The sequence below is a fragment of the Rhinolophus sinicus genome, chromosome 10 (assembly GCF_057876585.1).
Source record: "Rhinolophus sinicus isolate RSI-liver-muscle chromosome 10, RSI-T2T, whole genome shotgun sequence".
Taxonomy (NCBI): domain Eukaryota; kingdom Metazoa; phylum Chordata; class Mammalia; order Chiroptera; family Rhinolophidae; genus Rhinolophus; species Rhinolophus sinicus.
The window spans coordinates 19,976,583-20,116,163 of record NC_142510.1 but is presented as its reverse complement, the minus strand read 5'-3'; the positions used below and the strand labels follow the sequence as shown (position 1 = coordinate 20,116,163).

At 64.7% G+C, this 139,581-nt stretch overlaps 1 non-coding gene and 30 pseudogenes across 1 annotated transcript; 1 reads left to right on the top strand and 30 right to left on the bottom strand.

The window, feature by feature from the left end:
* Positions 1–24,847: 24,847 nt before the first annotated feature.
* LOC148757069 (U5 spliceosomal RNA) lies at positions 24,848–24,969 on the top strand. The gene has a single exon (XR_016022673.1). It is a non-coding gene; the product is annotated as a U5 spliceosomal RNA (small nuclear RNA).
* A 5,091-nt stretch (positions 24,970–30,060) lies between these two features.
* Positions 30,061–30,180, bottom strand: LOC148757068 (5S ribosomal RNA; annotated as a pseudogene).
* A 4,774-nt stretch (positions 30,181–34,954) lies between these two features.
* Positions 34,955–35,074, bottom strand: LOC148757067 (5S ribosomal RNA; annotated as a pseudogene).
* Positions 35,075–36,277: 1,203 nt separating this feature from the next.
* On the bottom strand, positions 36,278–36,397 carry LOC148757066 (5S ribosomal RNA; annotated as a pseudogene).
* A 4,773-nt stretch (positions 36,398–41,170) lies between these two features.
* Positions 41,171–41,290, bottom strand: LOC148757065 (5S ribosomal RNA; annotated as a pseudogene).
* A 1,203-nt stretch (positions 41,291–42,493) lies between these two features.
* Positions 42,494–42,613, bottom strand: LOC148757064 (5S ribosomal RNA; annotated as a pseudogene).
* A 4,775-nt stretch (positions 42,614–47,388) lies between these two features.
* On the bottom strand, positions 47,389–47,508 carry LOC148757063 (5S ribosomal RNA; annotated as a pseudogene).
* A 1,203-nt stretch (positions 47,509–48,711) lies between these two features.
* On the bottom strand, positions 48,712–48,831 carry LOC148757062 (5S ribosomal RNA; annotated as a pseudogene).
* A 4,773-nt stretch (positions 48,832–53,604) lies between these two features.
* Positions 53,605–53,724, bottom strand: LOC148757061 (5S ribosomal RNA; annotated as a pseudogene).
* A 1,203-nt stretch (positions 53,725–54,927) lies between these two features.
* Positions 54,928–55,047, bottom strand: LOC148757060 (5S ribosomal RNA; annotated as a pseudogene).
* Positions 55,048–59,822: 4,775 nt separating this feature from the next.
* LOC148757059 (5S ribosomal RNA) lies at positions 59,823–59,942 on the bottom strand (annotated as a pseudogene).
* Positions 59,943–61,147: 1,205 nt separating this feature from the next.
* LOC148757058 (5S ribosomal RNA) lies at positions 61,148–61,267 on the bottom strand (annotated as a pseudogene).
* Positions 61,268–66,038: 4,771 nt separating this feature from the next.
* On the bottom strand, positions 66,039–66,158 carry LOC148757057 (5S ribosomal RNA; annotated as a pseudogene).
* Positions 66,159–67,266: 1,108 nt separating this feature from the next.
* On the bottom strand, positions 67,267–67,386 carry LOC148757056 (5S ribosomal RNA; annotated as a pseudogene).
* Positions 67,387–72,158: 4,772 nt separating this feature from the next.
* Positions 72,159–72,278, bottom strand: LOC148757055 (5S ribosomal RNA; annotated as a pseudogene).
* A 1,108-nt stretch (positions 72,279–73,386) lies between these two features.
* LOC148757054 (5S ribosomal RNA) lies at positions 73,387–73,506 on the bottom strand (annotated as a pseudogene).
* Positions 73,507–78,245: 4,739 nt separating this feature from the next.
* On the bottom strand, positions 78,246–78,365 carry LOC148757053 (5S ribosomal RNA; annotated as a pseudogene).
* A 1,203-nt stretch (positions 78,366–79,568) lies between these two features.
* Positions 79,569–79,688, bottom strand: LOC148757052 (5S ribosomal RNA; annotated as a pseudogene).
* Positions 79,689–84,461: 4,773 nt separating this feature from the next.
* LOC148757051 (5S ribosomal RNA) lies at positions 84,462–84,581 on the bottom strand (annotated as a pseudogene).
* A 1,203-nt stretch (positions 84,582–85,784) lies between these two features.
* On the bottom strand, positions 85,785–85,904 carry LOC148757050 (5S ribosomal RNA; annotated as a pseudogene).
* Positions 85,905–90,677: 4,773 nt separating this feature from the next.
* On the bottom strand, positions 90,678–90,797 carry LOC148757049 (5S ribosomal RNA; annotated as a pseudogene).
* A 1,203-nt stretch (positions 90,798–92,000) lies between these two features.
* Positions 92,001–92,120, bottom strand: LOC148757048 (5S ribosomal RNA; annotated as a pseudogene).
* Positions 92,121–96,893: 4,773 nt separating this feature from the next.
* LOC148757047 (5S ribosomal RNA) lies at positions 96,894–97,013 on the bottom strand (annotated as a pseudogene).
* Positions 97,014–98,216: 1,203 nt separating this feature from the next.
* Positions 98,217–98,336, bottom strand: LOC148757046 (5S ribosomal RNA; annotated as a pseudogene).
* A 4,740-nt stretch (positions 98,337–103,076) lies between these two features.
* On the bottom strand, positions 103,077–103,196 carry LOC148757045 (5S ribosomal RNA; annotated as a pseudogene).
* A 1,107-nt stretch (positions 103,197–104,303) lies between these two features.
* Positions 104,304–104,423, bottom strand: LOC148757044 (5S ribosomal RNA; annotated as a pseudogene).
* A 4,739-nt stretch (positions 104,424–109,162) lies between these two features.
* On the bottom strand, positions 109,163–109,282 carry LOC148757043 (5S ribosomal RNA; annotated as a pseudogene).
* Positions 109,283–110,369: 1,087 nt separating this feature from the next.
* On the bottom strand, positions 110,370–110,489 carry LOC148757042 (5S ribosomal RNA; annotated as a pseudogene).
* A 4,772-nt stretch (positions 110,490–115,261) lies between these two features.
* Positions 115,262–115,381, bottom strand: LOC148757041 (5S ribosomal RNA; annotated as a pseudogene).
* Positions 115,382–116,584: 1,203 nt separating this feature from the next.
* On the bottom strand, positions 116,585–116,704 carry LOC148757040 (5S ribosomal RNA; annotated as a pseudogene).
* Positions 116,705–121,480: 4,776 nt separating this feature from the next.
* LOC148757039 (5S ribosomal RNA) lies at positions 121,481–121,600 on the bottom strand (annotated as a pseudogene).
* Between the last annotated feature and the right edge of the window lie 17,981 nt (positions 121,601–139,581).

The following is a 139,581-nucleotide window of genomic DNA, read 5'->3' as shown; positions in this document are numbered from 1 at the left end:
TGGTGGGGGCGGGGGAAAGGGCAGCACAGGCGTTGGCGGGAACTGGAGGGAGTGCGGTGATGGCCGAGGCAGCGGCGGAGGTAGGGAGCGCGGCGGCTGGAGCTGGAGGGGGTGCGGTGAGGGCGGCGGCGGCTGCTGGGAGCGGGAGGGAGCGCGGACATGGCGGCCGCGGCTGCGCTGGCGGCGAACGGCTGTTGACCGATGGCCTGGGGGAGCCAAGATGACTAAGAAGAGGGTGTGGGGGTGTCGTGCGGGAGACCCTGCTCGCTCCGCCATTTGTCGTGTGGAGCGGCCTGCGGGGTCTCTGGTCCCGCTCCCCACATAAGAACGCAGGATATGGTGAGGCCTGAAAGGAACACCCACGGAGCCATAGTTAGGGGAGTCATACCACTATGGTCTCACTGGAGGCTGGGTTCATCAGATATGCGACCTGCCGTCCGCCTTTCTGCCAACCGACCGACCGACGAATCTCCTCCACTCTCCTCGACTCTCTTCCGCTCTCTCGGCTCTCAACATCCCCTAGGGTGGCCATGGCAGTTGTAACTGCATGGATCCGTCGCCCTACATACAGTGTAAGAATAGCAACCAAGGATCCAAAAGCACTCGCAGGTGCAGTATCCAAAACCAGATCTCTCATGCTGGCAGTAAAAAGCTCGTCATCTGGGCCCTGCATGTTGAGGTCAAAAATAGCATATCTCATACCCATTTCACGGATTATTTGCATAAGTTCCGTATATGACTGCCATTGACTCACAGTATCTGGCAGCTCGCCAGCCTGTTCCCATACGGTGTGTACCGCAGCAGTGAGCCACGCCATTAGAGAATGGTTGCCCTGGTTGTTGGCCAACCTATGGCAGTTTTGTAACCTTTGTCACAGGGACGGATGCACTGTCACGAAGGCTAGCTTTTCCATCTCGCCTGGGGAGCAGAGAATGCTGTCTGCTCCCTCATCCCATAAACGTAACAGCCAAGCCGAGACTGGCTCTCCAGGGCGCTGTCTGTACCGCCTCCCCAGCTCCTGCAACTCAGTGGAAGTGGAAGGGGGGTAGGTTGTGAACTCAGTCACAGCTGGGTTGCCGGCAGCAACGCCCCCAGGGCCCAAAGGTTGCTCACGTTTTACCCTTTGCTTCAAGATTGGCCGGGCTTGGGGGTTGGGAGCTACATTGTCTCCACTTGCTTCCTCCACCTCTGCCTCAGAGTCTCCACCTTGAGGCCCCTGTTCTAACAGGCAGACCCGGGCTTCCAGCGCTTCCAACCAGGACACCTGGTTCGGCACCCGGGCCATTTCATTAAGCCCATTTTCCGTGTTGAGACTCAAGGCCGTGAGGAACATCCAGCTCACCGTGCCAGGTGTCTGAGTGGGTGGAGTCCTCCACGGCAGATGTCCACAACTCTCGGAGCTTAAGGCCGCAGCAGATTACTGAAATGAACACAATGCCGTCCATGGCCAAGAGGGTGATGTGCCAGCTGGAGGCTTGAGTCTCCCAGGCAGACCGCGCCTCCCTTTCCAGGTGTCACTCCTCATGGGCCTCCCGAAGCTGGGCTCTCACACGCACAAACTGCTCCACCATACTTCGGTAGGTTTTGGCCGGCACCGTACCCTACTCGCTGCGCCATTTGTCGTGCGGGAGACCCTGCTCGCTGCGCCATTTGTCAGTCGGTCGGTTGGCGGAAAGGCGGATGGCTTGTCGGCGTCCGGTGGGCCCAGCCTCCAGTGAGACCATTGTGGTATGACTCCCCTACCTATGGCTCCGTGGGTGTTCCTTTTAGGCCTAGCGACATCCTGCTTTCTTATGTGTGGAGCGGGAGCAGAGACCCTGCAGGCCGCCCTGCGTGACAATGATGGTCACCCTGACATTACTGAGTAGAGTGCCCCTAAATTTGAAACATAATTAGTAGGCGGAAAAGAGAGATTTTTCACCTCTTTTTCCCTAAAGCTGCACGGGAACCTGGTACAGAAATGTCAGTGAATTCGAGGGGATGGTGGGTCTCTGTCAAATTAACTTTGTGACATCCCACAATATACCACAGCAATTAAAAAAATAAATCATTGTAGATGCACTTACAATACACCTCAGATGACTCTGAGCTTTTGAAAAATTGATTTTCTAGGATCATTTGGTGGTGTATAAATTATGCGTATCATGTTCTTCTGGTTCTCCAGTTCAAGGGCTCACCTCTTGCTTCCCAGGCATCAGCCACAGTTTGTTGGGCTGGAATCTGCCTTAACTCGCTCTGCAGACATAGATTATGGCTCTAATGGACTCATCAATTCCCTCCTGGGTAGGAACTGAAAAGCTAGTGAAAACTTATCATTTTCAATCTTTTAAATGGCTTTTAGGTCTACGCTAATGCATTTTGCATCCAAAGTTCATAATTTTTGGTTCAAGCACATAATTCTTATTTTGTATACAATCTCAAGAGTCTTAGCATAAAATGCTACTTTCATCATTGTAGACCCAAAATTAAAATACCTGTCAGTTTGAATTAAAGGTAGTTTCCTTTTTTTCAATATTGTAAGAAAAACCTTGATTGCTTGGAAGCACTGGAGAAGCCCTAGACCTGTTGTTCAGGTATTTAAAATATGTACACAGGAGGGTAAAAACAAACTATATAATTATATGTTTAAACTATTTCCTACTCTAATTCTATGTTAGTGTATGAATAACATGTTTGTTATAAATTACACTACAGATACACATCATAGAAAACGTACAGGAAGGTAGAGGGTGCAGTGACTAGTACAACACACAACATTCAGATAATTCTAGACTCATTTCTGTTCCTTATTGGCTGTGTGACCTTCACTGAGTCATTCAGTCTCTGAGTTTTACATTTCTTATCTGTGAGTGTGGATACTAATATTTGTCTCCCACACCCTACTGACTGATTTATACCCTGCATGTTTCTAAAAGTAATATGCAGGAACCCCATGGCATTACTTACATCAATACCTCATTTGGATCAGGAAATGATTTATAGTGACCAGTGAAAGGTATTTTAGTTATAGTTGAAAATATCACAAGTTGATGAGAGCAGGGATACATCATCTCTATATCCCATTGTGTGCTCACCATCCAGACTCAGTTCTCCATCACCTTATCTTGCACCCCTCAAAATGCAGGAACTTAGTTCTTAAGACATTTCTGGTATCTTTGGATAGGTCTTCCTTCCTTCCAGTATAGAAAATCTTCCTTTATATTGACAACAATCTTGTTGTCACTTGTTTTGGTTCTCCCATGGACAACGTCCAGAATTAAGGTAACCCTTCCCCCACACAAATGGTGTTTTGTTCATTTAAACACAGTAACCCTGATCACTCATCTCTATTTTCTGAGATTCCTGCTGGCTTTTGAGTATCATCATTCTGGCAACTTTCCTCTGAATAGTTCCGCTTTACACACACTCTCTCAAGTATGTTGCTCAGAACTGAACATAGTACTACTACAGCTGTGCTGGGGCTACAGAAAGAGCAAACAAGCCTGTGTTCTCTCTTGTTCTATTGTCTGTCCATTTCTATTACTGCAATTTAAGCTTTTATTGGCTTTTTCTAGTAGTTGTTTTAACAGGAGTGGAATAGGACAAAATTTATATTATAAAAACATAATTACTGATATTGCGGAAGATAAAGTGAAGGGGAAAATGATCTGATGGAATTTTGACTTATATCTTATACCTTATACTCTCAACAATTTGAGAAATAAGCAGTGATTTGGGGGAAAGACTGGGCATGGAAATGAGTCAGCTCTTATTCATTTGGAAGAATGGTGAACATGATTCAGAAGAAATAAAATCTTTGACAAAGTAACTTAAAATAAACAAACAAATAATCTAATATCTCACACAATTTCTGCAGGTCAGGGATATGAGAGAGGCTTAGCTGGAGGGATCTGGGTCAGGGTCTTTGTGAAGTTGCAGGAAAATGTTGGCCAGAGCTTCAGTCATGGTAAGGCCTGACTGGGGGTGAAGAATCAATTTTGAAGAAGGATTAAGCACACATCTTTTAATTAGAGGCCTCAGTTTCTAATTGGATGTTGACAGAAGGCTTATTTCCTTAGTTTCTACCACATGGACAACTTCTAACAGTGGCACAGCTGGCCTTCACAAGAGATCAGGAAGAGAGAGAGAGGAGTGATAAATTTATTTATCATTCAATAATGATAAATAAATGAGGATGACTTTATTCCAATAACACTTTCTTTAAAAAAACAACCCATCCTGCTAGGTTTGGCCTGTGGGGCATAGTTTGTGACCTCTTCTCTGCTTGTATCCCAGTTCTTTGACTTGCTGATCTAGAGCTCTCTCAAAGAAGGAATTAAAGCAAAGTGTACACAATCTGCAATAGGTGACCACAAGCTGGGGCCTGGTAACCTTGGTTTCTTTTCCTGAACATTTATACACCCCACCTCCAGTAATGCAGTCTAGCATTTTGCACATCGTTGATGCTGAGCTCACTGGTGGACAGAATCCATCTTTGCCTCTCTGGACAATGGACACAATTTCTGCTCATATTTCCTTTTGGAGCATCTATACTGTTTTCTGGAATTCATGTCAGCCATATGGTATTTCGTTTTAAATTCTTGTGGCACCCTGAATATTGTCTCCCTGAGGACTTGAAGTCATTTAGAGATGCTACATTCTCTCTTATAATCTCAGTTCTCATCATGGACATCAGTTCACTTTTTTCAGTATTCTCTTTTCTCACCATCTCCCTGTCAAATTTATATTCAAAGATGTGTTGGGTGAAGCTCTGTGTTCAGTTGATCATCCATCAGTATTCCACTCTTCTCAGCAGCACAGACAAGACTCAGGTAACACATCACCCACCAGTTACTGGCCCTTTCCTCTGCTCTCCTTAATAGCCCAGTTTTCTTCCTTCCTTCCTTCCTTCCTTCCTTCCTTCCTTCCTTCCTTCCTTCCTTCCTTCCTTTCCTTCTTTTTTTTAAATTAAATTTTATTGGGATGACAATTGTTAGTAAAATTACATAGGTTTCAGGTGTACAATTCTGTATTACATCATCTATAAATCCCATTGTGTGTTCACCACCCAGAGTCAGTTCTCCTTCCATCACCATATATTTGATCCCCCTTACCCTCATCTCCTGCCCCCCACCCCCTTACCCTCTGGTAACCACTAAACTATTGTCTGTGTCTATGAGTTTTTGTTTCTCATTTGTTTGTCTTGTTCTTTTGTTGTTTTGGTTTATATACCACATATCAGTGAAATCATACAGTTCTCTGCTTTTTCTGTCTGACTTATTTCACTTAGCATTATACTCTCAAGATCCATCCATGTTGTCAGAAATGTTTCTATTTCATCTCTTCTTACCACTAAATAGTATTCCATTGTGTATATATACCACAACTTCTTTATCCATTCATCTATCGAAGGACATTTTGGTTGTTTCCATGTCTTGGCCACCGTAAATAAAGCTGCAATGAACATTGGAGCACACGTGTCTTTATGGATAAATGTTTTCAGAATTTTGGGGTAGATACCCAGGAGAGGGATTGCTGAGTGATAAGATAATTCTATTCAAAAATTTTTGAGGAACCTCCACACTGCCTTCCATAGCAGCTGCACCAGTCTGCATTCCCACCAACAGTGTATGAGGGTTCCTTTTTCTCCACAGCCTCTCCAACACTTGTTACTATTTGTCTTGTTGATGGTAGCCATTCTAACTGGGGTGAGGTGATATCTCATTGTGGTTTTCATTTGCATTTCTCTGATAATTAGTGATGCTGAACATTTTTTCTTATGTCTGTTTGCCATTTGTATGTCCTCTTTGGAGAAATGCCTCTTCAGATCCTCTGCCCGTTTTTCAATTGGGTTGTTTGTTTTTTTGTTGTTGAGTTGCATGAGTTCCTTGTATATTCTGGATACTAGCCCCTTATCAGAGGCACTGTTTGCAAAAATCTTCTCCCATTCAGTTGGTGGCCTCTTTATTTTGTCAATGCTTTCTTTTGCTGTGCAGAAGCTTTTAAGTTTCATACAGTCCCATTCGTTTATTTTAGCTTTAACTTCCATTGCCTTTGGAGTCAAATTCATAAAATGCTCTTTGAACCCAAGGTCCATAAGTTTAGTACCTATGTTTTCTTCTATGCAGTTTATTGTGTCAGGTCTTATGCTTAAGTCTTTGATCCATTTTGAATTAATTTTGGTACATGGTGACAGATAGCAGTCCAGTTTCATTCTTTTGCACGTGGCTATCCAATTCTCCCAGCACCATTTATTGAAGAGGCTGTCTTTGCTCCATTGTATGTTTTTAGCTTCTTTGTCAAAAATTATCTGTCCATATTTATGTGGTTTTATTTCTGGGTTCTCAATTCTATTCCATTGGTCTATGTGTCTGTTTTTCTGCCAATACCATGCTATTTTGATTATTGTAGCCCTGTAGTAAAGCTAAAGTCAGGGAGTGTGATACCTCCATCATTGTTCTTTTTTCTTAAGATTGCTTTGGTTATTCGGGGTCTTTTGTGGTTCCAAACAAATCTGATGATTTTTTGTTCTATTTCTTTAAAAAATGCCATTGGGATTTTGATGGGGATTGCATTAAATCTGCATACTGCTTTGGGTAATATGACCATTTTAACTATGTTGATTCTTCCAATCCATGAGCACGGAATGTCTTTCCATTCCTTTGTGTCTTCTTCGATTTCTTTCAAAAAAGTCTTATAGTTTTCAGGATATAGGTCTTTCACATCCTTGGTTAAGTTTGTTCCTAGGTATTTTATTCTTTTTGCTGCAATTGCAAAATGAATTATTTTTTGTATTTCTTTTTCTGAGATTTCATTGTTAGTATATAGGAAGGCAATGGACTTTTGTGCGTTGATTTTGTAGCCAGCAACTTTACTGTATTCGTTGATTGTTTCTAATAGCTTTTTGGTGGAGTCTTTAGGGTTTTCTATATATATATAGCATCATGTCATCTGCAAAGAGTGATAATTTAACTTCTTCATTCCCAATTTGGATGCTTTTTATTTCTTTCTCTTGCCTGATTGCTCTGGCAAGGACTTCCAACACGATGTTGAAAAGCAGAGGTGACAGGGGACATCCCTGTCGTGTTCCTGAACGTAGAGCAAAGGGCTTCAGTTTTTCTCCATTAATTATGAGATTAGCAGAGGGCTTGTCATTTATGGCCTTTATTATGTTAAGGTATTTTCCTTCTATACCTATTTTATTAAGTGTTTTAATCATAAATGGATGTTGTATCTTGTCAAATGCTTTTTCTGCATCAATTGATGTAATCATATGATTTTTGTCCTTTATTTTGTTTATACGATGTATCACATTGATGGATTTGCGTATGTTGAACCATCCTTGTGCCCCGGGGATGAATCCCACTTGGTCGTGATGAATAATCTTTTTAATGCATTGTTGTATTCGATTTGCTAGAATTTTATTTAGGATTTTTGCATCGGTATTCATTAGAGATATTGGTCTGTAGTTCTCTTTTTTTGTGCTGTCCTTACCAGGTTTTGGTATCAGGGTAATGTTGGCCTCATAAAATGTGTTAGGGAGTACTGTCTCTTCTTCAATTTTTTGGAAGAGTGTGTGCAGGATTGGTATTAGATCCTCTTTGAAGGTTTGGTAGAATTCACTAGTGAAGCCATCTGGTCCCGGACTTTTGCTTTTGGGAAGGTTTGGAATGACTGATTCAATTTCATTACTGGTGATCAGCCTGTTTAGATTTTCCCGTTCTTTATGGTTCAGCCTTGGAAGGCTATATGTTTCTAAGAACTTGTCCATTTCTTCTAGGTGATTGAATTTGGTGGCATATAGTCCTTCATAGTATTCTTGGATGATCCTTGTATTTCTGTGGTGTCCATGATAACGTCCCCTTTTTCGTTTCTGATTTTGTTAATTAGTGTCTTCTCTCTTTTTATCTTAGTGAGTCTAGCCAAGGGTTTGTCAATTTTGTTAATCTTTTCAAAGAACCAGCTCTTTGTCACATTAATTTTTTCTATTGTCTTTTTGTTCTCTATTTCATTTAGTTCTGCTCTGGTTTTTGTTATTTCCTTTCTTCTGCTGACCTTGGGTTTTACTTGTTCTTCTTTTTCTAGTTCTTTAAGGTGTAACATGAGGTTATTTATTTGGGAGTTTTCTTGTTTCTTGAGATAGGCCTGTACTGATATAAATTTCCCTCTTAAAACTGCTTTCACTGTGTCCCAAAGATTTGGTAGGATGTATTTTCATTGTCATTTGTTTCTATGTATCTTTCGATCTCTCCTCTAATTTCTTCTTTGACCCAGTCGTTCTTTAAAAGTATGTTGTTTAATCTCCATGTATTTGTGTTTCTTACTGCTTTCTTTTTGCAGTTGATATCCAATTTCAAAGCCTTGTGATCAGAGAATATGCTTGGTATGATTTCAATCTTCTTAAATTTCCTGAGGCTGATTGATTTTATATCCCAGTGTATGGTCTATCCTTGAGAATGTTCCATGTACACTAGAAAAGAATGTATAGTCTGATGTTTCAGGATGAAGTGCTCTATAAATGACAATTATGTCCATTTCATCTAATGTGTCATTTAGGGCTGCTATTTTGTTATTTATTTTCTGTTTGGATGATCTTTCCAGTGCTGTCAATGATGTATGTAAGTCCCCTATTATAATTGTGTTTTGGTCAATTTCTCCCTTTAGTTCTGTTAGTAGTTTCTTGGTATACTTCGGTGGTCCCTGCGTGGGGGCATAAATATTGATGACTGTTATGTCTTCTTGTTGTACAGTCCCCTTCACCATTATGAAATGTCCATCTTTGTCTCTTGTTATCTTTTCACCTTGAAGTCTGTTTCATCTGATATCATTATGGCTACACCTGATTTTCTCTGGGTACCATTTGCTTGGAATGTCAATTTCCACCCTTTCACTTTGAGTCTATGCTTGTCCTTGTAGCTGAGATTTGTCTCTTGGAGACAGCATATGGTTGGGTTTAGTTTTTTTATCCAATCTGCTACTCTGTGCCTTTTTATTGGTGAGTTCAGTCCATTTACATTTAGGGTGATTATTGATATGTGAGGATTTCCTATTGTTCTATCTTTAGTTTTCTGGTAAGGCTGTGTCTCCATTGTTTCTTTGACTTTTTGTTGTTGTCTATTATTTCTGTGTGGTGGTATTCTATGATTTTCCCCTCTGTTTCTTCTTTTATTTCAGTATATATTTCAGTTCTGGATTTTTTTTGAGTGGTTACCCTTAAGTTTATGCAAAAGATAGTTTGATATTTAGAGTATTCCATTTTTTTCAGCACGCTTACTTTCTCCATTCCCATATTCCGGTTCAGGCCTTTACTCTCCTCCTTTTTATGTTTTGGTTGACACAAATTGTCACTGTTGATGCTGGTCGAATAGCCTCCTTTAGTATTTCTTGTAGTGCAGGTCGTGTATTAGAAAATCCCCTCAGCTTCTGTATGTCTGGAAAGGTCTTTATTCCTCCTTCGAATCTAAAGGATATCTTTGCTGGATATACTATTCTTGGCTCATGATTTCTCTCTTTCAATAGTTTGAATATTTGGTTCCACTCCCTTCTGGCTTGTAGAGTTTCTGCTGAAAAAATCTGATGATAATCTAATGGGCTTTCCTTTGTAAGTTACTGTCTTCTTTTCTCTGGCTGCCTTGAGGATTCTTTCTTTGTCGTTGATTTTAGACTGCTTCAATACAATGTGCCTTGGAGAAGGCCTGTTGGGATTGAGGTAATTAGTTGTTCTATGTGTTTCTTGGATTTGAGAGTCCAGTTCTGTCCACAAGTTTGGGAAGTTCTCATCGACAATTTGTTTGAATATATTCTCTGTTCCCTTCTCTCTTTCTTCTCCTTCTGGTATGCCCATTATTCTTATATTGCTCTTTCTGATGGAGTCAGAAAGTTCTTGTAGAGTTCTTTCATTTCTTTTAAGTCTCAAGTCTCTTTCTTCTTCCATCTGTGTCGTTTCCAGATTTCTATCTGCGATGTCACCGATTCTTTCCTCCATCTGGTCAACTCTACTACCTAAGCTGGTTATTTCATTCTTAATTTCTTCTATTGAGTTCTTAATCTCCAGAAATTCTACTGGTTCTTTTTTAAAATTTCAATCTGTTTCATAAAATGCTCATGCTGTTCTTTGATTGTGTTTCTGAGTTCATTTAACTGCCTATCTGTGTTTTCTTGCATCTCGTTGAGTTTTTTCAGAACTGCAATCTTGAATTCTCTGTCATTTAAGTCACATATTTCTGTATCTTTAAGTGCCTTTTCGGTAGACTTTTCACTTTCTTTCTGAGCTATCTTGTTGCCTTGGTTACTTATGGCAATTACTGATTTACTATTGCTCTTCCTAGATATCTACAGGAGTGGCTTCTGCAACAGCTTGATAGGAAGATGTCTTTCTTTTGTTTTCCAGTATTGTTGGTAGAATGGTTTATTTTTTCTCTGACTGCAGCCTATTTTTCTTCTCCCACACAGTAGTGCTATGTTTGCTCTGCACTATTCCAGCTTCTCACACAATGGGGGGATTCCCTGGGAGACGGGCTTCTCCTCTGTTAATAGTTCGTCTAGGTCACAGGGCGCTGTGTCCCGGTGGGTATGTGGAGAGCTTTTGATGTTCCAAAGCTCTTCCAGCTCCAGATTCAGAGCCCGTGTGTTTCAGCAGTTCTGTTTACTCCTGTAGGTGACTTCGGTAGTGCGCCTCTTCATCTTGCCTGTCTGCTGTGCAGGGAGTCCTTTGTGAAGTTATTGTTGTTCGATTTGTTGTAAATTCCAGGGGAGCTTTACAGAGGCTCACCTCACGCTGCCATTTTGATGACGTCTCCCGAGCTACAGTTTTTGATAGGAGAGTCTATGCATTTGCTTCACAGCATTTTGTTTTTCTTTCCACAATTTTCTACTGATTAGGAAGTCCAAAAATTAAGAATTACATTTACACATACATTGGAGAAAAGACAGCCTCTTCAATAAATGGTGCTGGGTGAATTGGATAGCCACATGCAAAAGAGTGATACTTGACTGCTATCTGTCACCATGTACCAAAATTAATTCAAAATGGATCAAAGACTTAAGCATAAGACCTGACACACATTTATACATAAAGACACGTGTGCTCCAATGTTCATTGCAGCTTTGTTTACGGTGGCCAAGACATGGAAACAACCAAGATGTCCTTCGATAGATGAATGGATAAAGAAGATGTGGTATACATACATAATGGAATACTATTTGGCGGTAAGAAAAGCTGATATAGGAACATTTGTGACAACATGGATGGATCTTGAGAGTATGATGCTAAGCGAAATAAGTCAGACAGAAAAAGCAGAGAACCGTATGATTTCACTGATATGAGGTATATAAACCAAAAAACAACAAAAGAACAAGACAAACAAATGAGAAACAAAAACTCATAGACACAGACAATAGTTTAGTGGTTGCCAGAGGGTAAGGGGTGTGGGGTGTGGGGGGTGGGAGATGAGGGTAAGGGGGATCAAATATATGGTGATGGAAGGAGAACTGACTCTGGGTGGTGAACACACAATGGGATGTATAGATGATGTAATACAGAATTGTACATCTGAAATCTATGTAATTTTACTAACAATTGTCACCCCAATATATTAAAAAAAATGCCTTGCTGAAGACTTGTTAGTCAAATTTTGAAATAACTTAATGGTGAGGCATGATGTTCTGTGCTTGACACAGCTCAGAACAGATGGGTCAAGAGGATAAAGGACATGAGAAAGTGGTTCTGTTCCTCCTCTGTATGGTTAAACATAAGCTCTTCTATGTTGCTGACTCCTGCAACGAGCAAGCCCGGACAGCCTATTGTCCAAGGAACTAACCAGCTCATCTTTAATGCAGCTACACATCTACCATTAAAGCAGGTCAGTGAAGCACAGGGACTGAGATGAACCCAAGCAGAGATCAGTTCTTGGGAGTCAGGGGCATGGGCTGAGACAACTTTGATTCTCTATAGAGTTCTCTAACCTGTGATGATGGTGTGAGTGAAAATGTAAGTGGGTTTGTTTCCTATGTTCGTGGTTATGACAGAGATATGGTCTTACAGAGGTGCACAGAAGGTCACCAGTCAAAACTAAGAAGTTATGTCATAGGGAGAAACACTATTCTGTAGCCTGGCTCAACTCAGAAGCAAAGAGTGAAGACAGATAAAGTGGAGCGTTGCTCCTAAGTGAGGGGGTAAGGACTGGCATAAGGAGACCCAGGACACAATATGACTTTGCTCTTTAGATCCAAATTCTTAGAGTATGGGGCAAAGGATCTCACTTTGATTCAGTAATTATTAAAGTCAACAAATTGAATCCGACCTCCATCCTAGATGCAGTAGGAAAGACTTAAAGGTAAATATTATAACATGCTATAAGTGTTATAAAAATTATGTAAGGAGCACCTAATATTGTTACAATAAGATTAGATCGGGAAAGAGGTGACTTGAAAGTGGTGATCAGATAATAGTTGTTTAAGGTAGATAGGGACAAAATTTGGCAGGATCAAGATGGAGTATTTTTGGCAAGCAGACAGAATTTATTGAGCACCAACCATTATTCAGGTTCTGTACTGAGTCCTGAAAACTATAGTGATGAATGACATTATGTACATTTACTCAGGGAGTTTACAATCAAGCAAAAATGTAACCTGGGAATGCTGTGGTTAGGGAGAATGATAAATGGGGAAAGGGATGGAGTCAAACCACAGATGGACCTGGCATGGAGGCTGAATTTTCATATACACACAACAGAGAGCTATGAAATGATTTTTCAGAAGGAATGAAGTTAGACAAAACTCATACTATAATAACATAATTTATCTGAGTGTGGAAGATAAAGTAAAGGAAAAAGGGGTCTGAAGGAACTTCGATTTATGTCTTAACTTGTTTTATTCTCATCAACTTGAGAAATAATCAGTGATTTGGGGAAAAGATTGGACATGGAAATAAGTCACCTTTTATTCATTTGTAAGGATGGTGAACATGATTCATAAAAAATAAAAACTTTGACATAGTAGCTGAAAATACAGAAAACTTCTAATAAATAATATCTGAAGGTCAGGGATATTAGAGAGACTTAGCAGGAGGGATATGGCTCAGGGTCTTTTTGAAGTTGCAGGTAAAACGTTGGGCAGAGCTTCAGTCATGGTAAGTCCTGACCAGTTCTGGAGAATCAATTTTGAAGAAGGCTCATGCACACATCTTATGATTGGAGGTCTCTGTTTCTAATTGGATGTTGACAGAAGGCTTATTTCCTTAGTTTTTACCACATGGACCTCTTCTAACAGCAGTACAGCTGGCCTTCCCAAGAGATGAGGAAGAGAGAGAGAGGAACAGCATTGTCTTCAATAATGATAAATAAATGAGGATGGCTCTATTCCAATACTACTTTATTTAAAAACAACAACAACAAAAAAAACAACCTATCTAGCTAGATTTGGCCTTTGGGGCATAGTTTGTGACCTCTTCTCTGCTTGAATCCCAGCTCTTTGACTTGCTGATCTAGAGCTATCTCAAAAAAAGGAATTAAAGCAGAATGTACACAATTTGTACTAAGTGACCACAACCTGGGGTCTGGTGACGTTGGGTTCTTTTCCTGAACATTTACACACCCCGCCTCCAGCAATGCAGTTAGCGTTTTGCATGTTGTCGATGCTGAGCTCACTGGTGGACAGAATCCATCTATGCCCATGTTTGGACAATGGACATATTCCCTTTTGAGGCATCTATACTGTTTTCAGGATTGATGTCAGCAATACGGAATTTCATTTTAAGTTCTTGTGGCACTCTGAAATATGGTGTCCCTGGGGACTTGAAGTTATTTAGAGATGCTGCATTCTCTCTTATAACCTCATTTCTCATGATGGACCTCAATTTGTTTGTTTGTTTGTTTGTTTGTTTTTCAGTATTCCCTTTTCTCAGCTTCTCCCTGTCAAATTAATACCAAAGATGTGTTGGCTGAAGCTCTGTGTTCTGTTGATCGTCCATGACTGTTCCTTTCTATTCAGCTGCAGAAACAATACTCAGGCCTCACAGTCCCCACCAGGTACTTGCCCTTTCCTCTGCTCTCCGTAATAGCACAGTTTTTTGTGTGTTTTTTAAGAGACATTTTTATATAGCGACTCTACGTCCTTAACTCCCTTTACCTTTCCTTCTGTGCCAACCAACTAGAACAGCAATCCATTAAATAAAATTGTTCTCATTAGCAAAGATTGAAGGTTAATTTCTACAATTTCCTAAAGCAAATGTAAAGATGTTAGGAACTTTGGTTGCAATAAGTGCAGAATAAATTAATTCACTTAGTTTTTACCACAAGTACTTGGAATGAGCATTTTGTAACCGTTTTGGGCCATTCTTATATTAGCTACATTGTCAGGATTTATGACTTTGATGCAAGATTGATTTGCAGTATACGTTACTATTAGGCAATATTTTAATACTGCCAGGGATTTGCTACTTCATCCTGTATCATGTGTGGAGAAAAATGAAGATCTTATTTATTGTGGTCCTCTTTTTTACAAAAATCATTATTTTTATTAGTTTCAGGTGTACAAAGAAATGTAACAGTTAGACATTTACACCCCTCACAAAGCGATAGCCTCCCTTCCCCAAGCTACTACCACTCTGACAGCTTATATAGCTGTTACTATACCATTCACTGTCTTCCTTATGCTGCACTTCTCCCTCTGTCACAACATATATGTATGTATTTGTATATGTATTTAATTATAGGTGAGATGTCCACTAATCATTCTACCTCAGCTTCAGTGTCCAGCGTAGTGGTCAGGCATCGGCACAGGCTCCCAGTGATCCCACTGAGAAGGCCAGTGCCCACCTGGCACCTTACGTAATCTTGACAACATTGTTGATTATATTCCTCATACTCTTGTTTCATATCCTCATGACTATATTGAGTCTCCTAATTTGTTCTTTCTGATTCCTTCACCTTCTTGCCATTCTCTCCTCCCCACCATTGAGCAACCAACATTTTTTCCCCTATATCTCTGAGTCTATTTCTGTTTTGTTTGCTCATTTATTCTGTTCTTTAGGTTCCACATGTAATTGAGATCATATGGTATGTGTTTTTTCTAAGTCTGAGTTATTTAACTTAGCACAATATTTACAAGGTCCATTCATGTTGTTGCAAATGGTAATATTTAATTCTATTTTATAGCCAAATAATAATCCATAGTACAAATGTACAACAGTTTCTTTATCCAACCATATATTGATTGGCATATCAGTTTTTTCCGTATCTTGGCTGATGTAAATAGTGCTGCACTGAACATAGGGGTGCATATTTTTTTTAAATTAGAGTTTTGTAGTTTTTAGGACAGATACTCAGGAATGTAATTGCTCGGTCATAAAGCAGTGCCATTTTCAATTTTTTGAGGTCCTTCCATACTGTTTTCCATAGTGGCTGCACCAATCTGCAACCCCATTAACAATGCAGTGTTCTCTTTTCTCCAAATCCTTGCCAACACTTGTTGTTTGTTGATTTATTGATGATAGCTATTCTGATAGGTGTGAGGTGGTATCTCATTGTGGTTTTTATTTGCATGTATCTAATGATAGTGATGTTGAGCATGTTTTCTAATGTCTGTCTGTTTGCCATCTTTATGTCCACTTTTTTTTTTTTTACTTGAAAATGGTTTGATCTTTTCTTTTTGTTCTTTTTTTAATTAAAGTTTTTTGGGGTGACAATTGTTAGTAAAGTTACATAGAATTCAGGTGAACAATTCTGTATTACATCATCTATAAACCACATTGTGTGTTCACCACGGAGAGTCAGTTCTCCTTCCATCACCATATATTTGATCCCCTTTAACCTCATCTAACATCCCCTTCTCCCCCTTGCCCTCTGGTAACCACTAAGCTTTTGTCTGTGTCTATGAGTTTTTGTTTCTCATTTGTTTGTCTTGTTCGTCTGTTTTTGGCAATCCCTCTCCTGGGTATCTACCCCAAAATTCTGAAAACATTTATCCATAAAGACGTGTGTGCTCCAATGTTCATTGCAGCTGTATTTATAGTGGCCAAGACAAGGAAACAACCAAAATGTCCTTCGATACATGAATGGAGATAGAAGTTGTGGTATATATCCACAATGGAATACTATTTGGTGGTAAGAGAAAAGATATAATAGAACCATTTGTGACAACATGGATGGAATTTGAGATTATAATGTGAAGCGAAATAAGCCAGACAGAAAAAGTAGAGAAACATATGGTTTCACTGACACATGGTATATGTCCACTCTAGAGAAATATTTCTTGATGTCCTCTGCCCATTTTTTAATCGAGTTTTTTGGTATTGAGTTGAGTTTTTAAGTTAATTATGGCATTAACCCCTTATGAGATATATCATTGGAAAATACCTTGTCCCACTCAGTAGGATGCGTTTTTGTTTTATTTATGGTTAAGATTCCCGTGAAAAAACTTTTCAGTTTGATATAGTCCCAAATATTCTCTTTTCTTTCTCCTGACTGTGATGGAATACAGCAAGCTATAAGAGAAAACAATGGTAAAAACATTATATCAAGCTATTCATCTATGATATGTTATTAATAGATATTCAGATGATGCTGTTAAATAAGAGAACACTGAATTTAGAGGACAAAGGAATTTTCTTTTAGTTTGTTTTTCTTGAAAAATTTAAATAAACCTCCAGTAAATGCATACACAAAGAACAATGTGTTGCCCACTACTTTGAATAAAATGACCTAAGCAGAGCTTCCCACCCATCAGGTGATCCATTGCATACTACTGAGCTGTCAGGGGATCAGTTGTAGCCTTTTCTATTTACCCCAGTGTTCGCTGTATGAATACAAATATTTTCTATGTGTGCCATGATGTGCAGAAGGTAGATAACAATTGTCACTTGTAAATATATATATATACACACACACACACATATATGTATATATGTAGACATATATGTCTATATGTAGATATATATGTATAAACATATATATCTCCATATATCCATATCAATACACACACACACACACACACACACACACGTATCTATCTTCCCCCCTTTGGCCTTCTTAAAGGACTGACGGCAAAAGTGTTTATTGTCAACACTTTTTAAATTCAGTAAACTTCACAGGGAAAGAAAGTGACCAAATACCGTAAAGGAAAAACCTGTCCTCTTCCATACCATATACAGAGATGTAATAAGTAGACAATTTTAACAGGTACACACACCATTATTCTGAGACACTCATTTAGTTACTGAAGAAGGATATTAAGCGATGACTTTCACGATGAGTAAATCAGAAATGAAATAGTCTTATAAAGATAACTAGGTGATAGCTTCCTGCTCTCTTGATTGAGAGACCACTGTCACCTAGGAATTCATCGGAAAGTCACGATGCAAGGGTTGAAACGATAGGGATCATTTTACTCAAAAAAAATACTTGTTCAAACTGAAAATATTAATAGAGTCTTACTAACATGGATAATGGATAGAACAGTGTCTCTGCTCCCTCATCTTCTAAATCACTGTCTCGATCCACTACTTCATCTAATCTACTGTTGATTCCCTCTGATGTATTTTTCATTTCAGTTATTATAGTCATTATTTATGATAAGTTCTTTTTTATGTTTTCTCTCTGCGTTTTTATGTTTTCTACCTCTTTGTTGAATTTCTCCCTGAGAACATTGAGCATCCTTATAAACAGTGATTTGACTTCTACATCTGGTACATTTCTTGTGTTCGTTTCGTTTAAGTCTTTTTCTGGACCTTTGTCTGTTCTTTCATTTACCAAATATTTCTTTGTCTCCCCATTTTGGTTGCCCCCCCTATGTTTGTTTCTATGTAAGGCTGCTATGCCTCCCAGTCTTAGCAGAGTAGGCTTACGTAGTAGGTGTCCTGTGGGACCCAGTGGTGCAGACTCCTTGGTCACCAGAGCTGGGTGTTTCAGGTGTGTCCCCTGTGTGCCATGCGTGTACCTACCTCTTGTAGTTGAGACTTGATCACTGCTTACGTGTCAATGAGAAAGATTGACTGCCTGTGAGGACTGGCTGGGACTACAGTACAGGAGCTGTGGTGTGGGGGGGCTGACCCTACAGAGCACAATTCAGTTTAGTGGGGGTTCAGCTGCCTGTCAGATCAGCCCTTTAGATTTGTCATCCTTGGAGATGGCTGTGTAATGCTTTGGCTCTGTTTAAAGCTGGTAACTGGGCCTGCCAGCCCCAGGGTCTTCTGAAGGAGGCCTCACTGCAGACCAAGTTCAGCTGCAGTCTGTGCCCTGCCTGACGGCACCGGGCATGAGCCTCCCGTTAATCCGCAGATGGCTGCCACCTGCACTGTACTTGGAGTTGCCTTGAGAGGCCAAGCTCCGACCTGAAGCCAGCTGCCACCAATGCCGGGGGCTTAGGGCCGCTCAGCCACTGATAAGGGTCATGCTGAAGCCAGATGTTGCTTGTTTGGGTTTTGTGAACCTCTGAGAGATTTTAGGAATGTCCCAGCATGAGTGAAAGTAGACCATTTTAATGGAAAAGAAGCTTGGGTGTGCCTGAAATTTGGGTAGAGCAGAGTTTCACAATCACCAGGGCAAATGAACGGCATTAGCCAGTTTGATGAGACTCAGGTGAGACGTCTGTGTGAGTCTGCATGCAGGGAGGGGGAGGGCTCAACAAACTCATAATGGCTTTCACGTGCTCATCGGTCCAGAAGCAAGCAGCCCCTTCAGCCTTCAATCTGAAGCCAGAAAACTCGGTTCCTCCCCATACGTTCCTGGTACCTTCTGAGCTGCTATTCCAGTGCTGGAGCTCAGAGCCAGTGATTCCATTGGTGGGTAAGTCCATATGTGTTCCCTTTAAGAGGTGTGCCTGGCAGTGCAGCCGCCCTCTGTCACACTCAGTCACAATCTCCCCTGGTCTTCACAGCTAGAAGTCTGGGGACTTCTCTCCCCAGCATTGGAGCCCTGGGATGGGGAGCAGCTGGGACACCTCCCACCTCTGGGGAGGGAAACTGCAGTTGAGATATACCTCCAGATTTTTAATGGTCACATGCAGGTGTTGGAACAGCCCATTCCATGTTTCTGGTTTCTACCTCTTTAACGAGTCTCAAGTTGGCTTCTTGTGTATGCTTGTAGGGGCAGGGCTTTCGGTACAGCTGGAATTCAGATGATTCTGAACAGTGTTTTTCTTGGTTTAGCTGTAATTGATGTGGTCCTGAGAGGTGAGCACAGTGTTTACCTGCTCCGCTCTTTTGACCAGAAATTCCCAAGCTATGTAACTCTAGAGGAAAGGTGATTTAATCCTCCAGGGTGAAGAAGCTTCTCTCCATTGTATTTGAGGTAATAAAACCGTAAGAGATGATTTTCTGCCACAACGTAATGAATATTTTATAGGAAAAAAATTTCCAGGTTGTGGAGTGTGAATCAAGGCTGAATAGAGAAAAACGCAGCTCCTGAGAACAGGAAGCAGGAGAATGTGGCAAATTATAGTTAAGTAAATGTGAGCTCTTAAGATGACATGGAGAGTTTCACTGCCTGGGAAGGTGAGAGGCGGAGTCAATATTGTAGCTGAGCGTGTTACAAAATAAGCATCTTTGGCTCAACTATGATGGTCACCCTGACATTACTGTCATGCAGGGTGTTGTGCGGGAGACCCTGCTCGCTGCGCCATTTGTCTGTGATAAGATGGCCATTTCATAAAAGTTCTTTAAAGTCTAGCATGAGATACCAAAGGAAACTAAGTTTGGAAACAAAAGAAGTTAGAGAATTCATTCCCTAAGTTCTAAAATTGTTGTTTTCAGTAAATGTGACATGGAATTTGAAATATAAATTATTTTTTATATCTAATATTTCTGTGGCTGTTAAATTAATTTTTTCTGTTTAGTATCATATTTCATGTTGAAGGTTCATTCTACATCATTTCTTAGAGGATTTTGATACAGCTTCTTGCATGAGCAGATCGAGAAACTTCGTGATGTTTGTAAAGTAGAGGATACGAGAAGTGTAGGCACACTCGTAGCCACATTGGTGTGGAAAGTAATGAATTTTTTATGAATTGATATTCTGTCATTGCATATCCCAGCTGATCGATTCATAACACTTCATCTGTTGACAAATGCATTATGCATTCAACAGAACTCTCCTCACAACTGTGTACTTGCTGAATTACAGGAAAAATTGAAGAACATGATAAATCCTTGTAGTGTGATGGTATAAATGTTTCTGATGGATTGCAGTCAAGATATGCTGTTGATTCTATCCTCAGGTTTCCCATCAATCCATTCTTCAGATAAAAAATATGATCTCTGACGTGCTCACAGTCTTCTTACTCATTCCTTTGTGTGTGTTTTTTGCATTTTACAAATGTAATTGATGGATTTGATGTAAATGGTACAGATGTCATTGTTTGTATCCATATTTGAGAAAAAAAGATGTTTACAAGAATAAGAAAAAGACATTCAAAAAATGTGTGCTTTAATTGAGATGTTTCTACTTCTGTTTTGACACCCTAAATTTCCCAGTTTGGAATTCCTTGTTTAATCGGCTTTCCCAGACATTAATTATCACCCTCGGAGAATTTTCCAGTATTCTGAAATGCTCATTTGAACGTTGCCCTTTACCTAAGTTGCTAACATGTCGACTATGTTTAAACTTGACGTCATGTTAGTGTTGTTACACGAATGACGTTAAGCCAACCTGATGTTCTGATTAGCAGACTATGTGTGTGTGTGCGGGCAGGCACGCTTATGGTGTCTTTGATTATTTCAAGCGGTGGGAGTAAGTAATCACAATGACTATTTGGTAGACACAATCTTCGAAAACTGTAATTCTGAAACTTTTGGGCCTTAGGGTCCTTTTATACTATTAAGAATTTAAAAAAACAAAAAACAGAAAGAATTATTGAGAATCCCAAAGAATTTTGTGTAAGTTGGGAGTGTCTGTTGATACCCTGTTTCCCCCAAAATAAGGCCTACCCAGACAATCAGCTATACTGCATCTTTTGGAGCAAAAATCAATGTAAGACCTGGTCTTATTTTATGTTCGATAAGACCTGGTTTATAATATAGTAAAATAAGACCAGGTCTCACATTGATTTTTGCTCCAAAAGACGCATTAGAACTGATTGTCCAGTTAGGTGTTATTTTTGGGGAAACACGATATTTACAATATTAGAAATTATAACAGAAAAATTTAAAGTGCAAGCACACCCGTCATGCACATTCCATTCGCCCTTAGAGAGATGACCCAGTAACCACTAGAGCTACGATGTCACCATGGCTGTGGAACACTCTATGGGACACTGATCAAGAGAATGAGAGTGAAAATGGCAAATGACATTTAGTATTCCTGAGAAGGTAGTTTTGACCTCTTCAGGCCCCTGAACTCATACATCTTGGGACTTCAGGGACTCTCACGTGACATTGAGAACTACCTTTGGAAGCCCCATGATGTGACATGATGAAGCTACTCCTCATGAAGAGACAGGCTTTAAAGCTTCACCTCTACAGTTGTTTCTTTTGTCTTGCCCTTGTCTTCAAAACTTTATCTGAGAGTTTTGTTTTTTCTAAAAGGAAAATAAGTTTGTGATATATTCCCTTTCTGTCTTGTGACACTCTGTACCCTTTGGAGGTAGCTAGTTTGGACCTAATCTGATCCTATATTTCCTTGGAAGCAGTAAGATCACCCAAGGCTGTCCTCTGTCATATGAAGTTCTGTTTACTTGAGGCTTAAAGGATGAATTCTGAAGATATTTGTGCATTTAGAAAAGACCATTTCCTTGGAATAAGTGGTCTCTTATTTGAAGCGGTACCATTCATTAAAAGCTTTTTAAACCCATGTTTTACATGCATATTTAAACTTAAAACAGGTGGTTGGACATAACTTTTGATAATAACAAAGAAATTCATACCGTGAACAATCTTAACTATTAAGAAGCAAAGCTGTGACCTGAAACACATTATGTAACAGAAATCGCTGAGTGGCAACACTTAATTGAACTTATCTATGTGAATGGCAGGTATAGGACACCTAAAGTAACGTGTGCGATGAAGGAGTAGCGTGGTTGGGGAAAGGGAGGACATGGGACTGAAGAAGGAAATTTTACACGATTGTCAAATTTGTGTTATCATTTCCATTTTACTCAATGAGAACTTCTTTTCAGATTCTTCAGAATGGGATCCTACTGCTTTGAGTTTCAGTGATGACACTCGTGAAAGATCCAGGGATTGGAAAGTTGATGATCAATGTCCATTTGCATCACACTTAATGACGCAAAATCTGTCAGCATCCACAGAGTTTGGACACATGATCTTAGTAGATAAAGAAAAGACTCATATTGGAGGTGTGTTCCTATTAGGATATTATAGGCTCTGTGACTTGTGTGAATCACAGCTACCGGGAAACAGAGACAGCAAAGAACATTAAAAAAAAAAAAAAGAAAAAAAAGAAAGAAAGAAACAGAAAGAGTTTAACCCTAGACCACCTCTGTGTGGCTTCACCATAGTTTTCTGACTTTCCAAAAGTCATTTTGTGGCAAAATCTACTTTATATTCACTCCATTTATTCAACAGATATCCAAACGGAATACCTTTCAGCAAGACATTTGCATTCTTCCGGTAACTCCAGTCACATATACGTAAATAAGAAAGACAATGAGTTGACAGCATGATTTCCTTTAGAGTAACACTTAGCCTACCCTGGGGAGTGGGCAGGGGGATTATATGTAGAACGTTGGAGGCAGATTGGAAACATAGGAAGAGATCTAAAGATTGATTACTGAGAGGACACGTGGTTTCTTAGCTTTAGTTTTATAGCCCTGAGTTAATTCCCAAGTATCAGTTATAACTCTATTCAGTGTAACTGAAAAAGCACCTTCTGAAACCAAATATTAAAATATTTCTTGCATTTTCTATGGCTTTATGTACCTCAGAGTGGACTTTTCCAGCCGTAATGGATTTTGTTGAGAATTTGCTGCATTGTACTTCCTTCGCAGCTGTGTCCACATAGTCTGTCCCCTCTTATCTCAGTTCTTCCTTAAAGCCCATTGCTGAATCCTCAAAGATTAAAGGAAATTTGTCAGGATAGTAGAGGAAAACACTTCAGATATGAGGAAAGGTGTACACTGACAAAGGCGTAAACAGTAACACAACTTCTGGAAACTGTGAACGATGTTGCAGTTGAATCTTAGGGTGCTGTTCAAAGGTACTCTTAGGAGGTAGACAACAGAGTACATCACGACGAGATATGTCTGTCCAGTATTTGTTTGTTTTGTTCTGTTTCTGACTGTGTTTTCATTGAAGTTGGGTGAATGAATTTGTGAATGGATTTTGACATGTTTATATGCCTTCAGCTTTGTGACATTTGTTATTTCCCAAATGGTTTGTTGAAGTTTTAGGTAATCACAAGTATTTTTTAAGTCAATGTTCAGTGAAAGATTAAGCTTAATTTAAAGTCTCAATTGATAACATGTTATTTTGTTTCCATAGAGATTATAGTTTTTATCTAAATGTCCTGAGTAGTTCATTTTATCTAATATATAGATTTATCCACAGAACTACATTTAAGCATGAAATCAGAGAAAGAGCAAGTGGGGCTTGATGGAAGTGAAAAGAACCACTGTCATGTATGTGAAAATTTACTTTTAAATTTCTAGAATAATGTCGTTTTTAATGCATCAATAACGTAACATGGCCCATTGAAATTAACTTTCAAGCTAGCTTTTTAAGAGTCACTAGGTCATAATTGAATATTATTTTCATCACATTTGAACTGCTTACAAAACTTTAAATATGGTTAGAATCTATAGTTACTTGTAAGTCAATTTTATTCTTGGAACTGAGGCAAAAGAAAAAAAAAAAAGTCCTGAATATTGTTTTCTTCCTCGTTGTTTTAACTTCCTTACATGATAAAGAAGGTACCATCAATTATTGAATCAGACAATTAAACAGTTGAAATTATGAACACAGTGCAAATGCTGACCACTGAGTCGGACTCGTGTGAAAGGACTCATCATTCTCAGTGGTTCAAAATTTGGAGTTTTGTATGGCTGCTCACTAAGGCCGAGGTGAGAGATGGACTCTGCCTTGGGACCTCTGTGTAATTGACTTCCGAGTCTACATTGAGGTAGAGGATGGGGTCATGAAATCAACTCACCTGCCTATTAAGAGAACCACATCCTGCACGATGAGACCTTCTGTTGTTAGGGTACAAGCACTTTCTAGTTTTTCATTTTGGTGTAGGAAATTGGTCAGTGTTACTCATTGCTTTTATCTGCTCACCTCAGTGGGTATGAGAATCAATTGGAACTGAATGCAACAGGTAACTCTATGAATGCATAACCCTTTCATAGTATATAATCTGAATAAAAATTTAGAAATTGGCTTCTCTTTCTGCTTCATGTAAATGTTTTTGTGTCCTAATAGTTTAAAGTTTGCCTCTTCTCCAGCTATTAATCTTTAAAAATGTTGTTAGGTTCACGGTAGGTACTCACTAATTAAGATATGGTGGGGTGACATATTTTAAGGGAGGAAGCCTCTATAACATTTAGCAATCATCTACTAATTCATTTTTGGGTGGATTTAACATCTAACGAATTGTTTAGTTCAAACAGGGACAAAATTCGATTGGTGGGTTCATGTTTTTCTCTTAATTTAGACTGAGGCACTTTATCTGCCACTTCCTAGTTGTAGTCCAGTAATTTGGGAGTAAGTAAACATCGATTAAGAAGTTTAACACTTAAATTTTAATTACGTTCTAATTTTTCTTTGTTCATACACGATGCGCTAGGTGGCAGTAGAGCAACGTGACACTCAGAGGAGACGTTCTCCAGGGCACAATGACAGAATATTACAAGATGCAATTCTGACTAATGACCTTTGCAAACAAAAGGAGAAAGAAATAGATTTTAAGAAAATGAATTCTTTATACTCTGGTTTCTCTCCAAATCGTATAAATCTTTCGCCTTTTACTAAAGATTTCCGTGGAAAGAAAAAGAACTCTGAGGTATTTTGTTTAGTCATTTTCAAACACATGTGTAATTGTGTGTGTATATATTTAAAAACCAACACTGTACATATGGGAAATATTGAGGATTTTGAAAGCATATGTATGTGTGTATGTGTTTGTGAGTCTGTGTGCATCTCTGTGTGCATGTGTGAAAGTGTGTGTGTGTGTGTGTGTGTGTTTTATGCGGAGTGACGTTTTTGGTCCATTGCAGTAAATGATATTCTTGATTCAAATCCGTCTATGTCCAACAGACAAGTGGTGACATTCACAGTGGCCTCATCCATAGTGAAGGCTTTAACACTTTTTGCAGGAATCTATGAGCTTTCTATAATCTCAAAACGATTGCTACTATCAACAGATGTTCCAGTTTTCGGCAGTGATTTCATCCCCTTGCTGTATCAATAGAGAGGTTAGTTTTCATTTCCATTGAGGCTAATGTACAGCCAGGTCAGACCATATTTTACATTCATTCTCCTCCTTTTGAGAAAAGGAACAATTTGCTCCAAGTAGTATCCTATTTCAGTACAATGAACTTTTGAAGAAGATTGTATGCCATGGTGTGTGTGTGTGTGTGTGTGTGTGTGTGTGTGTGTGTGTGTGTGTATATGTGTGTGTGATATATATATATATATATGTGTGTGTGTGTGTGTGTGTGTATATATATACCAAGTGATAATTTACTGATGAGTATTTTATTCCTAGTCAAATAGGTCAGTGTATTTTCCCATTTTATAATTATGGCTACTTTAAACATTATAAAGAGGAAATAAAATTACTGCAGCAGCAAATATTCTCATGAATTTCTAAGGCCTCTTCAATTTATATATTTACACTAGAGGAATCGCTGTGGTTTGGTGTGAGAGCACTATTGTAGAGTCAGAAGTCCTGGGGAAAACCCTAAACTCACTGATCTTTTCAATTTCTCTGTTTTAGATTGTGATAACAAACGAGAAGAGCTTAGTGCAATGCCTAGATTTATCAGCTATTAGTAGATGTAATTTTCATAACTGACTATGAAAATACTGGAAAATTAGAATATCTATGGAATATATCAGAAAAAAGAATTTTAGGAAATTTAATCTGTCTGAATATAGGCAGAGTTAATACTCTTACTCTGGATGTGCTGTATTTTCCGACTGGAAACTCTTTTTTAAAGTGAGATTTCTTAATCATTTATGCCTTCTCATTTTGTATCTTTTCCAAATCAGAGACTCTTAAAATTCTCTTATGATTTTAAAATTCTGTTTTCCACTCTCATGGATTCAGCCTCTTGTACTAAATTTTTGAACTTTGGAGAATTTATGCTTGTACAAAGTTGGAGGTTTGGGATATCCATTTATTTCAATCAGTGGGATATCCATTTATTGCAACCTTTCATTATATAAACATATAGGTTCTTCTTTAATTTCAGAGGATATCACAATACGTCATTTAACTGAGGGCTAGTTACAAGTCTTTTTTTCTTTTACCTAGGTTTCTGAGAGTCATGAAAAACAAAAAGATCTGTTGCATGAAATTGCCATACTAAGACTGGAAACAGATAGGGTTAAAAATGCGTATCAGGAAATGGAAAAAAAGTATTTTGAGGACATTGCAATTGTAAAAGAAAAGAATGACCATCTTCAAAAGACAATAAAACTCTATGAGGAAACACTAATGAAAACAATATTTCAATGTAATGGACAGCTGGATGTTCTGACAGCTGAGAATAAAAGACTAACCTCTGAAACGCGGAGTGGAAAACGAAACAGAGAAAGACTGCAAACAGAAGTTGAATCCTGCCATTCTAGACTGGCTACCGCTATCCACGGTCTTGAGCAAAGTCGGAAATCTAAAAGAGGTGTACAGCTTGCTTTCCAGAGAGCAAGAGAGGAATGGTTTGTTTTACGGGACAAAGTGAATTTTGATGTGTCTAGCCTAAAAGATAACAATGAGATTCTTTCTCAACAACTTTCTAAAGCTGAAAGTAAATTCAGTAGTCTAGAAACTAAGTGCCATCACACAGGAGTTGCTCTTAGAGAAACGACTTTGGTTTTAGAACGTGTTCACAGAGACCTAAGCCAAACACAGTGTCAAAAAAAGGAAATTGAACACATGTATCAAAGTGATCGAGAAAAAGTGAACACATACATTGGAAAGCTGGAATCCCTAGAGGAGAGGTGTTCTCACCTACAAAGTGAAAATACATTGCTTCGACAGCAACGGGATGATGCTCGCAACAAAAGTCACAATGAAAAGCGAGTAATTAGTATCCAAGACCAGTTTCAGATTATCATAAAAATATTTCACCTCAAACTGAGAAACTAGATTGTATGCTGGAGGAGAGAAATAAGGTGTTACTCAATGAATGGACTCACTTAAATGAAAGACTGTGTCATCATGAAAACATGAAAGCAGAAAGAGAAGTAAGTATCCAGAAAGAAACATAGTTTTCAAATTACCTGAAACAAAATTCAATGTTCAGATATTTGATGATGGTGAAATGTTAAATGTAGGTGAATATTAAAAATATATAGACTACAAATATATAGCCCCCGCTCAGGGCAATCGAGGGGGTCGCAGGGTCCTCTCAGTCCCCTCCGGCCCTAGGGACATGCAACCCAGGCCCTGGCCCTGGCCGGCCCCACCCACTGGCCCAAAGCCAGGGAAAGCCACCCCTGCCACCAGGGTACAGCAGCTCCAGTCTACAGCCACTCTTCGTCACAAGACTTTAGTTGTGGCCCTCACCCCTAGTCAGCGACCGGAGACCTGCCCGATCTCCAGTCCCTTCACTGGTTACACGTCACCTCTCCTGACCCCGGGAGGTGAGAGAGAGGATGAGAGAAGGCCAGAGACGGAGCAAGAGAGAGGCGGAGAGAGACAGATGGGGACTGTGGAGACAGACTCGCAGAGAGCACTCTCCAGGCTCTGGGCCTCGCGTGGAGGGGTGCTGCTTGGGGGCTGCATGGTCATCAGCTGTGACCGCTTGGCCATCAGCTGTTGCCAGTTGGCCATTGGCCACCGGAGGAGCTGCGGTGCCGAAGCTAGGAAGCGCGGATACTGGACGGCAAATTGCAGAGGGGCGCGGATTGCACTTGGCCGGCTTGGTGGGTCGGTAGGTTGGTGGGTCTGTTGGTTGGCAGAGAATCGGCCGGCAGGTTGGGGATCGGGCGGCTCCGGCTTGCCGTGTCTCAAAGCAAGCCCCCCGTGAGAAATCGTGCTATGAGCCCCCTATCCGTGGCTGCTTTGGTGTTCCTTCTTGGCCTCGCCATATCCTGCGTTCTTGTGCGGGCAGAGGGACTAGAGTCCCCGCAGGACAGGGACCGACAGACAGAACGGGAGGAGGAGTAAGAGGGAGCGAGATCGAAATATACACCTATATGTACCTGTATGTACCTAGACATACAGAGAGACATGGACAGAGACAGAGAAAGAGGGGGCTGGCACGCGGGGAGAGAGCTCCTGAGCTAGAGCCAGAGCCCCCCAGGCACGTCACGGAGCCAGAGAGACATGGGGTGGGGGAGGGGGGAGGGACGCACAAGCGGGCACACGGACTGGGACAGACGCACTGAGGCTGTTTTGAAGTGCCAGCTTCTCAACTGAAGTGTGGTCATGCCCGGGACTGGGCTCCACTAAGTAGGCAGTGCCCGGGCGTTGGCAGTCAACCTTGAAGCCCCCGGGCCAGGCCGGAGGGCCAGTGGGCTCAGAGCACAGCCCTGGGACCCCCCCGCAGGAGGAGAGTGGCAGCACACAGGCACCCTGGTTGTGAGGGTTGTGTGCCTGCACTTCCCCTTGTGGTGGTCTCTCCTGGAGTCCGAGGGCCTGCGGTGGGTTGAGGTGCTGCTCCCTCGGTCCCCTGGTTTACCCGGCTCTTTGTGTCCTATGTGTTGGGGCTACAGCGAACGGCGGAAAGGGAGGGCTGCTGGCTCTTGTGGGCAACGGAAGGGAGCACGTGGGGGTGTGGGGAGAGGTGCCTCCTGGCAGAGACACAGGCTCGGCTAACTGCTGCTGGCTGACGGCCTGCCTCAGTGAGGAGGACTAAGAAGAGGATGTGGGGGGGAGCCCTGGCCGACGGCCTGGTGTGCGGCCGGGGCTGCCAGCTTGTCGTGCCGGGGGGCTGACGGGCCCCTGGTCAGGGGGACCTTCGGCTGGCTGGGCGGCTGCAGAGGGGCAAGGGGCGGCCGGGTTTTGGAGGGAGCCACGCCAGGGCGGCGGCGCAAAAGGAGAGGCAAGCAAAAGCCTACAGGTATTCCCAGGCGGTCTCCCATCAAAGTACTAACCGGGTCCGACCCTGCTTAGCTTCCAAGATTAGGCGCGTTCATGGTGGTATGGCCGTAGACGCTGGGACCCGGCTCCCGCGCCCCAAGAGCCTGCTCCCGGCCTGTCTCGTGAGCGCCCGCCATGCAGATGAGCCGCTCCGGTGGCGAGCATCGACCCGCGGGCCGGCTCTGCCAGCACCGCGTCCCCCCCCAGTCCGGCTCCCCGCCTCTTCCTAATGCCCCTGGCGTGGGCGACGGGCTACTCCTGGCGACAGCGAGGCCCCTTCGCGCCACCCGAGGCTCCATGGGACACTGCCACTTCCCTGATGGTGCCAGAAGTCGTGGAACTCTGGCGATGGTGGCTGCGGGGTTCTGGGGCGGGGGCGGGGGAGATGGCGGTGCTGGAGGCGGGGAGAGCAGAGGAGGGAATTGAGGGAGTACGGATATGGCGGCGGCGGCGGGGGCGGGGGTGGGGGAGAGGGCAGCACTGGTGGCGGAGATGGGGAGCGCGGTGCTGGCGGCCGAGGTGGGGAGAGCACAGGAGGGAGTTTGAGGGAGTTTGGCGGTGGCAGCGGCGGGGGCGGCGCTGGCGGGGGGTGTGGGGAGCCCGGTGGTGGCGGTGGCTTTGGCGCAGGCGGCGGTGGCGGCGACCGCGCGTCGGCGAAGGATTCACGATGACGGCCTGCGGGACCGAAGAGGACTGAGAGGAGGGTGTGGGGGGGAGCCCTGGCCCACGGGCCTGGTGTGCGGCCGGGACTGCCAGGTTGTAGTGCCGGGCGGCTGACCCTCTGCTGGTCAGGGGGACCTGCGGCTGGCTGGGAGGCTGCAGAGGGGCAAGGGGCGGCAGGGGTTCGGAGGGAGCCACGCCGGAGCGGCGATGCAAAAGGAGACGCTAGCAAAAGCCAACAGGTATTCCCAGGCGGTCTCCCATCCAAGTACTAACCAGGACAGACCCTGCTTAGCTTCCGAGATCAGACGAGATCTGCTGCGTTCAGGGTGGTATGGCCTTAGGCACTGGGACCCGGCTACCGGCACTCCAAGAGCCTGCTCCCGACTTGCCTCCTGAGCGCACGCGCCATGCTGCTGGGCCGCTCGGGTGGCGAGCATGTCTGCCCGAGTGCCTCCCGCCCGCTCCCCGCCTCCTCCGGTCGCCGCTGGTGTGGGCGACGGGCTACTCCTGGCCCGCAGCGAGGCCCCTTCGCGCCCCCCAGTGGCTCCACAGGCCTCTGTCACTTCCCTGACTGTGACATATGTCTGGGCGCCCTGGCATCCTGGGACTCCCCACGCCCGGAATGGCTTTTACCACGCCCCCCTACCCCAACCACTCTCATCTCCCCCCCCAGCCCCACAAACGCACACCCCCCTTGCTGCTGTGCTGTCCCCACCACTCAGGGCCACCGAGGGGGTCGCAGGGTCCTCTCAGTCCCCTCCACCCTAGGGACGTGCAACCCAGGCCCTGGCCCTGGCCGGCCCCACCCACTGGCCCAAAGCCAGGGAGAGCCACCCGCGACCAGGGGGCAGCACCTCCAGACTGCCGCCACCCTTCGTCACACAGCCTTCTGTCTGGGCCCTCGCCCCTCATCAGCGACCGGCGACCCGCCCGATCACTGGTCACTTCACTGGCTACACATCACCTCTCCTGACCCAGGGTGTTGAGAGAGAGGATGAGAGAAGGCCAGAGACGGAGCAAGAGGTAGGCGGAGAGGGACAGACGGGCACTGTGGGGACAGACTTGCAGAGAGCACTTTCCAGGCTCTGGGCCTCGCGTGGAGGGGTGCTGCGTGGGGGCTGCACGGACATCAGCTGTTACCGCTTGGCCATCAGCTGTTGCCAGTTGGCCATTGGCCACCGGCAGAGCTGCGGTGGCCAAGCTAGGAAGCGTGGATGGTGGATTGCAAATTGCAGAGGGGCGCGGACTGCAGTGGGCCGGCTTGGTGGGTCTGTTGGTTGGCAGAGAATCGGCCGGCAGGTTGGGGATCGGGCGGCTCCGGCTTGCCGTGTCTCCAAGCCAGCCGCCCGTGAGACATGGTGCTATGAGCCCCCTATCCGTGGCTCTGTTGGTGTTCCTTCTTGGCCTCGCCAAATCCTGGGTTCTTGTGCGGGCAGAGGGACTAGAGTCCCCGCAGGACTGGGATCGACAGACAGAACGGGGGGACAGGGGGACCGGGGGACGGGAGGACCGGGGGACAGGGGACCGGGAGACGGGTGTAAGGGGGGGGGACAGGGAGAACGGTGGGACTGTAGGAACCCGGGGCGGGGGTACCGGGGGACGGGGTACCAGGAGATGGGGGAAGGGGGGCAGGGGGACAGGGAGACCGTTGGAACTGGGAGAACCGGGGGACGGGGGGTCTGGGAGACGGGGGCATGTGGGACGGGGGGAAGGGGTGACCGGAAGATGGGGGGACGGGAGTACGAGAGGGCCGGGGGGACGGGGGGACTGGGGGATGGGGGGACAAGGGGACCGGGGGACCCGGGGGACAGGGGGACTGGGTACTGGGAGACAGTGGGACCAGGGGTCGGGGGGAACGGGAGACGGGGGGACACGGTACCAGGGGAAAGGGAGACCGGGGAATTGGGGGACAGGGAGACTGGGGGACTGGGGGACTGGGGGAATGAGAGGACGGTGGGACTGCCGGACGGTGGGACGGAGGGACCAGGAGACCGGTGGATGGGGGGACAGGGATACGAGGGTACTGGGGGACGAGGGACATGGGGAGGGGGGGACCGGGAAACGGAGGAACGGGGGACCGTGAGACGGGGGGACCGGGAGATGGGGGACCTGGGGCCGGGGGGACGGGGAGACGTCGGGACCGGGGGCCGAGGGACGGGGCGACGGGGGGACCGGGAGACGGAGGGACAGGGGGACTGGAGGGACGGGGGGACCGGGGGACGGGGGGACCGGAGGACTGGGGGACCGGGGCAACAGAGACGGGGGGACTGGGGGAACGGCGGATGGGGGGACCAGGGGACCCGCGGACCGGGGGACCGGAGTTTGGGGGGACCGGGGGATAGTGGACCGGGCGATGGGGTGACGAGGGGCATGAGTGGACTGGAGGGACGGGGGTACCAGTGGACCGGGAGATGGGGGGACCGGGGGACCGGGGAACGGGGGTTGGGGGACTGGGGAATGAGGGGACCGGGAGACGCGGACCGGGGGACGGGGGGACCGGGGGACCGGGGGTTGCGGGACTGGGGGATGAGGAGACCGGGAGATGGGGTACCGGGGAACGGGGCGACTAGGAGACGTGGGACCGCGAGACGGGGGACCGGGGACGGGGTGAACGGGAGATGGGACAACGGGAGACGGGAGACTGTGGGATGGGAGGACCGGAAGACGGGGCGAACGGGGAACTGGGGGATCGGTAGACGGGGGCCAGGGCGATGGGGGAACCGGGGGACTGGGGGACCGGGGGACCAGGGACCGGGGGTTTTGGGTCCAGGGGATGAGGGGACCGGGAGACGGGGAACCGGGGGACCGGGCGACCGGGAGACGGGGGATCGGGAGTCGGGGGGATGGGTGTGCGGCCGGACCGGGAGACAGAGGGACAGGGAGATGGGGGGACCGGGGGACCGGGGGAAGGGGGTAACACTGGACGGAGGACCGGGGGACCGGAAGACCGGGCGACCGGGAGACAGGGGACCGGGAGACTGGGGACCGGGACACGGGGAGACCGGGGAACGGGGGGACCGGTAGAAGGGCGCCTGGGCGCCGGGGGAAACGGGGGACCGGGGGACCAGGAGACGGGGGACCGGGGAACGGGAGACCGGGGATATGGGGGGACGGCGGTACCAGGCGAAGGAGGGACGGGGGGACGGGTAGACGTTGGGACTGGGGGACCGGGGGACAGGTGGACCGCGAGACGGAGGACCGGGAGACGGGGGAACGGGGGTCGGGGGACCCGGGGAGGGGGGGACCGGGAGACGAGGGAATGGGGGACGGGTGGACCAGGGGCGTGGGGGGACTGGGGGGACGGGGGAGCGGGGAACGCGGGATGGGGCACTGGGGGGAACGGGGGCACCGGGGGACGGGTGGACTGGGAGAGGGTTGATGGGGGTACGGGGGAACAGGGGGATCAGGGTACGGGGGGAACAGGGGACGGGGGTGGACCGGAATAGGGGGGATGGTGGAACGTGGGGACGGGGGACCCGGGAGACGGGGGACAGGAAGACGGGGAACCGGGGGAACGGAGACAGGGGTGACGGGGAGACGGGGGTACCGGGGGACGGGGGTACTGCGTGGGGCTGCACTGACATCAGCTGTTACCGCTTGGCCTTCAGCTGTTGCCAGTTGGCCATTGGACACCGGCAGAGCTGCGGTGGCCAAGCTAGGAAGCGCGGATGGTGGACTGCAAATTGCAGAGGGGCGCGGACTGCAGTGGGCCGGCTTGGTGGGTCTGTTGGTTGGCAGAGAATCGGCCGGCAGGTGGGGGATCGGGCGGCTCCGGCTTGCCGTGTCTCCAAGCCAGCCGCCCGTGAGACATGGTGCTATGAGCCCCCTATCCGTGGCTCTGTGGGTGTTCCTTCTTGGCCTCGCCAAATCCTGCGTTCTTGTGCGGGCAGAGGGACTAGAGTCCCCGCAGGACAGGGACAGACAGACAGAACGGGAGGAGGAGTAAGAGGGAGCGAGATGGAAATATACACGTATATGTACATGTATGTGTCTAGACATACAGAGAGACATGGACAGAGACAGAGAAAGAGGGGGCTGGCACGCGGGGAGAGAGCTCCTGAGCCAGAGCCAGAACCCAACAGGCACGTCACAGAGCCAGACAGACATGGGGTGGGGGAGGGTGGGAGGGACGCACATTCGGGCACACGGACTGGGACAGACGCACTGAGGCTGTGTTGAAGTGGTGGCTTCTCCACCGGAGTGTGGTCGTGCCCGGGGCTGGGCTCCGCCAAGGAGGCATTGCCCTGGCGTTGGCAGTCACCATTGAAGCCCCCGGGGCGGGCCGCCAGGGTCTCCGGAGGGCCAGTGGGCTCTGAGCCCCGCCCAGGGACCCGCCCGCGGGAGGAGAGTGGCAGCCCCCAGGCACCCTGGTTGTGAGGATTGTGTGCCTGCGTGCCTGCTCTTCCCTTGTGGCGGTCTCCCCTGGAGTCGATGGCGCGTGGTGTGTTGGGGTGCTGCTCCCGCCGTCCCCTGGTTTGTCCCGGCTCTTTGTGCCCTTTGTGTCGGGGACACCGTGGCCGGCGGGAAGGGAGGGCTCCTGGCTCTTGTGGGAGACGGGAGGGGACGCGCGGGGGTGTGGGGAGAGGTGCCTGCCCGCGGAGACAGAAGACTCCGGTGGGGCGGGGCGGGTGGGCGTCCCGTTTGCCCGAGGACACGCCGAAACTGTGTCTCGGGGCCCAGGGGCAGGCGCAGGGATGGGCGTCCCCTGGGCTCGGGCCGAGGTGCAAAGGACCGGCACGTCCTGGGATGGAGAGAGCCTGGTGGAAGCCTGCGCCGGCAGGCAGCCCTGGGCTTGGGCGTTGGGGGTTGCGGCGGCGGCAGGGTCGGGGAGCGAGAGGGAGCCCTGCGATGGCGGTGGCGGCGGCGGCGACCTAGACGCGGCTGACTGCTGCAGGCTGACGGCCTGCCTCGGCGAAGAGCACTAAGAAGAGGGAGAGGGGGGGGAGCCCTGGCCGACAGGCCTGGTGTGCGGCCGGGGATGCGAGCTTGTAGTGCTGGGCGGCTGTCCCTCCTCTGGCCAGGGGGACCTTCGGCTGGCTGGGCGGCTGCAGGGGTTGCAGAGGGGCGGCAGGGGTTCGGAGGGAGGCACGCCGGGGCGGCGGCGCAAAAGCAGAGGCGAGCAAAAGCCTACAGGTATACCCAGGCGGTCTCCCATCCAAGTACTAACCAGGCCCCTCCCTGCTTAGCTCCCGAGATCAGAGGAGATCGGGCGCGTTCAGGGTGGTATGGCCGTAGACGCTGGGACCCGGCACCCGCGCCCCAAGAGCCTGCTCCCGGCCTGTCTCGTGAGCGCCCGGCATGCAGATGAGCCGCTCCGGTGGCGAGCATCGACCCGCGGGCCGGCTCTGCCAGCACCGCGTCCGCCCCCAGTCCGGCTCCCCGCCTCTTCCGAATGCCCCTGGCGTGGGCGGCGGGCTACTCCTGGCCGGCAGCGAGGCCCCTTCGCGCCACCCGAGGCTCCATGGGACACTGCCACTTCCCTGATGGTGCCAGAAGTCGTGGAACTCTGGCATCCTGGGACTCCCCGCACCCAGACCGGCATACAACCCGCCCCCCTACCGCCACCAGGTTTACCCCCAACCGCAGCCCCAAGGCTGGTGGAGGCCTGCACCAGCAGGCAACCCTGGGCCTGGGAGTTGTGGGAGGACCCCGCGGCGGCGGCGGGGGCGGAGGCAGGGGAGGGTGGCGAGGTAGGCGATGGCAACCGCGTGGATGGCGCCAGGGCGGCGATGGCGGCGGCGACAATGGGGGCTTTGACGGTGGGCGCTGGGACACGGGGGCCGATGGCGGCGGCGGTGGCGGCGGGGGCTGGGGAGGGCGTGAGGGCGGTGCTGGCGGCGGAGGCCGGGAGAGCAGAGGCGGGAGACTGAGGGAGTATGGCGATGGTGGCTGCGGGGGTCTAGGGCGGGGGCGGGGGAGATGGAGGTGCTGGAGGCGGGGAGAGCGGAGGAGGGAATTGTGGGAGTACGGATATGGCGGCGGCGGGGTCGGGGTGGGGGAGAGGGCAGCACTGGTGGCGGAGATGGGGAGCGCGGTGCTGGTGGCCGAGGTGGGGAGAGCACAGGAGGGAGTTTGAGGGAGTTTGGCCGTGGCGGCGGCGGGGGCGGGGACAGGGGCGGGGGCGAGGGCAGCGCTGGCGGGGGGTGTGGGGAGCCCGGTTGTGGCGGTGGCTTTGGCGCAGGCGGCGGTGGCGGCGACCGCGCGTCGGCGAAGGATTCGCGATGACGGCCTGCGGGACCGAAGAGGACTGAGAGGAGGGTGTGCGGGGGAGCCCTGGCACAGGGGCCTGGTGTGCGGCCGGGGCTGCCAGCTTGTAGTGCCGGGCGGCTGACCCTCTGCTGGTCAGGGGGACCTGCGGCTGGCTGGGAGGCTGCAGAGGGGCAAGGGGCGGCAGGGGTTCGGAGGGAGCCACGCCGGAGCGGCGATGCAAAAGGAGACGCTAGCAAAAGCCAACAGGTATTCCCAGGCGGTCTCCCATCCAAGTACTAACCAGGACAGACCCTGCTTAGCTTCCGAGATCAGACGAGATCTGCTGCGTTCAGGGTGGTATGGCCTTAGGCACTGGGACCCGGCTACCGGCACTCCAAGAGCCTGCTCCCGACTTGCCTCCTGAGCGCACGCGCCATGCTGCTGGGCCGCTCGGGTGGCGAGCATGTCTGCCCGAGTGCCTCCCGCCCGCTCCCCGCCTCCTCCGGTCGCCGCTGGTGTGGGCGACGGGATACTCCTGGCCCGCAGCGAGGCCCCTTCGCGCCCCCCAGTGGCTCCACAGGCCTCTGTCACTTCCCTGACTGTGACATATGTCTGGGCGCCCTGGCATCCTGGGACTCCCCACGCCCGGAATGGCTTTTACCACGCCCCCCTACCCCAACCCCTCTCATCCCCCCCCCAGCCCCACAAAAGCACAACCCCTTGCTGCTGTGCTGTCCCCCCACTCAGGGCCACCGAGGGGGTCGCAGGGTCCTCTCAGTCCCCTCCACCCTAGGGACGTGCAACCCAGGCCCTGGCCCTGGCCGGCCCCACCCACTGGCCCAAAGCCAGGGAGAGCCACCCGCCACCAGGGGGCAGCACCTCCAGACTGCCGCCACCCTTCGTCACACAGCCTTCTGTCTGGGCCCTCGCCCCTCATCAGCGACCGGCGTCCCGCCCGATCACTGGTCACTTCACTGGCTACACATCACCTCTCCTGACCCAGGGTGTTGAGAGAGAGGATGAGAGAAGGCCAGAGACGGAGCAAGAGGTAGGCGGAGAGGGACAGACGGGGACTGTGGGGACAGACTTGCAGAGAGCACTTTCCAGGCTCTGGGCCTCGCGTGGAGGGGTGCTGCGTGGGGGCTGCACGGACATCAGCTGTTACCGCTTGGCCATCAGCTGTTGCCAGTTGGACATTGGCCACCGGCAGAGCTGCGGTGGCCAAGCTAGGAAGCGCGGATGGTGGACTGCAAATTGCAGAGGGGCGCGGACTGAAGTGGGCCGGCTTGGTGGGTCTGTTGGTTGGCAGAGAATCGGCCGGCAGGTTGGGGATCGGGCGGCTCCGGCTTGCTGTGTCTCCAAGCCAGCCGCCCGTGAGACATGGTGCTATGAGCCCCCTATCCGTGGCTCTGTTGGTGTTCCTTCTTGGCCTCGCCAAATCCTGGGTTCTTGTGCGGGCAGAGGGACTAGAGTCCCCGCAGGACTGGGATCGACAGACAGAACGGGGGGACAGGGGGACCGGGGGACGGGAGGACCGGGGGACAGGGGACCGGGAGACGGGTGTAAGGGGGGGGGACAGGGAGAACGGTGGGACTGTAGGAACCCGGGGCGGGGGTACCGGGGGACGGGGTACCAGGAGATGGGGGAAGGGGGGCAGGGGGACAGGGAGACCGTTGGAACTGGGAGAACCGGGGGACGGGGGGTCTGGGAGACGGGGGCATGTGGGACGGGGGGAAGGGGTGACCGGAAGATGGGGGGACGGGAGTACGAGAGGGCCGGGGGGACGGGGGGACTGGGGGATGGGGGGACAAGGGGACCGGGGGACCCGGGGGACAGGGGGACTGGGTACTGGGAGACAGTGGGACCAGGGGTCGGGGGGAACGGGAGACGGGGGGACACGGTACCAGGGGAAAGGGAGACCGGGGAATTGGGGGACAGGGAGACTGGGGGACTGGGGGACTGGGGGAATGAGAGGACGGTGGGACTGCCGGACGGTGGGACGGAGGGACCAGGAGACCGGTGGATGGGGGGACAGGGATACGAGGGTACGGGGGGACGAGGGACATGGGGAGGGGGGGACCGGGAAACGGAGGAACGGGGGACCGTGAGACGGGGGGACCGGGAGATGGGGGACCTGGGGCCGGGGGGACGGGGAGACGTCGGGACCGGGGGCCGAGGGACGGGGCGACGGGGGGACCGGGAGACGGAGGGACAGGGGGACTGGAGGGACGGGGGGACCGGGGGACGGGGGGACCGGAGGACTGGGGGACCGGGGCAACAGAGACGGGGGGACTGGGGGAACGGCGGATGGGGGGACCAGGGGACCCGCGGACCGGGGGACCGGAGTTTGGGGGGACCGGGGGATAGTGGACCGGGCGATGGGGTGACGAGGGGCATGAGTGGACTGGAGGGACGGGGGTACCAGTGGACCGGGAGATGGGGGGACCGGGGGACCGGGGAACGGGGGTTGGGGGACTGGGGAATGAGGGGACCGGGAGACGCGGACCGGGGGACGGGGGGACCGGGGGACCGGGGGTTGCGGGACTGGGGGATGAGGAGACCGGGAGATGGGGTACCGGGGAACGGGGCGACTAGGAGACGTGGGACCGCGAGACGGGGGACCGGGGACGGGGTGACCGGGAGATGGGACAACGGGAGACGGGAGACTGTGGGATGGGAGGACCGGAAGACGGGGCGAACGGGGAACTGGGGGATCGGTAGACGGGGGCCAGGGCGATGGGGGAACCGGGGGACTGGGGGACCGGGGGACCAGGGACCGGGGGTTTTGGGTCCAGGGGATGAGGGGACCGGGAGACGGGGAACCGGGGGACCGGGCGACCGGGAGACGGGGGATCGGGAGTCGGGGGGATGGGTGTGCGGCCGGACCGGGAGACAGAGGGACAGGGAGATGGGGGGACCGGGGGACCGGGGGAAGGGGGTAACACTGGACGGAGGACCGGGGGACCGGAAGACCGGGCGACCGGGAGACAGGGGACCGGGAGACTGGGGACCGGGACACGGGGCGACCGGGGAACGGGGGGACCGGTAGAAGGGCGCCTGGGCGCCGGGGGAAACGGGGGACCGGGGGACCAGGAGACGGGGGACCGGGGAACGGGAGACCGGGGGTATGGGGGGACGGGGGTACCAGGCGAAGGAGGGACGGGGGGACGGGGAGACGTTGGGACTGGGGGACCGGGGGACAGGTGGACCGCGAGACGGAGGACCGGGAGACGGGGGAACGGGGGTCGGGGGACCCGGGGAGGGGGGGACCGGGAGACGAGGGAATGGGGGACGGGTGGACCAGGGGCGTGGGGGGACTGGGGGGACGGGGGAGCGGGGAACGCGGGATGGGGCACTGGGGGGAACGGGGGCACCGGGGGACGGGTGGACTGGGAGAGGGTTGATGGGGGTACGGGGGAACAGGGGGATCAGGGGACGGGGGGAACAGGGGACGGGGGGGGGGACCGGAATAGGGGGGATGGTGGAACGTGGGGACGGGGGACCCGGGAGACGGGGGACAGGAAGACGGGGAACCGGGGGAACGGAGACAGGGGTGACGGGGAGACGGGGGTACCGGGGGACGGGGGTACTGCGTGGGGCTGCACTGACATCAGCTGTTACCGCTTGGCCTTCAGCTGTTGCCAGTTGGCCATTGGACACCGGCAGAGCTGCGGTGGCCAAGCTAGGAAGCGCGGATGGTGGACTGCAAATTGCAGAGGGGCGCGGACTGCAGTGGGCCGGCTTGGTGGGTCTGTTGGTTGGCAGAGAATCGGCCGGCAGGTGGGGGATCGGGCGGCTCCGGCTTGCCGTGTCTCCAAGCCAGCCGCCCGTGAGACATGGTGCTATGAGCCCCCTATCCGTGGCTCTGTGGGTGTTCCTTCTTGGCCTCGCCAAATCCTGCGTTCTTGTGCGGGCAGAGGGACTAGAGTCCCCGCAGGACAGGGACAGACAGACAGAACGGGAGGAGGAGTAAGAGGGAGCGAGATGGAAATATACACGTATATGTACATGTATGTGTCTAGACATACAGAGAGACATGGACAGAGACAGAGAAAGAGGGGGCTGGCACGCGGGGAGAGAGCTCCTGAGCCAGAGCCAGAACCCAACAGGCACGTCACAGAGCCAGACAGACATGGGGTGGGGGAGGATGGGAGGGACGCACATTCGGGCACACGGACTGGGACAGACGCACTGAGGCTGTGTTGAAGTGGTGGCTTCTCCACCGGAGTGTGGTCGTGCCCGGGGCTGGGCTCCGCCAAGGAGGCATTGCCCTGGCGTTGGCAGTCACCATTGAAGCCCCCGGGGCGGGCCGCCAGGGTCTCCGGAGGGCCAGTGGGCTCTGAGCCCCGCCCAGGGACCCGCCCGCGGGAGGAGAGTGGCAGCCCCCAGGCACCCTGGTTGTGAGGATTGTGTGCCTGCGTGCCTGCTCTTCCCTTGTGGCGGTCTCCCCTGGAGTCGATGGCGCGTGGTGTGTTGGGGTGCTGCTCCCGCCGTCCCCTGGTTTGTCCCGGCTCTTTGTGCCCTTTGTGTCGGGGACACCGTGGCCGGCGGGAAGGGAGGGCTCCTGGCTCTTGTGGGAGACGGGAGGGGACGCGCGGGGGTGTGGGGAGAGGTGCCTGCCCGCGGAGACAGAAGACTCCGGTGGGGCGGGGCGGGTGGGCGTCCCGTTTGCCCGAGGACACGCCGAAACTGTGTCTCGGGGCCCAGGGGCAGGCGCAGGGATGGGCGTCCCCTGGGCTCGGGCCGAGGTGCAAAGGACCGGCACGTCCTGGGATGGAGAGAGCCTGGTGGAAGCCTGCGCCGGCAGGCAGCCCTGGGCTTGGGCGTTGGGGGTTGCGGCGGCGGCAGGGTCGGGGAGCGAGAGGGAGCCCTGCGATGGCGGTGGCGGCGGCGGCGACCTAGACGCGGCTGACTGCTGCAGGCTGACGGCCTGCCTCGGCGAAGAGCACTAAGAAGAGGGAGAGGGGGGGGAGCCCTGGCCGACAGGCCTGGTGTGCGGCCGGGGATGCGAGCTTGTAGTGCTGGGCGGCTGTCCCTCCTCTGGCCAGGGGGACCTTCGGCTGGCTGGGCGGCTGCAGGGGTTGCAGAGGGGCGGCAGGGGTTCGGAGGGAGGCACGCCGGGGCGGCGGCGCAAAAGCAGAGGCGAGCAAAAGCCTACAGGTATACCCAGGCGGTCTCCCATCCAAGTACTAACCAGGCCCCTCCCTGCTTAGCTCCCGAGATCAGAGGAGATCGGGCGCGTTCAGGGTGGTATGGCCGTAGACGCTGGGACCCGGCACCCGCGCCCCAAGAGCCTGCTCCCGGCCTGTCTCGTGAGCGCCCGGCATGCAGATGAGCCGCTCCGGTGGCGAGCATCGACCCGCGGGCCGGCTCTGCCAGCACCGCGTCCGCCCCCAGTCCGGCTCCCCGCCTCTTCCGAATGCCCCTGGCGTGGGCGGCGGGCTACTCCTGGCCGGCAGCGAGGCCCCTTCGCACCACCCGAGGCTCCATGGGACACTGCCACTTCCCTGATGGTGCCAGAAGTCGTGGAACTCTGGCATCCTGGGACTCCCCGCACCCAGACCGGCATACAACCCGCCCCCCTACCGCCACCAGGTTTACCCCCAACCGCAGCCCCAAGGCTGGTGGAGGCCTGCACCAGCAGGCAACCCTGGGCCTGGGAGTTGTGGGAGGACCCCGCGGCGGCGGCGGGGGCGGAGGCAGGGGAGGGTGGCGAGGTAGGCGATGGCAACCGCGTGGATGGCGCCAGGGCGGCGATGGCGGCGGCGACAATGGGGGCTTTGACGGTGGGCGCTGGGACACGGGGGCCGATGGCGGCGGCGGTGGCGGCGGGGGCTGGGGAGGGCGTGAGGGCGGTGCTGGCGGCGGAGGCCGGGAGAGCAGAGGCGGGAGACTGAGGGAGTATGGCGATGGTGGCTGCGGGGGTCTAGGGCGGGGGCGGGGGAGATGGAGGTGCTGGAGGCGGGGAGAGCGGAGGAGGGAATTGTGGGAGTACGGATATGGCGGCGGCGGGGTCGGGGTGGGGGAGAGGGCAGCACTGGTGGCGGAGATGGGGAGCGCGGTGCTGGTGGCCGAGGTGGGGAGAGCACAGGAGGGAGTTTGAGGGAGTTTGGCCGTGGCGGCGGCGGGGGCGGGGACAGGGGCGGGGGCGAGGGCAGCGCTGGCGGGGGGTGTGGGGAGCCCGGTTGTGGCGGTGGCTTTGGCGCAGGCGGCGGTGGCGGCGACCGCGCGTCGGCGAAGGATTCGCGATGACGGCCTGCGGGACCGAAGAGGACTGAGAGGAGGGTGTGCGGGGGAGCCCTGGCACAGGGGCCTGGTGTGCGGCCGGGGCTGCCAGCTTGTAGTGCCGGGCGGCTGACCCTCTGCTGGTCAGGGGGACCTGCGGCTGGCTGGGAGGCTGCAGAGGGGCAAGGGGCGGCAGGGGTTCGGAGGGAGCCACGCCGGAGCGGCGATGCAAAAGGAGACGCTAGCAAAAGCCAACAGGTATTCCCAGGCGGTCTCCCATCCAAGTACTAACCAGGACAGACCCTGCTTAGCTTCCGAGATCAGACGAGATCTGCTGCGTTCAGGGTGGTATGGCCTTAGGCACTGGGACCCGGCTACCGGCACTCCAAGAGCCTGCTCCCGACTTGCCTCCTGAGCGCACGCGCCATGCTGCTGGGCCGCTCGGGTGGCGAGCATGTCTGCCCGAGTGCCTCCCGCCCGCTCCCCGCCTCCTCCGGTCGCCGCTGGTGTGGGCGACGGGATACTCCTGGCCCGCAGCGAGGCCCCTTCGCGCCCCCCAGTGGCTCCACAGGCCTCTGTCACTTCCCTGACTGTGACATATGTCTGGGCGCCCTGGCATCCTGGGACTCCCCACGCCCGGAATGGCTTTTACCACGCCCCCCTACCCCAACCCCTCTCATCCCCCCCCCAGCCCCACAAAAGCACAACCCCTTGCTGCTGTGCTGTCCCCCCACTCAGGGCCACCGAGGGGGTCGCAGGGTCCTCTCAGTCCCCTCCACCCTAGGGACGTGCAACCCAGGCCCTGGCCCTGGCCGGCCCCACCCACTGGCCCAAAGCCAGGGAGAGCCACCCGCCACCAGGGGGCAGCACCTCCAGACTGCCGCCACCCTTCGTCACACAGCCTTCTGTCTGGGCCCTCGCCCCTCATCAGCGACCGGCGTCCCGCCCGATCACTGGTCACTTCACTGGCTACACATCACCTCTCCTGACCCAGGGTGTTGAGAGAGAGGATGAGAGAAGGCCAGAGACGGAGCAAGAGGTAGGCGGAGAGGGACAGACGGGGACTGTGGGGACAGACTTGCAGAGAGCACTTTCCAGGCTCTGGGCCTCGCGTGGAGGGGTGCTGCGTGGGGGCTGCACGGACATCAGCTGTTACCGCTTGGCCATCAGCTGTTGCCAGTTGGACATTGGCCACCGGCAGAGCTGCGGTGGCCAAGCTAGGAAGCGCGGATGGTGGACTGCAAATTGCAGAGGGGCGCGGACTGAAGTGGGCCGGCTTGGTGGGTCTGTTGGTTGGCAGAGAATCGGCCGGCAGGTTGGGGATCGGGCGGCTCCGGCTTGCTGTGTCTCCAAGCCAGCCGCCCGTGAGACATGGTGCTATGAGCCCCCTATCCGTGGCTCTGTTGGTGTTCCTTCTTGGCCTCGCCAAATCCTGGGTTCTTGTGCGGGCAGAGGGACTAGAGTCCCCGCAGGACTGGGATCGACAGACAGAACGGGGGGACAGGGGGACCGGGGGACGGGAGGACCGGGGGACAGGGGACCGGGAGACGGGTGTAAGGGGGGGGGACAGGGAGAACCGTGGGACTGTAGGAACCCGGGGCGGGGGTACCGGGGGACGGGGTACCAGGAGATGGGGGAAGGGGGGCAGGGGGACAGGGAGACCGTTGGAACTGGGAGAACCGGGGGACGGGGGGTCTGGGAGACGGGGGCATGTGGGACGGGGGGAAGGGGTGACCGGAAGATGGGGGGACGGGAGTACGAGAGGGCCGGGGGGACGGGGGGACTGGGGGATGGGGGGACAAGGGGACCGGGGGACCCGGGGGACAGGGGGACTGGGTACTGGGAGACAGTGGGACCAGGGGTCGGGGGGAACGGGAGACGGGGGGACACGGTACCAGGGGAAAGGGAGACCGGGGAATTGGGGGACAGGGAGACTGGGGGACTGGGGGACTGGGGGAATGAGAGGACGGTGGGACTGCCGGACGGTGGGACGGAGGGACCAGGAGACCGGTGGATGGGGGGACAGGGATACGAGGGTACGGGGGGACGAGGGACATGGGGAGGGGGGGACCGGGAAACGGAGGAACGGGGGACCGTGAGACGGGGGGACCGGGAGATGGGGGACCTGGGGCCGGGGGGACGGGGAGACGTCGGGACCGGGGGCCGAGGGACGGGGCGACGGGGGGACCGGGAGACGGAGGGACAGGGGGACTGGAGGGACGGGGGGACCGGGGGACGGGGGGACCGGAGGACTGGGGACCGGGGCAACAGAGACGGGGGGACTGGGGGAACGGCGGATGGGGGGACCAGGGGACCCGCGGACCGGGGGACCGGAGTTTGGGGGGACCGGGGGATAGTGGACCGGGCGATGGGGTGACGAGGGGCATGAGTGGACTGGAGGGACGGGGGTACCAGTGGACCGGGAGATGGGGGGACCGGGGGACCGGGGAACGGGGGTTGGGGGACTGGGGAATGAGGGGACCGGGAGACGCGGACCGGGGGACGGGGGGACCGGGGGACCGGGGGTTGCGGGACTGGGGGATGAGGAGACCGGGAGATGGGGTACCGGGGAACGGGGCGACTAGGAGACGTGGGACCGCGAGACGGGGGACCGGGGACGGGGTGACCGGGAGATGGGACAACGGGAGACGGGAGACTGTGGGATGGGAGGACCGGAAGACGGGGCGAACGGGGAACTGGGGGATCGGTAGACGGGGGCCAGGGCGATGGGGGAACCGGGGGACTGGGGGACCGGGGGACCAGGGACCGGGGGTTTTGGGTCCAGGGGATGAGGGGACCGGGAGACGGGGAACCGGGGGACCGGGCGACCGGGAGACGGGGGATCGGGAGTCGGGGGGATGGGTGTGCGGCCGGACCGGGAGACAGAGGGACAGGGAGATGGGGGGACCGGGGGACCGGGGGAAGGGGGTAACACTGGACGGAGGACCGGGGGACCGGAAGACCGGGCGACCGGGAGACAGGGGACCGGGAGACTGGGGACCGGGACACGGGGCGACCGGGGAACGGGGGGACCGGTAGAAGGGCGCCTGGGCGCCGGGGGAAACGGGGGACCGGGGGACCAGGAGACGGGGGACCGGGGAACGGGAGACCGGGGGTATGGGGGGACGGGGGTACCAGGCGAAGGAGGGACGGGGGGACGGGGAGACGTTGGGACTGGGGGACCGGGGGACAGGTGGACCGCGAGACGGAGGACCGGGAGACGGGGGAACGGGGGTCGGGGGACCCGGGGAGGGGGGGACCGGGAGACGAGGGAATGGGGGACGGGTGGACCAGGGGCGTGGGGGGACTGGGGGGACGGGGGAGCGGGGAACGCGGGATGGGGCACTGGGGGGAACGGGGGCACCGGGGGACGGGTGGACTGGGAGAGGGTTGATGGGGGTACGGGGGAACAGGGGGATCAGGGGACGGGGGGAACAGGGGACGGGGGGGGGGGGGACCGGAATAGGGGGGATGGTGGAACGTGGGGACGGGGGACCCGGGAGACGGGGGACAGGAAGACGGGGAACCGGGGGAACGGAGACAGGGGTGACGGGGAGACGGGGGTACCGGGGGACGGGGGTACTGCGTGGGGCTGCACTGACATCAGCTGTTACCGCTTGGCCTTCAGCTGTTGCCAGTTGGCCATTGGACACCGGCAGAGCTGCGGTGGCCAAGCTAGGAAGCGCGGATGGTGGACTGCAAATTGCAGAGGGGCGCGGACTGCAGTGGGCCGGCTTGGTGGGTCTGTTGGTTGGCAGAGAATCGGCCGGCAGGTGGGGGATCGGGCGGCTCCGGCTTGCCGTGTCTCCAAGCCAGCCGCCCGTGAGACATGGTGCTATGAGCCCCCTATCCGTGGCTCTGTGGGTGTTCCTTCTTGGCCTCGCCAAATCCTGCGTTCTTGTGCGGGCAGAGGGACTAGAGTCCCCGCAGGACAGGGACAGACAGACAGAACGGGAGGAGGAGTAAGAGGGAGCGAGATGGAAATATACACGTATATGTACATGTATGTGTCTAGACATACAGAGAGACATGGACAGAGACAGAGAAAGAGGGGGCTGGCACGCGGGGAGAGAGCTCCTGAGCCAGAGCCAGAACCCAACAGGCACGTCACAGAGCCAGACAGACATGGGGTGGGGGAGGATGGGAGGGACGCACATTCGGGCACACGGACTGGGACAGACGCACTGAGGCTGTGTTGAAGTGGTGGCTTCTCCACCGGAGTGTGGTCGTGCCCGGGGCTGGGCTCCGCCAAGGAGGCATTGCCCTGGCGTTGGCAGTCACCATTGAAGCCCCCGGGGCGGGCCGCCAGGGTCTCCGGAGGGCCAGTGGGCTCTGAGCCCCGCCCAGGGACCCGCCCGCGGGAGGAGAGTGGCAGCCCCCAGGCACCCTGGTTGTGAGGATTGTGTGCCTGCGTGCCTGCTCTTCCCTTGTGGCGGTCTCCCCTGGAGTCGATGGCGCGTGGTGTGTTGGGGTGCTGCTCCCGCCGTCCCCTGGTTTGTCCCGGCTCTTTGTGCCCTTTGTGTCGGGGACACCGTGGCCGGCGGGAAGGGAGGGCTCCTGGCTCTTGTGGGAGACGGGAGGGGACGCGCGGGGGTGTGGGGAGAGGTGCCTGCCCGCGGAGACAGAAGACTCCGGTGGGGCGGGGCGGGTGGGCGTCCCGTTTGCCCGAGGACACGCCGAAACTGTGTCTCGGGGCCCAGGGGCAGGCGCAGGGATGGGCGTCCCCTGGGCTCGGGCCGAGGTGCAAAGGACCGGCACGTCCTGGGATGGAGAGAGCCTGGTGGAAGCCTGCGCCGGCAGGCAGCCCTGGGCTTGGGCGTTGGGGGTTGCGGCGGCGGCAGGGTCGGGGAGCGAGAGGGAGCCCTGCGATGGCGGTGGCGGCGGCGGCGACCTAGACGCGGCTGACTGCTGCAGGCTGACGGCCTGCCTCGGCGAAGAGCACTAAGAAGAGGGAGAGGGGGGGGAGCCCTGGCCGACAGGCCTGGTGTGCGGCCGGGGATGCGAGCTTGTAGTGCTGGGCGGCTGTCCCTCCTCTGGCCAGGGGGACCTTCGGCTGGCTGGGCGGCTGCAGGGGTTGCAGAGGGGCGGCAGGGGTTCGGAGGGAGGCACGCCGGGGCGGCGGCGCAAAAGCAGAGGCGAGCAAAAGCCTACAGGTATACCCAGGCGGTCTCCCATCCAAGTACTAACCAGGCCCCTCCCTGCTTAGCTCCCGAGATCAGAGGAGATCGGGCGCGTTCAGGGTGGTATGGCCGTAGACGCTGGGACCCGGCACCCGCGCCCCAAGAGCCTGCTCCCGGCCTGTCTCGTGAGCGCCCGGCATGCAGATGAGCCGCTCCGGTGGCGAGCATCGACCCGCGGGCCGGCTCTGCCAGCACCGCGTCCGCCCCCAGTCCGGCTCCCCGCCTCTTCCGAATGCCCCTGGCGTGGGCGGCGGGCTACTCCTGGCCGGCAGCGAGGCCCCTTCGCACCACCCGAGGCTCCATGGGACACTGCCACTTCCCTGATGGTGCCAGAAGTCGTGGAACTCTGGCATCCTGGGACTCCCCGCACCCAGACCGGCATACAACCCGCCCCCCTACCGCCACCAGGTTTACCCCCAACCGCAGCCCCAAGGCTGGTGGAGGCCTGCACCAGCAGGCAACCCTGGGCCTGGGAGTTGTGGGAGGACCCCGCGGCGGCGGCGGGGGCGGAGGCAGGGGAGGGTGGCGAGGTAGGCGATGGCAACCGCGTGGATGGCGCCAGGGCGGCGATGGCGGCGGCGACAATGGGGGCTTTGACGGTGGGCGCTGGGACACGGGGGCCGATGGCGGCGGCGGTGGCGGCGGGGGCTGGGGAGGGCGTGAGGGCGGTGCTGGCGGCGGAGGCCGGGAGAGCAGAGGCGGGAGACTGAGGGAGTATGGCGATGGTGGCTGCGGGGGTCTAGGGCGGGGGCGGGGGAGATGGAGGTGCTGGAGGCGGGGAGAGCGGAGGAGGGAATTGTGGGAGTACGGATATGGCGGCGGCGGGGTCGGGGTGGGGGAGAGGGCAGCACTGGTGGCGGAGATGGGGAGCGCGGTGCTGGTGGCCGAGGTGGGGAGAGCACAGGAGGGAGTTTGAGGGAGTTTGGCCGTGGCGGCGGCGGGGGCGGGGACAGGGGCGGGGGCGAGGGCAGCGCTGGCGGGGGGTGTGGGGAGCCCGGTTGTGGCGGTGGCTTTGGCGCAGGCGGCGGTGGCGGCGACCGCGCGTCGGCGAAGGATTCGCGATGACGGCCTGCGGGACCGAAGAGGACTGAGAGGAGGGTGTGCGGGGGAGCCCTGGCACAGGGGCCTGGTGTGCGGCCGGGGCTGCCAGCTTGTAGTGCCGGGCGGCTGACCCTCTGCTGGTCAGGGGGACCTGCGGCTGGCTGGGAGGCTGCAGAGGGGCAAGGGGCGGCAGGGGTTCGGAGGGAGCCACGCCGGAGCGGCGATGCAAAAGGAGACGCTAGCAAAAGCCAACAGGTATTCCCAGGCGGTCTCCCATCCAAGTACTAACCAGGACAGACCCTGCTTAGCTTCCGAGATCAGACGAGATCTGCTGCGTTCAGGGTGGTATGGCCTTAGGCACTGGGACCCGGCTACCGGCACTCCAAGAGCCTGCTCCCGACTTGCCTCCTGAGCGCACGCGCCATGCTGCTGGGCCGCTCGGGTGGCGAGCATGTCTGCCCGAGTGCCTCCCGCCCGCTCCCCGCCTCCTCCGGTCGCCGCTGGTGTGGGCGACGGGATACTCCTGGCCCGCAGCGAGGCCCCTTCGCGCCCCCCAGTGGCTCCACAGGCCTCTGTCACTTCCCTGACTGTGACATATGTCTGGGCGCCCTGGCATCCTGGGACTCCCCACGCCCGGAATGGCTTTTACCACGCCCCCCTACCCCAACCCCTCTCATCCCCCCCCCAGCCCCACAAAAGCACAACCCCTTGCTGCTGTGCTGTCCCCCCACTCAGGGCCACCGAGGGGGTCGCAGGGTCCTCTCAGTCCCCTCCACCCTAGGGACGTGCAACCCAGGCCCTGGCCCTGGCCGGCCCCACCCACTGGCCCAAAGCCAGGGAGAGCCACCCGCCACCAGGGGGCAGCACCTCCAGACTGCCGCCACCCTTCGTCACACAGCCTTCTGTCTGGGCCCTCGCCCCTCATCAGCGACCGGCGTCCCGCCCGATCACTGGTCACTTCACTGGCTACACATCACCTCTCCTGACCCAGGGTGTTGAGAGAGAGGATGAGAGAAGGCCAGAGACGGAGCAAGAGGTAGGCGGAGAGGGACAGACGGGGACTGTGGGGACAGACTTGCAGAGAGCACTTTCCAGGCTCTGGGCCTCGCGTGGAGGGGTGCTGCGTGGGGGCTGCACGGACATCAGCTGTTACCGCTTGGCCATCAGCTGTTGCCAGTTGGACATTGGCCACCGGCAGAGCTGCGGTGGCCAAGCTAGGAAGCGCGGATGGTGGACTGCAAATTGCAGAGGGGCGCGGACTGAAGTGGGCCGGCTTGGTGGGTCTGTTGGTTGGCAGAGAATCGGCCGGCAGGTTGGGGATCGGGCGGCTCCGGCTTGCTGTGTCTCCAAGCCAGCCGCCCGTGAGACATGGTGCTATGAGCCCCCTATCCGTGGCTCTGTTGGTGTTCCTTCTTGGCCTCGCCAAATCCTGGGTTCTTGTGCGGGCAGAGGGACTAGAGTCCCCGCAGGACTGGGATCGACAGACAGAACGGGGGGACAGGGGGACCGGGGGACGGGAGGACCGGGGGACAGGGGACCGGGAGACGGGTGTAAGGGGGGGGGACAGGGAGAACCGTGGGACTGTAGGAACCCGGGGCGGGGGTACCGGGGGACGGGGTACCAGGAGATGGGGGAAGGGGGGCAGGGGGACAGGGAGACCGTTGGAACTGGGAGAACCGGGGGACGGGGGGTCTGGGAGACGGGGGCATGTGGGACGGGGGGAAGGGGTGACCGGAAGATGGGGGGACGGGAGTACGAGAGGGCCGGGGGGACGGGGGGACTGGGGGATGGGGGGACAAGGGGACCGGGGGACCCGGGGGACAGGGGGACTGGGTACTGGGAGACAGTGGGACCAGGGGTCGGGGGGAACGGGAGACGGGGGGACACGGTACCAGGGGAAAGGGAGACCGGGGAATTGGGGGACAGGGAGACTGGGGGACTGGGGGACTGGGGGAATGAGAGGACGGTGGGACTGCCGGACGGTGGGACGGAGGGACCAGGAGACCGGTGGATGGGGGGACAGGGATACGAGGGTACGGGGGGACGAGGGACATGGGGAGGGGGGGACCGGGAAACGGAGGAACGGGGGACCGTGAGACGGGGGGACCGGGAGATGGGGGACCTGGGGCCGGGGGGACGGGGAGACGTCGGGACCGGGGGCCGAGGGACGGGGCGACGGGGGGACCGGGAGACGGAGGGACAGGGGGACTGGAGGGACGGGGGGACCGGGGGACGGGGGGACCGGAGGACTGGGGGACCGGGGCAACAGAGACGGGGGGACTGGGGGAACGGCGGATGGGGGGACCAGGGGACCCGCGGACCGGGGGACCGGAGTTTGGGGGGACCGGGGGATAGTGGACCGGGCGATGGGGTGACGAGGGGCATGAGTGGACTGGAGGGACGGGGGTACCAGTGGACCGGGAGATGGGGGGACCGGGGGACCGGGGAACGGGGGTTGGGGGACTGGGGAATGAGGGGACCGGGAGACGCGGACCGGGGGACGGGGGGACCGGGGGACCGGGGGTTGCGGGACTGGGGGATGAGGAGACCGGGAGATGGGGTACCGGGGAACGGGGCGACTAGGAGACGTGGGACCGCGAGACGGGGGACCGGGGACGGGGTGACCGGGAGATGGGACAACGGGAGACGGGAGACTGTGGGATGGGAGGACCGGAAGACGGGGCGAACGGGGAACTGGGGGATCGGTAGACGGGGGCCAGGGCGATGGGGGAACCGGGGGACTGGGGGACCGGGGGACCAGGGACCGGGGGTTTTGGGTCCAGGGGATGAGGGGACCGGGAGACGGGGAACCGGGGGACCGGGCGACCGGGAGACGGGGGATCGGGAGTCGGGGGGATGGGTGTGCGGCCGGACCGGGAGACAGAGGGACAGGGAGATGGGGGGACCGGGGGACCGGGGGAAGGGGGTAACACTGGACGGAGGACCGGGGGACCGGAAGACCGGGCGACCGGGAGACAGGGGACCGGGAGACTGGGGACCGGGACACGGGGCGACCGGGGAACGGGGGGACCGGTAGAAGGGCGCCTGGGCGCCGGGGGAAACGGGGGACCGGGGGACCAGGAGACGGGGGACCGGGGAACGGGAGACCGGGGGTATGGGGGGACGGGGGTACCAGGCGAAGGAGGGACGGGGGGACGGGGAGACGTTGGGACTGGGGGACCGGGGGACAGGTGGACCGCGAGACGGAGGACCGGGAGACGGGGGAACGGGGGTCGGGGGACCCGGGGAGGGGGGGACCGGGAGACGAGGGAATGGGGGACGGGTGGACCAGGGGCGTGGGGGGACTGGGGGGACGGGGGAGCGGGGAACGCGGGATGGGGCACTGGGGGGAACGGGGGCACCGGGGGACGGGTGGACTGGGAGAGGGTTGATGGGGGTACGGGGGAACAGGGGGATCAGGGGACGGGGGGAACAGGGGACGGGGGGGGGGACCGGAATAGGGGGGATGGTGGAACGTGGGGACGGGGGACCCGGGAGACGGGGGACAGGAAGACGGGGAACCGGGGGAACGGAGACAGGGGTGACGGGGAGACGGGGGTACCGGGGGACGGGGGTACTGCGTGGGGCTGCACTGACATCAGCTGTTACCGCTTGGCCTTCAGCTGTTGCCAGTTGGCCATTGGACACCGGCAGAGCTGCGGTGGCCAAGCTAGGAAGCGCGGATGGTGGACTGCAAATTGCAGAGGGGCGCGGACTGCAGTGGGCCGGCTTGGTGGGTCTGTTGGTTGGCAGAGAATCGGCCGGCAGGTGGGGGATCGGGCGGCTCCGGCTTGCCGTGTCTCCAAGCCAGCCGCCCGTGAGACATGGTGCTATGAGCCCCCTATCCGTGGCTCTGTGGGTGTTCCTTCTTGGCCTCGCCAAATCCTGCGTTCTTGTGCGGGCAGAGGGACTAGAGTCCCCGCAGGACAGGGACAGACAGACAGAACGGGAGGAGGAGTAAGAGGGAGCGAGATGGAAATATACACGTATATGTACATGTATGTGTCTAGACATACAGAGAGACATGGACAGAGACAGAGAAAGAGGGGGCTGGCACGCGGGGAGAGAGCTCCTGAGCCAGAGCCAGAACCCAACAGGCACGTCACAGAGCCAGACAGACATGGGGTGGGGGAGGATGGGAGGGACGCACATTCGGGCACACGGACTGGGACAGACGCACTGAGGCTGTGTTGAAGTGGTGGCTTCTCCACCGGAGTGTGGTCGTGCCCGGGGCTGGGCTCCGCCAAGGAGGCATTGCCCTGGCGTTGGCAGTCACCATTGAAGCCCCCGGGGCGGGCCGCCAGGGTCTCCGGAGGGCCAGTGGGCTCTGAGCCCCGCCCAGGGACCCGCCCGCGGGAGGAGAGTGGCAGCCCCCAGGCACCCTGGTTGTGAGGATTGTGTGCCTGCGTGCCTGCTCTTCCCTTGTGGCGGTCTCCCCTGGAGTCGATGGCGCGTGGTGTGTTGGGGTGCTGCTCCCGCCGTCCCCTGGTTTGTCCCGGCTCTTTGTGCCCTTTGTGTCGGGGACACCGTGGCCGGCGGGAAGGGAGGGCTCCTGGCTCTTGTGGGAGACGGGAGGGGACGCGCGGGGGTGTGGGGAGAGGTGCCTGCCCGCGGAGACAGAAGACTCCGGTGGGGCGGGGCGGGTGGGCGTCCCGTTTGCCCGAGGACACGCCGAAACTGTGTCTCGGGGCCCAGGGGCAGGCGCAGGGATGGGCGTCCCCTGGGCTCGGGCCGAGGTGCAAAGGACCGGCACGTCCTGGGATGGAGAGAGCCTGGTGGAAGCCTGCGCCGGCAGGCAGCCCTGGGCTTGGGCGTTGGGGGTTGCGGCGGCGGCAGGGTCGGGGAGCGAGAGGGAGCCCTGCGATGGCGGTGGCGGCGGCGGCGACCTAGACGCGGCTGACTGCTGCAGGCTGACGGCCTGCCTCGGCGAAGAGCACTAAGAAGAGGGAGAGGGGGGGGAGCCCTGGCCGACAGGCCTGGTGTGCGGCCGGGGATGCGAGCTTGTAGTGCTGGGCGGCTGTCCCTCCTCTGGCCAGGGGGACCTTCGGCTGGCTGGGCGGCTGCAGGGGTTGCAGAGGGGCGGCAGGGGTTCGGAGGGAGGCACGCCGGGGCGGCGGCGCAAAAGCAGAGGCGAGCAAAAGCCTACAGGTATACCCAGGCGGTCTCCCATCCAAGTACTAACCAGGCCCCTCCCTGCTTAGCTCCCGAGATCAGAGGAGATCGGGCGCGTTCAGGGTGGTATGGCCGTAGACGCTGGGACCCGGCACCCGCGCCCCAAGAGCCTGCTCCCGGCCTGTCTCGTGAGCGCCCGGCATGCAGATGAGCCGCTCCGGTGGCGAGCATCGACCCGCGGGCCGGCTCTGCCAGCACCGCGTCCGCCCCCAGTCCGGCTCCCCGCCTCTTCCGAATGCCCCTGGCGTGGGCGGCGGGCTACTCCTGGCCGGCAGCGAGGCCCCTTCGCGCCACCCGAGGCTCCATGGGACACTGCCACTTCCCTGATGGTGCCAGAAGTCGTGGAACTCTGGCATCCTGGGACTCCCCGCACCCAGACCGGCATACAACCCGCCCCCCTACCGCCACCAGGTTTACCCCCAACCGCAGCCCCAAGGCTGGTGGAGGCCTGCACCAGCAGGCAACCCTGGGCCTGGGAGTTGTGGGAGGACCCCGCGGCGGCGGCGGGGGCGGAGGCAGGGGAGGGTGGCGAGGTAGGCGATGGCAACCGCGTGGATGGCGCCAGGGCGGCGATGGCGGCGGCGACAATGGGGGCTTTGACGGTGGGCGCTGGGACACGGGGGCCGATGGCGGCGGCGGTGGCGGCGGGGGCTGGGGAGGGCGTGAGGGCGGTGCTGGCGGCGGAGGCCGGGAGAGCAGAGGCGGGAGACTGAGGGAGTATGGCGATGGTGGCTGCGGGGGTCTAGGGCGGGGGCGGGGGAGATGGAGGTGCTGGAGGCGGGGAGAGCGGAGGAGGGAATTGTGGGAGTACGGATATGGCGGCGGCGGGGTCGGGGTGGGGGAGAGGGCAGCACTGGTGGCGGAGATGGGGAGCGCGGTGCTGGTGGCCGAGGTGGGGAGAGCACAGGAGGGAGTTTGAGGGAGTTTGGCCGTGGCGGCGGCGGGGGCGGGGACAGGGGCGGGGGCGAGGGCAGCGCTGGCGGGGGGTGTGGGGAGCCCGGTTGTGGCGGTGGCTTTGGCGCAGGCGGCGGTGGCGGCGACCGCGCGTCGGCGAAGGATTCGCGATGACGGCCTGCGGGACCGAAGAGGACTGAGAGGAGGGTGTGCGGGGGAGCCCTGGCACAGGGGCCTGGTGTGCGGCCGGGGCTGCCAGCTTGTAGTGCCGGGCGGCTGACCCTCTGCTGGTCAGGGGGACCTGCGGCTGGCTGGGAGGCTGCAGAGGGGCAAGGGGCGGCAGGGGTTCGGAGGGAGCCACGCCGGAGCGGCGATGCAAAAGGAGACGCTAGCAAAAGCCAACAGGTATTCCCAGGCGGTCTCCCATCCAAGTACTAACCAGGACAGACCCTGCTTAGCTTCCGAGATCAGACGAGATCTGCTGCGTTCAGGGTGGTATGGCCTTAGGCACTGGGACCCGGCTACCGGCACTCCAAGAGCCTGCTCCCGACTTGCCTCCTGAGCGCACGCGCCATGCTGCTGGGCCGCTCGGGTGGCGAGCATGTCTGCCCGAGTGCCTCCCGCCCGCTCCCCGCCTCCTCCGGTCGCCGCTGGTGTGGGCGACGGGATACTCCTGGCCCGCAGCGAGGCCCCTTCGCGCCCCCCAGTGGCTCCACAGGCCTCTGTCACTTCCCTGACTGTGACATATGTCTGGGCGCCCTGGCATCCTGGGACTCCCCACGCCCGGAATGGCTTTTACCACGCCCCCCTACCCCAACCCCTCTCATCCCCCCCCCAGCCCCACAAAAGCACAACCCCTTGCTGCTGTGCTGTCCCCCCACTCAGGGCCACCGAGGGGGTCGCAGGGTCCTCTCAGTCCCCTCCACCCTAGGGACGTGCAACCCAGGCCCTGGCCCTGGCCGGCCCCACCCACTGGCCCAAAGCCAGGGAGAGCCACCCGCCACCAGGGGGCAGCACCTCCAGACTGCCGCCACCCTTCGTCACACAGCCTTCTGTCTGGGCCCTCGCCCCTCATCAGCGACCGGCGTCCCGCCCGATCACTGGTCACTTCACTGGCTACACATCACCTCTCCTGACCCAGGGTGTTGAGAGAGAGGATGAGAGAAGGCCAGAGACGGAGCAAGAGGTAGGCGGAGAGGGACAGACGGGGACTGTGGGGACAGACTTGCAGAGAGCACTTTCCAGGCTCTGGGCCTCGCGTGGAGGGGTGCTGCGTGGGGGCTGCACGGACATCAGCTGTTACCGCTTGGCCATCAGCTGTTGCCAGTTGGACATTGGCCACCGGCAGAGCTGCGGTGGCCAAGCTAGGAAGCGCGGATGGTGGACTGCAAATTGCAGAGGGGCGCGGACTGAAGTGGGCCGGCTTGGTGGGTCTGTTGGTTGGCAGAGAATCGGCCGGCAGGTTGGGGATCGGGCGGCTCCGGCTTGCTGTGTCTCCAAGCCAGCCGCCCGTGAGACATGGTGCTATGAGCCCCCTATCCGTGGCTCTGTTGGTGTTCCTTCTTGGCCTCGCCAAATCCTGGGTTCTTGTGCGGGCAGAGGGACTAGAGTCCCCGCAGGACTGGGATCGACAGACAGAACGGGGGGACAGGGGGACCGGGGGACGGGAGGACCGGGGGACAGGGGACCGGGAGACGGGTGTAAGGGGGGGGGACAGGGAGAACCGTGGGACTGTAGGAACCCGGGGCGGGGGTACCGGGGGACGGGGTACCAGGAGATGGGGGAAGGGGGGCAGGGGGACAGGGAGACCGTTGGAACTGGGAGAACCGGGGGACGGGGGGTCTGGGAGACGGGGGCATGTGGGACGGGGGGAAGGGGTGACCGGAAGATGGGGGGACGGGAGTACGAGAGGGCCGGGGGGACGGGGGGACTGGGGGATGGGGGGACAAGGGGACCGGGGGACCCGGGGGACAGGGGGACTGGGTACTGGGAGACAGTGGGACCAGGGGTCGGGGGGAACGGGAGACGGGGGGACACGGTACCAGGGGAAAGGGAGACCGGGGAATTGGGGGACAGGGAGACTGGGGGACTGGGGGACTGGGGGAATGAGAGGACGGTGGGACTGCCGGACGGTGGGACGGAGGGACCAGGAGACCGGTGGATGGGGGGACAGGGATACGAGGGTACGGGGGGACGAGGGACATGGGGAGGGGGGGACCGGGAAACGGAGGAACGGGGGACCGTGAGACGGGGGGACCGGGAGATGGGGGACCTGGGGCCGGGGGGACGGGGAGACGTCGGGACCGGGGGCCGAGGGACGGGGCGACGGGGGGACCGGGAGACGGAGGGACAGGGGGACTGGAGGGACGGGGGGACCGGGGGACGGGGGGACCGGAGGACTGGGGGACCGGGGCAACAGAGACGGGGGGACTGGGGGAACGGCGGATGGGGGGACCAGGGGACCCGCGGACCGGGGGACCGGAGTTTGGGGGGACCGGGGGATAGTGGACCGGGCGATGGGGTGACGAGGGGCATGAGTGGACTGGAGGGACGGGGGTACCAGTGGACCGGGAGATGGGGGGACCGGGGGACCGGGGAACGGGGGTTGGGGGACTGGGGAATGAGGGGACCGGGAGACGCGGACCGGGGGACGGGGGGACCGGGGGACCGGGGGTTGCGGGACTGGGGGATGAGGAGACCGGGAGATGGGGTACCGGGGAACGGGGCGACTAGGAGACGTGGGACCGCGAGACGGGGGACCGGGGACGGGGTGACCGGGAGATGGGACAACGGGAGACGGGAGACTGTGGGATGGGAGGACCGGAAGACGGGGCGAACGGGGAACTGGGGGATCGGTAGACGGGGGCCAGGGCGATGGGGGAACCGGGGGACTGGGGGACCGGGGGACCAGGGACCGGGGGTTTTGGGTCCAGGGGATGAGGGGACCGGGAGACGGGGAACCGGGGGACCGGGCGACCGGGAGACGGGGGATCGGGAGTCGGGGGGATGGGTGTGCGGCCGGACCGGGAGACAGAGGGACAGGGAGATGGGGGGACCGGGGGACCGGGGGAAGGGGGTAACACTGGACGGAGGACCGGGGGACCGGAAGACCGGGCGACCGGGAGACAGGGGACCGGGAGACTGGGGACCGGGACACGGGGCGACCGGGGAACGGGGGGACCGGTAGAAGGGCGCCTGGGCGCCGGGGGAAACGGGGGACCGGGGGACCAGGAGACGGGGGACCGGGGAACGGGAGACCGGGGGTATGGGGGGACGGGGGTACCAGGCGAAGGAGGGACGGGGGGACGGGGAGACGTTGGGACTGGGGGACCGGGGGACAGGTGGACCGCGAGACGGAGGACCGGGAGACGGGGGAACGGGGGTCGGGGGACCCGGGGAGGGGGGGACCGGGAGACGAGGGAATGGGGGACGGGTGGACCAGGGGCGTGGGGGGACTGGGGGGACGGGGGAGCGGGGAACGCGGGATGGGGCACTGGGGGGAACGGGGGCACCGGGGGACGGGTGGACTGGGAGAGGGTTGATGGGGGTACGGGGGAACAGGGGGATCAGGGGACGGGGGGAACAGGGGACGGGGGGGGGGGGGACCGGAATAGGGGGGATGGTGGAACGTGGGGACGGGGGACCCGGGAGACGGGGGACAGGAAGACGGGGAACCGGGGGAACGGAGACAGGGGTGACGGGGAGACGGGGGTACCGGGGGACGGGGGTACTGCGTGGGGCTGCACTGACATCAGCTGTTACCGCTTGGCCTTCAGCTGTTGCCAGTTGGCCATTGGACACCGGCAGAGCTGCGGTGGCCAAGCTAGGAAGCGCGGATGGTGGACTGCAAATTGCAGAGGGGCGCGGACTGCAGTGGGCCGGCTTGGTGGGTCTGTTGGTTGGCAGAGAATCGGCCGGCAGGTGGGGGATCGGGCGGCTCCGGCTTGCCGTGTCTCCAAGCCAGCCGCCCGTGAGACATGGTGCTATGAGCCCCCTATCCGTGGCTCTGTGGGTGTTCCTTCTTGGCCTCGCCAAATCCTGCGTTCTTGTGCGGGCAGAGGGACTAGAGTCCCCGCAGGACAGGGACAGACAGACAGAACGGGAGGAGGAGTAAGAGGGAGCGAGATGGAAATATACACGTATATGTACATGTATGTGTCTAGACATACAGAGAGACATGGACAGAGACAGAGAAAGAGGGGGCTGGCACGCGGGGAGAGAGCTCCTGAGCCAGAGCCAGAACCCAACAGGCACGTCACAGAGCCAGACAGACATGGGGTGGGGGAGGATGGGAGGGACGCACATTCGGGCACACGGACTGGGACAGACGCACTGAGGCTGTGTTGAAGTGGTGGCTTCTCCACCGGAGTGTGGTCGTGCCCGGGGCTGGCTCCGCCAAGGAGGCATTGCCCTGGCGTTGGCAGTCACCATTGAAGCCCCCGGGGCGGGCCGCCAGGGTCTCCGGAGGGCCAGTGGGCTCTGAGCCCCGCCCAGGGACCCGCCCGCGGGAGGAGAGTGGCAGCCCCCAGGCACCCTGGTTGTGAGGATTGTGTGCCTGCGTGCCTGCTCTTCCCTTGTGGCGGTCTCCCCTGGAGTCGATGGCGCGTGGTGTGTTGGGGTGCTGCTCCCGCCGTCCCCTGGTTTGTCCCGGCTCTTTGTGCCCTTTGTGTCGGGGACACCGTGGCCGGCGGGAAGGGAGGGCTCCTGGCTCTTGTGGGAGACGGGAGGGGACGCGCGGGGGTGTGGGGAGAGGTGCCTGCCCGCGGAGACAGAAGACTCCGGTGGGGCGGGGCGGGTGGGCGTCCCGTTTGCCCGAGGACACGCCGAAACTGTGTCTCGGGGCCCAGGGGCAGGCGCAGGGATGGGCGTCCCCTGGGCTCGGGCCGAGGTGCAAAGGACCGGCACGTCCTGGGATGGAGAGAGCCTGGTGGAAGCCTGCGCCGGCAGGCAGCCCTGGGCTTGGGCGTTGGGGGTTGCGGCGGCGGCAGGGTCGGGGAGCGAGAGGGAGCCCTGCGATGGCGGTGGCGGCGGCGGCGACCTAGACGCGGCTGACTGCTGCAGGCTGACGGCCTGCCTCGGCGAAGAGCACTAAGAAGAGGGAGAGGGGGGGGAGCCCTGGCCGACAGGCCTGGTGTGCGGCCGGGGATGCGAGCTTGTAGTGCTGGGCGGCTGTCCCTCCTCTGGCCAGGGGGACCTTCGGCTGGCTGGGCGGCTGCAGGGGTTGCAGAGGGGCGGCAGGGGTTCGGAGGGAGGCACGCCGGGGCGGCGGCGCAAAAGCAGAGGCGAGCAAAAGCCTACAGGTATACCCAGGCGGTCTCCCATCCAAGTACTAACCAGGCCCCTCCCTGCTTAGCTCCCGAGATCAGAGGAGATCGGGCGCGTTCAGGGTGGTATGGCCGTAGACGCTGGGACCCGGCACCCGCGCCCCAAGAGCCTGCTCCCGGCCTGTCTCGTGAGCGCCCGGCATGCAGATGAGCCGCTCCGGTGGCGAGCATCGACCCGCGGGCCGGCTCTGCCAGCACCGCGTCCGCCCCCAGTCCGGCTCCCCGCCTCTTCCGAATGCCCCTGGCGTGGGCGGCGGGCTACTCCTGGCCGGCAGCGAGGCCCCTTCGCGCCACCCGAGGCTCCATGGGACACTGCCACTTCCCTGATGGTGCCAGAAGTCGTGGAACTCTGGCATCCTGGGACTCCCCGCACCCAGACCGGCATACAACCCGCCCCCCTACCGCCACCAGGTTTACCCCCAACCGCAGCCCCAAGGCTGGTGGAGGCCTGCACCAGCAGGCAACCCTGGGCCTGGGAGTTGTGGGAGGACCCCGCGGCGGCGGCGGGGGCGGAGGCAGGGGAGGGTGGCGAGGTAGGCGATGGCAACCGCGTGGATGGCGCCAGGGCGGCGATGGCGGCGGCGACAATGGGGGCTTTGACGGTGGGCGCTGGGACACGGGGGCCGATGGCGGCGGCGGTGGCGGCGGGGGCTGGGGAGGGCGTGAGGGCGGTGCTGGCGGCGGAGGCCGGGAGAGCAGAGGCGGGAGACTGAGGGAGTATGGCGATGGTGGCTGCGGGGGTCTAGGGCGGGGGCGGGGGAGATGGAGGTGCTGGAGGCGGGGAGAGCGGAGGAGGGAATTGTGGGAGTACGGATATGGCGGCGGCGGGGTCGGGGTGGGGGAGAGGGCAGCACTGGTGGCGGAGATGGGGAGCGCGGTGCTGGTGGCCGAGGTGGGGAGAGCACAGGAGGGAGTTTGAGGGAGTTTTGGCCGTGGCGGCGGCGGGGGCGGGGACAGGGGCGGGGGCGAGGGCAGCGCTGGCGGGGGGTGTGGGGAGCCCGGTTGTGGCGGTGGCTTTGGCGCAGGCGGCGGGTGGCGGCGACCGCGCGTCGGCGAAGGATTCGCGATGACGGCCTGCGGGACCGAAGAGGACTGAGAGGAGGGTGTGCGGGGGAGCCCTGGCACAGGGGCCTGGTGTGCGGCCGGGGCTGCCAGCTTGTAGTGCCGGGCGGCTGACCCTCTGCTGGTCAGGGGGACCTGCGGCTGGCTGGGAGGCTGCAGAGGGGCAAGGGGCGGCAGGGGTTCGGAGGGAGCCACGCCGGAGCGGCGATGCAAAAGGAGACGCTAGCAAAAGCCAACAGGTATTCCCAGGCGGTCTCCCATCCAAGTACTAACCAGGACAGACCCTGCTTAGCTTCCGAGACCAGACGAGATCTGCTGCGTTCAGGGTGGTATGGCCTTAGGCACTGGGACCCGGCTACCGGCACTCCAAGAGCCTGCTCCCGACTTGCCTCCTGAGCGCACGCGCCATGCTGCTGGGCCGCTCGGGTGGCGAGCATGTCTGCCCGAGTGCCTCCCGCCCGCTCCCCGCCTCCTCCGGTCGCCGCTGGTGTGGGCGACGGGATACTCCTGGCCCGCAGCGAGGCCCCTTCGCGCCCCCCAGTGGCTCCACAGGCCTCTGTCACTTCCCTGACTGTGACATATGTCTGGGCGCCCTGGCATCCTGGGACTCCCCACGCCCGGAATGGCTTTTACCACGCCCCCCTACCCCAACCCCTCTCATCCCCCCCCCAGCCCCACAAAAGCACAACCCCTTGCTGCTGTGCTGTCCCCCCACTCAGGGCCACCGAGGGGGTCGCAGGGTCCTCTCAGTCCCCTCCACCCTAGGGACGTGCAACCCAGGCCCTGGCCCTGGCCGGCCCCACCCACTGGCCCAAAGCCAGGGAGAGCCACCCGCCACCAGGGGGCAGCACCTCCAGACTGCCGCCACCCTTCGTCACACAGCCTTCTGTCTGGGCCCTCGCCCCTCATCAGCGACCGGCGTCCCGCCCGATCACTGGTCACTTCACTGGCTACACATCACCTCTCCTGACCCAGGGTGTTGAGAGAGAGGATGAGAGAAGGCCAGAGACGGAGCAAGAGGTAGGCGGAGAGGGACAGACGGGGACTGTGGGGACAGACTTGCAGAGAGCACTTTCCAGGCTCTGGGCCTCGCGTGGAGGGGTGCTGCGTGGGGGCTGCACGGACATCAGCTGTTACCGCTTGGCCATCAGCTGTTGCCAGTTGGACATTGGCCACCGGCAGAGCTGCGGTGGCCAAGCTAGGAAGCGCGGATGGTGGACTGCAAATTGCAGAGGGGCGCGGACTGAAGTGGGCCGGCTTGGTGGGTCTGTTGGTTGGCAGAGAATCGGCCGGCAGGTTGGGGATCGGGCGGCTCCGGCTTGCTGTGTCTCCAAGCCAGCCGCCCGTGAGACATGGTGCTATGAGCCCCCTATCCGTGGCTCTGTTGGTGTTCCTTCTTGGCCTCGCCAAATCCTGGGTTCTTGTGCGGGCAGAGGGACTAGAGTCCCCGCAGGACTGGGATCGACAGACAGAACGGGGGGACAGGGGGACCGGGGGACGGGAGGACCGGGGGACAGGGGACCGGGAGACGGGTGTAAGGGGGGGGACAGGGAGAACCGTGGGACTGTAGGAACCCGGGGCGGGGGTACCGGGGGACGGGGTACCAGGAGATGGGGGAAGGGGGGCAGGGGGACAGGGAGACCGTTGGAACTGGGAGAACCGGGGGACGGGGGGTCTGGGAGACGGGGGCATGTGGGACGGGGGGAAGGGGTGACCGGAAGATGGGGGGACGGGAGTACGAGAGGGCCGGGGGGACGGGGGGACTGGGGGATGGGGGGACAAGGGGACCGGGGGACCCGGGGGACAGGGGACTGGGTACTGGGAGACAGTGGGACCAGGGGTCGGGGGGAACGGGAGACGGGGGGACACGGTACCAGGGGAAAGGGAGACCGGGGAATTGGGGGACAGGGAGACTGGGGGACTGGGGGACTGGGGGAATGAGAGGACGGTGGGACTGCCGGACGGTGGGACGGAGGGACCAGGAGACCGGTGGATGGGGGGACAGGGATACGAGGGTACGGGGGGACGAGGGACATGGGGAGGGGGGGACCGGGAAACGGAGGAACGGGGGACCGTGAGACGGGGGGACCGGGAGATGGGGGACCTGGGGCCGGGGGGACGGGGAGACGTCGGGACCGGGGGCCGAGGGACGGGGCGACGGGGGGACCGGGAGACGGAGGGACAGGGGGACTGGAGGGACGGGGGGACCGGGGGACGGGGGGACCGGAGGACTGGGGGACCGGGGCAACAGAGACGGGGGGACTGGGGGAACGGCGGATGGGGGGACCAGGGGACCCGCGGACCGGGGGACCGGAGTTTGGGGGGACCGGGGGATAGTGGACCGGGCGATGGGGTGACGAGGGGCATGAGTGGACTGGAGGGACGGGGGTACCAGTGGACCGGGAGATGGGGGGACCGGGGGACCGGGGAACGGGGGTTGGGGGACTGGGGAATGAGGGGACCGGGAGGACGCGGACCGGGGGACGGGGGGACCGGGGGACCGGGGGTTGCGGGACTGGGGGATGAGGAGACCGGGAGATGGGGTACCGGGGAACGGGGCGACTAGGAGACGTGGGACCGCGAGACGGGGGACCGGGGACGGGGTGACCGGGAGATGGGACAACGGGAGACGGGAGACTGTGGGATGGGAGGACCGGAAGACGGGGCGAACGGGGAACTGGGGGATCGGTAGACGGGGGCCAGGGCGATGGGGGAACCGGGGGACTGGGGGACCGGGGGACCAGGGACCGGGGGTTTTGGGTCCAGGGGATGAGGGGACCGGGAGACGGGGAACCGGGGGACCGGGCGACCGGGAGACGGGGGATCGGGAGTCGGGGGGATGGGTGTGCGGCCGGACCGGGAGACAGAGGGACAGGGAGATGGGGGGACCGGGGGACCGGGGGAAGGGGGTAACACTGGACGGAGGACCGGGGGACCGGAAGACCGGGCGACCGGGAGACAGGGGACCGGGAGACTGGGGACCGGGACACGGGGCGACCGGGGAACGGGGGGGACCGGTAGAAGGGCGCCTGGGCGCCGGGGGAAACGGGGGACCGGGGGACCAGGAGACGGGGGACCGGGGAACGGGAGACCGGGGGTATGGGGGGACGGGGGTACCAGGCGAAGGAGGGACGGGGGGACGGGGAGACGTTGGGACTGGGGGACCGGGGGACAGGTGGACCGCGAGACGGAGGACCGGGAGACGGGGGAACGGGGGTCGGGGGACCCGGGGAGGGGGGGACCGGGAGACGAGGGAATGGGGGACGGGTGGACCAGGGGCGTGGGGGGACTGGGGGGACGGGGGAGCGGGGAACGCGGGATGGGGCACTGGGGGGAACGGGGGCACCGGGGGACGGGTGGACTGGGAGAGGGTTGATGGGGGTACGGGGGAACAGGGGGATCAGGGGACGGGGGAACAGGGGACGGGGGGGGGACCGGAATAGGGGGGATGGTGGAACGTGGGGACGGGGGACCCGGGAGACGGGGGACAGGAAGACGGGGAACCGGGGGAACGGAGACAGGGGTGACGGGGAGACGGGGGTACCGGGGGACGGGGGTACTGCGTGGGGCTGCACTGACATCAGCTGTTACCGCTTGGCCTTCAGCTGTTGCCAGTTGGCCATTGGACACCGGCAGAGCTGCGGTGGCCAAGCTAGGAAGCGCGGATGGTGGACTGCAAATTGCAGAGGGGCGCGGACTGCAGTGGGCCGGCTTGGTGGGTCTGTTGGTTGGCAGAGAATCGGCCGGCAGGTGGGGGATCGGGCGGCTCCGGCTTGCCGTGTCTCCAAGCCAGCCGCCCGTGAGACATGGTGCTATGAGCCCCCTATCCGTGGCTCTGTGGGTGTTCCTTCTTGGCCTCGCCAAATCCTGCGTTCTTGTGCGGGCAGAGGGACTAGATTCCCCGCAGGACAGGGACAGACAGACAGCACGGGAGGAGGAGTAAGAGGGAGCGAGATGGAAATATACACGTATATGTACATGTATGTGTCTAGACATACAGAGAGACATGGACAGAGACAGAGAAAGAGGGGGCTGGCACGCGGGGAGAGAGCTCCTGAGCCAGAGCCAGAACCCAACAGGCACGTCACAGAGCCAGACAGACATGGGGTGGGGGAGGGTGGGAGGGACGCACATTCGGGCACACGGACTGGGACAGAGGCACTGAGGCTGTGTTGAAGTGGTGGCTTCTCCACCGGAGTGTGGTCGTGCCCGGGGCTGGGCTCCGCCAAGGAGGCATTGCCCTGGCGTTGGCAGTCACCATTGAAGCCACCGGGGCGGGCCGCCAGGGTCTCCGGAGGGCCAGTGGGCTCTGAGCCCCGCCCAGGGACCCGCCCGCGGGAGGAGAGTGGCAGCCCCCAGGCACCCTGGTTGTGAGGATTGTGTGCCTGCGTGCCTGCTCTTCCCTTGTGGCGGTCTCCCCTGGAGTCGATGGCGCGTGGTGTGTTGGGGTGCTGCTCCCGCCGTCCCCTGGTTTGTCCCGGCTCTTTGTGCCCTTTGTGTCGGGGACACCGTGGCCGGCGGGAAGGGAGGGCTCCTGGCTCTTGTGGGAGACGGGAGGGGACGCGCGGGGGTGTGGGGAGAGGTGCCTGCCCGCGGAGACAGAAGACTCCGGTGGGGCGGGGCGGGTGGGCGTCCCGTTTGCCCGAGGACACGCCGATCCTGTGTCTCGGGGCCCAGGGGCAGGCGCAGGGATGGGCGTCCCCTGGGCTCGGGCCGAGGTGCAAAGGACCGGCACGTCCTGGGATGGAGAGAGCCTGGTGGAAGCCTGCGCCGGCAGGCAGCCCTGGGCTTGGGCGTTGGGGGTTGCGGCGGCGGCAGGGTCGGGGAGCGAGAGGGAGCCCTGCGATGGCGGTGGCGGCGGCGGCGACCTAGACGCGGCTGACTGCTGCAGGCTGACGGCCTGCCTCGGCGAAGAGCACTAAGAAGAGGGAGAGGGGGGGGAGCCCTGGCCGACAGGCCTGGTGTGCGGCCGGGGATGCGAGCTTGTAGTGCTGGGCGGCTGTCCCTCCTCTGGCCAGGGGGACCTTCGGCTGGCTGGGCGGCTGCAGGGGTTGCAGAGGGGCGGCAGGGGTTCGGAGGGAGGCACGCCGGGGCGGCGGCGCAAAAGCAGAGGCGAGCAAAAGCCTACAGGTATACCCAGGCGGTCTCCCATCCAAGTACTAACCAGGCCCCTCCCTGCTTAGCTCCCGAGATCAGAGGAGATCGGGCGCGTTCAGGGTGGTATGGCCGTAGACGCTGGGACCCGGCACCCGCGCCCCAAGAGCCTGCTCCCGGCCTGTCTCGTGAGCGCCCGGCATGCAGATGAGCCGCTCCGGTGGCGAGCATCGACCCGCGGGCCGGCTCTGCCAGCACCGCGTCCGCCCCCAGTCCGGCTCCCCGCCTCTTCCGAATGCCCCTGGCGTGGGCGGCGGGCTACTCCTGGCCGGCAGCGAGGCCCCTTCGCGCCACCCGAGGCTCCATGGGACACTGCCACTTCCCTGATGGTGCCAGAAGTCGTGGAACTCTGGCATCCTGGGACTCCCCGCACCCAGACCGGCATACAACCCGCCCCCCTACCGCCACCAGGTTTACCCCCAACCGCAGCCCCAAGGCTGGTGGAGGCCTGCACGAGCAGGCAACCCTGGGCCTGGGAGTTGTGGGAGGACCCCGCGGCGGCGGCGGGGGCGGCTGCGGCGGCGGCGGCGGCGGAGGCAGGGGAGGGTTCCGAGGTAGGCGATGGCAACCGCGTGGATGGCGCCAGGGCGGCGATGGCGGCGGCGACAATGGGGGCTTTGACGGTGGGCGCTGGGACACGGGGGCCGATGGCGGCGGCGGTGGCGGCGGGGGCTGGGGAGGGCGTGAGGGCGGTGCTGGCGGCGGAGGCCGGGAGAGCAGAGGCGGGAGACTGAGGGAGTATGGCGATGGTGGCTGCGGGGGTCTGGGGCGGGGGCAGGGGAGATGGCAGTGCTGGAGGCGGGGAGAGCGGAGGAGGGAATTGTGGGAGTACGGATATGGCGGCGGCGGGGGCGGGGACAGGGGCGGGGGCGAGGGCAGTGCTGGCGGGGGGTGTGGGGAGCCCGGTTGTGGCGGTGGCTTTGGCGCAGGCGGCGGTGGCGGCGACCGCGCGTCGGCGAAGGATTCGCGATGACGGCCTGCGGGACCGAAGAGGACTGAGAGGAGGGTGTGCGGGGGAGCCCTGGCACAGGGGCCTGGTGTGCGGCCGGGGCTGCCAGCTTGTAGTGCCGGGCGGCTGACCCTCTGCTGGTCAGGGGGACCTGCGGCTGGCTGGGAGGCTGCAGAGGGGCAAGGGGCGGCAGGGGTTCGGAGGGAGCCACGCTGGAGCGGCGATGCAAAAGGAGACGCTAGCAAAAGCCAACAGGTATTCCCAGGCGGTCTCCCATCCAAGTACTAACCAGGACAGACCCTGCTTAGCTTCCGAGACCAGACGAGATCTGCTGCGTTCAGGGTGGTATGGCCTTAGGCACTGGGACCCGGCTACCGGCACTCCAAGAGCCTGCTCCCGACTTGCCTCCTGAGCGCACGCGCCATGCTGCTGGGCCGCTCGGGTGGCGAGCATGTCTGCCCGAGTGCCTCCCGCCCGCTCCCCGCCTCCTCCGGTCGCCGCTGGTGTGGGCGACGGGATACTCCTGGCCCGCAGCGAGGCCCCTTCGCGCCCCCCAGTGGCTCCACAGGCCTCTGTCACTTCCCTGACTGTGACATATGTCTGGGCGCCCTGGCATCCTGGGACTCCCCACGCCCGGAATGGCTTTTACCACGCCCCCCTACCCCAACCCCTCTCATCCCCCCCCCAGCCCCACAAAAGCACAACCCCTTGCTGCTGTGCTGTCCCCCCACTCAGGGCCACCGAGGGGGTCGCAGGGTCCTCTCAGTCCCCTCCACCCTAGGGACGTGCAACCCAGGCCCTGGCCCTGGCCGGCCCCACCCACTGGCCCAAAGCCAGGGAGAGCCACCCGCCACCAGGGGGCAGCACCTCCAGACTGCCGCCACCCTTCGTCACACAGCCTTCTGTCTGGGCCCTCGCCCCTCATCAGCGACCGGCGTCCCGCCCGATCACTGGTCACTTCACTGGCTACACATCACCTCTCCTGACCCAGGGTGTTGAGAGAGAGGATGAGAGAAGGCCAGAGACGGAGCAAGAGGTAGGCGGAGAGGGACAGACGGGGACTGTGGGGACAGACTTGCAGAGAGCACTTTCCAGGCTCTGGGCCTCGCGTGGAGGGGTGCTGCGTGGGGGCTGCACGGACATCAGCTGTTACCGCTTGGCCATCAGCTGTTGCCAGTTGGACATTGGCCACCGGCAGAGCTGCGGTGGCCAAGCTAGGAAGCGCGGATGGTGGACTGCAAATTGCAGAGGGGCGCGGACTGAAGTGGGCCGGCTTGGTGGGTCTGTTGGTTGGCAGAGAATCGGCCGGCAGGTTGGGGATCGGGCGGCTCCGGCTTGCTGTGTCTCCAAGCCAGCCGCCCGTGAGACATGGTGCTATGAGCCCCCTATCCGTGGCTCTGTTGGTGTTCCTTCTTGGCCTCGCCAAATCCTGGGTTCTTGTGCGGGCAGAGGGACTAGAGTCCCCGCAGGACTGGGATCGACAGACAGAACGGGGGGACAGGGGGACCGGGGGACGGGAGGACCGGGGGACAGGGGACCGGGAGACGGGTGTAAGGGGGGGGGACAGGGAGAACCGTGGGACTGTAGGAACCCGGGGCGGGGGTACCGGGGGACGGGGTACCAGGAGATGGGGGAAGGGGGGCAGGGGGACAGGGAGACCGTTGGAACTGGGAGAACCGGGGGACGGGGGGTCTGGGAGACGGGGGCATGTGGGACGGGGGGAAGGGGTGACCGGAAGATGGGGGGACGGGAGTACGAGAGGGCCGGGGGGACGGGGGGACTGGGGGATGGGGGGACAAGGGGACCGGGGGACCCGGGGGACAGGGGGACTGGGTACTGGGAGACAGTGGGACCAGGGGTCGGGGGGAACGGGAGACGGGGGGACACGGTACCAGGGGAAAGGGAGACCGGGGAATTGGGGGACAGGGAGACTGGGGGACTGGGGGACTGGGGGAATGAGAGGACGGTGGGACTGCCGGACGGTGGGACGGAGGGACCAGGAGACCGGTGGATGGGGGGACAGGGATACGAGGGTACGGGGGGACGAGGGACATGGGGAGGGGGGGACCGGGAAACGGAGGAACGGGGGACCGTGAGACGGGGGGACCGGGAGATGGGGGACCTGGGGCCGGGGGGACGGGGAGACGTCGGGACCGGGGGCCGAGGGACGGGGCGACGGGGGGACCGGGAGACGGAGGGACAGGGGGACTGGAGGGACGGGGGGACCGGGGGACGGGGGGACCGGAGGACTGGGGGACCGGGGCAACAGAGACGGGGGGACTGGGGGAACGGCGGATGGGGGGACCAGGGGACCCGCGGACCGGGGGACCGGAGTTTGGGGGGACCGGGGGATAGTGGACCGGGCGATGGGGTGACGAGGGGCATGAGTGGACTGGAGGGACGGGGGTACCAGTGGACCGGGAGATGGGGGGACCGGGGGACCGGGGAACGGGGGTTGGGGGACTGGGGAATGAGGGGACCGGGAGACGCGGACCGGGGGACGGGGGGACCGGGGGACCGGGGGTTGCGGGACTGGGGGATGAGGAGACCGGGAGATGGGGTACCGGGGAACGGGGCGACTAGGAGACGTGGGACCGCGAGACGGGGGACCGGGGACGGGGTGACCGGGAGATGGGACAACGGGAGACGGGAGACTGTGGGATGGGAGGACCGGAAGACGGGGCGAACGGGGAACTGGGGGATCGGTAGACGGGGGCCAGGGCGATGGGGGAACCGGGGGACTGGGGGACCGGGGGACCAGGGACCGGGGGTTTTGGGTCCAGGGGATGAGGGGACCGGGAGACGGGGAACCGGGGGACCGGGCGACCGGGAGACGGGGGATCGGGAGTCGGGGGGATGGGTGTGCGGCCGGACCGGGAGACAGAGGGACAGGGAGATGGGGGGACCGGGGGACCGGGGGAAGGGGGTAACACTGGACGGAGGACCGGGGGACCGGAAGACCGGGCGACCGGGAGACAGGGGACCGGGAGACTGGGGACCGGGACACGGGGCGACCGGGGAACGGGGGGACCGGTAGAAGGGCGCCTGGGCGCCGGGGGAAACGGGGGACCGGGGGACCAGGAGACGGGGGACCGGGGAACGGGAGACCGGGGGTATGGGGGGACGGGGGTACCAGGCGAAGGAGGGACGGGGGGACGGGGAGACGTTGGGACTGGGGGACCGGGGGACAGGTGGACCGCGAGACGGAGGACCGGGAGACGGGGGAACGGGGGTCGGGGGACCCGGGGAGGGGGGGACCGGGAGACGAGGGAATGGGGGACGGGTGGACCAGGGGCGTGGGGGGACTGGGGGGACGGGGGAGCGGGGAACGCGGGATGGGGCACTGGGGGGAACGGGGGCACCGGGGGACGGGTGGACTGGGAGAGGGTTGATGGGGGTACGGGGGAACAGGGGGATCAGGGGACGGGGGGAACAGGGGACGGGGGGGGGACCGGAATAGGGGGGATGGTGGAACGTGGGGACGGGGGACCCGGGAGACGGGGGACAGGAAGACGGGGAACCGGGGGAACGGAGACAGGGGTGACGGGGAGACGGGGGTACCGGGGGACGGGGGTACTGCGTGGGGCTGCACTGACATCAGCTGTTACCGCTTGGCCTTCAGCTGTTGCCAGTTGGCCATTGGACACCGGCAGAGCTGCGGTGGCCAAGCTAGGAAGCGCGGATGGTGGACTGCAAATTGCAGAGGGGCGCGGACTGCAGTGGGCCGGCTTGGTGGGTCTGTTGGTTGGCAGAGAATCGGCCGGCAGGTGGGGGATCGGGCGGCTCCGGCTTGCCGTGTCTCCAAGCCAGCCGCCCGTGAGACATGGTGCTATGAGCCCCCTATCCGTGGCTCTGTGGGTGTTCCTTCTTGGCCTCGCCAAATCCTGCGTTCTTGTGCGGGCAGAGGGACTAGATTCCCCGCAGGACAGGGACAGACAGACAGCACGGGAGGAGGAGTAAGAGGGAGCGAGATGGAAATATACACGTATATGTACATGTATGTGTCTAGACATACAGAGAGACATGGACAGAGACAGAGAAAGAGGGGGCTGGCACGCGGGGAGAGAGCTCCTGAGCCAGAGCCAGAACCCAACAGGCACGTCACAGAGCCAGACAGACATGGGGTGGGGGAGGGTGGGAGGGACGCACATTCGGGTACACGGACTGGGACAGAGGCACTGAGGCTGTGTTGAAGTGGTGGCTTCTCCACCGGAGTGTGGTCGTGCCCGGGGCTGGGCTCCGCCAAGGAGGCATTGCCCTGGCGTTGGCAGTCACCATTGAAGCCACCGGGGCGGGCCGCCAGGGTCTCCGGAGGGCCAGTGGGCTCTGAGCCCCGCCCAGGGACCCGCCCGCGGGAGGAGAGTGGCAGCCCCCAGGCACCCTGGTTGTGAGGATTGTGTGCCTGCGTGCCTGCTCTTCCCTTGTGGCGGTCTCCCCTGGAGTCGATGGCGCGTGGTGTGTTGGGGTGCTGCTCCCGCCGTCCCCTGGTTTGTCCCGGCTCTTTGTGCCCTTTGTGTCGGGGACACCGTGGCCGGCGGGAAGGGAGGGCTCCTGGCTCTTGTGGGAGACGGGAGGGGACGCGCGGGGGTGTGGGGAGAGGTGCCTGCCCGCGGAGACAGAAGACTCCGGTGGGGCGGGGCGGGTGGGCGTCCCGTTTGCCCGAGGACACGCCGATCCTGTGTCTCGGGGCCCAGGGGCAGGCGCAGGGATGGGCGTCCCCTGGGCTCGGGCCGAGGTGCAAAGGACCGGCACGTCCTGGGATGGAGAGAGCCTGGTGGAAGCCTGCGCCGGCAGGCAGCCCTGGGCTTGGGCGTTGGGGGTTGCGGCGGCGGCAGGGTCGGGGAGCGAGAGGGAGCCCTGCGATGGCGGTGGCGGCGGCGGCGACCTAGACGCGGCTGACTGCTGCAGGCTGACGGCCTGCCTCGGCGAAGAGCACTAAGAAGAGGGAGAGGGGGGGGAGCCCTGGCCGACAGGCCTGGTGTGCGGCCGGGGATGCGAGCTTGTAGTGCTGGGCGGCTGTCCCTCCTCTGGCCAGGGGGACCTTCGGCTGGCTGGGCGGCTGCAGGGGTTGCAGAGGGGCGGCAGGGGTTCGGAGGGAGGCACGCCGGGGCGGCGGCGCAAAAGCAGAGGCGAGCAAAAGCCTACAGGTATACCCAGGCGGTCTCCCATCCAAGTACTAACCAGGCCCCTCCCTGCTTAGCTCCCGAGATCAGAGGAGATCGGGCGCGTTCAGGGTGGTATGGCCGTAGACGCTGGGACCCGGCACCCGCGCCCCAAGAGCCTGCTCCCGGCCTGTCTCGTGAGCGCCCGGCATGCAGATGAGCCGCTCCGGTGGCGAGCATCGACCCGCGGGCCGGCTCTGCCAGCACCGCGTCCGCCCCCAGTCCGGCTCCCCGCCTCTTCCGAATGCCCCTGGCGTGGGCGGCGGGCTACTCCTGGCCGGCAGCGAGGCCCCTTCGCGCCACCCGAGGCTCCATGGGACACTGCCACTTCCCTGATGGTGCCAGAAGTCGTGGAACTCTGGCATCCTGGGACTCCCCGCACCCAGACCGGCATACAACCCGCCCCCCTACCGCCACCAGGTTTACCCCCAACCGCAGCCCCAAGGCTGGTGGAGGCCTGCACGAGCAGGCAACCCTGGGCCTGGGAGTTGTGGGAGGACCCCGCGGCGGCGGCGGGGGCGGCTGCGGCGGCGGCGGCGGCGGAGGCAGGGGAGGGTTCCGAGGTAGGCGATGGCAACCGCGTGGATGGCGCCAGGGCGGCGATGGCGGCGGCGACAATGGGGGCTTTGACGGTGGGCGCTGGGACACGGGGGCCGATGGCGGCGGCGGTGGCGGCGGGGGCTGGGGAGGGCGTGAGGGCGGTGCTGGCGGCGGAGGCCGGGAGAGCAGAGGCGGGAGACTGAGGGAGTATGGCGATGGTGGCTGCGGGGGTCTGGGGCGGGGGCAGGGGAGATGGCAGTGCTGGAGGCGGGGAGAGCGGAGGAGGGAATTGTGGGAGTACGGATATGGCGGCGGCGGGGGCGGGGACAGGGGCGGGGGCGAGGGCAGTGCTGGCGGGGGGTGTGGGGAGCCCGGTTGTGGCGGTGGCTTTGGCGCAGGCGGCGGTGGCGGCGACCGCGCGTCGGCGAAGGATTCGCGATGACGGCCTGCGGGACCGAAGAGGACTGAGAGGAGGGTGTGCGGGGGAGCCCTGGCACAGGGGCCTGGTGTGCGGCCGGGGCTGCCAGCTTGTAGTGCCGGGCGGCTGACCCTCTGCTGGTCAGGGGGACCTGCGGCTGGCTGGGAGGCTGCAGAGGGGCAAGGGGCGGCAGGGGTTCGGAGGGAGCCACGCCGGAGCGGCGATGCAAAAGGAGATGCTAGCAAAAGCCAACAGGTATTCCCAGGCGGTCTCCCATCCAAGTACTAACCAGGACAGACCCTGCTTAGCTTCCGAGATCAGACGAGATCTGCTGCGTTCAGGGTGGTATGGCCTTAGGCACTGGGACCCGGCTACCGGCACTCCAAGAGCCTGCTCCCGACTTGCCTCCTGAGCGCACGCGCCATGCTGCTGGGCCGCTCGGGTGGCGAGCATGTCTGCCCGAGTGCCTCCCGCCCGCTCCCCGCCTCCTCCGGTCGCCGCTGGTGTGGGCGACGGGCTACTCCTGGCCCGCAGCGAGGCCCCTTCGCGCCCCCCAGTGGCTCCACAGGCCTCTGTCACTTCCCTGACTGTGACATATGTCTGGGCGCCCTGGCATCCTGGGACTCCCCACGCCCGGAATGGCTTTTACCACGCCCCACTACCCCAACCCCTCTCATCCCTCCCCCAGCCCCAAAACCGCACACCCCCCTTGCTGCTCTGCTGTCCCCACCACTCAGGGTCACCGAGGGGGTCGCAGGGTCCTCTCAGTCCCCTCCACCCTACGGACGTGCAACCCTGGCCCTGGCCCTGGCCGGCCCCACCCACTGGCCCAAAGCCGGGGAGAGCCACCCGCCACCAGGGGGCAGCACCTCCAGACTGCCGCCACCCTTCGTCACACAGCCTTCTGTCTGGGCCCTCGCCCCTCATCAGCGACCGGCGTCCCGCCCGATCACTGGTCACTTCACTGGCTACACATCACCTCTCCTGACCCAGGGTGTTGAGAGAGGATGAGAGAAGGCCAGAGACGGAGCAAGAGGTAGGCGGAGAGAGACAGACGGGGACTGTGGGGACAGACTTGCAGAGAGCACTTTCCAGGTTCTGGGCCTCGCGTGGAGGGGTGCTGCGTGGGGGCTGCACGGACATCAGCTGTTACCGCTTGGCCATCAGCTGTTGCCAGTTGGCCATTGGCCACTGGCAGAGCTGCGGTGGCCAAGCTAGGAAGCGCGGATGGTGGACTGCAAATTGCAGAGGGGCGCGGACTGCAGTGGGCCGGCTTGGTGGGTCTGTTGGTTGGCAGAGAATCGGCCGGCAGGTTGGGGATCGGGCGGCTCCGGCTTGCCGTGTCTCCAAGCCAGCTGCCCGTGAGACATGGTGCTATGAGCCCCCTATCCGTGGCTCTGTTGGTGTTCCTTCTTGGCCTCGCCAAATCCTGGGTTCTTGTGCGGGCAGAGGGACTAGAGTCCCCGCAGGACAGGGACCGACAGACAGAACGGGGGGACAGGGGGACCGGGGGACGGGAGGACCGGGGGACAGGGGACCGGGAGACGGGTGTAAGGGGGGGGGACAGGGAGAACGGTGGGACTGTAGGAACCCGGGGCGGGGGTACCGGGGGACGGGGTACCAGGAGATGGGGGAAGGGGGGCAGGGGGACAGGGAGACCGTTGGAACTGGGAGAACCGGGGGACGGGGGGTCTGGGAGACGGGGGCATGTGGGACGGGGGGAAGGGGAGACCGGAAGATGGGGGGACGGGAGTACGAGAGGGCCGGGGGGATGGGGGGACTGGGGGATGGGGGACAAGGGGACCGGGGGACCGGGGGGACAGGGGGACTGGGTACTGGGAGACAGTGGGACCAGGGGACGGGGGGACCGGGAGACGGGGGGACACGGTACCAGGGGAAAGGGAGACCGGGGAATTGGGGGACAGGGAGACTGGGGGACTGGGGGACTGGGGGAATGAGAGGACGGTGGGAGGGAGGGACCAGGAGACCGGTGGATGGGGGGACAGGGGTACGAGGGTACTGGGGGAGGAGGGCCATGGGGAGGGGGGGACCGGGAAACGGAGGAACGGGGGACCGTGAGACGGGGGGACCGGGAGTTGGGGGACCTGGGGCTGGGGGACGGGGCGACGGGGGGACCGGGAGACGGAGGGACGGGGGGACTGGCGGGACGGGGGGACCGGGGGACGGGGGGACCGGGGGATGGGGGGACCGGGGCAACGGAGATGGGGGGACCGGGGGAACGGCGGATGGGGGGACCAGGGGACCCTCGGACCGGGGAACCGGAGGTTTGGGGGACCGGGGGATAGGGGACCGGGCGACGGGGTGACCAGGGGCATGAGTGGACTGGGGGGACGGGGGTACCAGTGGACCGGGAGATGGGGGGACCGGGGGACCGGGGACCGGGGGTTGGGGGACTGGGGGACTGGGGGATTAGGGGACCGGGAGACGGGGGACCGGGGGACGGGGGGACCGGGGGACCGGGGGTTGGGGGACTGGGGGATGAGGGGACCGGGAGATGGGGTACCGGGGAACGGGGCGACTAGGAGACGGGGGACCGCGAGACGGGGGACCGGGGACGGGGTGACCGGGAGACGGGACACCGGGAGACGGGAGACTGTGGGACGGGAGGACCGGAAGGCGGGGCGAACGGGGAACTGGGGGATCGGTAGACGGGGGCCAGGGCGATGGGGGAACCGGGGGACTGGGGGACCGGGGGACCAGGGACCGGGGGTTGGGGGTCCAGGGGATGAGGGGACCGGGAGACGGGAGACCTTGGGACCGGGCGACCGGGAGACGGGGGACCGGGAGACGGGGGGATGGGTGTGCAGCCGGACCGGGAGACAGAGGGACAGGGAGATGGGGGGACCGGGGGAAGGGGGTAACACTGGAAGGAGGACCGGGGGACCGGAAGACCGGGTGACCGGGAGACAGGGGACCAGGAGACTGGGGACCGGGAGACTGGGGACCGGGAGACGGGGCGACCGGGGAACGGGGGGACCGGTAGAAGGGCGCCTGGGCGGCGGGGGAACCGGGGAACCGGGGGACCAGGACACGGGGGACCGGGGAACGGGAGACCGGGGGTATGGGGGGACGGGGGGACCAGGCGAAGGAGGGTCGGGGGGACGGGGAGACGTTGGGACTGGGGGACCGGGGGACAGGTGGACCGCGAGACGGAGGACCGGGAGATGGGGGAACGGGGGTCGGGGGACCCGGGGAGGGGGGGACCGGGAGACGAGGGAATGGGGGACGGGTGGACCAGGGGCGTGGGGGGACTGGGGGGACGGGGGAGCGGGGAACGCGGGATGGGGCACTGGGGGGACGGGGTCACCGGGGGACGGGTGGACTTGGAGAGGGTTGATGGGGGTACGGGGGAACAGGGGGATCAGGGGACGGGGGGAACAGGGGACGGGGGGGGGGACCGGAATAGGGGGGATGGTGGAACGTGGGGACGGGGGACCCGGGAGACGGGGGACAGGAAGACGGGGAACCGGGGGAACGGAGACAGGGGTGACGGGGAGACGGGGGTACCGGGGGACGGGGGTACTGCGTGGGGCTGCACTGACATCAGCTGTTACCGCTTGGCCTTCAGCTGTTGCCAGTTGGCCATTGGACACCGGCAGAGCTGCGGTGGCCAAGCTAGGAAGCGCGGATGGTGGACTGCAAATTGCAGAGGGGCGCGGACTGCAGTGGGCCGGCTTGGTGGGTCTGTTGGTTGGCAGAGAATCGGCCGGCAGGTGGGGGATCGGGCGGCTCCGGCTTGCCGTGTCTCCAAGCCAGCCGCCCGTGAGACATGGTGCTATGAGCCCCCTATCCGTGGCTCTGTGGGTGTTCCTTCTTGGCCTCGCCAAATCCTGCGTTCTTGTGCGGGCAGAGGGACTAGAGTCCCCGCAGGACAGGGACAGACAGACAGAACGGGAGGAGGAGTAAGAGGGAGCGAGATGGAAATATACACGTATATGTACATGTATGTGTCTAGACATACAGAGAGACATGGACAGAGACAGAGAAAGAGGGGGCTGGCACGCGGGGAGAGAGCTCCTGAGCCAGAGCCAGAACCCAACAGGCACGTCACAGAGCCAGACAGACATGGGGTGGGGGAGGGTGGGAGGGACGCACATTCGGGTACACGGACTGGGACAGAGGCACTGAGGCTGTGTTGAAGTGGTGGCTTCTCCACCGGAGTGTGGTCGTGCCCGGGGCTGGGCTCCGCCAAGGAGGCATTGCCCTGGCGTTGGCAGTCACCATTGAAGCCACCGGGGCGGGCCGCCAGGGTCTCCGGAGGGCCAGTGGGCTCTGAGCCCCGCCCAGGGACCCGCCCGCGGGAGGAGAGTGGCAGCCCCCAGGCACCCTGGTTGTGAGGATTGTGTGCCTGCGTGCCTGCTCTTCCCTTGTGGCGGTCTCCCCTGGAGTCGATGGCGCGTGGTGTGTTGGGGTGCTGCTCCCGCCGTCCCCTGGTTTGTCCCGGCTCTTTGTGCCCTTTGTGTCGGGGACACCGTGGCCGGCGGGAAGGGAGGGCTCCTGGCTCTTGTGGGAGACGGGAGGGGACGCGCGGGGGTGTGGGGAGAGGTGCCTGCCCGCGGAGACAGAAGACTCCGGTGGGGCGGGGCGGGTGGGCGTCCCGTTTGCCCGAGGACACGCCGAAACTGTGTCTCGGGGCCCAGGGGCAGGCGCAGGGATGGGCGTCCCCTGGGCTCGGGCCGAGGTGCAAAGGACCGGCACGTCCTGGGATGGAGAGAGCCTGGTGGAAGCCTGCGCCGGCAGGCAGCCCTGGGCTTGGGCGTTGGGGGTTGCGGCGGCGGCAGGGTCGGGGAGCGAGAGGGAGCCCTGCGATGGCGGTGGCGGCGGCGGCGACCTAGACGCGGCTGACTGCTGCAGGCTGACGGCCTGCCTCGGCGAAGAGCACTAAGAAGAGGGAGAGGGGGGGGAGCCCTGGCCGACAGGCCTGGTGTGCGGCCGGGGATGCGAGCTTGTAGTGCTGGGCGGCTGTCCCTCCTCTGGCCAGGGGGACCTTCGGCTGGCTGGGCGGCTGCAGGGGTTGCAGAGGGGCGGCAGGGGTTCGGAGGGAGGCACGCCGGGGCGGCGGCGCAAAAGCAGAGGCGAGCAAAAGCCTACAGGTATACCCAGGCGGTCTCCCATCCAAGTACTAACCAGGCCCCTCCCTGCTTAGCTCCCGAGATCAGAGGAGATCGGGTGCGTTCAGGGTGGTATGGCCGTAGACGCTGGGACCCGGCACCCGCGCCCCAAGAGCCTGCTCCCGGCCTGTCTCGTGAGCGCCCGGCATGCAGATGAGCCGCTCCGGTGGCGAGCATCGACCCGCGGGCCGGCTCTGCCAGCACCGCGTCCGCCCCCAGTCCGGCTCCCCGCCTCTTCCGAATGCCCCTGGCGTGGGCGGCGGGCTACTCCTGGCCGGCAGCGAGGCCCCTTCGCACCACCCGAGGCTCCATGGGACACTGCCACTTCCCTGATGGTGCCAGAAGTCGTGGAACTCTGGCATCCTGGGACTCCCCGCACCCAGACCGGCATACAACCCGCCCCCCTACCGCCACCAGGTTTACCCCCAACCGCAGCCCCAAGGCTGGTGGAGGCCTGCACCAGCAGGCAACCCTGGGCCTGGGAGTTGTGGGAGGACCCCGCGGCGGCGGCGGGGGCGGAGGCAGGGGAGGGTGGCGAGGTAGGCGATGGCAACCGCGTGGATGGCGCCAGGGCGGCGATGGCGGCGGCGACAATGGGGGCTTTGACGGTGGGCGCTGGGACACGGGGGCCGATGGCGGCGGCGGTGGCGGCGGGGGCTGGGGAGGGCGTGAGGGCGGTGCTGGCGGCGGAGGCCGGGAGAGCAGAGGCGGGAGACTGAGGGAGTATGGCGATGGTGGCTGCGGGGGTCTAGGGCGGGGGCGGGGGAGATGGAGGTGCTGGAGGCGGGGAGAGCGGAGGAGGGAATTGTGGGAGTACGGATATGGCGGCGGCGGGGTCGGGGTGGGGGAGAGGGCAGCACTGGTGGCGGAGATGGGGAGCGCGGTGCTGGTGGCCGAGGTGGGGAGAGCACAGGAGGGAGTTTGAGGGAGTTTGGCCGTGGCGGCGGCGGGGGCGGGGACAGGGGCGGGGGCGAGGGCAGCGCTGGCGGGGGGTGTGGGGAGCCCGGTTGTGGCGGTGGCTTTGGCGCAGGCGGCGGTGGCGGCGACCGCGCGTCGGCGAAGGATTCGCGATGACGGCCTGCGGGACCGAAGAGGACTGAGAGGAGGGTGTGCGGGGGAGCCCTGGCACAGGGGCCTGGTGTGCGGCCGGGGCTGCCAGCTTGTAGTGCCGGGCGGCTGACCCTCTGCTGGTCAGGGGGACCTGCGGCTGGCTGGGAGGCTGCAGAGGGGCAAGGGGCGGCAGGGGTTCGGAGGGAGCCACGCCGGAGCGGCGATGCAAAAGGAGACGCTAGCAAAAGCCAACAGGTATTCCCAGGCGGTCTCCCATCCAAGTACTAACCAGGACAGACCCTGCTTAGCTTCCGAGATCAGACGAGATCTGCTGCGTTCAGGGTGGTATGGCCTTAGGCACTGGGACCCGGCTACCGGCACTCCAAGAGCCTGCTCCCGACTTGCCTCCTGAGCGCACGCGCCATGCTGCTGGGCCGCTCGGGTGGCGAGCATGTCTGCCCGAGTGCCTCCCGCCCGCTCCCCGCCTCCTCCGGTCGCCGCTGGTGTGGGCGACGGGATACTCCTGGCCCGCAGCGAGGCCCCTTCGCGCCCCCCAGTGGCTCCACAGGCCTCTGTCACTTCCCTGACTGTGACATATGTCTGGGCGCCCTGGCATCCTGGGACTCCCCACGCCCGGAATGGCTTTTACCACGCCCCCCTACCCCAACCCCTCTCATCCCCCCCCCAGCCCCACAAAAGCACAACCCCTTGCTGCTGTGCTGTCCCCCCACTCAGGGCCACCGAGGGGGTCGCAGGGTCCTCTCAGTCCCCTCCACCCTAGGGACGTGCAACCCAGGCCCTGGCCCTGGCCGGCCCCACCCACTGGCCCAAAGCCAGGGAGAGCCACCCGCCACCAGGGGGCAGCACCTCCAGACTGCCGCCACCCTTCGTCACACAGCCTTCTGTCTGGGCCCTCGCCCCTCATCAGCGACCGGCGTCCCGCCCGATCACTGGTCACTTCACTGGCTACACATCACCTCTCCTGACCCAGGGTGTTGAGAGAGAGGATGAGAGAAGGCCAGAGACGGAGCAAGAGGTAGGCGGAGAGGGACAGACGGGGACTGTGGGGACAGACTTGCAGAGAGCACTTTCCAGGCTCTGGGCCTCGCGTGGAGGGGTGCTGCGTGGGGGCTGCACGGACATCAGCTGTTACCGCTTGGCCATCAGCTGTTGCCAGTTGGACATTGGCCACCGGCAGAGCTGCGGTGGCCAAGCTAGGAAGCGCGGATGGTGGACTGCAAATTGCAGAGGGGCGCGGACTGAAGTGGGCCGGCTTGGTGGGTCTGTTGGTTGGCAGAGAATCGGCCGGCAGGTTGGGGATCGGGCGGCTCCGGCTTGCTGTGTCTCCAAGCCAGCCGCCCGTGAGACATGGTGCTATGAGCCCCCTATCCGTGGCTCTGTTGGTGTTCCTTCTTGGCCTCGCCAAATCCTGGGTTCTTGTGCAGGCAGAGGGACTAGAGTCCCCGCAGGACTGGGATCGACAGACAGAACGGGGGGACAGGGGGACCGGGGGACGGGAGGACCGGGGGACAGGGGACCGGGAGACGGGTGTAAGGGGGGGGGACAGGGAGAACCGTGGGACTGTAGGAACCCGGGGCGGGGGTACCGGGGGACGGGGTACCAGGAGATGGGGGAAGGGGGGCAGGGGGACAGGGAGACCGTTGGAACTGGGAGAACCGGGGGACGGGGGGTCTGGGAGACGGGGGCATGTGGGACGGGGGGAAGGGGTGACCGGAAGATGGGGGGACGGGAGTACGAGAGGGCCGGGGGGACGGGGGGACTTGGGGATGGGGGGACAAGGGGACCGGGGGACCCGGGGGACAGGGGGACTGGGTACTGGGAGACAGTGGGACCAGGGGTCGGGGGGAACGGGAGACGGGGGGACACGGTACCAGGGGAAAGGGAGACCGGGGAATTGGGGGACAGGGAGACTGGGGGACTGGGGGACTGGGGGAATGAGAGGACGGTGGGACTGCCGGACGGTGGGACGGAGGGACCAGGAGACCGGTGGATGGGGGGACAGGGATACGAGGGTACGGGGGGACGAGGGACATGGGGAGGGGGGGACCGGGAAACGGAGGAACGGGGGACCGTGAGACGGGGGGACCGGGAGATGGGGGACCTGGGGCCGGGGGGACGGGGAGACGTCGGGACCGGGGGCCGAGGGACGGGGCGACGGGGGGACCGGGAGACGGAGGGACAGGGGGACTGGAGGGACGGGGGGACCGGGGGACGGGGGGACCGGAGGACTGGGGGACCGGGGCAACAGAGACGGGGGGACTGGGGGAACGGCGGATGGGGGGACCAGGGGACCCGCGGACCGGGGGACCGGAGTTTGGGGGGACCGGGGGATAGTGGACCGGGCGATGGGGTGACGAGGGGCATGAGTGGACTGGAGGGACGGGGGTACCAGTGGACCGGGAGATGGGGGGACCGGGGGACCGGGGAACGGGGGTTGGGGGACTGGGGAATGAGGGGACCGGGAGACGCGGACCGGGGGACGGGGGGACCGGGGGACCGGGGGTTGCGGGACTGGGGGATGAGGAGACCGGGAGATGGGGTACCGGGGAACGGGGCGACTAGGAGACGTGGGACCGCGAGACGGGGGACCGGGGACGGGGTGACCGGGAGATGGGACAACGGGAGACGGGAGACTGTGGGATGGGAGGACCGGAAGACGGGGCGAACGGGGAACTGGGGGATCGGTAGACGGGGGCCAGGGCGATGGGGGAACCGGGGGACTGGGGGACCGGGGGACCAGGGACCGGGGGTTTTGGGTCCAGGGGATGAGGGGACCGGGAGACGGGGAACCGGGGGACCGGGCGACCGGGAGACGGGGGATCGGGAGTCGGGGGGATGGGTGTGCGGCCGGACCGGGAGACAGAGGGACAGGGAGATGGGGGGACCGGGGGACCGGGGGAAGGGGGTAACACTGGACGGAGGACCGGGGGACCGGAAGACCGGGCGACCGGGAGACAGGGGACCGGGAGACTGGGGACCGGGACACGGGGCGACCGGGGAACGGGGGGACCGGTAGAAGGGCGCCTGGGCGCCGGGGGAAACGGGGGACCGGGGGACCAGGAGACGGGGGACCGGGGAACGGGAGACCGGGGGTATGGGGGGACGGGGGTACCAGGCGAAGGAGGGACGGGGGGACGGGGAGACGTTGGGACTGGGGGACCGGGGGACAGGTGGACCGCGAGACGGAGGACCGGGAGACGGGGGAACGGGGGTCGGGGGACCCGTGGAGGGGGGGACCGGGAGACGAGGGAATGGGGGACGGGTGGACCAGGGGCGTGGGGGGACTGGGGGGACGGGGGAGCGGGGAACGCGGGATGGGGCACTGGGGGGAACGGGGGCACCGGGGGACGGGTGGACTGGGAGAGGGTTGATGGGGGTACGGGGGAACAGGGGGATCAGGGGACGGGGGGAACAGGGGACGGGGGGGGGGACCGGAATAGGGGGGATGGTGGAACGTGGGGACGGGGGACCCGGGAGACGGGGGACAGGAAGACGGGGAACCGGGGGAACGGAGACAGGGGTGACGGGGAGACGGGGGTACCGGGGGACGGGGGTACTGCGTGGGGCTGCACTGACATCAGCTGTTACCGCTTGGCCTTCAGCTGTTGCCAGTTGGCCATTGGACACCGGCAGAGCTGCGGTGGCCAAGCTAGGAAGCGCGGATGGTGGACTGCAAATTGCAGAGGGGCGCGGACTGCAGTGGGCCGGCTTGGTGGGTCTGTTGGTTGGCAGAGAATCGGCCGGCAGGTGGGGGATCGGGCGGCTCCGGCTTGCTGTGTCTCCAAGCCAGCCGCCCGTGAGACATGGTGCTATGAGCCCCCTATCCGTGGCTCTGTGGGTGTTCCTTCTTGGCCTCGCCAAATCCTGCGTTCTTGTGCGGGCAGAGGGACTAGAGTCCCCGCAGGACAGGGACAGACAGACAGAACGGGAGGAGGAGTAAGAGGGAGCGAGATGGAAATATACACGTATATGTACATGTATGTGTCTAGACATACAGAGAGACATGGACAGAGACAGAGAAAGAGGGGGCTGGCACGCGGGGAGAGAGCTCCTGAGCCAGAGCCAGAACCCAACAGGCACGTCACAGAGCCAGACAGACATGGGGTGGGGGAGGATGGGAGGGACGCACATTCGGGCACACGGACTGGGACAGACGCACTGAGGCTGTGTTGAAGTGGTGGCTTCTCCACCGGAGTGTGGTCGTGCCCGGGGCTGGGCTCCGCCAAGGAGGCATTGCCCTGGCGTTGGCAGTCACCATTGAAGCCCCCGGGGCGGGCCGCCAGGGTCTCCGGAGGGCCAGTGGGCTCTGAGCCCCGCCCAGGGACCCGCCCGCGGGAGGAGAGTGGCAGCCCCCAGGCACCCTGGTTGTGAGGATTGTGTGCCTGCGTGCCTGCTCTTCCCTTGTGGCGGTCTCCCCTGGAGTCGATGGCGCGTGGTGTGTTGGGGTGCTGCTCCCGCCGTCCCCTGGTTTGTCCCGGCTCTTTGTGCCCTTTGTGTCGGGGACACCGTGGCCGGCGGGAAGGGAGGGCTCCTGGCTCTTGTGGGAGACGGGAGGGGACGCGCGGGGGTGTGGGGAGAGGTGCCTGCCCGCGGAGACAGAAGACTCCGGTGGGGCGGGGCGGGTGGGCGTCCCGTTTGCCCGAGGACACGCCGAAACTGTGTCTCGGGGCCCAGGGGCAGGCGCAGGGATGGGCGTCCCCTGGGCTCGGGCCGAGGTGCAAAGGACCGGCACGTCCTGGGATGGAGAGAGCCTGGTGGAAGCCTGCGCCGGCAGGCAGCCCTGGGCTTGGGCGTTGGGGGTTGCGGCGGCGGCAGGGTCGGGGAGCGAGAGGGAGCCCTGCGATGGCGGTGGCGGCGGCGGCGACCTAGACGCGGCTGACTGCTGCAGGCTGACGGCCTGCCTCGGCGAAGAGCACTAAGAAGAGGGAGAGGGGGGGGAGCCCTGGCCGACAGGCCTGGTGTGCGGCCGGGGATGCGAGCTTGTAGTGCTGGGCGGCTGTCCCTCCTCTGGCCAGGGGGACCTTCGGCTGGCTGGGCGGCTGCAGGGGTTGCAGAGGGGCGGCAGGGGTTCGGAGGGAGGCACGCCGGGGCGGCGGCGCAAAAGCAGAGGCGAGCAAAAGCCTACAGGTATACCCAGGCGGTCTCCCATCCAAGTACTAACCAGGCCCCTCCCTGCTTAGCTCCCGAGATCAGAGGAGATCGGGCGCGTTCAGGGTGGTATGGCCGTAGACGCTGGGACCCGGCACCCGCGCCCCAAGAGCCTGCTCCCGGCCTGTCTCGTGAGCGCCCGGCATGCAGATGAGCCGCTCCGGTGGCGAGCATCGACCCGCGGGCCGGCTCTGCCAGCACCGCGTCCGCCCCCAGTCCGGCTCCCCGCCTCTTCCGAATGCCCCTGGCGTGGGCGGCGGGCTACTCCTGGCCGGCAGCGAGGCCCCTTCGCGCCACCCGAGGCTCCATGGGACACTGCCACTTCCCTGATGGTGCCAGAAGTCGTGGAACTCTGGCATCCTGGGACTCCCCGCACCCAGACCGGCATACAACCCGCCCCCCTACCGCCACCAGGTTTACCCCCAACCGCAGCCCCAAGGCTGGTGGAGGCCTGCACCAGCAGGCAACCCTGGGCCTGGGAGTTGTGGGAGGACCCCGCGGCGGCGGCGGGGGCGGAGGCAGGGGAGGGTGGCGAGGTAGGCGATGGCAACCGCGTGGATGGCGCCAGGGCGGCGATGGCGGCGGCGACAATGGGGGCTTTGACGGTGGGCGCTGGGACACGGGGGCCGATGGCGGCGGCGGTGGCGGCGGGGGCTGGGGAGGGCGTGAGGGCGGTGCTGGCGGCGGAGGCCGGGAGAGCAGAGGCGGGAGACTGAGGGAGTATGGCGATGGTGGCTGCGGGGGTCTAGGGCGGGGGCGGGGGAGATGGAGGTGCTGGAGGCGGGGAGAGCGGAGGAGGGAATTGTGGGAGTACGGATATGGCGGCGGCGGGGTCGGGGTGGGGGAGAGGGCAGCACTGGTGGCGGAGATGGGGAGCGCGGTGCTGGTGGCCGAGGTGGGGAGAGCACAGGAGGGAGTTTGAGGGAGTTTGGCCGTGGCGGCGGCGGGGGCGGGGACAGGGGCGGGGGCGAGGGCAGCGCTGGCGGGGGGTGTGGGGAGCCCGGTTGTGGCGGTGGCTTTGGCGCAGGCGGCGGTGGCGGCGACCGCGCGTCGGCGAAGGATTCGCGATGACGGCCTGCGGGACCGAAGAGGACTGAGAGGAGGGTGTGCGGGGGAGCCCTGGCACAGGGGCCTGGTGTGCGGCCGGGGCTGCCAGCTTGTAGTGCCGGGCGGCTGACCCTCTGCTGGTCAGGGGGACCTGCGGCTGGCTGGGAGGCTGCAGAGGGGCAAGGGGCGGCAGGGGTTCGGAGGGAGCCACGCCGGAGCGGCGATGCAAAAGGAGACGCTAGCAAAAGCCAACAGGTATTCCCAGGCGGTCTCCCATCCAAGTACTAACCAGGACAGACCCTGCTTAGCTTCCGAGATCAGACGAGATCTGCTGCGTTCAGGGTGGTATGGCCTTAGGCACTGGGACCCGGCTACCGGCACTCCAAGAGCCTGCTCCCGACTTGCCTCCTGAGCGCACGCGCCATGCTGCTGGGCCGCTCGGGTGGCGAGCATGTCTGCCCGAGTGCCTCCCGCCCGCTCCCCGCCTCCTCCGGTCGCCGCTGGTGTGGGCGACGGGATACTCCTGGCCCGCAGCGAGGCCCCTTCGCGCCCCCCAGTGGCTCCACAGGCCTCTGTCACTTCCCTGACTGTGACATATGTCTGGGCGCCCTGGCATCCTGGGACTCCCCACGCCCGGAATGGCTTTTACCACGCCCCCCTACCCCAACCCCTCTCATCCCCCCCCCAGCCCCACAAAAGCACAACCCCTTGCTGCTGTGCTGTCCCCCCACTCAGGGCCACCGAGGGGGTCGCAGGGTCCTCTCAGTCCCCTCCACCCTAGGGACGTGCAACCCAGGCCCTGGCCCTGGCCGGCCCCACCCACTGGCCCAAAGCCAGGGAGAGCCACCCGCCACCAGGGGGCAGCACCTCCAGACTGCCGCCACCCTTCGTCACACAGCCTTCTGTCTGGGCCCTCGCCCCTCATCAGCGACCGGCGTCCCGCCCGATCACTGGTCACTTCACTGGCTACACATCACCTCTCCTGACCCAGGGTGTTGAGAGAGAGGATGAGAGAAGGCCAGAGACGGAGCAAGAGGTAGGCGGAGAGGGACAGACGGGGACTGTGGGGACAGACTTGCAGAGAGCACTTTCCAGGCTCTGGGCCTCGCGTGGAGGGGTGCTGCGTGGGGGCTGCACGGACATCAGCTGTTACCGCTTGGCCATCAGCTGTTGCCAGTTGGACATTGGCCACCGGCAGAGCTGCGGTGGCCAAGCTAGGAAGCGCGGATGGTGGACTGCAAATTGCAGAGGGGCGCGGACTGAAGTGGGCCGGCTTGGTGGGTCTGTTGGTTGGCAGAGAATCGGCCGGCAGGTTGGGGATCGGGCGGCTCCGGCTTGCTGTGTCTCCAAGCCAGCCGCCCGTGAGACATGGTGCTATGAGCCCCCTATCCGTGGCTCTGTTGGTGTTCCTTCTTGGCCTCGCCAAATCCTGGGTTCTTGTGCGGGCAGAGGGACTAGAGTCCCCGCAGGACTGGGATCGACAGACAGAACGGGGGGACAGGGGGACCGGGGGACAGGAGGACCGGGGGACAGGGGACCGGGAGACGGGTGTAAGGGGGGGGGACAGGGAGAACCGTGGGACTGTAGGAACCCGGGGCGGGGGTACCGGGGGACGGGGTACCAGGAGATGGGGGAAGGGGGGCAGGGGGACAGGGAGACCGTTGGAACTGGGAGAACCGGGGGACGGGGGGTCTGGGAGACGGGGGCATGTGGGACGGGGGGAAGGGGTGACCGGAAGATGGGGGGACGGGAGTACGAGAGGGCCGGGGGGACGGGGGGACTGGGGGATGGGGGGACAAGGGGACCGGGGGACCCGGGGGACAGGGGGACTGGGTACTGGGAGACAGTGGGACCAGGGGTCGGGGGGAACGGGAGACGGGGGGACACGGTACCAGGGGAAAGGGAGACCGGGGAATTGGGGGACAGGGAGACTGGGGGACTGGGGGACTGGGGGAATGAGAGGACGGTGGGACTGCCGGACGGTGGGACGGAGGGACCAGGAGACCGGTGGATGGGGGGACAGGGATACGAGGGTACGGGGGGACGAGGGACATGGGGAGGGGGGGACCGGGAAACGGAGGAACGGGGGACCGTGAGACGGGGGGACCGGGAGATGGGGGACCTGGGGCCGGGGGGACGGGGAGACGTCGGGACCGGGGGCCGAGGGACGGGGCGACGGGGGGACCGGGAGACGGAGGGACAGGGGGACTGGAGGGACGGGGGGACCGGGGGACGGGGGGACCGGAGGACTGGGGGACCGGGGCAACAGAGACGGGGGGACTGGGGGAACGGCGGATGGGGGGACCAGGGGACCCGCGGACTGGGGGACCGGAGTTTGGGGGGACCGGGGGATAGTGGACCGGGCGATGGGGTGACGAGGGGCATGAGTGGACTGGAGGGACGGGGGTACCAGTGGACCGGGAGATGGGGGGACCGGGGGACCGGGGAACGGGGGTTGGGGGACTGGGGAATGAGGGGACCGGGAGACGCGGACCGGGGGACGGGGGGACCGGGGGACCGGGGGTTGCGGGACTGGGGGATGAGGAGACCGGGAGATGGGGTACCGGGGAACGGGGCGACTAGGAGACGTGGGACCGCGAGACGGGGGACCGGGGACGGGGTGACCGGGAGATGGGACAACGGGAGACGGGAGACTGTGGGATGGGAGGACCGGAAGACGGGGCGAACGGGGAACTGGGGGATCGGTAGACGGGGGCCAGGGCGATGGGGGAACCGGGGGACTGGGGGACCGGGGGACCAGGGACCGGGGGTTTTGGGTCCAGGGGATGAGGGGACCGGGAGACGGGGAACCGGGGGACCGGGCGACCGGGAGACGGGGGATCGGGAGTCGGGGGGATGGGTGTGCGGCCGGACCGGGAGACAGAGGGACAGGGAGATGGGGGGACCGGGGGACCGGGGGAAGGGGGTAACACTGGACGGAGGACCGGGGGACCGGAAGACCGGGCGACCGGGAGACAGGGGACCGGGAGACTGGGGACCGGGACACGGGGCGACCGGGGAACGGGGGGACCGGTAGAAGGGCGCCTGGGCGCCGGGGGAAACGGGGGACCGGGGGACCAGGAGACGGGGGACCGGGGAACGGGAGACCGGGGGTATGGGGGGACGGGGGTACCAGGCGAAGGAGGGACGGGGGGACGGGGAGACGTTGGGACTGGGGGACCGGGGGACAGGTGGACCGCGAGACGGAGGACCGGGAGACGGGGGAACGGGGGTCGGGGGACCCGGGGAGGGGGGGACCGGGAGACGAGGGAATGGGGGACGGGTGGACCAGGGGCGTGGGGGGACTGGGGGGACGGGGGAGCGGGGAACGCGGGATGGGGCACTGGGGGGAACGGGGGCACCGGGGGACGGGTGGACTGGGAGAGGGTTGATGGGGGTACGGGGGAACAGGGGGATCAGGGGACGGGGGGAACAGGGGACGGGGGGGGGGACCGGAATAGGGGGGATGGTGGAACGTGGGGACGGGGGACCCGGGAGACGGGGGACAGGAAGACGGGGAACCGGGGGAACGGAGACAGGGGTGACGGGGAGACGGGGGTACCGGGGGACGGGGGTACTGCGTGGGGCTGCACTGACATCAGCTGTTACCGCTTGGCCTTCAGCTGTTGCCAGTTGGCCATTGGACACCGGCAGAGCTGCGGTGGCCAAGCTAGGAAGCGCGGATGGTGGACTGCAAATTGCAGAGGGGCGCGGACTGCAGTGGGCCGGCTTGGTGGGTCTGTTGGTTGGCAGAGAATCGGCCGGCAGGTGGGGGATCGGGCGGCTCCGGCTTGCCGTGTCTCCAAGCCAGCCGCCCGTGAGACATGGTGCTATGAGCCCCCTATCCGTGGCTCTGTGGGTGTTCCTTCTTGGCCTCGCCAAATCCTGCGTTCTTGTGCGGGCAGAGGGACTAGAGTCCCCGCAGGACAGGGACAGACAGACAGAACGGGAGGAGGAGTAAGAGGGAGCGAGATGGAAATATACACGTATATGTACATGTATGTGTCTAGACATACAGAGAGACATGGACAGAGACAGAGAAAGAGGGGGCTGGCACGCGGGGAGAGAGCTCCTGAGCCAGAGCCAGAACCCAACAGGCACGTCACAGAGCCAGACAGACATGGGGTGGGGGAGGGTGGGAGGGACGCACATTCGGGCACACGGACTGGGACAGACGCACTGAGGCTGTGTTGAAGTGGTGGCTTCTCCACCGGAGTGTGGTCGTGCCCGGGGCTGGGCTCCGCCAAGGAGGCATTGCCCTGGCGTTGGCAGTCACCATTGAAGCCCCCGGGGCGGGCCGCCAGGGTCTCCGGAGGGCCAGTGGGCTCTGAGCCCCGCCCAGGGACCCGCCCGCGGGAGGAGAGTGGCAGCCCCCAGGCACCCTGGTTGTGAGGATTGTGTGCCTGCGTGCCTGCTCTTCCCTTGTGGCGGTCTCCCCTGGAGTCGATGGCGCGTGGTGTGTTGGGGTGCTGCTCCCGCCGTCCCCTGGTTTGTCCCGGCTCTTTGTGCCCTTTGTGTCGGGGACACCGTGGCCGGCGGGAAGGGAGGGCTCCTGGCTCTTGTGGGAGACGGGAGGGGACGCGCGGGGGTGTGGGGAGAGGTGCCTGCCCGCGGAGACAGAAGACTCCGGTGGGGCGGGGCGGGTGGGCGTCCCGTTTGCCCGAGGACACGCCGAAACTGTGTCTCGGGGCCCAGGGGCAGGCGCAGGGATGGGCGTCCCCTGGGCTCGGGCCGAGGTGCAAAGGACCGGCACGTCCTGGGATGGAGAGAGCCTGGTGGAAGCCTGCGCCGGCAGGCAGCCCTGGGCTTGGGCGTTGGGGGTTGCGGCGGCGGCAGGGTCGGGGAGCGAGAGGGAGCCCTGCGATGGCGGTGGCGGCGGCGGCGACCTAGACGCGGCTGACTGCTGCAGGCTGACGGCCTGCCTCGGCGAAGAGCACTAAGAAGAGGGAGAGGGGGGGGAGCCCTGGCCGACAGGCCTGGTGTGCGGCCGGGGATGCGAGCTTGTAGTGCTGGGCGGCTGTCCCTCCTCTGGCCAGGGGGACCTTCGGCTGGCTGGGCGGCTGCAGGGGTTGCAGAGGGGCGGCAGGGGTTCGGAGGGAGGCACGCCGGGGCGGCGGCGCAAAAGCAGAGGCGAGCAAAAGCCTACAGGTATACCCAGGCGGTCTCCCATCCAAGTACTAACCAGGCCCCTCCCTGCTTAGCTCCCGAGATCAGAGGAGATCGGGCGCGTTCAGGGTGGTATGGCCGTAGACGCTGGGACCCGGCACCCGCGCCCCAAGAGCCTGCTCCCGGCCTGTCTCGTGAGCGCCCGGCATGCAGATGAGCCGCTCCGGTGGCGAGCATCGACCCGCGGGCCGGCTCTGCCAGCACCGCGTCCGCCCCCAGTCCGGCTCCCCGCCTCTTCCGAATGCCCCTGGCGTGGGCGGCGGGCTACTCCTGGCCGGCAGCGAGGCCCCTTCGCGCCACCCGAGGCTCCATGGGACACTGCCACTTCCCTGATGGTGCCAGAAGTCGTGGAACTCTGGCATCCTGGGACTCCCCGCACCCAGACCGGCATACAACCCGCCCCCCTACCGCCACCAGGTTTACCCCCAACCGCAGCCCCAAGGCTGGTGGAGGCCTGCACCAGCAGGCAACCCTGGGCCTGGGAGTTGTGGGAGGACCCCGCGGCGGCGGCGGGGGCGGAGGCAGGGGAGGGTGGCGAGGTAGGCGATGGCAACCGCGTGGATGGCGCCAGGGCGGCGATGGCGGCGGCGACAATGGGGGCTTTGACGGTGGGCGCTGGGACACGGGGGCCGATGGCGGCGGCGGTGGCGGCGGGGGCTGGGGAGGGCGTGAGGGCGGTGCTGGCGGCGGAGGCCGGGAGAGCAGAGGCGGGAGACTGAGGGAGTATGGCGATGGTGGCTGCGGGGGTCTGGGGCGGGGGCGGGGGAGATGGAGGTGCTGGAGGCGGGGAGAGCGGAGGAGGGAATTGTGGGAGTACGGATATGGCGGCGGCGGGGTCGGGGTGGGGGAGAGGGCAGCACTGGTGGCGGAGATGGGGAGCGCGGTGCTGGTGGCCGAGGTGGGGAGAGCACAGGAGGGAGTTTGAGGGAGTTTGGCCGTGGCGGCGGCGGGGGCGGGGACAGGGGCGGGGGCGAGGGCAGCGCTGGCGGGGGGTGTGGGGAGCCCGGTTGTGGCGGTGGCTTTGGCGCAGGCGGCGGTGGCGGCGACCGCGCGTCGGCGAAGGATTCGCGATGACGGCCTGCGGGACCGAAGAGGACTGAGAGGAGGGTGTGCGGGGGAGCCCTGGCACAGGGGCCTGGTGTGCGGCCGGGGCTGCCAGCTTGTAGTGCCGGGCGGCTGACCCTCTGCTGGTCAGGGGGACCTGCGGCTGGCTGGGAGGCTGCAGAGGGGCAAGGGGCGGCAGGGGTTCGGAGGGAGCCACGCCGGATCGGCGATGCAAAAGGAGACGCTAGCAAAAGCCAACAGGTATTCCCAGGCGGTCTCCCATCCAAGTACTAACCAGGACAGACCCTGCTTAGCTTCCGAGATCAGACGAGATCTGCTGCGTTCAGGGTGGTATGGCCTTAGGCACTGGGACCCGGCTACCGGCACTCCAAGAGCCTGCTCCCGACTTGCCTCCTGAGCGCACGCGCCATGCTGCTGGGCCGCTCGGGTGGCGAGCATGTCTGCCCGAGTGCCTCCCGCCCGCTCCCCGCCTCCTCCGGTCGCCGCTGGTGTGGGCGACGGGATACTCCTGGCCCGCAGCGAGGCCCCTTCGCGCCCCCCAGTGGCTCCACAGGCCTCTGTCACTTCCCTGACTGTGACATATGTCTGGGCGCCCTGGCATCCTGGGACTCCCCACGCCCGGAATGGCTTTTACCACGCCCCCCTACCCCAACCCCTCTCATCCCCCCCCCAGCCCCACAAAAGCACAACCCCTTGCTGCTGTGCTGTCCCCCCACTCAGGGCCACCGAGGGGGTCGCAGGGTCCTCTCAGTCCCCTCCACCCTAGGGACGTGCAACCCAGGCCCTGGCCCTGGCCGGCCCCACCCACTGGCCCAAAGCCAGGGAGAGCCACCCGCCACCAGGGGGCAGCTCCTCCAGACTGCCGCCACCCTTCGTCACACAGCCTTCTGTCTGGGCCCTCGCCCCTCATCAGCGACCGGCGTCCCGCCCGATCACTGGTCACTTCACTGGCTACACATCACCTCTCCTGACCCAGGGTGTTGAGAGAGAGGATGAGAGAAGGCCAGAGACGGAGCAAGAGGTAGGCGGAGAGGGACAGACGGGGACTGTGGGGACAGACTTGCAGAGAGCACTTTCCAGGCTCTGGGCCTCGCGTGGAGGGGTGCTGCGTGGGGGCTGCACGGACATCAGCTGTTACCGCTTGGCCATCAGCTGTTGCCAGTTGGACATTGGCCACCGGCAGAGCTGCGGTGGCCAAGCTAGGAAGCGCGGATGGTGGACTGCAAATTGCAGAGGGGCGCGGACTGAAGTGGGCCGGCTTGGTGGGTCTGTTGGTTGGCAGAGAATCGGCCGGCAGGTTGGGGATCGGGCGGCTCCGGCTTGCTGTGTCTCCAAGCCAGCCGCCCGTGAGACATGGTGCTATGAGCCCCCTATCCGTGGCTCTGTTGGTGTTCCTTCTTGGCCTCGCCAAATCCTGGGTTCTTGTGCGGGCAGAGGGACTAGAGTCCCCGCAGGACTGGGATCGACAGACAGAACGGGGGGACAGGGGGACCGGGGGACGGGAGGACCGGGGGACAGGGGACCGGGAGACGGGTGTAAGGGGGGGGGACAGGGAGAACCGTGGGACTGTAGGAACCCGGGGCGGGGGTACCGGGGGACGGGGTACCAGGAGATGGGGGAAGGGGGGCAGGGGGACAGGGAGACCGTTGGAACTGGGAGAACCGGGGGACGGGGGGTCTGGGAGACGGGGGCATGTGGGACGGGGGGAAGGGGTGACCGGAAGATGGGGGGACGGGAGTACGAGAGGGCCGGGGGGACGGGGGGACTGGGGGATGGGGGGACAAGGGGACCGGGGGACCCGGGGGACAGGGGGACTGGGTACTGGGAGACAGTGGGACCAGGGGTCGGGGGGAACGGGAGACGGGGGGACACGGTACCAGGGGAAAGGGAGACCGGGGAATTGGGGGACAGGGAGACTGGGGGACTGGGGGACTGGGGGAATGAGAGGACGGTGGGACTGCCGGACGGTGGGACGGAGGGACCAGGAGACCGGTGGATGGGGGGACAGGGATACGAGGGTACTGGGGGACGAGGGACATGGGGAGGGGGGGACCGGGAAACGGAGGAACGGGGGACCGTGAGACGGGGGGACCGGGAGATGGGGGACCTGGGGCCGGGGGGACGGGGAGACGTCGGGACCGGGGGCCGAGGGACGGGGCGACGGGGGGACCGGGAGACGGAGGGACAGGGGGACTGGAGGGACGGGGGGACCGGGGGACGGGGGGACCGGAGGACTGGGGGACCGGGGCAACAGAGACGGGTGGACTGGGGGAACGGCGGATGGGGGGACCAGGGGACCCGCGGACCGGGGGACCGGAGTTTGGGGGGACCGAGGGATAGTGGACCGGGCGATGGGGTGACGAGGGGCATGAGTGGACTGGAGGGACGGGGGTACCAGTGGACCGGGAGATGGGGGGACCGGGGGACCGGGGAACGGGGGTTGGGGGACTGGGGAATGAGGGGACCGGGAGACGCGGACCGGGGGACGGGGGGACCGGGGGACCGGGGGTTGCGGGACTGGGGGATGAGGAGACCGGGAGATGGGGTACCGGGGAACGGGGCGACTAGGAGACGTGGGACCGCGAGACGGGGGACCGGGGACGGGGTGACCGGGAGATGGGACAACGGGAGACGGGAGACTGTGGGATGGGAGGACCGGAAGACGGGGCGAACGGGGAACTGGGGGATCGGTAGACGGGGGCCAGGGCGATGGGGGAACCGGGGGACTGGGGGACCGGGGGACCAGGGACCGGGGGTTTTGGGTCCAGGGGATGAGGGGACCGGGAGACGGGGAACCGGGGGACCGGGCGACCGGGAGACGGGGGATCGGGAGTCGGGGGGATGGGTGTGCGGCCGGACCGGGAGACAGAGGGACAGGGAGATGGGGGGACCGGGGGACCGGGGGAAGGGGGTAACACTGGACGGAGGACCGGGGGACCGGAAGACCGGGCGACCGGGAGACAGGGGACCGGGAGACTGGGGACCGGGACACGGGGCGACCGGGGAACGGGGGGACCGGTAGAAGGGCGCCTGGGCGCCGGGGGAAACGGGGGACCGGGGAACCAGGAGACGGGGGACCGGGGAACGGGAGACCGGGGGTATGGGGGGACGGGGGTACCAGGCGAAGGAGGGACGGGGGGACGGGGAGACGTTGGGACTGGGGGACCGGGGGACAGGTGGACCGCGAGACGGAGGACCGGGAGACGGGGGAACGGGGGTCGGGGGACCCGGGGAGGGGGGGACCGGGAGACGAGGGAATGGGGGACGGGTGGACCAGGGGCGTGGGGGGACTGGGGGGACGGGGGAGCGGGGAACGCGGGATGGGGCACTGGGGGGAACGGGGGCACCGGGGGACGGGTGGACTGGGAGAGGGTTGATGGGGGTACGGGGGAACAGGGGGATCAGGGGACGGGGGGAACAGGGGACGGGGGGGGGGACCGGAATAGGGGGGATGGTGGAACGTGGGGACGGGGGACCCGGGAGACGGGGGACAGGAAGACGGGGAACCGGGGGAACGGAGACAGGGGTGACGGGGAGACGGGGGTACCGGGGGACGGGGGTACTGCGTGGGGCTGCACTGACATCAGCTGTTACCGCTTGGCCTTCAGCTGTTGCCAGTTGGCCATTGGACACCGGCAGAGCTGCGGTGGCCAAGCTAGGAAGCGCGGATGGTGGACTGCAAATTGCAGAGGGGCGCGGACTGCAGTGGGCCGGCTTGGTGGGTCTGTTGGTTGGCAGAGAATCGGCCGGCAGGTGGGGGATCGGGCGGCTCCGGCTTGCCGTGTCTCCAAGCCAGCCGCCCGTGAGACATGGTGCTATGAGCCCCCTATCCGTGGCTCTGTGGGTGTTCCTTCTTGGCCTCGCCAAATCCTGCGTTCTTGTGCGGGCAGAGGGACTAGAGTCCCCGCAGGACAGGGACAGACAGACAGAACGGGAGGAGGAGTAAGAGGGAGCGAGATGGAAATATACACGTATATGTACATGTATGTGTCTAGACATACAGAGAGACATGGACAGAGACAGAGAAAGAGGGGGCTGGCACGCGGGGAGAGAGCTCCTGAGCCAGAGCCAGAACCCAACAGGCACGTCACAGAGCCAGACAGACATGGGGTGGGGGAGGATGGGAGGGACGCACATTCGGGCACACGGACTGGGACAGACGCACTGAGGCTGTGTTGAAGTGGTGGCTTCTCCACCGGAGTGTGGTCGTGCCCGGGGCTGGGCTCCGCCAAGGAGGCATTGCCCTGGCGTTGGCAGTCACCATTGAAGCCCCCGGGGCGGGCCGCCAGGGTCTCCGGAGGGCCAGTGGGCTCTGAGCCCCGCCCAGGGACCCGCCCGCGGGAGGAGAGTGGCAGCCCCCAGGCACCCTGGTTGTGAGGATTGTGTGCCTGCGTGCCTGCTCTTCCCTTGTGGCGGTCTCCCCTGGAGTCGATGGCGCGTGGTGTGTTGGGGTGCTGCTCCCGCCGTCCCCTGGTTTGTCCCGGCTCTTTGTGCCCTTTGTGTCGGGGACACCGTGGCCGGCGGGAAGGGAGGGCTCCTGGCTCTTGTGGGAGACGGGAGGGGACGCGCGGGGGTGTGGGGAGAGGTGCCTGCCCGCGGAGACAGAAGACTCCGGTGGGGCGGGGCGGGTGGGCGTCCCGTTTGCCCGAGGACACGCCGAAACTGTGTCTCGGGGCCCAGGGGCAGGCGCAGGGATGGGCGTCCCCTGGGCTCGGGCCGAGGTGCAAAGGACCGGCACGTCCTGGGATGGAGAGAGCCTGGTGGAAGCCTGCGCCGGCAGGCAGCCCTGGGCTTGGGCGTTGGGGGTTGCGGCGGCGGCAGGGTCGGGGAGCGAGAGGGAGCCCTGCGATGGCGGTGGCGGCGGCGGCGACCTAGACGCGGCTGACTGCTGCAGGCTGACGGCCTGCCTCGGCGAAGAGCACTAAGAAGAGGGAGAGGGGGGGGAGCCCTGGCCGACAGGCCTGGTGTGCGGCCGGGGATGCGAGCTTGTAGTGCTGGGCGGCTGTCCCTCCTCTGGCCAGGGGGACCTTCGGCTGGCTGGGCGGCTGCAGGGGTTGCAGAGGGGCGGCAGGGGTTCGGAGGGAGGCACGCCGGGGCGGCGGCGCAAAAGCAGAGGCGAGCAAAAGCCTACAGGTATACCCAGGCGGTCTCCCATCCAAGTACTAACCAGGCCCCTCCCTGCTTAGCTCCCGAGATCAGAGGAGATCGGGCGCGTTCAGGGTGGTATGGCCGTAGACGCTGGGACCCGGCACCCGCGCCCCAAGAGCCTGCTCCCGGCCTGTCTCGTGAGCGCCCGGCATGCAGATGAGCCGCTCCGGTGGCGAGCATCGACCCGCGGGCCGGCTCTGCCAGCACCGCGTCCGCCCCCAGTCCGGCTCCCCGCCTCTTCCGAATGCCCCTGGCGTGGGCGGCGGGCTACTCCTGGCCGGCAGCGAGGCCCCTTCGCGCCACCCGAGGCTCCATGGGACACTGCCACTTCCCTGATGGTGCCAGAAGTCGTGGAACTCTGGCATCCTGGGACTCCCCGCACCCAGACCGGCATACAACCCGCCCCCCTACCGCCACCAGGTTTACCCCCAACCGCAGCCCCAAGGCTGGTGGAGGCCTGCACCAGCAGGCAACCCTGGGCCTGGGAGTTGTGGGAGGACCCCGCGGCGGCGGCGGGGGCGGAGGCAGGGGAGGGTGGCGAGGTAGGCGATGGCAACCGCGTGGATGGCGCCAGGGCGGCGATGGCGGCGGCGACAATGGGGGCTTTGACGGTGGGCGCTGGGACACGGGGGCCGATGGCGGCGGCGGTGGCGGCGGGGGCTGGGGAGGGCGTGAGGGCGGTGCTGGCGGCGGAGGCCGGGAGAGCAGAGGCGGGAGACTGAGGGAGTATGGCGATGGTGGCTGCGGGGGTCTGGGGCGGGGGCGGGGGAGATGGAGGTGCTGGAGGCGGGGAGAGCGGAGGAGGGAATTGTGGGAGTACGGATATGGCGGCGGCGGGGTCGGGGTGGGGGAGAGGGCAGCACTGGTGGCGGAGATGGGGAGCGCGGTGCTGGTGGCCGAGGTGGGGAGAGCACAGGAGGGAGTTTGAGGGAGTTTGGCCGTGGCGGCGGCGGGGGCGGGGACAGGGGCGGGGGCGAGGGCAGCGCTGGCGGGGGGTGTGGGGAGCCCGGTTGTGGCGGTGGCTTTGGCGCAGGCGGCGGTGGCGGCGACCGCGCGTCGGCGAAGGATTCGCGATGACGGCCTGCGGGACCGAAGAGGACTGAGAGGAGGGTGTGCGGGGGAGCCCTGGCACAGGGGCCTGGTGTGCGGCCGGGGCTGCCAGCTTGTAGTGCCGGGCGGCTGACCCTCTGCTGGTCAGGGGGACCTGCGGCTGGCTGGGAGGCTGCAGAGGGGCAAGGGGCGGCAGGGGTTCGGAGGGAGCCACGCCGGATCGGCGATGCAAAAGGAGACGCTAGCAAAAGCCAACAGGTATTCCCAGGCGGTCTCCCATCCAAGTACTAACCAGGACAGACCCTGCTTAGCTTCCGAGATCAGACGAGATCTGCTGCGTTCAGGGTGGTATGGCCTTAGGCACTGGGACCCGGCTACCGGCACTCCAAGAGCCTGCTCCCGACTTGCCTCCTGAGCGCACGCGCCATGCTGCTGGGCCGCTCGGGTGGCGAGCATGTCTGCCCGAGTGCCTCCCGCCCGCTCCCCGCCTCCTCCGGTCGCCGCTGGTGTGGGCGACGGGATACTCCTGGCCCGCAGCGAGGCCCCTTCGCGCCCCCCAGTGGCTCCACAGGCCTCTGTCACTTCCCTGACTGTGACATATGTCTGGGCGCCCTGGCATCCTGGGACTCCCCACGCCCGGAATGGCTTTTACCACGCCCCCCTACCCCAACCCCTCTCATCCCCCCCCCAGCCCCACAAAAGCACAACCCCTTGCTGCTGTGCTGTCCCCCCACTCAGGGCCACCGAGGGGGTCGCAGGGTCCTCTCAGTCCCCTCCACCCTAGGGACGTGCAACCCAGGCCCTGGCCCTGGCCGGCCCCACCCACTGGCCCAAAGCCAGGGAGAGCCACCCGCCACCAGGGGGCAGCTCCTCCAGACTGCCGCCACCCTTCGTCACACAGCCTTCTGTCTGGGCCCTCGCCCCTCATCAGCGACCGGCGTCCCGCCCGATCACTGGTCACTTCACTGGCTACACATCACCTCTCCTGACCCAGGGTGTTGAGAGAGAGGATGAGAGAAGGCCAGAGACGGAGCAAGAGGTAGGCGGAGAGGGACAGACGGGGACTGTGGGGACAGACTTGCAGAGAGCACTTTCCAGGCTCTGGGCCTCGCGTGGAGGGGTGCTGCGTGGGGGCTGCACGGACATCAGCTGTTACCGCTTGGCCATCAGCTGTTGCCAGTTGGACATTGGCCACCGGCAGAGCTGCGGTGGCCAAGCTAGGAAGCGCGGATGGTGGACTGCAAATTGCAGAGGGGCGCGGACTGAAGTGGGCCGGCTTGGTGGGTCTGTTGGTTGGCAGAGAATCGGCCGGCAGGTTGGGGATCGGGCGGCTCCGGCTTGCTGTGTCTCCAAGCCAGCCGCCCGTGAGACATGGTGCTATGAGCCCCCTATCCGTGGCTCTGTTGGTGTTCCTTCTTGGCCTCGCCAAATCCTGGGTTCTTGTGCGGGCAGAGGGACTAGAGTCCCCGCAGGACTGGGATCGACAGACAGAACGGGGGGACAGGGGGACCGGGGGACGGGAGGACCGGGGGACAGGGGACCGGGAGACGGGTGTAAGGGGGGGGGACAGGGAGAACCGTGGGACTGTAGGAACCCGGGGCGGGGGTACCGGGGGACGGGGTACCAGGAGATGGGGGAAGGGGGGCAGGGGGACAGGGAGACCGTTGGAACTGGGAGAACCGGGGGACGGGGGGTCTGGGAGACGGGGGCATGTGGGACGGGGGGAAGGGGTGACCGGAAGATGGGGGGACGGGAGTACGAGAGGGCCGGGGGGACGGGGGGACTGGGGGATGGGGGGACAAGGGGACCGGGGGACCCGGGGGACAGGGGGACTGGGTACTGGGAGACAGTGGGACCAGGGGTCGGGGGGAACGGGAGACGGGGGGACACGGTACCAGGGGAAAGGGAGACCGGGGAATTGGGGGACAGGGAGACTGGGGGACTGGGGGACTGGGGGAATGAGAGGACGGTGGGAGGGAGGGACCAGGAGACCGGTGGATGGGGGGACAGGGGTACGAGGGTACTGGGGGAGGAGGGCCATGGGGAGGGGGGGACCGGGAAACGGAGGAACGGGGGACCGTGAGACGGGGGGACCGGGAGTTGGGGGACCTGGGGCTGGGGGACGGGGCGACGGGGGGACCGGGAGACGGAGGGACGGGGGGACTGGCGGGACGGGGGGACCGGGGGACGGGGGGACCGGGGGATGGGGGGACCGGGGCAACGGAGATGGGGGGACCGGGGGAACGGCGGATGGGGGGACCAGGGGACCCTCGGACCGGGGAACCGGAGGTTTGGGGGACCGGGGGATAGGGGACCGGGCGACGGGGTGACCAGGGGCATGAGTGGACTGGGGGGACGGGGGTACCAGTGGACCGGGAGATGGGGGGACCGGGGGACCGGGGACCGGGGGTTGGGGGACTGGGGGACTGGGGGATTAGGGGACCGGGAGACGGGGGACCGGGGGACGGGGGGACCGGGGGACCGGGGGTTGGGGGACTGGGGGATGAGGGGACCGGGAGATGGGGTACCGGGGAACGGGGCGACTAGGAGACGGGGGACCGCGAGACGGGGGACCGGGGACGGGGTGACCGGGAGACGGGACACCGGGAGACGGGAGACTGTGGGACGGGAGGACCGGAAGGCGGGGCGAACGGGGAACTGGGGGATCGGTAGACGGGGGCCAGGGCGATGGGGGAACCGGGGGACTGGGGGACCGGGGGACCAGGGACCGGGGGTTGGGGGTCCAGGGGATGAGGGGACCGGGAGACGGGGGACCTTGGGACCGGGCGACCGGGAGACGGGGGACCGGGAGACGGGGGGATGGGTGTGCAGCCGGACCGGGAGACAGAGGGACAGGGAGATGGGGGGACCGGGGGAAGGGGGTAACACTGGAAGGAGGACCGGGGGACCGGAAGACCGGGTGACCGGGAGACAGGGGACCAGGAGACTGGGGACCGGGAGACTGGGGACCGGGAGACGGGGCGACCGGGGAACGGGGGGACCGGTAGAAGGGCGCCTGGGCGGCGGGGGAACCGGGGAACCGGGGGACCAGGACACGGGGGACCGGGGAACGGGAGACCGGGGGTATGGGGGGACGGGGGGACCAGGCGAAGGAGGGTCGGGGGGACGGGGAGACGTTGGGACTGGGGGACCGGGGGACAGGTGGACCGCGAGACGGAGGACCGGGAGACAGGGGAACGGGGGTCGGGGGACCCGGGGAGGGGGGGACCGGGAGACGAGGGAATGGGGGACGGGTGGACCAGGGGCGTGGGGGGACTGGGGGGACGGGGGAGCGGGGAACGCGGGATGGGGCACTGGGGGGACGGGGGCACCGGGGGACGGGTGGACTTGGAGAGGGTTGATGGGGGTACGGGGGAACAGGGGGATCAGGGGACGGGGGGAACAGGGGACGGGGGCGGGGACCGGAATAGGGGGGATGGTGGAACGTGGGGACGGGGGACCCGGGAGACGGGGGACAGGAAGACGGGGAACCGGGGGAACGGAGACAGGGGTGACGGGGAGACGGGGGTACCGGGGGACGGGGGTACTGCGTGGGGCTGCACTGACATCAGCTGTTACCGCTTGGCCTTCAGCTGTTGCCAGTTGGCCATTGGACACCGGCAGAGCTGCGGTGGCCAAGCTAGGAAGCGCGGATGGTGGACTGCAAATTGCAGAGGGGCGCGGACTGCAGTGGGCCGGCTTGGTGGGTCTGTTGGTTGGCAGAGAATCGGCCGGCAGGTGGGGGATCGGGCGGCTCCGGCTTGCCGTGTCTCCAAGCCAGCCGCCCGTGAGACATGGTGCTATGAGCCCCCTATCCGTGGCTCTGTGGGTGTTCCTTCTTGGCCTCGCCAAATCCTGCGTTCTTGTGCGGGCAGAGGGACTAGAGTCCCCGCAGGACAGGGACAGACAGACAGAACGGGAGGAGGAGTAAGAGGGAGCGAGATGGAAATATACACGTATATGTACATGTATGTGTCTAGACATACAGAGAGACATGGACAGAGACAGAGAAAGAGGGGGCTGGCACGCGGGGAGAGAGCTCCTGAGCCAGAGCCAGAACCCAACAGGCACGTCACAGAGCCAGACAGACATGGGGTGGGGGAGGGTGGGAGGGACGCACATTCGGGTACACGGACTGGGACAGAGGCACTGAGGCTGTGTTGAAGTGGTGGCTTCTCCACCGGAGTGTGGTCGTGCCCGGGGCTGGGCTCCGCCAAGGAGGCATTGCCCTGGCGTTGGCAGTCACCATTGAAGCCACCGGGGCGGGCCGCCAGGGTCTCCGGAGGGCCAGTGGGCTCTGAGCCCCGCCCAGGGACCCGCCCGCGGGAGGAGAGTGGCAGCCCCCAGGCACCCTGGTTGTGAGGATTGTGTGCCTGCGTGCCTGCTCTTCCCTTGTGGCGGTCTCCCCTGGAGTCGATGGCGCGTGGTGTGTTGGGGTGCTGCTCCCGCCGTCCCCTGGTTTGTCCCGGCTCTTTGTGCCCTTTGTGTCGGGGACACCGTGGCCGGCGGGAAGGGAGGGCTCCTGGCTCTTGTGGGAGACGGGAGGGGACGCGCGGGGGTGTGGGGAGAGGTGCCTGCCCGCGGAGACAGAAGACTCCGGTGGGGCGGGGCGGGTGGGCGTCCCGTTTGCCCGAGGACACGCCGAAACTGTGTCTCGGGGCCCAGGGGCAGGCGCAGGGATGGGCGTCCCCTGGGCTCGGGCCGAGGTGCAAAGGACCGGCACGTCCTGGGATGGAGAGAGCCTGGTGGAAGCCTGCGCCGGCAGGCAGCCCTGGGCTTGGGCGTTGGGGGTTGCGGCGGCGGCAGGGTCGGGGAGCGAGAGGGAGCCCTGCGATGGCGGTGGCGGCGGCGGCGACCTAGACGCGGCTGACTGCTGCAGGCTGACGGCCTGCCTCGGCGAAGAGCACTAAGAAGAGGGAGAGGGGGGGGAGCCCTGGCCGACAGGCCTGGTGTGCGGCCGGGGATGCGAGCTTGTAGTGCTGGGCGGCTGTCCCTCCTCTGGCCAGGGGGACCTTCGGCTGGCTGGGCGGCTGCAGGGGTTGCAGAGGGGCGGCAGGGGTTCGGAGGGAGGCACGCCGGGGCGGCGGCGCAAAAGCAGAGGCGAGCAAAAGCCTACAGGTATACCCAGGCGGTCTCCCATCCAAGTACTAACCAGGCCCCTCCCTGCTTAGCTCCCGAGATCAGAGGAGATCGGGCGCGTTCAGGGTGGTATGGCCGTAGACGCTGGGACCCGGCACCCGCGCCCCAAGAGCCTGCTCCCGGCCTGTCTCGTGAGCGCCCGGCATGCAGATGAGCCGCTCCGGTGGCGAGCATCGACCCGCGGGCCGGCTCTGCCAGCACCGCGTCCGCCCCCAGTCCGGCTCCCCGCCTCTTCCGAATGCCCCTGGCGTGGGCGGCGGGCTACTCCTGGCCGGCAGCGAGGCCCCTTCGCGCCACCCGAGGCTCCATGGGACACTGCCACTTCCCTGATGGTGCCAGAAGTCGTGGAACTCTGGCATCCTGGGACTCCCCGCACCCAGACCGGCATACAACCCGCCCCCCTACCGCCACCAGGTTTACCCCCAACCGCAGCCCCAAGGCTGGTGGAGGCCTGCACCAGCAGGCAACCCTGGGCCTGGGAGTTGTGGGAGGACCCCGCGGCGGCGGCGGGGGCGGCTCGGCGGCGGCGGCGGCGGAGGCAGGGGAGGGTGGCGAGGTAGGCGATGGCAACCGCGTGGATGGCGCCAGGGCGGCGATGGCGGCGGCGACAATGGGGGCTTTGACGGTGGGCGCTGGGACACGGGGGCCGATGGCGGCGGCGGTGGCGGCGGGGGCTGGGGAGGGCGTGAGGGCGGTGCTGGCGGCGGAGGCCGGGAGAGCAGAGGCGGGAGACTGAGGGAGTATGGCGATGGTGGCTGCGGGGGTCTGGGGCGGGGGCGGGGGAGATGGCGGTGCTGGAGGCGGGGAGAGCGGAGGAGGGAATTGTGGGAGTACGGATATGGCGGCGGCGGGGGCGGGGACAGGGGCGGGGGCGAGGGCAGTGCTGGCGGGGGGTGTGGGGAGCCCGGTTGTGGCGGTGGCTTTGGCGCAGGCGGCGGTGGCGGCGACCGCGCGTCGGCGAAGGATTCGCGATGACGGCCTGCGGGACCGAAGAGGACTGAGAGGAGGGTGTGCGGGGGAGCCCTGGCACAGGGGCCTGGTGTGCGGCCGGGGCTGCCAGCTTGTAGTGCCGGGCGGCTGACCCTCTGCTGGTCAGGGGGACCTGCGGCTGGCTGGGAGGCTGCAGAGGGGCAAGGGGCGGCAGGGGTTCGGAGGGAGCCACGCCGGAGCGGCGATGCAAAAGGAGATGCTAGCAAAAGCCAACAGGTATTCCCAGGCGGTCTCCCATCCAAGTACTAACCAGGACAGACCCTGCTTAGCTTCCGAGATCAGACGAGATCTGCTGCGTTCAGGGTGGTATGGCCTTAGGCACTGGGACCCGGCTACCGGCACTCCAAGAGCCTGCTCCCGACTTGCCTCCTGAGCGCACGCGCCATGCTGCTGGGCCGCTCGGGTGGCGAGCATGTCTGCCCGAGTGCCTCCCGCCCGCTCCCCGCCTCCTCCGGTCGCCGCTGGTGTGGGCGACGGGCTACTCCTGGCCCGCAGCGAGGCCCCTTCGCGCCCCCCAGTGGCTCCACAGGCCTCTGTCACTTCCCTGACTGTGACATATGTCTGGGCGCCCTGGCATCCTGGGACTCCCCACGCCCGGAATGGCTTTTACCACGCCCCACTACCCCAACCCCTCTCATCCCTCCCCCAGCCCCAAAACCGCACACCCCCCTTGCTGCTCTGCTGTCCCCACCACTCAGGGTCACCGAGGGGGTCGCAGGGTCCTCTCAGTCCCCTCCACCCTACGGACGTGCAACCCTGGCCCTGGCCCTGGCCGGCCCCACCCACTGGCCCAAAGCCAGGGAGAGCCACCCGCGACCAGGGGGCAGCACCTCCAGACTGCCGCCACCCTTCGTCACACAGCCTTCTGTCTGGGCCCTCGCCCCTCATCAGCGACCGGCGTCCCGCCCGATCACTGGTCACTTCACTGGCTACACATCACCTCTCCTGACCCAGGGTGTTGAGAGAGGATGAGAGAAGGCCAGAGACGGAGCAAGAGGTAGGCGGAGAGAGACAGACGGGGACTGTGGGGACAGACTTGCAGAGAGCACTTTCCAGGTTCTGGGCCTCGCGTGGAGGGGTGCTGCGTGGGGGCTGCACGGACATCAGCTGTTACCGCTTGGCCATCAGCTGTTGCCAGTTGGCCATTGGCCACTGGCAGAGCTGCGGTGGCCAAGCTAGGAAGCGCGGATGGTGGACTGCAAATTGCAGAGGGGCGCGGACTGCAGTGGGCCGGCTTGGTGGGTCTGTTGGTTGGCAGAGAATCGGCCGGCAGGTTGGGGATCGGGCGGCTCCGGCTTGCCGTGTCTCCAAGCCAGCTGCCCGTGAGACATGGTGCTATGAGCCCCCTATCCGTGGCTCTGTTGGTGTTCCTTCTTGGCCTCGCCAAATCCTGGGTTCTTGTGCGGGCAGAGGGACTAGAGTCCCCGCAGGACAGGGACCGACAGACAGAACGGGGGGACAGGGGGACCGGGGGACGGGAGGACCGGGGGACAGGGGACCGGGAGACGGGTGTAAGGGGGGGGGACAGGGAGAACGGTGGGACTGTAGGAACCCGGGGCGGGGGTACCGGGGGACGGGGTACCAGGAGATGGGGGAAGGGGGGCAGGGGGACAGGGAGACCATTGGAACTGGGAGAACCGGGGGACGGGGGGTCTGGGAGACGGGGGCATGTGGGACGGGGGGAAGGGGAGACCGGAAGATGGGGGGACGGGAGTACGAGAGGGCCGGGGGGATGGGGGGACTGGGGGATGGGGGACAAGGGGACCGGGGGACCGGGGGGACAGGGCGACTGGGTACTGGGAGACAGTGGGACCAGGGGACGGGGGGACCGGGAGACGGGGGGACACGGTACCAGGGGAAAGGGAGACCGGGGAATTGGGGGACAGGGAGACTGGGGGACTGGGGGACTGGGGGAATGAGAGGACGGTGGGAGGGAGGGACCAGGAGACCGGTGGATGGGGGGACAGGGGTACGAGGGTACTGGGGGAGGAGGGCCATGGGGAGGGGGGGACCGGGAAACGGAGGAACGGGGGACCGTGAGACGGGGGGACCGGGAGTTGGGGGACCTGGGGCTGGGGGACGGGGCGACGGGGGGACCGGGAGACGGAGGGACGGGGGGACTGGCGGGACGGGGGGACCGGGGGACGGGGGGACCGGGGGATGGGGGGACCGGGGCAACGGAGATGGGGGGACCGGGGGAACGGCGGATGGGGGGACCAGGGGACCCTCGGACCGGGGAACCGGAGGTTTGGGGGACCGGGGGATAGGGGACCGGGCGACGGGGTGACCAGGGGCATGAGTGGACTGGGGGGACGGGGGTACCAGTGGACCGGGAGATGGGGGGACCGGGGGACCGGGGACCGGGGGTTGGGGGACTGGGGGACTGGGGGATTAGGGGACCGGGAGACGGGGGACCGGGGGACGGGGGGACCGGGGGACCGGGGGTTGGGGGACTGGGGGATGAGGGGACCGGGAGATGGGGTACCGGGGAACGGGGCGACTAGGAGACGGGGGACCGCGAGACGGGGGACCGGGGACGGGGTGACCGGGAGACGGGACACCGGGAGACGGGAGACTGTGGGACGGGAGGACCGGAAGGCGGGGCGAACGGGGAACTGGGGGATCGGTAGACGGGGGCCAGGGCGATGGGGGAACCGGGGGACTGGGGGACCGGGGGACCAGGGACCGGGGGTTGGGGGTCCAGGGGATGAGGGGACCGGGAGACGGGGGACCTTGGGACCGGGCGACCGGGAGACGGGGGACCGGGAGACGGGGGGATGGGTGTGCAGCCGGACCGGGAGACAGAGGGACAGGGAGATGGGGGGACCGGGGGAAGGGGGTAACACTGGAAGGAGGACCGGGGGACCGGAAGACCGGGTGACCGGGAGACAGGGGACCAGGAGACTGGGGACCGGGAGACTGGGGACCGGGAGACGGGGCGACCGGGGAACGGGGGGACCGGTAGAAGGGCGCCTGGGCGGCGGGGGAACCGGGGAACCGGGGGACCAGGACACGGGGGACCGGGGAACGGGAGACCGGGGGTATGGGGGGACGGGGGGACCAGGCGAAGGAGGGTCGGGGGGACGGGGAGACGTTGGGACTGGGGGACCGGGGGACAGGTGGACCGCGAGACGGAGGACCGGGAGACAGGGGAACGGGGGTCGGGGGACCCGGGGAGGGGGGGACCGGGAGACGAGGGAATGGGGGACGGGTGGACCAGGGGCGTGGGGGGACTGGGGGGACGGGGGAGCGGGGAACGCGGGATGGGGCACTGGGGGGACGGGGGCACCGGGGGACGGGTGGACTTGGAGAGGGTTGATGGGGGTACGGGGGAACAGGGGGATCAGGGGACGGGGGGAACAGGGGACGGGGGCGGGGACCGGAATAGGGGGGATGGTGGAACGTGGGGACGGGGGACCCGGGAGACGGGGGACAGGAAGACGGGGAACCGGGGGAACGGAGACAGGGGTGACGGGGAGACGGGGGTACCGGGGGACGGGGGTACTGCGTGGGGCTGCACTGACATCAGCTGTTACCGCTTGGCCTTCAGCTGTTGCCAGTTGGCCATTGGACACCGGCAGAGCTGCGGTGGCCAAGCTAGGAAGCGCGGATGGTGGACTGCAAATTGCAGAGGGGCGCGGACTGCAGTGGGCCGGCTTGGTGGGTCTGTTGGTTGGCAGAGAATCGGCCGGCAGGTGGGGGATCGGGCGGCTCCGGCTTGCCGTGTCTCCAAGCCAGCCGCCCGTGAGACATGGTGCTATGAGCCCCCTATCCGTGGCTCTGTGGGTGTTCCTTCTTGGCCTCGCCAAATCCTGCGTTCTTGTGCGGGCAGAGGGACTAGAGTCCCCGCAGGACAGGGACAGACAGACAGAACGGGAGGAGGAGTAAGAGGGAGCGAGATGGAAATATACACGTATATGTACATGTATGTGTCTAGACATACAGAGAGACATGGACAGAGACAGAGAAAGAGGGGGCTGGCACGCGGGGAGAGAGCTCCTGAGCCAGAGCCAGAACCCAACAGGCACGTCACAGAGCCAGACAGACATGGGGTGGGGGAGGGTGGGAGGGACGCACATTCGGGTACACGGACTGGGACAGAGGCACTGAGGCTGTGTTGAAGTGGTGGCTTCTCCACCGGAGTGTGGTCGTGCCCGGGGCTGGGCTCCGCCAAGGAGGCATTGCCCTGGCGTTGGCAGTCACCATTGAAGCCACCGGGGCGGGCCGCCAGGGTCTCCGGAGGGCCAGTGGGCTCTGAGCCCCGCCCAGGGACCCGCCCGCGGGAGGAGAGTGGCAGCCCCCAGGCACCCTGGTTGTGAGGATTGTGTGCCTGCGTGCCTGCTCTTCCCTTGTGGCGGTCTCCCCTGGAGTCGATGGCGCGTGGTGTGTTGGGGTGCTGCTCCCGCCGTCCCCTGGTTTGTCCCGGCTCTTTGTGCCCTTTGTGTCGGGGACACCGTGGCCGGCGGGAAGGGAGGGCTCCTGGCTCTTGTGGGAGACGGGAGGGGACGCGCGGGGGTGTGGGGAGAGGTGCCTGCCCGCGGAGACAGAAGACTCCGGTGGGGCGGGGCGGGTGGGCGTCCCGTTTGCCCGAGGACACGCCGAAACTGTGTCTCGGGGCCCAGGGGCAGGCGCAGGGATGGGCGTCCCCTGGGCTCGGGCCGAGGTGCAAAGGACCGGCACGTCCTGGGATGGAGAGAGCCTGGTGGAAGCCTGCGCCGGCAGGCAGCCCTGGGCTTGGGCGTTGGGGGTTGCGGCGGCGGCAGGGTCGGGGAGCGAGAGGGAGCCCTGCGATGGCGGTGGCGGCGGCGGCGACCTAGACGCGGCTGACTGCTGCAGGCTGACGGCCTGCCTCGGCGAAGAGCACTAAGAAGAGGGAGAGGGGGGGGAGCCCTGGCCGACAGGCCTGGTGTGCGGCCGGGGATGCGAGCTTGTAGTGCTGGGCGGCTGTCCCTCCTCTGGCCAGGGGGACCTTCGGCTGGCTGGGCGGCTGCAGGGGTTGCAGAGGGGCGGCAGGGGTTCGGAGGGAGGCACGCCGGGGCGGCGGCGCAAAAGCAGAGGCGAGCAAAAGCCTACAGGTATACCCAGGCGGTCTCCCATCCAAGTACTAACCAGGCCCCTCCCTGCTTAGCTCCCGAGATCAGAGGAGATCGGGCGCGTTCAGGGTGGTATGGCCGTAGACGCTGGGACCCGGCACCCGCGCCCCAAGAGCCTGCTCCCGGCCTGTCTCGTGAGCGCCCGGCATGCAGATGAGCCGCTCCGGTGGCGAGCATCGACCCGCGGGCCGGCTCTGCCAGCACCGCGTCCGCCCCCAGTCCGGCTCCCCGCCTCTTCCGAATGCCCCTGGCGTGGGCGGCGGGCTACTCCTGGCCGGCAGCGAGGCCCCTTCGCGCCACCCGAGGCTCCATGGGACACTGCCACTTCCCTGATGGTGCCAGAAGTCGTGGAACTCTGGCATCCTGGGACTCCCCGCACCCAGACCGGCATACAACCCGCCCCCCTACCGCCACCAGGTTTACCCCCAACCGCAGCCCCAAGGCTGGTGGAGGCCTGCACCAGCAGGCAACCCTGGGCCTGGGAGTTGTGGGAGGACCCCGCGGCGGCGGCGGGGGCGGAGGCAGGGGAGGGTGGCGAGGTAGGCGATGGCAACCGCGTGGATGGCGCCAGGGCGGCGATGGCGGCGGCGACAATGGGGGCTTTGACGGTGGGCGCTGGGACACGGGGGCCGATGGCGGCGGCGGTGGCGGCGGGGGCTGGGGAGGGCGTGAGGGCGGTGCTGGCGGCGGAGGCCGGGAGAGCAGAGGCGGGAGACTGAGGGAGTATGGCGATGGTGGCTGCGGGGGTCTGGGGCGGGGGCGGGGGAGATGGCGGTGCTGGAGGCGGGGAGAGCGGAGGAGGGAATTGTGGGAGTACGGATATGGCGGCGGCGGGGGCGGGGACAGGGGCGGGGGCGAGGGCAGTGCTGGCGGGGGGTGTGGGGAGCCCGGTTGTGGCGGTGGCTTTGGCGCAGGCGGCGGTGGCGGCGACCGCGCGTCGGCGAAGGATTCGCGATGACGGCCTGCGGGACCGAAGAGGACTGAGAGGAGGGTGTGCGGGGGAGCCCTGGCACAGGGGCCTGGTGTGCGGCCGGGGCTGCCAGCTTGTAGTGCCGGGCGGCTGACCCTCTGCTGGTCAGGGGGACCTGCGGCTGGCTGGGAGGCTGCAGAGGGGCAAGGGGCGGCAGGGGTTCGGAGGGAGCCACGCCGGAGCGGCGATGCAAAAGGAGATGCTAGCAAAAGCCAACAGGTATTCCCAGGCGGTCTCCCATCCAAGTACTAACCAGGACAGACCCTGCTTAGCTTCCGAGATCAGACGAGATCTGCTGTGTTCAGGGTGGTATGGCCTTAGGCACTGGGACCCGGCTACCGGCACTCCAAGAGCCTGCTCCCGACTTGCCTCCTGAGCGCACGCGCCATGCTGCTGGGCCGCTCGGGTGGCGAGCATGTCTGCCCGAGTGCCTCCCGCCCGCTCCCCGCCTCCTCCGGTCGCCGCTGGTGTGGGCGACGGGCTACTCCTGGCCCGCAGCGAGGCCCCTTCGCGCCCCCCAGTGGCTCCACAGGCCTCTGTCACTTCCCTGACTGTGACATATGTCTGGGCGCCCTGGCATCCTGGGACTCCCCACGCCCGGAATGGCTTTTACCACGCCCCACTAACCCAACCCCTCTCATCCCTCCCCCAGCCCCAAAACCGCACACCCCCCTTGCTGCTCTGCTGTCCCCACCACTCAGGGTCACCGAGGGGGTCGCAGGGTCCTCTCAGTCCCCTCCACCCTAGGGACGTGCAACCCTGGCCCTGGCCCTGGCCGGCCCCACCCACTGGCCCAAAGCCAGGGAGAGCCACCCGCGACCAGGGGGCAGCACCTCCAGACTGCCGCCACCCTTCGTCACACAGCCTTCTGTCTGGGCCCTCGCCCCTCATCAGCGACCGGCGTCCCGCCCGATCACTGGTCACTTCACTGGCTACACATCACCTCTCCTGACCCAGGGTGTTGAGAGAGGATGAGAGAAGGCCAGAGACGGAGCAAGAGGTAGGCGGAGAGAGACAGACGGGGACTGTGGGGACAGACTTGCAGAGAGCACTTTCCAGGTTCTGGGCCTCGCGTGGAGGGGTGCTGCGTGGGGGCTGCATGGACATCAGCTGTTACCGCTTGGCCATCAGCTGTTGCCAGTTGGCCATTGGCCACTGGCAGAGCTGCGGTGGCCAAGCTAGGAAGCGCGGATGGTGGACTGCAAATTGCAGAGGGGCGCGGACTGCAGTGGGCCGGCTTGGTGGGTCTGTTGGTTGGCAGAGAATCGGCCGGCAGGTTGGGGATCGGGCGGCTCCGGCTTGCCATGTCTCCAAGCCAGCTGCCCGTGAGACATGGTGCTATGAGCCCCCTATCCGTGGCTCTGTTGGTGTTCCTTCTTGGCCTCGCCAAATCCTGGGTTCTTGTGCGGGCAGAGGGACTAGAGTCCCCGCAGGACAGGGACCGACAGACAGAACGGGGGGACAGGGGGACCGGGGGACGGGAGGACCGGGGGACAGGGGACCGGGAGACGGGTGTAAGGGGGGGGGACAGGGAGAACGGTGGGACTGTAGGAACCCGGGGCGGGGGTACCGGGGGATGGGGTACCAGGAGATGGGGGAAGGGGGGCAGGGGGACAGGGAGACCGTTGGAACTGGGAGAACCGGGGGACGGGGGGTCTGGGAGACGGGGGCATGTGGGACGGGGGGAAGGGGTGACCGGAAGATGGGGGGACGGGAGTACGAGAGGGCCGGGGGGACGGGGGGACTGGGGGATGGGGGGACAAGGGGACCGGGGGACCCGGGGGACAGGGGGACTGGGTACTGGGAGACAGTGGGACCAGGGGTTGGGGGGAACGGGAGACGGGGGGACACGGTACCAGGGGAAAGGGAGACCGGGGAATTGGGGGACAGGGAGACTGGGGGACTGGGGGACTGGGGGAATGAGAGGACGGTGGGACTGCCGGACGGTGGGACGGAGGGACCAGGAGACCGGTGGATGGGGGGACAGGGATACGAGGGTACGGGGGGACGAGGGACATGGGGAGGGGGGGACCGGGAAACGGAGGAACGGGGGACCGTGAGACGGGGGGACCGGGAGATGGGGGACCTGGGGCCGGGGGGACGGGGAGACGTCGGGACCGGGGGCCGAGGGACGGGGCGACGGGGGGACCGGGAGACGGAGGGACAGGGGGACTGGAGGGACGGGGGGACCGGGGGACGGGGGGACCGGAGGACTGGGGGACCGGGGCAACAGAGACGGGGGGACTGGGGGAACGGCGGATGGGGGGACCAGGGGACCCGCGGACCGGGGGACCGGAGTTTGGGGGGACCGGGGGATAGTGGACCGGGCGATGGGGTGACGAGGGGCATGAGTGGACTGGAGGGACGGGGGTACCAGTGGACCGGGAGATGGGGGGACCGGGGGACCGGGGAACGGGGGTTGGGGGACTGGGGAATGAGGGGACCGGGAGACGCGGACCGGGGGACGGGGGGACCGGGGGACCGGGGGTTGCGGGACTGGGGGATGAGGAGACCGGGAGATGGGGTACCGGGGAACGGGGCGACTAGGAGACGTGGGACCGCGAGACGGGGGACCGGGGACGGGGTGACCGGGAGATGGGACAACGGGAGACGGGAGACTGTGGGATGGGAGGACCGGAAGATGGGGCGAACGGGGAACTGGGGGATCGGTAGACGGGGGCCAGGGCGATGGGGGAACCGGGGGACTGGGGGACCGGGGGACCAGGGACCGGGGGTTTTGGGTCCAGGGGATGAGGGGACCGGGAGACGGGGAACCGGGGGACCGGGCGACCGGGAGACGGGGGATCGGGAGTCGGGGGGATGGGTGTGCGGCCGGACCGGGAGACAGAGGGACAGGGAGATGGGGGGACCGGGGGACCGGGGGAAGGGGGTAACACTGGACGGAGGACCGGGGGACCGGAAGACCGGGCGACCGGGAGACAGGGGACCGGGAGACTGGGGACCGGGACACGGGGCGACCGGGGAACGGGGGGACCGGTAGAAGGGCGCCTGGGCGCCGGGGGAAACGGGGGACCGGGGGACCAGGAGACGGGGGACCGGGGAACGGGAGACCGGGGGTATGGGGGGACGGGGGTACCAGGCGAAGGAGGGACGGGGGGACGGGGAGACGTTGGGACTGGGGGACCGGGGGACAGGTGGACCGCGAGACGGAGGACCGGGAGACGGGGGAACGGGGGTCGGGGGACCCGGGGAGGGGGGGACCGGGAGACGAGGGAATGGGGGACGGGTGGACCAGGGGCGTGGGGGGACTGGGGGGACGGGGGAGCGGGGAACGCGGGATGGGGCACTGGGGGGAACGGGGGCACCGGGGGACGGGTGGACTGGGAGAGGGTTGATGGGGGTACGGGGGAACAGGGGGATCAGGGGACGGGGGGAACAGGGGACGGGGGGGGGACCGGAATAGGGGGGATGGTGGAACGTGGGGACGGGGGACCCGGGAGACGGGGGACAGGAAGACGGGGAACCGGGGGAACGGAGACAGGGGTGACGGGGAGACGGGGGTACCGGGGGACGGGGGTACTGCGTGGGGCTGCACTGACATCAGCTGTTACCGCTTGGCCTTCAGCTGTTGCCAGTTGGCCATTGGACACCGGCAGAGCTGCGGTGGCCAAGCTAGGAAGCGCGGATGGTGGACTGCAAATTGCAGAGGGGCGCGGACTGCAGTGGGCCGGCTTGGTGGGTCTGTTGGTTGGCAGAGAATCGGCCGGCAGGTGGGGGATCGGGCGGCTCCGGCTTGCCGTGTCTCCAAGCCAGCCGCCCGTGAGACATGGTGCTATGAGCCCCCTATCCGTGGCTCTGTGGGTGTTCCTTCTTGGCCTCGCCAAATCCTGCGTTCTTGTGCGGGCAGAGGGACTAGAGTCCCCGCAGGACAGGGACAGACAGACAGAACGGGAGGAGGAGTAAGAGGGAGCGAGATGGAAATATACACGTATATGTACATGTATGTGTCTAGACATACAGAGAGACATGGACAGAGACAGAGAAAGAGGGGGCTGGCACGCGGGGAGAGAGCTCCTGAGCCAGAGCCAGAACCCAACAGGCACGTCACAGAGCCAGACAGACATGGGGTGGGGGAGGGTGGGAGGGACGCACATTCGGGTACACGGACTGGGACAGAGGCACTGAGGCTGTGTTGAAGTGGTGGCTTCTCCACCGGAGTGTGGTCGTGCCCGGGGCTGGGCTCCGCCAAGGAGGCATTGCCCTGGCGTTGGCAGTCACCATTGAAGCCACCGGGGCGGGCCGCCAGGGTCTCCGGAGGGCCAGTGGGCTCTGAGCCCCGCCCAGGGACCCGCCCGCGGGAGGAGAGTGGCAGCCCCCAGGCACCCTGGTTGTGAGGATTGTGTGCCTGCGTGCCTGCTCTTCCCTTGTGGCGGTCTCCCCTGGAGTCGATGGCGCGTGGTGTGTTGGGGTGCTGCTCCCGCCGTCCCCTGGTTTGTCCCGGCTCTTTGTGCCCTTTGTGTCGGGGACACCGTGGCCGGCGGGAAGGGAGGGCTCCTGGCTCTTGTGGGAGACGGGAGGGGACGCGCGGGGGTGTGGGGAGAGGTGCCTGCCCGCGGAGACAGAAGACTCCGGTGGGGCGGGGCGGGTGGGCGTCCCGTTTGCCCGAGGACACGCCGAAACTGTGTCTCGGGGCCCAGGGGCAGGCGCAGGGATGGGCGTCCCCTGGGCTCGGGCCGAGGTGCAAAGGACCGGCACGTCCTGGGATGGAGAGAGCCTGGTGGAAGCCTGCGCCGGCAGGCAGCCCTGGGCTTGGGCGTTGGGGGTTGCGGCGGCGGCAGGGTCGGGGAGCGAGAGGGAGCCCTGCGATGGCGGTGGCGGCGGCGGCGACCTAGACGCGGCTGACTGCTGCAGGCTGACGGCCTGCCTCGGCGAAGAGCACTAAGAAGAGGGAGAGGGGGGGGAGCCCTGGCCGACAGGCCTGGTGTGCGGCCGGGGATGCGAGCTTGTAGTGCTGGGCGGCTGTCCCTCCTCTGGCCAGGGGGACCTTCGGCTGGCTGGGCGGCTGCAGGGGTTGCAGAGGGGCGGCAGGGGTTCGGAGGGAGGCACGCCGGGGCGGCGGCGCAAAAGCAGAGGCGAGCAAAAGCCTACAGGTATACCCAGGCGGTCTCCCATCCAAGTACTAACCAGGCCCCTCCCTGCTTAGCTCCCGAGATCAGAGGAGATCGGGCGCGTTCAGGGTGGTATGGCCGTAGACGCTGGGACCCGGCACCCGCGCCCCAAGAGCCTGCTCCCGGCCTGTCTCGTGAGCGCCCGGCATGCAGATGAGCCGCTCCGGTGGCGAGCATCGACCCGCGGGCCGGCTCTGCCAGCACCGCGTCCGCCCCCAGTCCGGCTCCCCGCCTCTTCCGAATGCCCCTGGCGTGGGCGGCGGGCTACTCCTGGCCGGCAGCGAGGCCCCTTCGCGCCACCCGAGGCTCCATGGGACACTGCCACTTCCCTGATGGTGCCAGAAGTCGTGGAACTCTGGCATCCTGGGACTCCCCGCACCCAGACCGGCATACAACCCGCCCCCCTACCGCCACCAGGTTTACCCCCAACCGCAGCCCCAAGGCTGGTGGAGGCCTGCACCAGCAGGCAACCCTGGGCCTGGGAGTTGTGGGAGGACCCCGCGGCGGCGGCGGGGGCGGAGGCAGGGGAGGGTGGCGAGGTAGGCGATGGCAACCGCGTGGATGGCGCCAGGGCGGCGATGGCGGCGGCGACAATGGGGGCTTTGACGGTGGGCGCTGGGACACGGGGGCCGATGGCGGCGGCGGTGGCGGCGGGGGCTGGGGAGGGCGTGAGGGCGGTGCTGGCGGCGGAGGCCGGGAGAGCAGAGGCGGGAGACTGAGGGAGTATGGCGATGGTGGCTGCGGGGGTCTGGGGCGGGGGCGGGGGAGATGGAGGTGCTGGAGGCGGGGAGAGCGGAGGAGGGAATTGTGGGAGTACGGATATGGCGGCGGCGGGGTCGGGGTGGGGGAGAGGGCAGCACTGGTGGCGGAGATGGGGAGCGCGGTGCTGGTGGCCGAGGTGGGGAGAGCACAGGAGGGAGTTTGAGGGAGTTTGGCCGTGGCGGCGGCGGGGGCGGGGACAGGGGCGGGGGCGAGGGCAGCGCTGGCGGGGGGTGTGGGGAGCCCGGTTGTGGCGGTGGCTTTGGCGCAGGCGGCGGTGGCGGCGACCGCGCGTCGGCGAAGGATTCGCGATGACGGCCTGCGGGACCGAAGAGGACTGAGAGGAGGGTGTGCGGGGGAGCCCTGGCACAGGGGCCTGGTGTGCGGCCGGGGCTGCCAGCTTGTAGTGCCGGGCGGCTGACCCTCTGCTGGTCAGGGGGACCTGCGGCTGGCTGGGAGGCTGCAGAGGGGCAAGGGGCGGCAGGGGTTCGGAGGGAGCCACGCCGGAGCGGCGATGCAAAAGGAGACGCTAGCAAAAGCCAACAGGTATTCCCAGGCGGTCTCCCATCCAAGTACTAACCAGGACAGACCCTGCTTAGCTTCCGAGATCAGACGAGATCTGCTGCGTTCAGGGTGGTATGGCCTTAGGCACTGGGACCCGGCTACCGGCACTCCAAGAGCCTGCTCCCGACTTGCCTCCTGAGCGCACGCGCCATGCTGCTGGGCCGCTCGGGTGGCGAGCATGTCTGCCCGAGTGCCTCCCGCCCGCTCCCCGCCTCCTCCGGTCGCCGCTGGTGTGGGCGACGGGATACTCCTGGCCCGCAGCGAGGCCCCTTCGCGCCCCCCAGTGGCTCCACAGGCCTCTGTCACTTCCCTGACTGTGACATATGTCTGGGCGCCCTGGCATCCTGGGACTCCCCACGCCCGGAATGGCTTTTACCACGCCCCCCTACCCCAACCCCTCTCATCCCCCCCCCAGCCCCACAAAAGCACAACCCCTTGCTGCTGTGCTGTCCCCCCACTCAGGGCCACCGAGGGGGTCGCAGGGTCCTCTCAGTCCCCTCCACCCTAGGGACGTGCAACCCAGGCCCTGGCCCTGGCCGGCCCCACCCACTGGCCCAAAGCCAGGGAGAGCCACCCGCCACCAGGGGGCAGCACCTCCAGACTGCCGCCACCCTTCGTCACACAGCCTTCTGTCTGGGCCCTCGCCCCTCATCAGCGACCGGCGTCCCGCCCGATCACTGGTCACTTCACTGGCTACACATCACCTCTCCTGACCCAGGGTGTTGAGAGAGAGGATGAGAGAAGGCCAGAGACGGAGCAAGAGGTAGGCGGAGAGGGACAGACGGGGACTGTGGGGACAGACTTGCAGAGAGCACTTTCCAGGCTCTGGGCCTCGCGTGGAGGGGTGCTGCGTGGGGGCTGCACGGACATCAGCTGTTACCGCTTGGCCATCAGCTGTTGCCAGTTGGACATTGGCCACCGGCAGAGCTGCGGTGGCCAAGCTAGGAAGCGCGGATGGTGGACTGCAAATTGCAGAGGGGCGCGGACTGAAGTGGGCCGGCTTGGTGGGTCTGTTGGTTGGCAGAGAATCGGCCGGCAGGTTGGGGATCGGGCGGCTCCGGCTTGCTGTGTCTCCAAGCCAGCCGCCCGTGAGACATGGTGCTATGAGCCCCCTATCCGTGGCTCTGTTGGTGTTCCTTCTTGGCCTCGCCAAATCCTGGGTTCTTGTGCGGGCAGAGGGACTAGAGTCCCCGCAGGACTGGGATCGACAGACAGAACGGGGGGACAGGGGGACCGGGGGACGGGAGGACCGGGGGACAGGGGACCGGGAGACGGGTGTAAGGGGGGGGGACAGGGAGAACCGTGGGACTGTAGGAACCCGGGGCGGGGGTACCGGGGGACGGGGTACCAGGAGATGGGGGAAGGGGGGTAGGGGGACAGGGAGACCGTTGGAACTGGGAGAACCGGGGGACGGGGGGTCTGGGAGACGGGGGCATGTGGGACGGGGGGAAGGGGTGACCGGAAGATGGGGGGACGGGAGTACGTGAGGGCCGGGGGGACGGGGGGACTGGGGGATGGGGGGACAAGGGGACCGGGGGACCCGGGGGACAGGGGGACTGGGTACTGGGAGACAGTGGGACCAGGGGTCGGGGGGAACGGGAGACGGGGGGACACGGTACCAGGGGAAAGGGAGACCGGGGAATTGGGGGACAGGGAGACTGGGGGACTGGGGGACTGGGGGAATGAGAGGACGGTGGGACTGCCGGACGGTGGGACGGAGGGACCAGGAGACCGGTGGATGGGGGGACAGGGATACGAGGGTACTGGGGGACGAGGGACATGGGGAGGGGGGGACCGGGAAACGGAGGAACGGGGGACCGTGAGACGGGGGGACCGGGAGATGGGGGACCTGGGGCCGGGGGGACGGGGAGACGTCGGGACCGGGGGCCGAGGGACGGGGCGACGGGGGGACCGGGAGACGGAGGGACAGGGGGACTGGAGGGACGGGGGGACCGGGGGACGGGGGGACCGGAGGACTGGGGGACCGGGGCAACAGAGACGGGGGGACTGGGGGAACGGCGGATGGGGGGACCAGGGGACCCGCGGACCGGGGGACCGGAGTTTGGGGGGACCGGGGGATAGTGGACCGGGCGATGGGGTGACGAGGGGCATGAGTGGACTGGAGGGACGGGGGTACCAGTGGACCGGGAGATGGGGGGACCGGGGGACCGGGGAACGGGGGTTGGGGGACTGGGGAATGAGGGGACCGGGAGACGCGGACCGGGGGACGGGGGGACCGGGGGACCGGGGGTTGCGGGACTGGGGGATGAGGAGACCGGGAGATGGGGTACCGGGGAACGGGGCGACTAGGAGACGTGGGACCGCGAGACGGGGGACCAGGGACGGGGTGACCGGGAGATGGGACAACGGGAGACGGGAGACTGTGGGATGGGAGGACCGGAAGACGGGGCGAACGGGGAACTGGGGGATCGGTAGACGGGGGCCAGGGCGATGGGGGAACCGGGGGACTGGGGGACCGGGGGACCAGGGACCGGGGGTTTTGGGTCCAGGGGATGAGGGGACCGGGAGACGGGGAACCGGGGGACCGGGCGACCGGGAGACGGGGGATCGGGAGTCGGGGGGATGGGTGTGCGGCCGGACCGGGAGACAGAGGGACAGGGAGATGGGGGGACCGGGGGACCGGGGGAAGGGGGTAACACTGGACGGAGGACCGGGGGACCGGAAGACCGGGCGACCGGGAGACAGGGGACCGGGAGACTGGGGACCGGGACACGGGGCGACCGGGGAACGGGGGGACCGGTAGAAGGGCGCCTGGGCGCCGGGGGAAACGGGGGACCGGGGGACCAGGAGACGGGGGACCGGGGAACGGGAGACCGGGGGTATGGGGGGACGGGGGTACCAGGCGAAGGAGGGACGGGGGGACGGGGAGACGTTGGGACTGGGGGACCGGGGGACAGGTGGACCGCGAGACGGAGGACCGGGAGACGGGGGAACGGGGGTCGGGGGACCCGGGGAGGGGGGGACCGGGAGACGAGGGAATGGGGGACGGGTGGACCAGGGGCGTGGGGGGACTGGGGGGACGGGGGAGCGGGGAACGCGGGATGGGGCACTGGGGGGAACGGGGGCACCGGGGGACGGGTGGACTGGGAGAGGGTTGATGGGGGTACGGGGGAACAGGGGGATCAGGGGACGGGGGGAACAGGGGACGGGGGGGGGGACCGGAATAGGGGGGATGGTGGAACGTGGGGACGGGGGACCCGGGAGACGGGGGACAGGAAGACGGGGAACCGGGGGAACGGAGACAGGGGTGACGGGGAGACGGGGGTACCGGGGGACGGGGGTACTGCGTGGGGCTGCACTGACATCAGCTGTTACCGCTTGGCCTTCAGCTGTTGCCAGTTGGCCATTGGACACCGGCAGAGCTGCGGTGGCCAAGCTAGGAAGCGCGGATGGTGGACTGCAAATTGCAGAGGGGCGCGGACTGCAGTGGGCCGGCTTGGTGGGTCTGTTGGTTGGCAGAGAATCGGCCGGCAGGTGGGGGATCGGGCGGCTCCGGCTTGCCGTGTCTCCAAGCCAGCCGCCCGTGAGACATGGTGCTATGAGCCCCCTATCCGTGGCTCTGTGGGTGTTCCTTCTTGGCCTCGCCAAATCCTGCGTTCTTGTGCGGGCAGAGGGACTAGAGTCCCCGCAGGACAGGGACAGACAGACAGAACGGGAGGAGGAGTAAGAGGGAGCGAGATGGAAATATACACGTATATGTACATGTATGTGTCTAGACATACAGAGAGACATGGACAGAGACAGAGAAAGAGGGGGCTGGCACGCGGGGAGAGAGCTCCTGAGCCAGAGCCAGAACCCAACAGGCACGTCACAGAGCCAGACAGACATGGGGTGGGGGAGGGTGGGAGGGACGCACATTCGGGCACACGGACTGGGACAGACGCACTGAGGCTGTGTTGAAGTGGTGGCTTCTCCACCGGAGTGTGGTCGTGCCCGGGGCTGGGCTCCGCCAAGGAGGCATTGCCCTGGCGTTGGCAGTCACCATTGAAGCCCCCGGGGCGGGCCGCCAGGGTCTCCGGAGGGCCAGTGGGCTCTGAGCCCCGCCCAGGGACCCGCCCGCGGGAGGAGAGTGGCAGCCCCCAGGCACCCTGGTTGTGAGGATTGTGTGCCTGCGTGCCTGCTCTTCCCTTGTGGCGGTCTCCCCTGGAGTCGATGGCGCGTGGTGTGTTGGGGTGCTGCTCCCGCCGTCCCCTGGTTTGTCCCGGCTCTTTGTGCCCTTTGTGTCGGGGACACCGTGGCCGGCGGGAAGGGAGGGCTCCTGGCTCTTGTGGGAGACGGGAGGGGACGCGCGGGGGTGTGGGGAGAGGTGCCTGCCCGCGGAGACAGAAGACTCCGGTGGGGCGGGGCGGGTGGGCGTCCCGTTTGCCCGAGGACACGCCGAAACTGTGTCTCGGGGCCCAGGGGCAGGCGCAGGGATGGGCGTCCCCTGGGCTCGGGCCGAGGTGCAAAGGACCGGCACGTCCTGGGATGGAGAGAGCCTGGTGGAAGCCTGCGCCGGCAGGCAGCCCTGGGCTTGGGCGTTGGGGGTTGCGGCGGCGGCAGGGTCGGGGAGCGAGAGGGAGCCCTGCGATGGCGGTGGCGGCGGCGGCGACCTAGACGCGGCTGACTGCTGCAGGCTGACGGCCTGCCTCGGCGAAGAGCACTAAGAAGAGGGGGGGGGGAGCCCTGGCCGACAGGCCTGGTGTGCGGCCGGGGATGCGAGCTTGTAGTGCTGGGCGGCTGTCCCTCCTCTGGCCAGGGGGACCTTCGGCTGGCTGGGCGGCTGCAGGGGTTGCAGAGGGGCAAGGGGCGGCAGGGATTCGGAGGGAGGCACGCCGGGGCGGCGGCGCAAAAGGAGAGGCGAGCGAAAGCCTACAGGTATTCCCAGGCGGTCTCCCATCCAAGTACTAACCAGGCCCCTCCCTGCTTAGCTCCCGAGATCAGAGGAGATCGGGCGCGTTCAGGGTGGTATGGCCGTAGACGCTGGGACCCGGCTCCCGCGCCCCAAGAGCCTGCTCCCGGCCTGTCTCGTGAGCGCCCGGCATGCAGATGAGCCGCTCCGGTGGCGAGCATCGACCCGCGGGCCGGCTCTGCCAGCACCGCGTCCGCCCCCAGTCCGGCTCCCCGCCTCTTCCGAATGCCCCTGGCGTGGGCGGCGGGCTACTCCTGGCCGGCAGCGAGGCCCCTTCGCGCCACCCGAGGCTCCATGGGACACTGCCACTTCCCTGATGGTGCCAGAAGTCGTGGAACTCTGGCATCCTGGGACTCCCCGCACCCAGACCGGCATACAACCCGCCCCCCTACCGCCACCAGGTTTACCCCCAACCGCAGCCCCAAGGCTGGTGGAGGCCTGCACCAGCAGGCAACCCTGGGCCTGGGAGTTGTGGGAGGACCCCGTGGCGGCGGCGGGGGCGGCTGCGGCGGCGGCGGCGGAGGCAGGGGAGGGTGGCGAGGTAGGCGATGGCAACCGCGTGGATGGCGCCAGGGCGGCGATGGCGGCGGCGACAATGGGGGCTTTGACGGTGGGCGCTGGGACACGGGGGCCGATGGCGGCGGCGGTGGCGGCGGGGGCTGGGGAGGGCGTGAGGGCGGTGCTGGCGGCGGAGGCCGGGAGAGCAGAGGCGGGAGACTGAGGGAGTATGGCGATGGTGGCTGAGGGGGTCTGGGGCGGGGGCGGGGGAGATGGCGGTGCTGGAGGCGGGGAGAGCGGAGGAGGGAATTGTGGGAGTACGGATATGGCGGCGGCGGGGGCGGGGTGGGGGAGAGGGCAGCACTGGTGGCGGAGATGGGGAGCGCGGTGCTGGCGGCCGAGGTGGGGAGAGCACAGGAGGGAGTTTGAGGGAGTTTGGCCGTGGCGGCGGCGGGGGCGGGGACAGGGGCGGGGGCGAGGGCAGCGCTGGCGGGGGGTGTGGGGAGCCCGGTTGTGGCGGTGGCTTTGGCGCAGGCGGCGGTGGCGGCGACCGCGCGTCGGCGAAGGATTCGCGATGACGGCCTGCGGGACCGAAGAGGACTGAGAGGAGGGTGTGCGGGGGAGCCCTGGCACAGGGGCCTGGTGTGCGGCCGGGGCTGCCAGCTTGTAGTGCCGGGCAGCTGACCCTCTGCTGGTCAGGGGGACCTGCGGCTGGCTGGGAGGCTGCAGAGGGGCAAGGGGCGGCAGGGGTTCGGAGGGAGCCACGCCGGAGCGGCGATGCAAAAGGAGATGCTAGCAAAAGCCAACAGGTATTCCCAGGCGGTCTCCCATCCAAGTACTAACCAGGAGAGACCCTGCTTAGCTTCCGAGATCAGACGAGATCTGCTGCGTTCAGGGTGGTATGGCCTTAGGCACTGGGACCCGGCTACCTGCACTCCAAGAGCCTGCTCCCGACTTGCCTCCTGAGCGCACGCGCCATGCTGCTGGGCCGCTCGGGTGGCGAGCATGTCTGCCCGAGTGCCTCCCGCCCGCTCCCCGCCTCCTCCGGTCGCCGCTGGTGTGGGCGACGGGCTACTCCTGGCCCGCAGCGAGGCCCCCTCGCGCCCCCCAGTGGCTCCACAGGCCTCTGTCACTTCCCTGACTGTGACATATGTCTGGGCGCCCTGGCATCCTGGGACTCCCCACGCCCGGAATGGCTTTTACCACGCCCCCCTACCCCAACCCCTCTCATCCCCCCCCAAGCCCCACAAAAGCACAACCCCTTGCTGCTGTGCTGTCCCCCCACTCAGGGCCACCGAGGGGGTCGAAGGGTCCTCTCAGTCCCCTCCACCCTAGGGACATGCAACCCAGGCCCTGGCCCTGGCCGGCCCCACCCACTGGCCCAAAGCCAGGGAGAGCCACCCGCCACCAGGGGGCAGCACCTCCAGACTGCCGCCACCCTTCGTCACACAGCCTTCTGTCTGGGCCCTCGCCCCTCATCAGCGACCGGCGTCCCGCCCGATCATGGTCACTTCACTGGCTACACATCACCTCTCCTGACCCAGGGTGTTGAGAGAGAGGATGAGAGAAGGCCAGAGACGGAGCAAGAGGTAGGCGGAGATAGACAGACGGGGACTGTGGGGACAGACTTGCAGAGAGCACTTTCCAGGCTCTGGGCCTCGCGTGGAGGGGTGCTGCGTGGGGGCTGCACGGACATCAGCTGTTACCGCTTGGCCATCAGCTGTTTCCAGTTGGCCATTGGCCACTGGCAGCGCTGCGGTGGCCAAGCTAGGAAGCGTGGATGGTGGATTGCAAATTGCAGAGGGGCGCGGACTGCAGTGGGCCGGCTTGGTGGGTCTGTTGGTTGGCAGAGAATCGGCCGGCAGGTGGGGGATCGGGCGGCTCCGGCTTGCCGTGTCTCCAAGCCAGCCGCCCGTGAGACATGGTGCTATGAGCCCCCTATCCGTGGCTCTGTTGGTGTTCCTTCTTGGCCTCGCCAAATCCTGGGTTCTTGTGCGGGAAGAGGGACTAGAGTCCCCGCAGGACAGGGACCGACAGACAGAACGGGGGGACAGGGGGACCGGGGGACGGGAGGACCGGGGGACAGGGGACCGGGAGACGGGTGTAAGGGGGGGGGACAGGGAAAACGGTGGGACTGTAGGAACCCGGGGCGGGGGTACCGGGGGACGGGGTACCAGGAGATGGGGGAAGGGGGGCAGGGGGACAGGGAGACCGTTGGAACTGGGAGAACCGGGGGACGGGGGGTCTGGGAGACGGGGGCATGTGGGACGGGGGCAAGGGGAGACCGGAAGATGGGGGGACGGGAGTACGAGAGGGCCGGGGGGACGGGGGGACTGGGGGATGGGGGACAAGGGGACCGGGGGACCAGGGGGACTGGGTACTGGGAGACAGTGGAACCAGGGGACGGGGGGACCGGGAGACGTGGGGACACTGCACCAAGGGAAAGCGAGACCGGGGAATTGGGGGACAGGGAGACTGGGGGACTGGGGGACTGGGGGAATGAGAGGACGGTGGGACTGGCGGACGGAGGGACGGAGGGACCAGGAGACCCGTGGATGGGGGGACAGGGGTACGAGGGTACTGGGGGACGAGGGACATGGGGAGGGGGGGACCGGGAAACGGAGGAACGGGGGACCGTGAGACAGGGGGACCGGGAGATGGGTGACCTGGGGCCGGGGGGACGGGGAGACGTCTGGAACGGGGGCCGAGGGATGGGGCGACGGGGGGACCGGGAGATGGGGGACCTGGGGAAACGGGGGGACTGGGAGATGGGGAGACAGGGGGTTCGGGGGTACGGGGAGACCGGGGGACGGGGGATCGGGGGACCGGGGGAACGGGGGACAGAGAGACCGGGGGACTGGGGATGGGGGACTGGGGGACGAGGAGACTGGGGGGACCGGGGGACCGTGGGAAGGGGGGACCGGGGGGAAGGGGAGACAGGGAGGACGGGGGGACGGGGAGACCGGGGGGACAGGGGGATGGACGGACGGGGAGACCGGGGAGACGGGGGGATGGGGGGACAGGGAAACCGGTGGACTGGGAGACGGGGAGACCGGGAGAAGGTGGGACGGGGGTACGGGCAGACCGGGGGACGGGGGGACCGGGGGGACAGGGAGACCGTGGGACGGGGGGACCGGGGACCACGGGGGACGGAGGGACGGGGGATGGGGGACCGGGGGACGGGAGACCGGGGGACCGTGTGACGCGAGGACCGGGGGGACGGGGAGATGGGGAGACCGGTGGATGGGGGGACTGGGAGGAAGGGGAGACGGTGAGACGGGGAGACCGGGGGACAGTGGGACCGGGGGACCAGGGGACAGGGGGAAGAGGAGACCAGGGGGACGCGGGGACGGGGAGAACGGGCAGACCGAGGTGACGGGGGGATGGGGGGATGGGGAGAGGGGGAGACGGAGAGACCGAAGGACGGGGGGACCGGGGAGACAGGGAGACGTGGAGACAGGGAGACCGGGGGACGGGGGGACCGAGGGGACGGGGGGATAGGGAGACCGGGGGGACAGGGGGACGGGGGGACGGAGGGGACTGGGAGACGGGGAGACCGGGGGGACGGGGGAAGGGGAGACCGGGAGAAGGGGGGACGGGGGGACGGGGAGACCGGGGACGGGGTGACCGAGGGACCGGCGGACGGACAGACCGGGGGCCTGGGGGACGGGGGCACGGGGAGACCGGGGGACGGGGGAACCGGGGGACTGGGGTACCGGGGGGACGCGGAGACCGGGGGACCGGGGGACCTGTGGTATCGGGGGGACGGGGAGACGGGGAGACCGGGGGACGGGGGCCCTGGGGGACGGGGACACGGTGAGACGGGCAAACCGGGAGACGGGTGGACCAGGGGGACGGGGGGACAGGGAGACGGGGAGACAGGGGGACGGGGGGGACGGGGAGACGGGGAGACCGGGGGACGGTGTGACTGGAGGACCAGGGGACCGGGGGATCTGGGGGACGGAAAGATGGGGAGACAGGGGTACGGGGGGACCGGGGGACCGGGGGATGGGGGGACGGGGGGACGTGGAGACTGGGGGACAGGGGGACCGGGGTAACGGGGGGAAGGGGAGACAGGGAGACCGGGGGACGGGGTGACCAAGGGACCGGGGACGGGGGGACTGGGGGGACGGGGAGACAGGGAGACGGGAGGACGGGGCGACCGGGGTGACAGGGAGACGGGGAGACGGGGGGATGGGGAGACGGGGAAACGGGGAGACCGGGGGATGCGGGGACCGGGGGACGAGGAGACGGGGCGACCGGGGTACCCGGGGACCGGGGGGACAGTGTACGGTGAGACGGGCAGACCGGGGGACGGGGGGACAGGGAAACCGTGGGACCGGGAGACCGGGGGGACGGGGGGACGGGGGGACGGAGGGATGGGGAGACTTGGGCACAGGGGGACCGGGGTGACGGGGGGAAGGGGAGACGGGGAGACCGGGGGACGGGGTGAACGGGGGACCGGGGACGGGGGGACTGGGGGGACGGGGAGACAGGGAGACCGGGGGACGGGGAGCCCGAGGGTACGGGGGGACTGAGAGACGGTAACCCGGGGGCACGGGGGGACGGGGGGACTGGGGGACCAGGGGACCATGATGACGGGGAGACCGGGGGACGGGGGGACCGGGGGGACCGGGGGGATGGGGGACTGGGGGGACGGGGGGTAGAGGGAGAACGGGGGACTGGGGGGACGGGGGTAGAGGGAGAACGGGGGACAGGGGGACCGGGCGGACGGAGGGACGGCGAGACCGGGGGACTGGGGATGGGGGACAGGGGGACGGGGAGACTGGGGGACAGGGGGACCGGGGTAACGGGGGGAAGGGAAGACGGGGAGACCGGGGGACGGGTATTCTGGGGGACTGTGGGACGGGGGAACCGGGGGGACGGGGGACCGGGGGACGGTGAGATCGGGGGACGGGGGGACCGGGGGGAACAGAGGGACGGGGAGACCGAGGGTCCGGGGGGCGGGGGGACCGGGGGGAAGGGGGACCGGGGGGACGGGGGGATAGTGAGAACGTGGGAAAGGGGGACCGGGCATCGGAGGGACGGGGAGACGGGGAGACCGGGGGATGGGGGGACCGGGGACCGGGGGACGGGGAGAACGGGGAGACGGGGAGACCGTGGGACCGGGGGACGGGGGGACTGGGTGGACGGGGCGACTTGGAGATGGGTAGACCGGGGGATGGGGGGACTGGGGGCACGGGGAGACTGGGAGATGGGGACACCGGGGGACCGGGGAACCGGGGGACCGGGGGATGGGGAGACCGGGGGGATGGGGGGACGGGGAGTCCGGGGGACGGGGAAACGGGGGGGACGGGGAGTCCGGGGGAAGGGGAGACAGGGAGATCGGGGGTCGGGGGGATGGGTGGACCGGGTGGACAATGAGACGGGAGGACCGGGGTGACGAGGGGACGGGGGGAAGGGGAGACCGGTGGACAGGAGGACCAGGGGACCGGGGGAACGGGGGACAGGGAGACCGGGGGACGGGGGGACACGGGGGATGGGGAGACGTGGAGACGGGGAGACCGGGGGACGGGGGTACCGGGGGACGGGGAGACGGGGAGAACGGGGGGACGGTGGGACCGGGGTGACGGGGAGACGGGGAGACCGGGGGACCAGGAGGACGGGGAGACGGGGAGAATGGGAGACCGGGGGACCCGGGGATCGGGGGGACAGAGTACGGTGAGACGGGGAGACCGGGAGACGGGGGGATCGGGGAACCGTGGGACCGGGAGACCGGGGGGACGGGGGGACGGCGGGACGGGGAGACCAGGGGACGGGGGGACCGGGGGACCGGGGGACCATGATGACGGGGAGACCGGGGGAATGGCGGACGGGGGGACCGGGGAACCGTGGGACCGGGAGACCGGGGGGACGGGGGGACGGTGTACGGGGAGACCGGTGGACGGGCGGAACGGGGAACGGGGGACCGGGGGACCGGGGGATGTGGAGACGGGGAGACGGGGAGACCGGGGTACGGGGGGACAGGGACACGGGGAGACGGGGAGACCGAGGGACGGGGGGACCGGGGGACCGGGAGACGGGGTACCGGGGGGACGGGGAGACCGGGGGTACAGGGGGACCGGGGAGACGGGGGGATGGGGAGACGGGGAGACAGGGGGTTCGGGGGTACGGGGAGAATGGGGGACTGGGGATTGGGGGACCGGGGGACCGGGGGACGGGGAGACCGGGTGACTGGGGATGGGGGACCGGGGGACGGGGAGACTGGGGCGACCGGGGGGATGGAGGGACGGGGGGACGGGGAGACCTATGGAAGGGGGGACTGGGGGACCGGGGGACCGGGGGACCTGGGGGAGCGGGGGGACGGGGAGAAGGGGAGACCGGGTGATGGGGGGACCGGGGAACCGGGGGATCGGGGGACGGGAGTACGGGGAGACCGGGGGGACGGGGAGACCGTGGGACGGGGGGACCGGGGGACAGGGAGACCGGGGGACGGGGGACCGGGGTACCGGGGGACGGGGAGACGGGGAGACGGGGAGACCGCGGGACGGGGGGACCGGGGGAACGCGGGACGGTGGGAACCGAGGACCAGGGGACGGGGAGCCTGGGGGGCCGGGGGGACCTGGGGAAACGGGGGGACGGGGAGACGGGGAGACTGGGGGACGTTGGGACGGGAGACGGGGGGACCAGGGGACCTGGGGGAGCCGGGGGACGGGGAGACGGGGAGACCGGGTGATGGGGGGATCGGCGGACCGGGGGACGGGGAGACCGGGGGACCGGTGGACGGGGGGACCAGGGGGACGGGGAGACTGTGGGACGGGGAGACCAGGGAACCGGGGGATCGGGGGACGGGGAGACCGGGGGGGGACAGGGGGACCGTGGGGGACGGGGAGACGGGGAGATGGGGAGAAGGGGGGACGGGGGACGGGGAGACCGGGGGACGGGGGGACCGGGGGACCGGGAGGCGGGGAAACCGGGAGACGGGGGGACCGTGGGTACGGGGACACAGGGAGACCCGGGGACGGGGGGACCGGGGAACCGGGAGATGGGGGGACTGGGGGGACTGGGGTCTGGGGGACAAGGGGACGCAGCGACTGGGGGACGTGGTACCGGGGGACGGGGTACCGGGGGACTGTGGTACGGGGGAACCGGGGGACTGGGGTACGGTGGAACCGGGGGATCGGGGGACCGGGGGGACGGGGAGACGGGGAGAGGGGAGACCTGGGGACGGGGGGACCGGGGGACGGGTGGACCGGGGTACAGGGAGACTGGGGGACCGGGGGAAAGTGGGACCGAGGGGACGGGGAGACAGTGACTGGGGGACCGGGGGAAAGGGGGACCGAGGGGACGGGGAGACAGGGAGACTGAGGGATGTGGGGACCGGGGGACCGGGCGATGGGGAGATCGGGGACCGGGGGACGGGAGGACCGGGGGGACGGGGAGACCGTGGGACGGGGGGACCGGGGAACCGGGAGACCGGGGAACAGGACACGCGGACCGAGGCGTCGGGGGGATGGGGGGACGGGGAGACCGGGGGACGGGGGGACGGGGAGACCGGGGGACGGGGGGACGGGGGGATGGGGAGACCGGGGGGACGGGGGGACGGGGAGACGGGGAGACAGGGGGTTCTGGGGGACGGGGAGACCGGGGGACGGGGGATCGTGGGACCGGGGGACCAGGGGACGGGGAGACCGGGGGACTGGGGATGGGGGACCGGGGGACGGGGAGACTGGGGGGACCGTAGGGATGGGGGGACGGAGGGACGGGGAGACTTGTGGAAGGGTGCACCGGGGGACCGGGGGATGGGGGGACCGGGGGTAAGGGGAGACAGGGAGATGGGGAGACGGGGTTTGGGGGGACCGGGGGAACGGGGGAAAGGTGAAACTGGGAGACCGGGGGACCGGGGGACGCAGGGACCGGGGGGATGGGGAAACGGGGAGACCGGCGGACAGGGGGACCAGGGGGGACGGAGAGACGGGGAGACTGGGGGATGGGGGGACAGGGCCACCTGGGGAACCGGTGGGAAGGGGAGACGGGGAGACCGGGGGATGGGGGGAAAGGGGGGACGGGTAGACGGGGAGACCGGGGGACGGTCGGACGGGGAGACGGGGGGACCGGGGGACCTGGGGGAGCGGGGGGACAGGGAGACGGGGAGACCGGGGGATGGGGGGACCGGAGGACCGGGTGACGAGTGGACCAGGGGGACGGGAGACCCGGAGACGGGGAGACCGGGGGTACGGAGGGACGGGGGGACCGGGAGACCGCTGGACGGGGGACCGGGGGACCGGGCGGAGGGAGGGACGGGGAGACGGGGAGACCGGGGGATGGGGGGATCCGCGGACCGGGCGTTGGGGAGACCGGGGGGATTCGGAGACCGTGGGATGGGGGGACCGGGGAAACGGGGGATCGGGGGACGGGAGTACGGGGAGACCGGGGAGACGGGGGGACGGGGTGACGGGGAGACCATTGGACGGGGAGACCGGGGTACGGAGGGACGGGGGGACGGGGAGAACACGGGACCTTGGGACGCGGGGACCGGGGGTCGGGGGAACGGGGAGACCGGGGGACAGGGGTACCGGGAGACCGGGAGACGGGGAGATGGGGAGACCGGTGGATGGGGGGACTGGGTGGAAGGGGAGACGGGGAGACAGGGAGACCGGGGGCGGTGGGACCGGAGGACCGGTGGACAGGGGGATGGGGAGACCAGGGGGACGCGGGGACAGGGAAAACGGGCGGACCGGGGCGACAAGGGAATGGGGGGACGGGGAGAGGGGGAGACGGAGAGACCGAAGTACGGGGGACCGGGGGGACAGGAAGACGGGGAGACAGGGAGACCGGGGGACGGGGGGACCAAGGGGACGGTGGGACAGGGAGACCGGGGGGACGGGGGGACGGGGAGTCCGGGGGACGGGGAAACGGGGGGGACGGGGAGTCCGAGGGAAGGGGAGACAGGGAGATCGGGGGTCGGGGGGATGGGTGGACCGGGTGGACAATGAGACGGGGGGAGACCGGGGTGACGAGGGGAAGGGGGGAAGGGGAGACCGGTGGACAGGAGGACCAGGGGACCAGGGGAATGGGGGACAGGGAGACCGGGGGACGGGGGGACCGGGGGACGGGGAGACGGGGCGACCGGGGGGACGGTGGGACCGGGGTGACGGGGAGAAGGGGAGACCGGGGGACGGGGGGACCGGGGAACCGTGGGACCGGGAGACCGGGGGGACGGGGGGACGGGGTACGGGGAGATAGGTGGACGGGCGGAACGGGGAACGGGGAGACGGGGAGACAGGGGGACGGGGGGGACGGGGAGACGGGGAGAACGGGGGACGGTGTGACTGGGGGACCAGGGGACCGGGGGATCTGGGGGACGGAAAGATGGGGAGACCGGGGGACGGGGGGACCGGGGGACTAGGGGATGGGGGGACGGGGGGACGTGGAGACTGGGGGAGAGGGGGACCGGGGTAACGGGGGGAAGGGGAGACGGGGAGACCGGGGGACGGGGGACCGGGGGGACAGGGGGACGGGGGGACCGGGAGACCGCTGGTCCGGGGGATGGGGGGACCGGAGGGAAGTGGAGACGGGAAGACGGGGAAACCGTGGGACGTGTATACCGGGGGACCGGGGGACGGGGGGACCGGGGGGACCGGGGTGACGGGGGACCGGGGGGACGCGGGGAGTGGGAGAACGGGGGACAGGGGTACTGGGCGGACGGAGGGACGGGGAGACAGGGAGACCGGGGAATGGGGGGACCGGGGGGACGGAGGGACGGGGAGACAGGGAGACCGGGGGACGGGGGGACTGGGGGGACGGGGCGACTTGGAGATGGGTAGACTGGGGGATGGAGGGACTGGGGGCACCGGGAGACTGGGAGACGGGGACACCGGGGGACCGGGGGACCGGGGGGAACAGAGGGACGGGGAGACCGGGGGTCCGGGGGACGGGGGGATAGGGAGAATGGGGGAAAGGGGGACCGGGGGACGGGGGAACGGGGGGATGGCGGGAAGGGTAGACGGGTAGACCGGGGGGACGGGGGGAACCAGGGACCGTGGGACAGGGGGACGGGGGGACGGGGAGACGGGGAGACCGAGGGACGGAGAGACGGGGAGACAAGGGGACGGGGGGACCAGGGGGAACAGAGGGACGGGGAGACCGGGGGTCCGGTGGACGGGGGGTCCGGGGGTCCGGGGGTCGGGGAGACCGGGGGACAGGGCGACCAGGGGTACAGGGGGAAGGGAAGACGGGGAGACCGCGGGACGGGGTGAACGGGGGACCAGGGGGACGGGAGACGGGGAGACGGGGAGATACGCGGACGGGGGGAACGGGGAACTGGGGGACGGGGGGACGGGGAGACCGGGGGATGGTGTGATAGGGGGACCGGGGGAACGGGATGACGGGGGGACCGGGGGGACGGGGAGATGGGGAGACGGGGAGAACGGGGGACGGAGGGACCGGGGGACCGGGGGACCGGAGGATGGGGGGACTGGGGGACCGGGGGATGGGGGGATGGGGGGACGTGGAGACTGGGGGACAGGGGACCGGGGTAACGGGGGGAAGGGGAGACGGGGAGACCGGGGGACCGGGGGGACTGGGGGACGGGGGGACCGGGAGACCGCTGGACCGAGGATGGGGAGACTGGGGAAGGGGGGAAGGGGAGATGGGGTGACGGGGAGACCGGGGGAACGGGGGACGGGGGGACCGGGGGGGACTGGGAGACCGGGGAACCGGGGGACGGGGGGACGGGGTGACGGGGAGGCCGGGGAGACCGGGGGACCGGAGGACGGGGGGACCAGGGGGAAGGGGAGACGGGGGGACAGGGGGACAGGGAGACCGGGGGACGGGGGGACGGGGGGACGGGGTGACGGGGAGGCCGGGGAGACCGGGAGACCGGAGGACGGGGGGACCGGGGGGAAGGGGAGACGGGGTGACAGGGGGACAGGGAGACCGGGGGACGGGGGACAGGGGACGGCGGAAAGGGGAGACGGGTAGACCGGGGGGACGGGGGGAAACAGGGACCGTGGGACAGGGGGACAGGGGGACGGGGAGACCGGGGTACAGGGGATCAGGGGACGGGGGACCGGGGACGGGGAAACCGGGGGACCGGGGGACGGGGAGACCGGGGGGACGGGGAGACGGGGAGACAGGGGCACCGTGTGGGATGGGGAGACGGGGAGACGGGCAGACCGGGGGATGGGGGGACGGGGGGCCGGAGGGGACGGGGAGACGGGGAGACCGGGGGGACGGTGGCACGGGGGGGCTGGGAGACCAGAGGGACGGGGGATGGGGGGACGGTGAGACCGGGGAGACAGGGGGACCGGGGGGAGGGGAGACGGGGAGACGGGGAGACCGGGGGACGGGGGAACCAGGGGACCTGTGGACTGGGGGACCAGGGGGACGGGGGGATGGGGAGACAGTGGAAAGGGGGGCGGGGGGACGCGGAGACCAAGGGACGGGTGGACCGGGGGACCGGGGGACTTGTGGACCAAGGGGATGGGGGACCGGGGGGATGGGGGACGGTGTACCGGGGGGACGGGGAGTGGCACACTGGGAGATTGGGGGACGGGTGGACCGGGGGGACGTCAGACAGTGAGACCGAGGGACGGGGAGACCGTGGGATGGGGGACGGGGGACCGGGGGGACGGGGCACGGTGTACCGGGGGGACGGGGAGTGGCACCCTGGGAGATTGGGGGACGGGTGGACCGGGGGGACGTCAGACAGTGAGACCGAGGGACGGGAAGACCGTGGGATGGGTGGACGAGGGGACGGGGACACCGTGGGACAGGGGGACGGGGGGACGGTGGGACGGGGGGACGGGGGACGCCGGGGGGACCGGGGGACCGGGGGATCGGGGGGACGGAAAGATGGGGAGACCGGGGGACGGGGGCCCTGGGGGACGGGGACACGGTGAGACGGGCAAACCGGGAGACGGGGGCCCGGGGGGACGGGGGGACGGGGAGACGGGGAGACAGGGGGACGGGGGGGGGACGGGGAGACGGGGAGACCGGGGGACGGTGTGACTGGGGGACCAGGGGACCGGGGGATCTGGGGGACGGAAAGATGGGAGACCGGAGGACGGGGGGACCGGGGGGACCGGGGGATGGGGGGACGGGGGGACGTGGAGACTGGGGGACAGGGGGACTGGGGTAACGGGGGAAGGGGAGACGGGGAGACCGGGGGACGGGGTGAGCAAGGGACCAGGGACGGGGGGACTGGGGGGACGGGGAGACAGGGAGATGGGAGGACGGGGAGACGGGGAGACGGGGAGACCGGGGGATGCGGGGACCGTGGGACGAGGAGACGGAGAGACCGGAGGACCGGGGGGACGGGGAGACGGGGAGACCGGGGTACCCGGGGACCGGGGGGACAGTGTACGGTGAGACGGGGAGACCGGGGGACGGGGGGACAGTGGAAACGTGGGACCGGGAGACCGGGGGGACGGGGGACGGGGGGACGGGGGGAACGGGGGACCGGGGGACGGGTAGACCGGGGGACCGGGGGACGGGGGGACCGGGGGGACGGGGAACCGTGGGACGGTGAGACCGGGGGACGGGGGGACCGGGGGGGGGGACCGGGGGGATGGGGGACCGGGGGGACGGGGGGAGAGGGAGAACGGGAGACAGGGGGACCTGGCGGACGGAGGGACGGGGAGAGGGGTAGACCGGGGGATGGGGAGGCGGGGAGACGGGGAGACCGGGGGATGCGGGGACCGGGGGACGAGGAGACGGGGAGACCAGGGGACCCGGGGACCGGGGGGACAGTGTACGGTGAGACGGGGAGACCGGGGGACGGGGGGACAGGGGAACCGTGGGACCGGGAGACCGGGGGGATGGGGGGACGGGGGGACGGGGGGAACGGGGGACTGGGGGACGGGGGGACGGGGGGACGGGGGGAAGGGGAGACTTGGGCACAGGGGGACCGGGGTGACGGGGGGACGGGGAGACCGGGGGATAGGGTGACCGGGGGACCGGGGACGGGGGGACTGGGGGGACGGGGAGACAGGGAGACCGGGGGACGGGGAGCCCGGGGGTACGGGGGGACTGGGAGACGGGAACCCGGGGGCACGGGGGGATGGGGAGACGGGTAGACCAGGGGACGGGGGGACTGGGGGACCGGGGGACCATGATGACGGGGAGACCGGGGGACGGGGGGACCGGGTGATGGGGGGATCCGCGGACCGGGCGTTGGGGAGACCGGGGGGATTCGGAGACCGTGGGATGGGGGGACCGGGGAAACGGGGGATCGGGGGACGGGAGTACGGGGAGACCGGGGAGACGGGGGAGACGGGGGGACGGGGAGACCATTGGACGGGGAGACCGGGGTACGGAGGGACGGGGGGACGGGGAGAACACGGGACCTTGGGACGCGGGGACCGGGGGTCGGGGGAACGGGGAGACCGGGGGACAGGGGTACCGGGAGACCGGGAGACGGGGAGATGGGGAGACCGGTGGATGGGGGGACTGGGTGGAAGGGGAGACGGGGAGACAGGGAGACCGGGGGCGGTGGGACCGGAGGACCGGTGGACAGGGGGATGGGGAGACCAGGGGGACGCGGGGACGGGGAAAACGGGCGGACCGGGGCGACAAGGGAATGGGGGGACGGGGAGAGGGGGAGACGGAGAGACCGAAGTACGGGGGACCGGGGGGACAGGAAGACGGGGAGACAGGGAGACCGGGGGACGGGGGGACCAAGGGGACGGTGGGACAGGGAGACCGGGGGGATGGGGGGACGGGGAGTCCGGGGGACGGGGAAACGGGGGGGACGGGGAGTCCGAGGGAAGGGGAGACAGGGAGATCGGGGGTCGGGGGGATGGGTGGACCGGGTGGACATGAGACGGGGGGAGACCGGGGTGACGAGGGGAAGGGGGGAAGGGGAGACCGGTGGACAGGAGGACCAGGGGACCAGGGGAATGGGGGACAGGGAGACCGGGGGACGGGGGGACCGGGGGACGGGGAGACGGGGCGACCGGGGGGACGGTGGGACCGGGGTGACGGGGAGAAGGGGAGACCGGGGGACGGGGGGACCGGGGAACCGTGGGACCGGGAGACCGGGGGGACGGGGGGACGGGGTACGGGGAGACCGGTGGACGGGCGGAACGGGGAACGGGGAGACGGGGAGACAGGGGGACGGGGGGGACGGGGAGACGGGGAGAACGGGGGACGGTGTGACTGGGGGACCAGGGGACCGGGGGATCTGGGGGACGGAAAGATGGGGAGACCGGGGGACGGGGGGACCGGGGGACTAGGGGATGGGGGGACGGGGGGACGTGGAGACTGGGGGAGAGGGGGACCGGGGTAACGGGGGGAAGGGGAGACGGGGAGACCGGGGGACGGGGGACCGGGGGGACAGGGGGACGGGGGGACCGGGAGACCGCTGGTCCGGGGGATGGGGGGACCGGAGGGAAGTGGAGACGGGAAGACGGGGAAACCGTGGGACGTGTATACCGGGGGACCGGGGGACGGGGGGACCGGGGGGACCGGGGTGACGGGGGACCGGGGGGACGCGGGGAGAGGGAGAACGGGGGACAGGGGTACTGGGCGGACGGAGGGACGGGGAGACAGGGAGACCGGGGAATGGGGGGACCGGGGGGACGGAGGGACGGGGAGACAGGGAGACCGGGGGACGGGGGGACTGGGGGGACGGGGCGACTTGGAGATGGGTAGACTGGGGGATGGAGGGACTGGGGGCACCGGGAGACTGGGAGACGGGGACACCGGGGGACCGGGGGACCGGGGGACCAGGGGACGGGGAGACCGGGGGGACCCGGGCGACGGGGGACAGTGGGCAGGGAGACGGGGAGACGGGCAGACCGGAGGACGGGGAGACGGGGAAACCAGGGGATGGGGGGACCGGGGGGGAACAGAGGGACGGGGAGACCGGGGGTCTGCGGGACGGGGGGACCGGGTGGACGGGGGACCAGGGGGACGGGGGGATAGGGAGAACGGGGGAAAAGGGGACCGGGGGACGGGGGGACGGGGGGACGGCGGGAAGGGGAGTCGGGTAGACCGGGGGGACGGGGGGAAACAGGGACCGTGGGACAGGGGGATGGGGGGACGGGGAGACGGAGAGACCGAGGGACGGGGAGACGGGGAGACCGGGGGACGGGGGGACCGGGGGGAACAGAGGGACGGGGAGACCGGGGGTCCGGGGGACGGGGGGACCGGGGTGACGGGGGACCGGGGGACGGGGGGATAGGGAGAATGGGGGAAACGGGGACCGGGGGACGGGGGAACGGGGGGATGGCGGGAAGGGTAGACGGGTAGACCGGGGGGACGGGGGGAACCAGGGACCGTGGGACAGGGGGACGGGGGGACGGGGAGACGGGGAGACCGAGGGACAGAGAGACGGGGAGACAAGGGGACGGGGGGACCAGGGGGAACAGAGGGACGGGGAGACCGGGGGTCCGGTGGACGGGGGGTCCGGGGGTCCGGGGGTCGGGGAGACCGGGGGACAGGGGGACCAGGGGTACAGGGGGAAGGGAAGACGGGGAGACCGGGGGACGGGGTGAACGGGGGACCAGGGGGACGGGAGACGGGGAGACGGGGAGATACGCGGACGGGGGGAACGGGGAACTGGGGGACGGGGGGACGGGGAGACCGGGGGATGGTGTGATAGGGGGACCGGGGGAACGGGATGACGGGGGGACCGGGGGGACGGGGAGATGGGGAGACGGGGAGAACGGGGGACGGAGGGACCGGGGGACCGGGGGACCGGAGGATGGGGAGACCAGGGGGACGGGGGGACGGGGGGGACGGGGAAACGGGGTGAATGGGGGACGGGGGGAACTAGGGACCGGGGGACAGGGGGGATGGGGAGACGGGGAGACCGGGGGGGGCGGGGGGGTGGGGGGACACGGGGACGGGGAGACGGAGAGAACGGGAGACGGGGGTACGGGGACACGGGGAGACCGGGGGATGGGGGGACGGGGGGATGGGGAGAATGGGGGGACGGCGGGACGGGGGGAAGGGGAGAATGGATAGACAGGAGGACGAGGGGACGGGGAGACCGGTGGATGGGGAGACCGGGGAGACGGGGGGACGGGGAGACGGGGAGTCAGGGGGTTCGGGGGTACGGGGAGACCGGGGGACGGGGATCGGGGGATCGGGGGACTGGGGGACCTGTGGAAGGGGGGACCGGGGGACCTGGGGACGGGGGGACTGGGGGTAAGGGGAGACAGGGAGACGGGGAGACCGGGGGATGGGGGGACCGCGGGAACAGGGGAAAGGGGAGACTGCTAGACCGGGGGACCGGGGGACGCGGGGACCGGGGGGATGGCGAAACGGGGAGACCGGGGGACAGGGGGACCGGGGGGACGGAGAGACGGGGAGACTGGGGGATGGGGGGACCGGGGCACCTGGGGAACCGGGGGGAAGGGGAGACGGGGAGACTGGGGGACGGGGGGACAGGGGGGACGGGTAGACGGGGAGACCGGGGTATCGGGGGACGCGGGGACCGGGGGGACGGGGAAATGGGGACACCGGTGAATGGGGGGACCGGGGGGACTGGGAGACGGGGAGACAGGGAGAACGGGGGACGAGGGGACCGGGGGACCGGGGTACCGGGGGATGGGGAGACCAGGGGGACGGGGGGACGGGGAGACCGGGGGGACGGGGAGACCGAGGACGGGGGGACCGGGGAACCGGGGGACCGGGGGACGGGACACCGGGCGGACCGAGGCGACGGGGGGATGGGGGGATGGGGAGACGGGTAGACGGGGAGACCGAAGGACGGGGGGACTGGGGGGAAAGGGAGACGGGGAGACAGGGAGACCGGGGGACAGAGGGAACGACGGGTGGGGGGGACAGGGATACCGGGGGGACAGGGGTTTCGGGGGTACGGGGAGACCGGGGGATGGGGGATCGGGGGACAGGGGGACAGGGGGACGGGGACAACGGGGGACTGGGGATGGGGGACCGGGGGACGGGGAGACTGGGGGGACCGGTGGGATGGGGGGACGGGGGGACGTGGAGACCTGTGGAAGGGGGGACCGGGGGACCCGGGGACGGGGGGACCGGGGGTTAGTGGAGACAGGGAGACGGGGAGACCGGGGGATGGGGGGACCGTGGGAACGGGGGAAAGGGGAGACTGGGAGACCGGGGGACCGGGGGACGCGGGGACCGGGGGGATGGGAAAACGGGGAGACCGGGGGACAGGGACACAGGGGGGACGGAGAGACGGGGAGACCGGGTGATGGGGGGATCGGCGGACCGGGCGTCGGGGAGACCGGGGGGATGGGGAGACCGTGGGATGGGGGGACCGGGGAACCGGGGGATCGGGGGACGGGATTACGGGGAGACCGGGGAGACGGGGGGACGGGGGGACGGGGAGACCATTGGACGAGGAGACCGGGGGACGGAGGGACGGGGGGACGGGGAGAACAGGGGACCTTGGGACGCGGGGACCGGGGGTCGGGGGAACGGGGAGACCGGGGGACAGGGGGACCGGGGGGACGGGGAGATGGGGAGACCGGTGGATGGGGGGACCGGGTGGAAGGGGAGACGGGGAGACAGGGAGACCGGGGGCGGTGGAACGGAGGACCGGTGGACAGGGGGATGGGGAGACCAGGGGGACGCGGGGACGGGGAAAACGGGCGGACCGGG